The sequence below is a fragment of the Misgurnus anguillicaudatus genome, chromosome 18 (assembly GCF_027580225.2).
Source record: "Misgurnus anguillicaudatus chromosome 18, ASM2758022v2, whole genome shotgun sequence".
In the NCBI taxonomy this organism is placed as follows: Eukaryota; Metazoa; Chordata; class Actinopteri; order Cypriniformes; family Cobitidae; genus Misgurnus; species Misgurnus anguillicaudatus.
This window is the reverse complement of record NC_073354.2, coordinates 39,793,558-39,937,736: the sequence shown is the minus strand read 5'-3', so window position 1 is coordinate 39,937,736 and position 144,179 is coordinate 39,793,558. Positions and strand designations below refer to the sequence as shown.

The window sequence follows — 144,179 nt, the reverse complement described above, 5'->3', positions numbered from 1 at the left end:
GCGCTAAAGAGGCCAGCTGTGAAGGAAAACCATACGTACCAGAAGCTGTAGTCAGCGACGAGGTGAGAGAACAAATTGGAAATCGATTCACTGTGCCTTTGTGTCCCAGCTGTCGTCTGTGGAGGAAGAGAGAGAACAAGCGTGAGCACTAAGGAGGCTAGCTGTGAAGGAAAACCATATGTACCAGAAGCTGTAGTCAGCGACGAGGTGAGAGAACCTTTGGAAATCGATTTACTGTGCCTTTGTGTCCCAGCTGTCGTCTGTGGAGGAAGAGAGAGAACAAGTGTGAGCGCTAAAGCAACGAGTTGTGAAGGAAAATCCATACTTACCAAGAAGCTGCAGTTGGTGGAGAGGTGAGAGAACCCTTGTGAGATCGATCCACTGTGTCCTCGTGTCCCAGCTGTAGTCTGTGGAGAGAGAGAGAACAGGAAGGGAGAGTGAGTCGACAATTAAGGAGCTGTGTGAAAAGACGGCGGAGCGCCGTGAGCTACATACAGGTACACGGACAGGAAAAAGTAAAACACCAACACTGATTAAATTTTGTTCTGCCTCCAGGAAGGAAAAGGAGTGCGCCACGGGCAGAAGGAACCAGAGGCGGGAGCCGGTTCCTCGACGCAACCCCCCCCCCACCCTCTGTCACTCATTCGGCCGTGGCCCCCTGGAGGGTGGAGCCTGACATTAGTTTTAATTTCCCTTTCCCCAATTCCCAGTACATTTTAAATATTTAAATAAATAAAGAACATTCTTTTATACTTACCTGTCCTCGTTGTTGTCTGGTCATTGGGTTGGTTTTGGGGACCTCCTCGAGGTGGAAGTTGAGAAGGGGCGTGGCTTAAACACTAGCAGCCAGCCCCTGGCTTGTGACATACTTTTTTTAGTTAATTCTAAGCAAAAACCCATGTTTTCTTCCAAAAGTATGTGCCCATTCATGTGTAATTACTTCCACCCCACTAATCAAAGTATTCTCGTAAGTGTAAAATCTGCTATTTAAAATACATTCCGCCGTAGCGCTCTCTGGCTGAATCCATGTTGTGCCTCCATCTTTGAAATACATTCGCCGACGAGGGACATTCCTGAAATTCAAGCTCCGCCTTTCGCGCTTTCAGACTACACTCAAGCTGGCCGCGAGCTGAAGCCTACGGAGGTTGCATGTGTAGGCGGTATACGTCATCAAGACAGTCTTATTTCAGAATATTAACAATTATAAAGCTGACATTTATTCTTAGTTAATTGTAAATTGATGTAATATGCTTATGACTTGCGAATGTAATGCTCAGTTAATTTAAATAAACCAGGCTTGATGACGTATGCAGCCCGGATATGCGACCTGCGTTAGACTGAATCCTTCGGCCGCCACCGTGATAAACCTGCGATCTAATGCTTTGAAAGCCTGTTGAAGAACTATTCTCGAGGACATTAAAACAAGTCGCCAAGGAAGCGAAACAGGGATTTTAAACGACAATGCGACAGGAAAAACATCAAGACCAAAGTCAATATTGGAGTTAGTTTTCCAAGATGGGTCTCATTGGACAATGAAGTTGCTAAGTTACTTTCTATCTTTACCACAGGTAATTCAGCATATTCGTTTACATCTATACAGTTTATGTTGTAAACTTGAAGTTTTATAGTTCCTTGGCTAACTATAGCATGGGTATGCGTAACACTTGTTAGTGTAAACATGCATGTGGTTTAATGTCTTTGAACAGCCACACGCCGTCTCTCTCCGTCCATTTATGTAATCTGAGGTACTGAGATAAATGTTTTTCATCTTTTCTGACCTCTAACACAAACACACGCTGTACAGCGCTATTTTTAGCCTTTCATTGATAAAAGCGTCTGATCTGCACGTCTTTCGTTTCATTTTACAAGCGTGTGAAAGTTGAGCGATCTTATTTCACCAATATCAGAGAAAGCTCTTACATATACACGGACATGTAACGTTTACTTAAAACATAAGCATTGGACTCTGACATATTAGTTCGCGTCCATTTAAACCCGTCATTACTCTAGCTCATGATTAAATGACAGAGGGACTCGTCCACAGACCATCTCCTCAGTAATCTGAAGAGAAGCGGTCGAAAATGGACAAAAAGAGACGAATTTAAACACCAAGTGTAAACGTAATGTGTCTCTCTCGTCCACTTGTGATCTGATCGACGAAAACACATCTTAATACCAAGTTTAACAGCCCCTGTGATATTTTTCCTCGCGTGGATGAAAAAGGAGTGTCTAAGCTACGTTTATGGTTGCTTTTTGTATGTGATTTTAAGCGGATATATCATGACAATCAGACTTTTTCCATGTTAAACATAAATCTGTGTGCTTTGATGGATCACACGCAAATGACATTGCAAATTGTTAATTTTTTTCATTGCTTTTGCTTTGTAGCTACTGGAAGCCATGTTAACCTTGGAATGACACGGCCGGGCCACCGTACGAGTTAAAACGCGTTCCGAATGGGGGGGGCTAGAAAGTAATATTCAGTTGGTTGTCATATAGACTTTCACCGCTTGATGGGAGTAGATCCTACACAGTGGAGCTTTAAAGTCCATTAAAATGAGAAAAATCCTGGAATGTTTTCCTCAAAAAACATAATTTCTTCTCGACTGAACAAAGAAAGACATCAACATTTTGGACGACATGGTGGTGAGTAAATTATCTGGATTTTTTTAAGAAAACTGACTAATCCTTTAAGCTTTGTCTTTGTTATTGTGAAATAGTGACCTCTAGTAGTGAAAATCCAACCTGATCTCATGAGAATTTGTACATATTTAGCAAGTTGGCTAATTCGTACGGGTATCATACACTAACAGAACCCTAACCACAGTTAATTGTACAGAAATTTATAAATGTGATCATACGAAATTAATACGAATTGGCCACAATACGTACGAAAATAGAAAATCTTACATATTGTGGCTTTAACTGTTTAACAGGTATGTGTGAGGACATTGTCAAAAAAGCTTATCTCTTACAAGTGCACAAACGCTCAATGTCTCTTGTGTCTATTTTGTCTCAATGTCTGTTTTAGGGAGGTGATCGAAAAGAGGCCAGAGAAGTTCAAAGTGGCGTGTTTAACAGACATAAAAAATCTGTTTTACCCAAACACTGAGCCATTTTACGCTGCATTTGGGAACAGAGACACGGTAAGTGAACCACATAAAGATATAAAGTGGTATAAAGTCCTGCAAGGTGGGTGTCTCCTAAACCCTGTGTCTTGTGTTTTAGGATGTGTTTTCCTATAATGAGGTTGGCGTTCCTTTAAACAGAATCTTTACCGTTAATCCTAAAGGAGAACTGATCCAGGAACACGCCAAGACCAACATCTCTTCGTGAGTACACGCTACTGACCGTTTGTTTGTGTGTTTTATGAACGAAAGCGTCAGTTGTGCTGTACCCGTGCAGGTACGTGCGTCTGGGTGAAGTGGTGGATCACGTCTTTCCGCTCCTGAAGCGCAGAAGTTCCTGCGATTTCCCCTGCAGTGACTCTTTCAGCCAATTCACCTACTGGATAGAACAGGTCCCCCTAGTGGACGGGCAGATAGAGACCACTGATGACGCCACTGAATGAATAGCACACAAAAACAAATGTGCATCCCTAGACTGTACACAACAAACGTGTTAAAGATCAAAACTGTGGGGCATAGCTGCACTTTATTTCAAAGATATCTTCGCATTTTACTAGTGATATGTAGAATATTGTATATAGTGAATTAAAAAAAAGTGAATATTTATGAGGTGATTTTGATAAACCTATAGCATTTGTTATACTAAAAGTCAGAAAAAAGGTACAAATGTTGTCACTGGTGTGGTATACTTTTGTACCTAAATGGTACAGTACATATTAGGATCTTTTGAGAAGGTACACGGGACCATACGGGTGTGTGACAGTGTTTGTACCTTTATTACTGATGGTGTAGAAAGATTATCTGAATACATGCTTAAACATATCATGAGTGTCATCAACTGTTAGACTGAAAGAAAATGAACAATCTTACATTCGTTACAATAAAAATGAATGATGTTACATTTCAGTGAATCTCACAAAAAATGATATTGTGCATAATTTGAAAGGGGTGCTAAAAATAGTTTTTATTTTCTTCATGCAAAATATGACTCATGTTATGTTGCTTTAGTTACTTGGATTTGATTTGTACTCTTAAACAACTCGGAGCACTCAAATCTAATTCTGTCTATTAATTTGAGGTCTTCAGCAGTCGTACAAAGGATTTCATAGGTGTAACATTTCTACCTTCATGTACATCTTTCAAACTGTTTAGTTACTGAGGAAATATTATGATATGTACTATCTTCAATTTTTTATATGCTTACATCTATTGTGAAGAAAAAGTCAGAGGGTTTTGTGATATTCTTTCAGTGAAAGAGAAGAATTAAAGCAGTCAATCATGAGATGAGTAAATGTGATGCTCAGGTCAGGAAAATGTTTTGCTGGTCAATAAAGTTTTATGTTTTAAGTTTGATTCAATGCCTCCTTTATCTCGTTTTCCATTGATGTTATTAAGTTTATCAGGTGCTAAGTCAACTCCTGCCTATCGAATAGTCTACTCATTTTCAATATTAAAATATGTCATTACCTTAACTAAGAATTGTTGATACATCCCTCTATCATCTGTGTGCGTGCACGTAAGCGCTGGAGCGCGCTGCGACGCTTCGATAGCATTTAGCTTAGCCCCATTCATTCAATGGTACCATTTAGAGATAAAGTTAGAAGTGACCAAACACATCAACGTTTTTCCTATTTAAGACGAGTAGTTATACGAGCAAGTTTGGTGGTACAAAATAAAACGTAACGCCTTTCTAAGCGGATTTAAAAGAGGAACTATATTTTATGGCGTAATAGCACTTTTGGGAGTACTTCGACTCGGCGCAGTAACACCCTCCCTCTCCCATTATGAGAGGGAGAAGGGGAGCGGACTTTTCAGGCGAGTCCAAGTACTCCCAAAAGTGCTATTACGCCATAAAATATAGTTCCTCTTTTAAATCCGCTTAGAAAGGTGTTACGTTTTATTTTGTACCACCAAACTTGCTCGTATAACTACTCGTCTTAAATAGGAAAAACGTTGATGTGTTTGGTCACTTCTAACTTTATCTCTAAATGGTACCATTGAATGAATGGGGCTAAGCCAAATGCCATCGAAGCGCGCTCCAGCGCCTACGTGCACGCACACAGACGATAGAGGGATGCATCAACAACTCCCAGCCAAGGCAATAACATATTTCAACACTGAAAATGAGTAGACTATTCCTTTATTAAAATATGATCTATTCTCTTAAAATAAATATAGTTGAATTTATTTTAATAAATGCTGATATTTTAAATGTTTTTCAGTAATACTTTAAAATAATGTTAATTAATTAAAAATAGCCAATGCATAGCATAAATCACAATAAACATTAATCTTTGTTAAATTTAGTTATGTTCGTAAGTGTTAGTTCATTGAACAACTACTGTAGTCAACGTAGTAAACTTTTGGTTTTAAAAAGTAAAACTTTTGTTTTTTTAAAGTACAGTATATGATGATTATGTAAAAAAATATTAAATGTTGAAATTAACATTAACTTAGATTACTAAAAGATGCATACTTGTTAACTATTAGTTTATGCGCTGCTGAAAAAAACAATAAAACCATTACAGAAAATGTTACTGTTTTCCATTAAAATACCAATAGGAACTTTTACCATTAAACCACTACACTAGTGTGTTTTGGGCTATATTCCATTACAACCAATAACCAATAGAACCAATACATACCATTAGAGACCAACAAAGACCACTACACTGTATTGTTTTGGGACATATTCCATTAGAACCAATAAAATTCCCAATAAAACCAATAGAATTTCTGTGATGTGTCTATTGTTTTTTAGCAGGGTGGTAACTAAAATGGTTCATTAATGTTAACAAATGTAACCTGTAAAGTGTAACCGCTTTATATCTACATGTGATATGTTTTTATCAAAGCTGTAATAAACTTTGACAGACAATCTTTGGAGATTGCAGGGGGTAACAGGTCGCGAGACGGGAGGAGTTCCTGCGGTGCGCGCGCTCATTGGCTCGTGCGCGGCGGATTGAATGTGTGTCGGTTCGAGGTTCAGTTGGATGATGAGATCAGTTCAGAAGTGATCAGACATCAGAATAGAAGGGGAAGAACACCTGTATCGGACATGGAGCGAGCGGTATGAACTCTCTGGGTTTATTTACTTTACGCGTACTGTTATGTTTTTGCGTCGCACAAAACTTGTTTACAACGCGCATATGCAGTTTAGACAACTTTAGAATTGTAACGTAACGTTTGTCGTTTTTCAGATATAAACACTGCAAATATTTTTGTTTTATTATTTAAAAAACATTGAACAACACTGAAACCCAAAAGAGAAGGTTTGCATTTAGGTTTAACGTTAAGGTTTGCATTTCCCCAGCAAACACAGAACGTTCCCCTAACGTTAGTTTTTGGTTATATTTTGGTTATTTTTTTGGGAACCAAAAAATAACGTTCTACCAGAAAAACTCCGGAGACAGATTAACAATTAATTTGAATTTATTTAACAGTGATAAACAGCAATGCTTAAGGGTGTAATGATATAGTTCTTTGGCGTAGACCCCGTCCGTAGTTTGAATCCGGGGATCATGGATTCATGCATTTCCTGCCTGAAGATGAAGGCAGGGGCGGAGCCTACCCCCCGGTCTATGGACGGAGCCAACCTGATGGTGGTGGTAGGGAGGGAGGGTGGGTTGTGAATCCTGACGTCGGTGTCTGTGAACGCAGAGACAGGTGAGCAAAGGATTTAAATACTCCCAGTATCAGAGGTGATTGGCCAGATCTTGTGAAATGGATGACGTGGCATTAGAGTTTTCCTGATAGAACTTGCGCTAAAGCTTACATTTCTACCAGAAAGACTCCGGAGACAGATTAACAATTAATTTGAATTTATTTAACAGTGATAAACAGCAATGCTTAAGGGTGTAATGATATAGTTCTTTGGCGTAGACCCCGTCCGTAGTTTGAATCCGGGGATCATGGATTCATGCATTTCCTGCCTGAAGATGAAGGCAGGGGCGGAGCCTACCCCCAAAGATTTGATGGACACCCATCAGTTGGAATGTTTCTTGGAAGTTCCTAGAACATAGTGATATAAGGAGAATAGTCATTAACTGTCCGCCGATAGTGACCATAACGTCAACAGTAGAAGATAGCCGTGGAAGGCTGCCACGTCAGGTTTCAGGGCTGAGGCCGTGTAGGCCGGAAAATAAACACATTGGCTTGAGAGCAGAGAGGCCGCTTGGCCGGAAACTAAAGCCACGTTAGGCTTGAGAACAGAGAGGCCGCTTGGCCGGTAAATGAAGCCACATTAGGCTTCAGAGCAGAGAGGCCGCGTAGGCCAGAAGATAAAGCCACGTTAGGCTTGAGAGCTAAGAGGCCGCTTGACCTGAAAATAAAGCCTCGTTAGGCTTAATAGCTGAGAGACCGTGTAGGCCGAAAATTAAGCCACGTTAGGCTTGGGAGCAGAGAGGCCGCGAAGGCCGGAAATAAAGCCATTTAGGCTTGGAGCAGTAAGGCCGCTTGGCCTGAAAATAAAGCCACGTTAGGCTTGAGAGCTAAGGGGCCGCTTGGCCGAAAATAAAGCCTCATTAGGCTTGATAGCTGAGAGGCCGTGTAGGCCGAAAATAATGCCACGTTAGGCTTGGGAGCAGAGAGGCCGCGCAGGCCCGAAAATAAAGCCACGTTAGGCTTGAGAGCTAAGAGGCCGCTTGGCCGAAAATAAAGCCTCGTTAGGCTTGATAGCAGAGGGGCCGCGTAGGCCACAGAAGGCAACTTTATACCAGAGTGAGAAATGGCCATAAATGATGTAAAGGCCATGATATAACATGTTTGAATATACCACCACCACCAGTAGTTTGCTTAAGACATACCTTGATTATGGCTTGCCATTATTTAATTGAAATGTATTGTATTTTCCTGCATACTGTGAAATTGGGAGTGCTGCTCCTGATGAAGAGAGAAGATTGATTTATGCATGCTTTTGTATTCATTAAAAAGTAGAAAGAAGATTAGAGGGAACAAACAAATCTGACTGATGACAATAAAAGATTGCACGGTGTCTGCGTCACATCTTGTGCTTCCCCGGTCTTGTACTCTTATTTGAAGTTCTGTCATGTCGTCCATGTCTGTAGACTTGTAGTTCATTGGTCCTGTTGTAGATGGTTTCCCAGGTATATCTTGATATGATGTTTACCCACATGTATATGTACAGTCCTTGTGTTTCAGTTGTCCTTTGTCGAGTATTATTTGCTGTCATGCATTTTGAGTCCTGTATTCTGGTCTTCGTTCCTGTTCTGCTTTGTGCACTTTTGGGTTTTAAGAAATAAACCATTGCATTTGGATCCGTTGCCTTATCTTACCTGCTTCGCCATAACACACAGATGGTTATAAAAATCGTGGTTAACGATGTAAATTAAGACCCCCCAAAAACTGATAAGTGCTATCAGTAGGGTTGTACAGATGATAGATGGATATACTTCGGAGAGTGATAGCCTTCTAGATGAAAGTTTACAGCTTAAACTTTGACTAACCATGATCGCATGATTAATGTGACATTTATGTGTTACAACTCTTACATGACATGCACTTACGAAGAACTGAATTATTTGTTTTAATAAAGATCCTCCTCCACACTGGTATTCCAGAAATGATCGAAGTCCGCACCATTCATGACCGCAGACATGAATTGTGACAACCCACGTGCACGCGGCATGTACGCATGGCACAACACTACCAAAAGCTTACTCCTTGTGCATTTAGCAATTATGCATGTTCAGATCCTTGCAGCAGTTTATATTGCAATTCGAGTCCCTGGACGTCGATAAAGAGTCCTGACGGTAATACAGGCATCTGGAAATGAAGCACTTATAGAACTGCGTGTCCATTAGAGTCAATGCTAAAAACATGTATATCGTTTTAAAATAGCTAGCCTCATGTATGCGCCACACTGTTATACGGTTTAAATCCTTGCAGGCAGTGTATTATAGTCATATGGAAAGGTGATACACGTTTTGCTATTTTCTTGAAGATGCAGAGTAAGTGGATTGTACTCATCTTATTCCAGACAAAGTTCCTTGTAAAGTTATCTAGATTCATAACCTTAAGCCCGGGATTAACTGCATGATTTCTGTGATTGTGCTCTTTGTCAGTGGTACAGTGTCGTACAACGGGAGAGGCTCAAAGACGGACGTCTTCCCAGTCTTGTGTCCAAGATAGCTTCCAATAGTTTCCAGAAATTCAGCATGATCACCGCACAGTGTGTTTGCTGCTGCATCTTGTAGAAGTGCAAAAATCCTGTGGTGTATTCCGGGCTTAAAACAAAACATAGAATGAAATTAGAAACAAGTTATGAAACGAAATTCGTTTTAAAGTAAATAAAACTTATGGCGTGTTATTTCAGACGCATTCCATTTGTCCTGTCATGTTGGAATTCATTAAAACAGCCTATGATGATTAAAATTAAATAGTTAATACACATAGGATAATCGAACAATGATAGATACGAACATTACACCACTCAAACAAATATAAAACAGACATTATTTCCATTGGGTTCCATGTAAAACAAGAATGAATTGTGTTTATAATCTGTAGTTATAGCTGGTGCACCGCCATTTCGGGCGACCCATCTGTTGCCAACGTTCAACGGCACTTTAATGTGCTGTGAATTTTAAAGCTGTCACATTACATCTTCTACGGTGTCCAGACATCCGCTGTAGCCTACCCATGCGCTTGCACTGGGTTCCTGCGTCGCAAGCAACGCACAGTGTGCTTATAAATGGTTTAAACTGATGCAACCACATCTCCGTCTCCATGTCTGTAACATGGTCCTTGCCAACTTTCGGTTGTAAAAGTATGCAATCAGCCAATCCAGTATAATGAAAAACAGAGCTTACCTTAGGAGACGGTAATCCAGATAAATAAAGATAGGGTGTTCAACACAACCGAGCTTCGATGAGAAGTTGACCGAAATCTGGAATAAAGTCTCATTTGAGAAGTACAGTTATAAGGTGAAGCGGTCACATACTTTATGCATGAAATTTGCATACTACATTTCTTGTAATGTACCTTTGCCTGCACATTCCATAGACATCCATATATAACTTTTCCCTCTGATTTCCAATATGAAAAATATAGCATAACTTTCTCAATCCTCAACGGATTTTTACAATCCTGGTATCTTTGTAAATGGAATGTCTGCTCAGTGATAACTTTTGAGCTTTGGGGTTTTTTGAAAATTGTGTCATCATACCTACTTTAATAACTGGAGATCTTAAAGCACAAAGCTTTATATAAAACAAATGCTGTACCCCGAGCTCAATAAAATTGACAATATGCATTACTGTTGCCATTCGACCACACACACTTACGATTTGCTAAGCAACAAATATGTGAGCTATGCTATATGACGTAAGATTTAAAATTCGTAAAATAGCGTATTCCCGTATCCTTATTAAAGTCTGTAATTAGGGTCAGGTGAGAGAATATCTATGGTTAATATTTGCCGTTGATCGGAACAGTTTGCATGAATAACTGTTAGGCATTATGCAACATGCATTGTTATAGAGTAGCAAGTAAATACATGGTACCTTAAATTAGTTGATTTTAGGGAAATACTGAAAAGGAGAGTTTCAGATGAAACTCGAATACTACGCGGCATTACTTATGCAAACGCGCGAGCACGCGACCGTATCAGACGCCTCTTTTCGCGAGCAACAGCCGTTCATCCGAGTCGATCGATGTCTTTGCTTTACCCGCATACTGTTCAGAACCTATAATAAGTTGAGCATTACGTATGGTAGATGTAGGACAAAGATCCTGTGATTATGGAGATGTCAACCTTCGGCATTCTCCGAAACCCGCTGCGGCACTGCCAACGTGCAGGTGCAGCGCTTCGCCAATCAATGATGATTAGTGACATCTGCTGCGGGCGTTTCAGAGTGTGCGACAGTCAATAATGTTATGTTTACACTTTACGGATCCTCCAAATGTACTTGCACTGTTCATAACGTTTCCTTCCCTGTGCAGCGTTACGCACTTTTAAGGAAACTTGCAGACTTCCCTTTTTAAAGTCTGTGGCTTTCTATGAGAGCTCACGATGATGATGCTGGTGAAACGAAACGTGTAACGTTACCGTGACTTCAGAAAGGATGAGTAGTAGATGAGAAAGAGCAGCCAGATGTCGCTGGATGAAAGGATCCTAGGAAAATAGTTCAAATACCCGATAGAATCACTCGATATTTAAATCGGCGTGTTTCGGGTAACAAAGGCTTTAGTGCCGTGTATGCACTGGACATCGCGCGTGTGAATCCTGACGTCGGTGTCTGTGAACGCAGAGACAGGTGAGCAAAGGATTTAAATACTCCCAGTATCAGAGGTGATTGGCCAGATCTTGTGAAATGGATGACGTGGCATTAGAGTTTTCCTGATAGAACTTGCGCTAAAGCTTACATTTCTGGGAACGTTGTTTTTAGGTTTTATTTTTTGCAACCATAAAATAACGTTCCCATAGCGTTGTAGGGTGGTTATTTTTAAATAACCTAAAAATAACTTATACAGAACGTTATATTTTGGTTCTTTTTTGGTTATTTTTTTGGAACCATAAAATAACGTTCCCATAACGTTGCAGGGTGGTTATTTTTAAAATAACCCAAAAATAACTTATACAGAACGTTATTTTTTGGTTATTTTTTTGGAACCATAAAATAACGTTCCCATAACGTTGCAGGGTGGTTATTTTTAAAATAACCTAAAAATAACTTATACAGAACGTTATTTTTTGGTTCTTTTTTGGTTATTTTTTTGGAACCATAAAATGACGTTCCCATAACGTTGCAGGGTGGTTATTTTTAAAATAACCTAAAAATAACTTATACAGAACGTTATTTTTTGGTTATTTTTTGGTTATTTTTTTGGAACCATAAAATAACGTTCCCATAACGTTGCAGGGTGGTTATTTTTAAAATAACCTAAAAATAACTTATACAGAACGTTATTTTTTGGTTATTTTTTGGTTATTTTTTTGGAACCATAAAATAACGTTCCCATAACGTTGCAGGGTGGTTATTTTTAAAATAACCTAAAAATAACTTATACAGAACGTTATTTTTTGGTTCTTTTTTGGTTATTTTTTTGGAACCATAAAATAACGTTCCCATAACGTTGCAGGGTGGTTATTTTTAAAATAACCTAAAAATAACTTATACAGAACGTTATTTTTTGGTTATTTTTTGGTTATTTTTTTGGAACCATAAAATAACGTTCCCATAACGTTGCAGGGTGGTTATTTTTAAAATAACCTAAAAATAACTTAGACAGAACGTTATTTTTTGGTTATTTTTTGGTTATTTTTTGGAACCATAAAATAACGTTCCCATAACGTTGCAGGGTGGTTATTTTTAAAATAACCTAAAAATAACTTATACAGAACGTTATTTTTTGGTTATTTTCTGGTTATTTTTTTGGAACCATAAAATAACGTTCCCATAACGTTGCAGGGTGGTTATTTTTAAAATAACCTAAAAATAACTTATACAGAACGTTATTTTTTGGTTATTTTTTGGTTTTCTGGAACCATAAAATAACCTAAAAATAACTTACACATAACGTTCTCTAATGGTTATTTTTTGGTTATGTGTTTTTTTTAGGAAATGAAGTGAATGCATAATTAAACCCATTATTCCTTTAGTGTGCACGTCTAATATGCGCGTGCTTGTCTGCACGAGCTTACCGCCTTCTTCACGAGTACCCGCTTTATCTTGTGCTCAGGAAAAGTCGTTAATTTAAAAAATAACGGTCCTTTCGTTTTTACCTCAGAGACTAACATTATTTTAGCGGTTCTTTTGTCTCTTTCTTGATTTAGTAACTTAAATATGTGAGAAGAAATATATATACGAGTGATTTCCAATCGATTTGAGGAGAATTTGAGGAGAATATAATGTTAGAAACTTTTTATTGTTGTAAAAACGGATAGCCGACTAACTGTGGTAAGATCTTTTAACCTAAAGTGACTGATTTATTTCTCATTGCGTTTTAACTTCAGAGTATATCATTCTAGCGATTTCTTTTTTGTTTCTTCATTAGTAGCTTAAATATGTGAAAACGAAAATATATTTTAATTATTTCCATGAAGAGAATATGAAGTTAGAAGCTTTTGATTATTGTAAAAACTGAGAGAGAGATGCTGATTGTTGTTACTTAATAATGGAGAGGCGGCTGCTGTAAGGTCTGTTAAACTAAAGTGAATTACATGTTTATATATTTTCAATAAATATCTATTTTAACTCTTCTTTATTGTGTTGAAGTCACTATTATATATTTGATAAAATATAATGTTATCTAAATACATAATATGTGATGTGTTGAGGTATTTTTTATATAAAATAACCTGTGTTATATAATGGTATAATATTTTAATAGACATTTTTTCCAGTAATAGCATAATTTAATTATTATAGATTTTGTATTAAATAAATTATTTTATTCCTCCTTATACGGAAATGTGTTTTACTTAGTTTAGATAGATATGATAGATAAAAACCAACCAAAACACAGCATGGGATGTACTAATAGACGTGCCGTACTTTTGTAAGCCTTCACTTCTTCACTGAGGCTGGAGTCTATCGCGCTCAGTCAGTGCGTGCACGGAGCCGCGGCAACGCGCCCTCGCGCCCTGGTGAGATCATTTTCACTCCATGTCAGCTGTGCATTTTCCGGGGTTTGTTTTTGGTTAGCCAGGAAAGTTTTCTTTACAGAAATAGAACGTTATTTTTAGGTTATTTTAACGTTTTCCTAACGTTAGAATAACGTTAGAAGAACGTTCTCCTAATGTTATTCTAACGTTAGGAAAACGTTAAAATAACCTAAAAATAACGTTCTATTTCTGTAAAGAAAACTTTCCTGGCTAACCAAAAACAAACCTTGGAAAATAACGTTATGGGAACCAAAAACTAACGTTAGGGGAACGTTTTGAGAACCAAAAACTAAGGTTAGGGGAACGTTTTGGGAACCAAAAATTGTTAGCTGGGTCTGTGCTGTGTTTTATTTAAAATCTGTGTATTATGTGAAATAAATATGGAAGCCAATTTCCGCCACATAAGAACAAAAAATCATGCTCTGGTAAATCATAATTATGAGATATAAATCAAAATTATGACTTTAAAAGACCAAATAAAAAGGTAGATATTTCGAAAGATAACTTTTATCTAATTTCGACTTTTCATCTCATAATTTTGACTTTAATTTCATCTCATAATTTCGACTTTTCATCCCATAATTTTAAATTTTCGTCTCATTATTTTGACTTTTTATATCATAATTATGACTTTAAAAGTTTGCCTTTTTATCTCATAATTTTGATGTTTTATCTTATAATTATGACTTTTTTCTTATAACTTTGTCTTTTTATCTCATAATTTCGACTTTTCATCTCATAATTTCGACTTTAATTTCATATCATAATTTTGACTTCTTATCTCATAATTTTGACTTTTCATATCATAATTTCAAATTTTCATATCATAATTTTGACTTTTTATATCACAATTATGACTTTAAAAGTTTGACTTTTATCTCATAATTTCGATGTTTTATCTTATAATTATGACTTTTTTCTTATAACTTTGGCTTTTTATTTCATAATTTAGATTTTTCATCTCATAATTTTGACTTTTTATATTACAATTATGACTTTAAAAGTTTGCCTTTTATCGCATAATTTCGACTTTCATTTCATAATTATGACTTTAAAAGTCATAATTTCAACTTTTTATATAAAAATGATTCTTTAAAAATTAGCTTTTAATTTCATAATTTTGACTTTTCATCTCATAATTTCGGCTTTAAAAGTTTTTTTTATTCCATAAAACTTTGACTTATCTCATAATTATGATTTTCCAGAGCATACAGTACATTTTTTTCCTGTGTCAGCAATGGGATTTCATAAATAAAAATTATGTTTTAACTGTTGGTTATTTAATTGTCGTAAATAATAATTTTTATCTTATAATTTTGACTTTTCATCTTATAATTTCGACATTTCATCTCATCATTTTGACTTTTTAAATCAAAATTATGAGTTTAAAAGTTTGCTTTTTATCTTATAATTTCTATGTTTTATCTTAAAATTATGACTTTTTGTCTTACAATTTCGACTTTTCATCTCATAATTTCGGCATTAAAAGTTTGCTTTTTTATCTTATAAAACTTTGACTTTTCATCTCATAATTATGGTTTTCCAGAGTATGAAAATGTCTTATGTGGCGGCAATAGGCTTCCATAAATAAAAATTATGTTTAACTGTCAGTTATTTATCTGTCGTAAATATGCGTCAGATGGACGCCTGTGATTCATGCATGTGTCACGTCTTGCGGGACATTTTAAAATGCTTAACTTGGCTTAATGAACTAAAACAGGTTTTTAGGGGATTTTTCAGACATGGGGACTTGCGACTTGGTGACTTGGACTCGAGTCGACTCGAGTCGCTAATTTTGTGACTTGTTAATTGAATTGACAAAAAATAAAATACTTGAGACTTGACTCGGACTTGGAAGTTAAAGACTCGGGACTTGACTTGACTTGAGACACGATGACTTGAATGACTTGAGTGTTAATCACATCATGTTTTCAGTTTGAATATAAAATATATAAATTATTTTAAAAAATTAAGTTGACCAAGCTGGAGCGCCAGCTGAGAATGGCGTTGTCATGACTAAAACGACACTATCATCCGTCATGCCCTCTCGTACCTTACGCACACCATGCCCACTTAGATCAGATATCAACATGTCAGCCGGAGGGGTACAGAGGGTCATCGCTTTTGGCTTCAACAAGATGGCAAAAGACGAACAGTGTGTTGCAAGACATTCAACATTAAAATCACGGGCAGCCAGACGACAACCATTCTGCCCGGAGTAGAATGCCATTAACTGCTTGTCAATTTGTTAATATCTGGTTAGTTGGTGGTTTGCTAATGCAATAATAGCTAAAGTAGCCCTCATCATACTATGTTGGGGACAAATGTGGGCCAAATAATTTTTATTTATTTTTTAAAATACTTCCCTTGATCTGAGCGGCATGAGACTTTTTTAAGTTTGCCACCTGAACACACACACACACACACACACACACACAAAGAAAAATGACTTGATTCTACAATGTTAGGGGTGGTTCACATGTCGCGTCTTTTGCGCGCCCAAGTTCGTTATTTCAAATGTAGGCGCGCGAATGGAAGAGACGCATTGCGACACGCTCGTTTTTTCTGGCCGCATGTTTGAGAGAGCGTGTGTGTGTGTGTGTGTGTGTGTGTGAGAGAGAGAGAGAGAGAGAGAGAGAGAAGAAATGTGTTTGAGAGAGGGAGGTGTTCAGAGAGGATTCTGTTGGATGTTAAGATGTTATTTGTTTTATGGACTCAATGTTGAAAATTTCAAACATTTTAAACATGGTTGGCAGAAGTGAAAAACAAATAATTTATAAAGTTACAATTTTGTTTGATTCCATTATGTATTTTACTCAACATGCAAATCCAAATTATTGTAATTTCCTGATAGTTACTTTCTATATCTGTCCTTTCACTTTATTAAGATCAGATTCTGCAGGTAAAATTACAATAATAAGGTGACTTGACTTGGACTTGACTTGACCTACTACAGGACTTGACTTGACTTGACATAGCCTGTGACTCGACTTGACTTGACTTGCCCAAGAAAAAAAATACTTGGGACTTACTTGAGACTTGAAGGTTCAGACTTGAGACTTACTTGAGACTTGCACATGTGTGACTTGGTCCCATCTCTGGGATTTTTAAACAGTTCACTTATTGATAAAGCATACTATGTATGTACAAGCAAGCAGAAGAGTTTAAAATACACACATTAATATACACAATCCTAATATGAAAATATATTAATATAAAAATGTAGTAGGCCTACTATAGCACAATTACTAGATACTATCTTCTTGTTTTTTAAAGTAGATATTAAGGTATACTACAGTATTGCAGTTTATTAATTTACTATGGTGTATAGTTAGTATAGCATACTAAAGTACTATATTACAATACAATTAGCAATGTATTACAGTATACTACAATTTATTACTTTAGTAAATACTACACATGTCATTGATTTATGAGGAAATATGTTTTGTGTAAGGATGCTGCTGATGCAGTGGGGACCGAAGCTGAAAGCTACTTTGATATTCTGGAGGAGAGGAGGCGGGGTAGTGATATAGGCTACGCCCTTCGAACCTTTAACCCCCAACCATACCGTTTGGCCACACCCACTTCAGCCAGCGCTCTCAAAAGAATGGTTTTAGAATCGCAGTACCTGAATTACATCATACAGGAGGTGAGAGAGTGAATAAATAAAAATCAAATCTCTATTGTCAAGATCTCGTGACAAAAATGCAATATAATGTAGTTAATTATATTATCAGTGGTAAATAAAGACCTTACATAATGAACTGTATGGTTTTTATTACCTCAGAATAAGCCGTTTTTCATCTACATAAACAGCGGGTCCCCATCCATGGAAGTCACCATTTTGCGTCGCCATGTTTCTACAATAGCCCTAAACAGACAAACTGCTCTACAGAGCGATTTTTGTCACTACGTTGTCTCAAACGATGGTATGTTTGTCCTGTGGTGGCTACCGTAGCTTCTCTATGCGTTTCGAAAGGGAGGGGTGAGCTGTTAGTTGCAATTCACAATCTCACCACTAGATGCCGCTAAAATCTACACACTGCACCTTTAAATCTCTGTACACTTAATTTCAGCAATGATCAATTTCTATTTCTCCCACATATCTCCTGAGCTATGAAAGAGCATCCTCTGAGCAATACAATTATGGATGAAATCATACTAATACAATATATTTGTTCACTCTTTCTTGCTCACATACAGATCTCGGTTGAGAGCAATGAACCGCATGATGTGCTTCTAGAAGAGGCATCTGTGATACTCGATAAGATGGCACAGAACCTGCAAATGGGTTCCATTCGTCTACTGGGCTTCATAATGAACAAAGTGTTTAAGAGTGTGTTTCGATCTATACACGTGAATGAGGAAGGTCTCACACGGGTTAGTGTTGAAATATTTTGTATCTTCTTTCTAACTTTTATTTTTAAAAAGACATTTTCTAAGTACACCTGCATGTCAAACTCATAGAGACAGGGTGCAAAAGAGGAAATTCTAAAGCAAGCATATAAATAAATAAATGTTTTCTTCTATGAACATGAATGACTGATCATTTAAAGGCACAATATGTAGGTTTTCACCACTAGAGGTCGCCCTTTCAAAACAATCACTTGATGTTATGAAGGAGAGTGAAATGATTACAATTCAGAGATGTATGGAATTTGCTAATCATGTATATGGATGAGGTAATAAATGTTTTATTACTTGTGCATTTGATCACATTATTTTATGCCATCGTAATGAATTAGCTGCAAGGCACAACAGCTGCGTGTTAGATGCTGTATAACCGCCACTTCCCCATTTGTTACGCTATAGTTTCTACAACTGGAAAGCGTGGATATTAGGTCACTAAAATGGCGACAATTAAAAGAGACAAGAAGATGTCTCTGGTCCAAAGAAATGTACCCGACCCTAAATGACCCAAATAATTTTTTACTCAAACTCAACTACACTGAAAAAAATGATTCATTGAATTTAATAAAATTTTTTAAGGTAAGTGGTTGCAATCAATTTATTTAAGCTACATTTAAACAAAAAAGATTAGTAAAGTAAAATAAAATATAAACTTTTGTTTAAATGTAGCCTAAATAAATTGAATGCAACCACTTACCTTAAAATTTTTTATTAAATTCAATGAATCATTTTTTTCAGTGTACATACATATTTTTAAAAGAAAGAAAGAGCCGACCCGAGACAAACCGGAGAAAATAAGACCTGAGTCCGACCTGACACGACTGGACCCGAATGTAAATGGCACCAACGTGTGTGCAGTCTGCAGACTCGCACGCACCAGTCAGACAAAAAAAAACTGGTGGCCTCGCATCAAATTTGGCCTGCTGCTTCATTTATTTTCATTTGTTATCTGACGATGACACAAAGGTAAAAAAATCACACAATGTCGCAAGCGCTCTTGTCAAACAAAGGAGGCGTTGGAAAAGGACTACCTCTCGAGTCCGTTCGGCAAAAATACATTCATTTTTTATGACCCGAGACCCGATACTGCTAATATTATATATTTAGGGTCAGACTTCAGGTTTTTCGGATCTTAGTAGACTTCATGAAGACCTCTACAAGGGACGAGACATTATTTAAAACTTTTGGGATAATGCAAGTACACAACTGTATAAAATATATAAAATATATCACAAGTGGTTTTTGGATATTTTATTTTTAAAAATCTTACATATTGTGGCTTTAATAATTTAGTAGCCAAATTGGTTAGTGGGTGAAAAAGATCTCTCCAGACAATAGCTTTGTGTAAAAAAATTACAAATGTAAGTTATTATTAGAATGACATAATGATCAATAAAATTAACCCATTTTCATTTTTGGGTAAACTAACCCCTCCTCACTCCTCCAGCTCCAGCAGGTCATTCAAGAGTATCCCGTTATCCTGTTGCCCAATCACAGGAGCTACATGGACTTCCTTGTTATCTCTTACATCATGTTCACCTACGACCTTTCTGTTCCTGTCATTGCAGCAGGCATTCGCAAGTATCTGCACTTTTTTGTTGTAACTGTAGGGTCATATTGTCTGTGAATGTAAAATGCATTTCACACATTTTAAGATGATGTACACTCACATCAGATGAAGATCGCCTCCTCTTGGTATTGAGATAAGCTTGTTAGGTTAAGCACCAGCCATCATGCGCCATGACATCACAAGTGGGTGGAGCCAGGAACAAGAGGGGTTGTGGGCGCCTGAATAAGCAATTTAAAGCATGTTTATGACAATATCTTAATTATTCCATAAATATTATATAGTTTTATAATAAAACTTACAACCATGCAATGGATTTGCTGAGAGTACAGACTACCAGAACTAGAGCTTTTTCCAAATGTGTGATTTTTTTCTTATAGCCCTGATGGGGATGAAGCTGCTTGGTGAGATCTTTCGGCGGGCGGGAGCGTTTTTTATTCGTCGTGCCATTGGCTCAGACAAGCTGTATTGGGCGGTGCTGTCTGAGTATGTCAGAACTATCGTCCGGGTGAGAATTTACAGCACATTTTACTATCACAATTTCTTTTGCGTAGTGCTTTTATTTATTTGATATTCATACAGATTTTTTTGCAGACAGGATTTGCGCCGGTGGAGTTTTATGTTGAAGGATTACGTAGTAGAACATTAAAATCACTTACTCCAAAACTAGGTAAGCCAGAGCTGTCTTTAACCTAAATAAAATGATAAATATACTATTCATTTTAGAATTGAATCTGACTTTTATTCAAATGCCTTTTATTTGATTGTCATGCCCAGTTCTTATATGATCTTCACAGGAATGATGCACATGGTCTTAGAGCCGTTTTTTAAAGGAGAAGTGTTTGATATCAGTCTGGTCCCTATAAGCATCAGTTACGACCGTGTGATGGAGGAGTCTCTCCTTGTTCACGAGCTTCTGGGTGTCCCTAAACCCAAAGAGACAACAGGGGTACAGAACCAACCTCAGCCAAGAGAGACAGCCAAAATGTTTTACATGACATTAAAATTATTATTACAAAGTAATCTTGCTTTTTGTGAATCTGCAGGGTTTGCTAAAGGCTAGGACTGTGCTAAAGGAAGATTATGGCTGCATGCATGTGTGCTTTGGCAACCCTGTGTCTGTAAGAGATCTGGCGAAAGGCAAAATAAACCGCATGCACTACAATCTAATACCAAGGTAGAGGACTTAACTATTTGGAAATGCATGTGAAATAGTTGGATCTTTAAAGTTTGTCTTTCATAATGAAAGTTATTGAACTGTAGCGCAACATGCTGCATAAATGCATGCAATATACTGATTAAACCTTGAATGTATACCTTAATGTGTATAAATATGAATTAAATAGAGCCTTGCTGTTCAGAATGTAATTCTACAAACACTGACACAGTTTATATTATAAAACGTTTCTTTCATGAACAGAGATTTGCCCATTACACCGAATAAGACGACACAAGAGTTTGTGTCTGAAATAGCCTACATGATGGTTCGTCTGCAGGAGAGAAATGTGGTACTGAGCCCGTGGAACCTGATGGCTGTGGTTCTTCTCCAGAACCTGCAGAAGGGCATTGATTTGGACCTGCTGACCCACAAAACACTTTGGTTAAGGAAACTAGCTGTGAAGTTTGGAGCTCATCTCAACTGGCCCAGTATGAGCACGAACTATAAATTAAAACTACAATGCAAAAAAATGATTTTCATTATTTTTGTCTTGTTTTCAGTAAAAATATCTAAACATTCTTAGATTAAGATGCTTTTTCTTGATTAGCAAAACGACCTAAGAAAATAAGTCTAGTTTTTTGACCAAAAATATCAAATTAAAGTGATTTTGTGCATAAAACAAGCAAAAAAATCTGCCAATGGTGTAAGCAAAAAAATCTTGAACATTTTTCTTAAACACTAAATTCAAGAAAAATTTGCTTACCCCATTGGCAGATTTTTTTTGCTTGTTTTATGCACAAATTCACTTACATTTGATATTTTTGGTCTAAAACTAGACTTATTTTCTTGGGTCCTTTGTTCGTCAAGAAAAAGCATCTTAATTTAAGAATTTTTAGATATTTTTACTGAAAACAAGACAAAAATACTAAGAATTTTTTTTCTTAATTTTTTTTGCAGTGTATTGCATTATATTACTATATTAAAAACCTCATTAGGGGGCGTGTACACCAAAGCGTTTAAACGCGGCTGAAACGCCAAGCGGACGCTCAATGTGGGCGCTTGCCAGCATTTTTGAGCTAAGCGCATTGGTTGCTATGATTCTTCTGCTTTGTGGATTAGTCGTTAATGATGCGCCGATTGGTTGTTGTGATAGTTGTCCCGCCCCTCCGCCACTTTGATTGGACGGCTGAGTGAGAGTGACATTGACAAACATTTTTCAACTCTGGGTGCTCAGCGCGGAAACAAAAGCGCAGAAAAAAATGAAAACATACGCCGGCTGCCGGTGTAGACACCCCTTAGCTTCTGTAGAGGAATGTTTTCATTTTTTATTTAAGAATTAATAGAGCTTTAAAGGGACATTGCTTTTTTTAAAAAAAAATATGCTCATTTTCCAGCTCCCCTAGAGTTCAACATTTGTTTCTTACTGTTTTGGAATTTATTCAGCTGATCTCCAGGTCTGGCGGTACTATTTTTAGCATGGCTTAGCACATTCCATTGAATCTGATTAGACCATTGGCATCGCGCTAAAAAATAACCAAAGAGTTTCAATATTTTTTCTATTTAAATCTTGACTCTTCTGTAGTTATATTGTGTATGAAGACCGACGGAAAATTAAAAGTTGTAATTTTCTAGGCAGATATGGCAGGAACTATACTCTTATTCTGGCGTAATAATCAAGGACTTTGCTGCTGTAACATGGCTGCAGCAGGCGTTGTGTCCGAAAATAGTCCCCTTGGTTACTTTCCATTGCAGGGGACTATTTTCAGGCAGTGTGTAATATCACTACGCCTGCTGCAGCCATGATTATTACACCAGAATAAGAGTATAGTTCGACTAAATGCATGCCTAAATACAACAAAACCCCCATTCAGGGCTGTTACCATAGCTAGAACATAGACATAAATATGAGACAAACAGAATGGAATTCATATATTTGTCAATTTCTGTATTAATAAGCCCTGTAAAACTAGTAAGTGTGTGTTTAAACCTTTGTAAATTTCAAAAAACAAAAGTAAATATTTTTACACAAATGTAATAGGTCACAAAGTTTATAAATTGATCCAGGAAGTATCCATCTAGCTAGCAACTATCTTCCTTATGCTGCATACACACCAAACGCGAAGCATCGTATTTTCATGTTACATTATAATAATAATTCGTAACATTTATATAGCGCTTTTTCTCAGTGCTCAAAGCGCTTTACATATGAATGGGGGAATCTCCTCAACCACCACCAATGTGCAGCATCCACCAGGATGATGCGACGGGAGCCATATTGAGCCAGAACGCCCACCACACACCAGCTTATTAGTGGAGAGGAGACAGAGTGATATAGCCAATTAGTATGAGGGATGATTAGTAGGCCAATGGGCCAGTTTGGCCAGGATGCCGGGGCCCACCCCTACTCTTTTTCGAATGACATCCTGGGATTTTTAATGACCACAGAGAGTCATGACCTCGGTTTAACGTCTCATCCGAAGGACGGTGCTTTTTTGACAGTATAGTGTCCCCGTCACTACACTAGTGTGTTAGGACACACATAGACCACAGGGTGAGCACCCCCTGCTGGTCTCACTAACAACACTACCAGAAGCAACCTGTTTTTCCCAGGTGGTCTCCAATCCAAGTACTGACCAGGCTCAGCCCTGCTTAGCTTCAGTGGGCAAGCTGTCTTGGGCTACAGGGTGATATGGCTGCCGGCATTACTTACGGGATTTGACTTCATGTAATGCAAATTTTCTGTTGTGTTGAATATGTTCAACTTGTGCAAAGATGTGTTTGAGGTGAATAGTCCATTTTCGTGGCAATCCTGCCTGCCAATTCGTGCCATTAGCATCGCCTTGCGCGAGTTCGCATTTATTAGCGTCGCATTTACATTGACTTTGGGGCGTACACATCAAAGGCGAATTCAATTTGTCTGAGTAGATTACATACAAATTTAATGCAAATACGTGAATAGATGCAAACTTGCTCGGGGTGATGCAAATGACGCAAATCGGGGAACGTGATTGCCATGAAAACCTGTGCTATTTGCCTCAAATGCGTCTTTGCGCGTACGTAGCATTAGACAGCTATTGCATGGCAGGTCGATTCACATTTTCTTATTTATATCTGTGTTTAAAAACATATTTTTGTCTGTCTGTTTTTAAAGAGCATGTTTCAGATTCTGAGGTGATGTCATCAAGCCTGACCCTGCATTACACAGTAGTTCACTGTAAGGGTGGGCGTGTCTGTTTAGTGGAGGAGGTGGGTGCAGAACCTGTCAGTCAAGAGAATGGTGTGTTCAGACGTGCTGCTGCTGTGCTCATGTGCGCCTCTTACAGGAATCAAGCTGTACATGTATTCACAAGACCTGCTATGGTGGCTATTGCTATGACAAAGGCTGGAAATAGGACAGACAAAGTTTTGTTTTTAATGATAATCTGTGTTTAATTTATACCTTAATGAAATTAGCTAACATATTTATACAAATATTTATACTATACTTTTTATTACAGAGAATATCTTTCATCATTTTATCTTTCTGTTGGAGCTCTTTTCCAATGAGTTCGTCTTTGTTCCTGGTCAAAACATTCAGGTGAGCCAGACTCATGAATGAAAGCTGCTTAGAAATCCAAGCATCGATCTAAACATCCGTTTCTCTTTTAGGATTTCGAGGAGGGTTGTTCTTTATTACAGCAGGCTGGTGTCATTGGCCGCTCTGATCAAGAGGTGTACGTGACAGAGGAAGGCCAGGAAACTATCCTCTTCCTCAGGGCAATGCTGCAGCCTTTCATAGAAAGTTACCAGGTGATCTTTTTCTCAGATTGACTTACATACAACAGCATCTGCACGTAAAAATGCATCTGCAAATAAATTAAACTAGACCTTTTCTCAGATCTACAACTGATACAAAAACTAAGACTAATACTTGGAAATCTGATAAGTTTATGTGTGTGATCAGGTGGTGTTCAGGTACCTGTGTGATGAAAGCTTACAGACGTTCAGGGAGAAAAACTTCTTACCTAGTGTGCGCAGTTTTATCACAAAGCTTCTTATATCAGGTGAGGATTATCAGAGAATCCATGAATGAAAACTCGCCTGTCCATATATGTGAAATAACCTTACTACCTAAATACAAGAACTGGTCAGTGATTTTCTGCAATCTTTCTCTCAGGTGAAGTTCAGTCTCATGAATGTTTATCATCTGATGTGCAGAAAAACGTTCTCTCAGCTTTGCTTAGGATGGCTGCAGTGACCAAAACCAAAGTGTAAGCACCTTTCACATGTTAAAGTGATAGGTCACTAAAAAATGTAAATAACCCCATTACGTCATCTTCCATATCATTATGTTTTTTTAGACGAACACAATAGGAGTTATATTAGAAATGAATGTAAAACTGTATTTATGTAGGCATAGATGAATAATAAGAGTTTGGACATGGTAATGACATATTGTGAGCCTCAAACATGATTGTTTCCACCTGCTTATGTAAACCTCATGCATGTAAAAGACTGCTGGAAAACAGACCAATCTCAACATAACACCAACTGTGACGTTACAGACGAAATGTACGCCTCCAACATTAAATTACACATTAAAAGAAGTACAATGTTGTTACAATGCTAAACAAAGTTCTGACTGCTGATTTAGCGCTATATGCTTGTTAATGCTATATGCTAGCTCAACATTATTATTCATGACCCTTTAAAATAAGTTAATAATAGACCATTTCATTTTAAGGGCAAATCCTTGGGTTGTAAATAGACATGTAAAAAAATGTTTGGATAAGTTTTGCACTTAATAAATCTACAAACCTTCTATGTAGATATCAGAGAACAATGTTATTTCAATGCATTCTTTGGCACCTTTAGAAAATGTCCTGGTTCCAGGTGGTTAATAAAGGGAACCGATTTTGTAAGAAAAATATCAGTATTTAAACTTATAAAATAACCAGCTTCAGGTAACGACCAAAGCGCACTTACGAGAGGGTGCATTTCCAGCGTATAACGTAGGGTACAAGACGTAGTAGCGTAGTGACAAACGCTGAAAAATCTTTGTTTTAGATTTCTATTTCCTGACTGCCGTTTTGTTTTGCTCTCTGCATTTCAGCGTTTGCCCTGAAGCTAGTCAGTGGTGGTCGGTGACTTCTTTTTTGAGGGTGCACGATGCGAAGCCCGTCACAACATGTATTTAACCCATCATGTGTGTGGCTCGTCTTGTCAAAATATGTGTTCGGCGCGTTATGTAAAGTTATGTGCAACACGCGTCATGTCGAGGTAAGTGTGTGCTGCGGACGTTTCGCAGGGGTTTATGATAAAAGAGACGCTCACATTTGCCAGATACTTCCTTAATCAGAGTTTAGTGTTAAGTTAGTGTCTTGCGAGTATTTTGTGAACTCTTTTATCGTAAACCCTTTCGATGCGTGTGCAGCAGGGACTTGTTTTGACAGGACTCATGATGCACATAGGTTTACATCACGCAACCAACACATATTTTGACATGATGAGCAACACAGATGACACTCTGAACACATATTTTGAATTAGCACCCCTCGGAAGAGAAGTCACTGGCCGCCACTGAATCCAGTTATTTTAGCCAGGATATTTTCTAATATAACTCTGATTGTGTTCATCTAGCAAATCATGGAGTACTTTTTATTTTTGGGTGAGCTATCCCTTTTTTAGAGAAATTTTAGAGAAGTGTTGCATGGCGCGGCGCAGTGGCAACAGCGCCAGATACAGCTGACACACGGCCGTGGTCAGCGCGTGAAGAACCAGACGACACTCGTTAATAATTTTTCCTTTAAATGAGATAAAAAAAATGGTTAATGTTATGGTCATTAACTTTTATACGTTTTACATTAACATTTTCATGTTTAATCTGTTAATATAAATGAATTACTGTTTATCCTCATTTAAGATAAATTTACAGAATATTGTAACAGCTCATCTCTGAGGTAAATTTAAAAGAGCCATATTTACCATCCACGAAACAAATAATCCATACGATAATCAATATACTCCCGATATTCCACATGTTAAATGGTGAATTACGCTGACAGTATGTTGAATTAGGCTACTGTTCACGAGAAACGAAACTAAATGTCACATCATCGGTTCAGATGACTGAAATGACATTAAGTTACACATAATACCGCGGCTCCTGGCGATATATTGAGGTCTTAAAGGGACACTTCACCCATTTGCATTAAGCTTTGTATAGTTAGATCTCCAGTCATGTTTTTGAATGGTCGTGCATCATTTCCTCAGTTTCCGATGAGACAAGAGAAATACAGATTTCAGTGTTGCAACTTCCTTCTTTCAATGATGTAAAAATCATCATTTTGCATCATTGAAAGCAGGAAGTCCAATATCTTTGTTGATGGGGTGAGACTACAAACACCCCTTTTCTCGGTCAAATAGGCACTAAATTCGAAATGTATGTTAAATTTCGACTACAAATATGACGCACTTTCAATAAAGATTAATGTTTCTACGGGTGAAATGCTCCTTTAAGAAAGGCAAAACTTTAATCTGTGCAAGAAACAGACAAAACATTATTATAGTTACATTATATATAACCTCTATCCACCTTATATTCGAACGCGGAAGTAAGTGACGTCAATTTTAATATCAGGTGTTCAGGTAGAAAACGTGTCATGGGAGCACGCATAAAACATGATTTAAACAGTTTATTTACTACACCTGCCATGTATGACCTAGTGGGAGGATGAACTGAAGAAGTGGCCTGATAAATGTAGATATATTCAATAATTATGTTATTGCTGGGGGCGTCTTCGATGCGCAACTATAAAGCACAGATGCATTTCTCATTCAACATTGTAAGTTATTTGAACAAAAGCCATAAACATATGAAACTATTACATGTATTCAGTATTGTTTTCGTTTTATAAAAATATTATTACATTACTTCTTATGCACTAGATGGAGACATGAGTTACGAAATTATTTACTTATTTTAAAACAAGTAAATAATTATTTTCGTTTTCTTTTTTTTAAATACAACAAAAGTACACGCAAACACACTAAGAAGTATTATAAACATGAACTGATAAGCAATTTAAGTCGTATATATTCTGTACTGTAATTGCATTTTTGTAATAATAGAATAATACGCCTCCATAAATATTGGAACAGAAGCACGTTTTGTGTTTTTTAATACAGATGTGAGCTATTTGTTAATCTCCATGCAAGTGATACAGATCATATTTAGGTTTTAAAAACACAACAACTTTTGGCCTCTTTAAAGGGGGGAGTTACATTTTAAACGTCTGTAATTCCTAAACTCTTCATACAATGGATGTGAATACTCTTATTATACCACGGGTCTTTTGAATGCTGCATTCTGATTGGCTGAGAAATGTTCTATGGGTGTTGATTATTTTTCTGTAAACCGCACACCTAACTTGTTAAATGTCTTAAAAATAGGCACCACAGCAATGTTTGTGGTAACCGTGGTATAAGAGGAATAATTGACTCCGGTCCTTTGAATTATTTGAAAATAATGCACACCTGCTTCGCGTCGTGCCGCATTACCACCTTGGTGTGCATTATTTTCTTATAATTCAATGGCCCGTCGTCAATTATTCCTTACGTAAAGCTGAAAGTGTGCACTTTAAGCCAATATACATGGAACTGAAATAAATTTAGGTAAACAACTAAAATAAGACAAAATGTGTTTCTGTTACAATATTTATGGACGTGACTGTATGGGTGATTCTCATGAAATCCAGACTTAGGTGTCCAGCATCAATTTTTTTTAAAAAGCACTTGAAACCATTTTTTCACATATAAGATTAAGGTCTGAACTTACTATAACCATTATTTTTAGAGGATTAAAAAATATTTCCTATAGAAATATTTACATTTTTTAGATTATCGAAAATTATCATTACCGCAACATGATATTACATTAAATATATGCTTTTACAAACTCATGTTTCGGTAATGAGAACTAAAAAGTTGTCTAGGTACTATGACAAACAAAATTTAAACTTTTATCTGAAGAGAAAAAATAAGAACTGCTTACCTGGTAGCCATCTTGAGTGTCAGTCAATTATGTTCCTTACATTATTATTATTTTTTTAAATGTTAAATGTTTAAATGATCACCAAATAGCACATGTTTCATTACTGTAAATGTTTATAGTATATCATGCACTGAAGCTTTTTATTTTTTTAGATTTTTTAATTATAAATATTTCCATGTCAAAGAACCCAAATCCAGTCATGGACACGTTGCGGTAATGAAAAATTCCTCTTAAATGTGGATAAAACAACAAAATTGGTTTGTATGATTTCATCTGAAATCATGTGCAAAATAGTACATGAAGAGATTTATTTATCTTATTTTGATACTCTTACTTTGCATTTACTTTTTATCAAAATGTTTCATGACACCTCATAAGTTTAATTTTGTGAGAATCACCCATATAATAGCACAATAAATAAACCAGCTAAATTAGCATGTTTATCAGCATAATATTAGTTGTTTTTAAACAATTATTGTATTTATTGTTTAAGGGGCAAGTACAATTAAAAAAATCAATACCAGGTGGTATTTCACACAAATGTAGAACGACTTCAGTATAGTTTCACTTTGAACATAAATGCTCTTCAGTGTCATCACAAAAAAGACAGGACTAGAATTATGTTTAGCACAAAAACAGAACATTTATTTCAAGTGTTCCCCAGCACAAGTGCACAGGAAAGAAGCCATTGTTTCGGCTTCTCCCCCTTTCACTGCGTACAGAGAGAGTAATGGAAGGAGTTGCTACTTTACACCCTAAAGACCATCAAAATACAACAGAACTACAGTCACACTGAATGAGAGAGAGAGAGAAAATGTGTGATAAAGAAAATTGAGTTTGTGTTTAAGTGTGTACAAGTGAGAAATAGAGACCCCAGTGACACTAAAATGGACGAGGCTGTAGGCAATAAATATTGATGCAACAACAATCATATATATAAAAAAAACATTACAGTCTGACTGTAGCGAGAGTACATGGAGGGAGTTTGTAGAAAGGAATGCTGGGTAATGTAGTTTTGCCATCAATTTCAAGCAGTTACGTAACAGTGTACAGTATTTCAACCTCCTGGGAAGTTGCAAGGCCGGAAGTCGTAGTTACGATGTAATGCGCGTTCGAGTGATTTTGGTCAGAATAACATTTGGTGCGTTGACAATTTCATGTTTTAATATCATTTTTATTGATAACACAACAATTCTTGTACTAGTACAAAGAATGATGACAAACGTTTATTTTTGTTATAAACGAAACCATACTGTCAACATTTATAGTGATTCGTTAATAAACACACCCATAATTCAGCAAATTTGGTCTTTAAAAAAATCCAGCATTTTCTGAATAGTAATTATGGCGTTGTGGTGGCGTTCACATGCGCTCATCTCGTAAATACGATCATTCCGACACGACTCGAAGGGAGGATATGAATACAGTATGAATTTTTACGGAGAGGCACATACTACAGTAATGTCTAGGCTAAACACATGATTCTGTACATTTTTATTCTTTTTTTTACTTTTACATTTTATCAAGTACAAAGTTAAAATGCATTTGTTAATATATTCATAAAAGAGTAAAATAATAGTGCTTTTTCAAGACTACACAACATAAAAACAGTCATCGTCAAGACCAGTCGAATCTAAATTCCTTACGATATAGTTTCACTTCATTCTTTTCTTATTTATTATTTAAGAATAAATTGTATAGCACCTTTTTGAAACGCCTTCACTTCAACGACTCTCGTTTAAAGATAACCTCACGCATAACCCCGCCTCCTTTAAAGCTGACAACAGGTTATTGGTTAGCTCTCCAATTCATCACCTGTCAATCATCGACAGTTCATAAATAGAATTCTCTGGTCGATGAGTTCATCGGACACACCCTATGACATCACTGGCTCAAAGCTCCGCCTTTGACCCCAACCTTTTATTAACAGCCATGCATTTAATCATACACTAGCCAAAAATCACGCCAGAATTACTTTAAATGAATTTGAAAACACCAGCACAAAAAAACTTAATAAAATGCTAAAAAAGAGGCAAACTTATCTATGTACAATTTATCTACCACCGAAGTCTTGACTATTAACAATCAAACCTCACGTTGCATTACAGGATTCACCATAACCTTCACCAAACAAACACAAACAGACTCTAAGGCTACGAGCAGTTCGACCCAGCACAGCGCCACAAAGATTCTGCGAAACAAGAAAACATCCTGCATTTAAAACACCGGTTATCGACTAAATTGTTTCTCAACAAAACGTTTTTAAGCAATGAAGAATGTTTTTATTTGGTTTTACACCTGACTCCAAATGACAGCCTATGGTGCAAATCATGTGAATATCGTGCACTGATATAAAACCAATCTGGGATCGTCTGCAGAAGTGAACCGCTGTTTATGACACATGTCTATATTGTAATATAATGCATTTCAATTTTGAACATCCTAAATGATCTTTAGCCATTTAACTCCAGAATGTCTGAATGCCAGGATGTTTTACTGCAGAGGTTTACTGCAATCTGTGGACCAAAAGCTATTTCAACATCTCATCAACTGTAATATAACCATTAAGCTCTTGAATCCAGGTTGAAACTGCAAAGAAAACCGTACGACTTTAATGAGCTGGATATATCGAAGCAATGATAAAGCAAAAACCGTACTTGCTTCCTTATCTGGTGTATATGTGGTCTTTATAAACTCTCCCCTCGAACGAGGGCCAATTAAATAAAAGCGAATTCATACAAAAATCCTCGATTTTGAAGAATGACCATCTCTGTCAGCACCAGAGTCCTGTTTACTTTAGATTATTAAACAGCACTGATAGTAGAAATGTACAGTAAACCAGTTTGTGTGTAAGCCAAATGTGAAATTTCTGGTCACACCAAAATACTGTAGGCCACGCTCACCGCAGTGGTGAGGAATTCTGGTAGCACCATGTGACCAGCGTTCGACATCACACAGATGGGCCACTTTCCCAGAATCCTGAGCGAGGAGCACAGAATATATTAGACTATCAAAACCCACAACCACAGAATGATGGATTCATAATGCTAGTCAGTGTGTAGCATTAGCATGTGGTCCAGAAAACGGTCTGATCCTAAAGGGCGTCCACACTGATGGCATCCCAATGGCAGCATTGCATTGTTACTGGGTTGTGCACCATTTATACTGAATTTGAAATGAGATAGCAAACAGGATTCAAAACTGTAATTCATTTTTTTGAGGAAATATTAGAATTAAAATGAAATAAAAAAATGTAAAAGATTGGAAAATTTTTATTTTATTTTGATTTTCAATTTAATTTAATTTAATTTAATTTAATTTAATTTAATTTAATTTAATTTAATTTAATTTAATTTAATTTAATTTAATTTTTTAACTTGCATAAAGACGCGTTTGAGGTTAATAGCACATGTTTTGCCCAATTCGAATTTGCATCTATTTGCGTCTTTGCATTGATTTGTAATCTACGTAATCTACTTGCGCCAATCGTTGAATTCGCGTTTGGTGTGTATGCTGGATTATGCTGCGAGCACAAGAAATGTGAATTATCACGTTCCTCGCTCTTTATTACTTGCGAGATTTTATAATCATGTCATGCAATTTTTTCGCTTGAGTTGAATATTTTTAACTTGCGCAAAGACACATTTGAGGCAAATAGTATGTGTTTTCGCGACAATCGCACTACCCAATTTGTTTCATTATCATCGCCACGTGCAAGTTCGCATCTATTTGCGTCTTTGTATTGACTTTGTATGTAATCTACTTGCGCAAATTGTTGAATTCGCATTTGGTTCTTGCCGCATTATGCTGCGAACACAACAAATGTGAAGTATCATGTTCCTCCCTCTAGATTACTCACGGGATTTAAATTCGTGTCATGCAAATTTTTTGCTTGAGTTGAATAATTTTAACTTTAAGCAAAGACACATATGTGGGGAATAGCAACTGCGTTTTCGTGGCAATCGCACCACCCAATTTGTTTCATTCTCATCACTACGCGCAAGTTCGCATCTATTTGCAGGATTTTACTTTGACTAATGCAAATGCTTGACCTCACTTTAGTTGAATATTTCTTATCTTACAAAGACACATTTGAGGCGAATAGCATGTGTTTTCGTGGCAATCACACCACCCAATTTATTTCATTCGCATCGGCACGCGCGTGTTGGCGTCTTTGCATTGACTTTGTATGTAATCTACTTGCGCAAATCGTTGGCTTTCGCGTTTGGTGTGTACGCCGCATAGTGCTGCGAACACAACAAATGTGAAGTATCATGTTCCTCTCTCTAAATTACTCACGCGATTTAACTTTGTGTCATGCAATTTTTTTTTCGCTTGAGTTGAATATTTTGCGCAAAGACACATTTGAGGCGAATGGCATGTGTTTTCGTGGCAATCACACCACCCAATTTATTTCATTCTCATCGCCACGCGGGAGTTCGCATCTATTTGCATCTCTGCATTGACTTTGTATGTAATCTACTTGTGCAAATCGTTGACTTTCGCATTTGGTGTGTATGCCGCATAATGCTGCGAACACAACAAATGTGAAGTTTCATGTTCCTCGCTCTAGATTACTCACGGGATTTAACTTCGTGTCATGCAATTTTTTTTCCGCTTGAGTTGAATATTTTGCGCAAAGACACATTTGAGGCGAATAGCATGTGTTTTCGTGGCAATCACACCACCCAATTTATTTCATTTTCATCACCACGCGAGAGTTCGCACCTATTTGCATCTCTGCATTGACTTTGTATGTAAACTGCTTGCGCAAATTATTGAATTCATATTTAGTATGTACGTCGCATTATGCTGCGTATACAACAAATGTAAAGTATCACATTCCTCACTTTAGATTACTCGGGGGATTTAACTTCGTGTCATGCAAATTTTTCGCTTGAGTTGAATATTTTTAACTTACGCAAAGACACATATGAGGCAAATAGCAACTGTGTTTTCGCTGCAATCACACCACTCAATTGGCTTCATTCGCATCGCTACGCGCGAGTTCGCATCTGTTTGCGGTTCGCATTGACTTTGTATGTAATCTACTTGCGCAAATCGTTGAATTCGCATTTGCTGTGTACACTGCATAACAAACGTGAAGTATCATGTTCCTTGCTCTACATTACTCACGGGATTTAACTTCGTGTCATGCAAATTTTTCGCTTGAGTTGAATATTTTTTTACTTCCGCTAAAACACATTTGAGGCGAATAGCACGTTTTCACGGCATTCGCAACCACCCAATTTGCTTCATTCGCATCGCCACGTGCGATATCACATCTATTTGCGTCTTTGCATTGACTTTGTATGTAATATACTTGCACAAATCGTTGAATTCGCATTTGGTGTGTACGCCGCAATATGCTGCGTACACAACAAATGTGAATTATCACATTCCTCGCTCTAGATTACTGGCGAGATTTAACTTCGTGTCATGCTAATTTTTCGCTTGAGTTGAATATTTTTTTACTTCCGCTAAAACACATTTGAGGCGAATAGCACGTTTTCACGGCATTCGCACCACCCAATTTGCTTCATTCGCATCGCCACGTGCGATATCACATCTATTTGCGTCTTTGCATTGACTTTGTATGTAATATACTTGCACAAATCGTTGAATTCGCATTTGGTGTGTACGCCGCAATATGCTGCGTACACAACAAATGTGAATTATCACATTCCTCGCTCTAGATTACTGGCGAGATTTAACTTCGTGTCATGCTAATTTTTCGCTTGAGTTGAATATTTTTTTACTTCCGCTAAAACACATTTGAGGCGAATAGCACGTTTTCACGGCATTCGCACCACCCAATTTGCTTCATTCGCATCGCCACGTGCGATATCACATCTATTTGCGTCTTTGCATTGACTTTGTATGTAATATACTTGCACAAATCGTTGAATTCGCATTTGGTGTGTACGCCGCAATATGCTGCGTACACAACAAATGTGAATTATCACATTCCTCGCTCTAGATTACTGGCGAGATTTAACTTCGTGTCATGCTAATTTTTCGCTTGAGTTGAATATTTTTTTTACTTCCGCTAAAACACATTTGAGGCGAATAGCACATGTTTTCACGGCATTCGCACCACCCAATTTGCTTCATTCGCATTGCCACGTGCGATATCACATCTATTTGCGTCTTTGCATTGACTTTGTATGTAAAATACTTGCACAAATCGTTGAATTTGCATTTGGTGTGTACGCCGCAATATGCTGCGTACACAACAAATGTGAAGTATCATGTTCCTCGCTCTAGATTACTGGCGAGATTTAACTTCGTGTCATGCACATTTTTCGCCACATTATGCTGCGTACACATCAAACACAAAGCATCACGTTCCTCAACAATTAATTTTATTTACTATAGGCTATCATGAAAGAAAGCCACAATTTACTTTTAAGCTTTAAAAATGAAGTAAAACAATGTGAAACGGACTCATATGTGTACCTCTCTGTCGAGCGCCAGAGTTTACCGTCCCAATTTAAGGTCTCATGTGGCACGGCCAATTCGATTCTAATGAAAAGAAAGCAAATTCCAAAATTTGTTATTCCTTGTTGCTACCTCAAGTCACCAACATTAAATGTAAAGTCAGTGCGGACGGCCCTTTTCACAGTTCAGCGAGAGAGATAAACCCAACCGAACTCAGTACACAATCAGGAAACGGAAACAAAGCACCATGAAGCTGCACCATGGAAATTCAGCGGCACCATTGATTTACTGCACCAACAGTAGAAACACATGCAGGGTCAAAAACTACACAACATCCCTGATACCTGACTGAACACACACACAAACACCCACAATAATGTACAGTAAACGTGGTGGTATATGGAAAAGCATTCAGTAAAAACGGCAAGATCCACTGGAAATAATTCCACCTGTATCTATCTGTGGAAGGTTTGATTTGGCGTCTATCTGCTGGAGATATTGCATCAGAGACGACAGCAGACATGACAAGAGAGGAAGAAAAGAAAGTTTCAAGGTGACGTGTGTAAGTCTCTGCCACTAGATGCTTTGAACACAATTGCGAATGTTTTCGAGGAGGTTTTTCCTTAACACTCCCCCCGCCTACCATTGCTCGACCAAACAGGCAGTTCCCACATTCACATAATCGGTTGGGTCAGTGTAGCTGGTTTAAACTGGTCGGGATGTGCGAACAAACAAAGCAATGTTTTGATAGCACCACAGAGCCACAGTGTTTACACCTTACAAGCAATCGTATCAATTTCGTTTCTTACAGCTTTACAGATTTTAAAGCTTTAATCTGTAACTTTTTTGCTCACAACTATTCGCTAATAATTGGACTCGTAATTTGAGCTGATGTCACTTCAACTCACTCAAATAAAGAAATAACTGCAATTGTATGCTTCAAACAGAGATGGCGACAGAGAGCCAAAAGTTACAGATTGTAGCTTAAACATAAAAAAACATTACACACTTCACCTTTAAGTTCGCATTGTGAGATGTGTTTGGGAGTGTAACAAAGTGTGTGTGTGTGTGTGTTGTGTAACATAGCTCTCTCACTATATGTGCCCTATAAGATCCCAGCATTAAAGGCCTCGTATATGGCTGTGCATTGTGTTGATATTGCTGAGAGAGAGAGAGAGCGAGAGAGACAGCACCATAGTTAAGTTGAGTGAATGAATAGTTACCGTAGTAACCAGTAGTAGTACCGTAAAAGAGTATATTAACTGTAAACAGTGTATTGTTGATTCAAGCACAGCTTCTCTCTCACAGGAAGTTTGTGTCTGTATGTGTTTGTATGTGAAAATCAATGTTTGCGTACATGTTCCAGACACACTACATCCTAACCAGGTACGACACCAGGTATAACATCTGAGTGTTTTTTTTTACATCAAGTCAGCCCTCAAAAAGTATAGTCTGTTTTTTACGTGTACGCAAAAGTACGCGCACGGTTGAACGCACAGCCTTAACTCATACGTGTACACAGACGTTTGACGCATGCGTACGCGTTTTTTTTTATCCAGCGGTACACGCGCATTTTTCTGATGATAAAAATTCCGTCACGTGCACTGAACGCGGACCCTCGTGTACACGTAAAAAATTTACTATACTTCGGCCTTAAAAGGCCGTTTACACTATAGACGATTACTATAGTTTTACAAGTCGTTCTAAATGAAAGAGAATAACTATACACTAAAATACGATATTTAAAAGTTATATCAGGCTGCTAAAATGTAACGCAAATTTAACTCGGGTATCCATCCCTGTTGCAGTTGCCGTAAAATTGACTACGTAATATTTTTATTCTACCACATGAACTACACAAGTAGATTAGATGATAGATTACACAAACTAGACTCACTGTTTAGAGATACGCGAAACTCATTATAAAAGGAAATCTATAATATTAGTCAATGCCATTATAGGCGAATAGTGAATCAATATAACGTTTCGTTATTGTTGGGTGGAGTAAACACTAATATAGTTATCAATATAGGTAACGTTATTGTTAAAGTAGAACCGGTCCTTAATTCTGTACATTTTACAGTATGACAATAAAAAATAACTATATACATTTTATATTAAATGTAGCCTCTTATGGAATGGATGAAATTCCACAAGGGGGCGTATTTGTTCCTCAAACGTTGCACAATAAACGTGACATCCGAATATATTCATTATAAATCGTGAATGAAAAGTGAGATTCCGTTAGTGAACTAATTGTATACACTATTTATATCGTAATTCGGTCAGAAACGTCAAGATTGTGAGATTAATAAATCGTTTTGGATTAAAAGGCTTAGATATTCCTTTTCCTTGGACTTTTGGGGATTTATGAACAATTTGTTTTGGACAATTTCACCGAAGCGGATAAAGGGAAGATTTTGAAGGTAAGTAAATATCCTAAATCGGCACCGCCCGGTTCAGGTAACTTACAACTAGATTACAGTTTTATGACTGCTAAAAATCATATTATGCTTTGTGTGTGCGCTTAATGGAATCCCGAAAGTCTAAGCTTTCCAACGATGTGCCGCATGACCGTATATTTTGAAGATTTAACGCTTCAAAGTTACAATGACGTAATGCAGCCTCACGTGCAAGGGAAGGGGTGTACCGTGTACGGCACAGTGTTCCTTATCAGGTTAATTTACCAATTTAAGCACCAATTTAAGGCAATACAACAAACATGATGAACTTTTGCCCACACTACAGTAAAGACAAATTGGGGGATAACTAGCATGAAATTTATAAAGGTCCTATAACAGGCTCTGTTGTATTTATGCAAAGTGTAATATTTTTCACGTACTATTGCGTCAATCTGATTGGCTATGCTTTTGACTTCGCAGCAGCATTGCGTATTTTTGTGAGAATTTAAAAAATGACTTGATGTATAAAAACTGTCGCACCTGGTTAGAACATTGTGTAACACTTGATTTAGGGTCCAAGACGGCTTATGTGGTTCCACTATTTAGTATTCAGAGAGCGTCTGACTGTTCCTACCCAGCAGTTTGTGCTCTATATTTTCACCGACCGCTTTGCACACTCCATCTGATAAACATACACTCGAAATCGCACAATGTCTCTTGTCAGTTTTGTGTGAGAGGGAGAGTTGTCACAGCTGGAACATGACCTAAATCTAAAACAACAGACAATAAAATACAAAAAAAACCCCATTAAAGATCTGGACTCGATTACGTTTTAAAATAAATATCTGAAATGCGGCTGTCTAGTGAGTTAAATAGCACCAGCCATTCACAGGCCACCAGCAAAACGAACACGAGAGGGCGGAGCTTATTGAATATGCAGATAAGGAAGGAGAGGGAAGCCGTCACGTTGCTTGGTGGGCGGAGTTTCAGACGCAGGCAAAGTATTCCTTCAGCGGGGCAAAGAGGTGCCGTATGACGGGAACGCTCCACGACCTTCCCAGAAGCCTTTGCCTGGCAAGACGGCTCATGTTAGACACGTCAGTGTAATGGACGGGGAAGCCAAAAACTCTGTAACACACACAAAGAAGTGGATTTTATACACGTAGAAAACATTATGCATCAAAATCAGAAAAAAAGTATTTTGCATAAAGTCTACTTTTAGGACTATTAACTCTTTCCCTGCCAGCATTTAAAAAAGCCTTCCAGATTTTTTTTAAAAATATACACAAATAATATATCAAATGAAAGAACAGACCCTTTAAAACAACAAAAAAAGTTTCATCCTATCTTCTCTTTTGATCAACTCTCAGATATAAGTAGGTTTCACAAAAATACCACATTTTGAACAAAAGCTGAAATAATTGCATTTTTATAAAGGACTGTTGGAGATGATGATCAAAACATACACAGAGTTTTTACTGTTTTTGGATTAGTGGATGCTTCAGTGTTTTAAGCGCCACTTACAAACACTTTAAGAGTTTCTTACAAACGTTATTAACGTGGCTATAATTCTGGATGGTGATTTTTTTTAGTATAAGTATGCAGTGTCATAGGTACATCTGTGACGTTTAAAACAAACTTAAAATTAAGCAAGTTATGGTCATTTAAAAGTACCTGCTCCATTAAAACTCAATGCTACGAGTGATCGAGCTGCCTGTGGTAAGATGGCCGCCAAATGCGGACGTTCCACTCAATTGGCCAGCAACGCTGGCGAGACATCTAGCCTTTATTATACATATCTATGGGTTAATTAATACAAGTAACCCTGAACTATAGAACGGCCAAATATTTTAATAAACATTGTTTAATAAACTCTGTATCTTAAGCAGTCCTGTAGGCCACCATTGTTGTTTTGCTTATACTCGCGCATGCCTGTTGACTTAATTAACACATGCGCATGACGTCACCATTATCAAAGATTCACGTTTACATAGTTTATACAGAAACGACAAGGCATCAAAAACATACACTTTGAAACCCATCATTAAAAGTTTGCGTTTTCAAAACCCCAAAACGCAGTTGTTGTGTTATTAAACAGCCAGATCGCATAAAAACGTTTCCGTTTACGGTTAAAAAGGTTATCGTGTAAACGGCACCTAAGAAAGAAAATAGTTTCTATAAGTCTCACCTCTCCATCTCTGTACACCACAGGATATCCTCTTTGTTGTTCATGTAGACCGGGAAGTGCTGGTCTTTCCCCTGTTTTATAGAGTTTGAGCGAGTTGTGATGGTTCGCACTTTACCAAACTACAAAATAAAAACAAACCCAATATGTGAGTAAATCACCGTAATGTTTTTTATCCACAAACCTAGTCTTACAACCTAGACTCCCGACCCTGTGGACCCTGGAACTATATTTTATGGCGTAATAGCACTTTTGGGAGTACTTCGACTCTGCGCAGTAACACCCTCCCTCTCCCATTATGAGAGTGAGAAGGGGAGCGGACTTTTCAGGCGAGTCGAAGTACTCCCAAAAGTGCTATTACGCCATAAAATATAGTTCCTCTTTTAAATCCGCTTAGAAAAGTGCTACGTTTTATTTTGTACCACCAAACTTTTTCGTATAACTACTCGTCTTAAATAGGAAAAACGTTGTTGTGTTTGGTCACTTCTAACTTTATCTCTAAATGGTACAATTGAATGAATGGGGCTAAGCTAAATGCTATCGAAGCGTTGCTGCGCGCTCCAGCGCTTACGTGCACGCACACAGATGATAGAGGGATGTATCAACAATTCTTAGTTAAGGTAATAACATATTTTAATATTGAAAATGAGTAGACTATTCCTTTAAGTGCACGCATTAAAAAATGATAGGGATGTATTAATTATTCTAAGTTGAGATAAGAACATAGTAAAATATTAAAAAAATCTTTAAATTGCGTTTATGATTTCTCAGGTACAATAAACCTTCAAAATGCACACACACCTTAGCTGTGCGTCCATGTTCCAGACAGTCCTGCAGGTCAAGCTTATCATTCACCATAGCAGACAGAGGCCTGAGAGTAAAAATCAGGGTTACTGGTTTGTTTAAATCTCAAACCCCTAACTGTTAGCAATAATAATGCAATAACTTGTGGATGTTAGTTGCTGTCGTACCTGCTCATTCCAGGTAAGTTTCCCCAGAAGTATCGAGCACGGTGTGCTGCTGACACCTCTTTAGCATCGATCATCACTGGATTACACTGAACACACAGAACACAGATTCAATGAATCATTGCACAAACAACAATTCACTGTCATCATGAATTCATCATGAAAAAAATACGGCACACTTTCAAAGCACAACATTTCACAAATTAAAATTAGCATATACTGTTAAATCTAGTAAATAGGAATGTATCTGGACACTTTCTGGTTGTTAACGTCCAGTTAATGTGCTTAACCAGTGGTTCTCAAACTGGGAGTCATCATTTATCATTGATTCGGTGTAATTAAACTTCAGAAAAAGGCAACAGCACTACATTGTATCATTTAATATGTTTTGTTTAAAGGTGACATAGAATGATTGAACAGAGTATTTATCCTTGTTCTGTGATGTGACATGTAGACAAAATTATTAATTTTTGGTCTGTAATGCATTAGAAGCTTCCTAAAAACCTCTCTCAGATAGCTCTATTAGGGTGGGGGATTTTAAACAAGTGGTTTTGCACCTATTTGGCTCCCCCTACTGGCTTAACTTGCAATCTCATTACTGATTGGCTGACTTTGCTGCCACTCAAAAAATGTAGCCAATTATTTTAAAATGTAGGGGCAGTTAGATGCCTGTGATGTCATAAGCATCAGTTTTTCAGATTGGGCTGTTTTCTGGCTGACATTTCTAAAAGAGGAATTTCTATGATGCTGAGATGTTTAGCATGTTTAGCACTTTTTGTATGTTTGTGAATGTGGGTAGACTACCATTATTCAACAAAGACAAGGTAAAAATGGTTTTTCATTCTCTGTCCCCTTTAATTCATATTCTAAATTTGAGATTATTTTATCTCATGAATTTTCTTTGGGAGGGCCGCAAAGGGAGGCACCCTACACAAGGGGGGCGCATGCCGAAAAGCTCAAAAACCACTGCGCTAAACTGAGAGGTGGACACTTCTTAAGTATTTTTACTTTCTACATAAAAGTAAATTTTCAAGTATTCGTATTTTATAAGTGTTTTTCTTTGGAAAACATACATTCCAAAGCATATTATCATCATTTTTACTCCACTACATTTCATAATTTCAAGTTTTTGGTTTATATTTAATATTTAAGTACATTAAACATCTAGTATAATGTAAATAAAATAAATTATGCAAATCAATTTATAGAGAAGTTAAATTTTTCAGCAGATGCCATGTGGGTTGGCATGGAGGGTTGTCTCTAATACAATGACATTTCAATTTAATTTCAAATATACAGCGCTTTTCCCAATTGTTTAATTGTTCCAAAGCAGCTTTATATTAATAAAAATAAGAGAAAACACACAATTTCAGAGAGTTATGTTGGCTGTTCACTGCAAAAAATGATTTTCAAGAAAAAAAATTCTTACTATTTTTGTCTTGTTTTCAGTAAAAATATCAAAAAATTCTTAAATTAAGATGCTTTTTCTTGATGAGCAAAATGACCCAAGAAAAAAAGTCTAGTTTTTAGACCAAAAATACCAAATTTAAGTGATTTTGTGCATAAAACAAGCAAAACAATCTGCCAATTGGGTAAGCAATTTTTTTTTTCTTGAATTTAGTGCTTAAGAAAAAAAATTCAGATTTTTTTGCTTATTTTATGTGCAAAATCACTGAAATTTTATATTTTTGGTCTAAAAACTAGACTTATTTTTTGGGGTTGTTTTGCTCATCAAAAAAAAGCATCTTCATTTAAGAATTTTTAGATATTTTTACTGAAAACAAGACAAAATAACAAAGATTTTTTTTTTTTGAAAATCATTTTTTGCAGTGTTTTAAATACTTTATGGGGCGGTTTCCCGTACCAGGATTAGCTTAATCCAGGACTAGGCCTTAGTTTAATTAGGAAATATAACTAGTTTTAACAAACATGCCTTACTAAAAACATTACTTGTGTGCATTTTGAGGTAAAACAAAGGGCACTGATGTATTTTAAGATATGTAAGTGTAAGTTATTTTCAGTTTGGAGAGCTCTTAAAAGTGTTTAAGTCTAGGACTAGTCTAATCCCTGTCCGGGAAACCGCCCCTATAAGAATAGACTGTAGTCATCGACTAAATTACATGGTTTACCACAAGAGGGCAGCACTTATAACGGCACACATCATTTACTCAGTGTTTTGTGTGCACATACAGTACACTCCAAAAAGCGTGAGATATCTCTTTTGTCACTGACTCCCATGGCAACAACATTTTCAAAGAGCCAGAAGAACGGTCGATCATCTCCATCCTTAGGCCGAGCTTCATGTAGCAGCCGATAAAACTCAAAAAACAGCCGTCCTGTCCCCTCTGTGAAATACAGACAAAATACACATAAAAACAGATGCATTGTTTTTATTAGTACATCTGCAACGGTATTGTCACTGTCCGTCTCAAATATTATATTAATATATTTGTTTGGAATATGTCTGATTTGACTACCATGAATTTGATCAAATAAAAATTAATGCATTTATATGGACCACAAAACCAGTCATAAGGGTCTTTTTTATTGAGATTGATACATTATATAAAGGAGTTTAATAAATATGTTTTTCATTGATGTTTGTTAGGATAGGACAATATTTGGCAAAGATATAACTATTTAAAAACTGAAAAAATATTGAGAAAATCATCTTTTAAAGTTGTCCTAATGAAGTCTTAGCAACACATATGGCTAATAATAAAAAAATATATATATTTATAGTAGAAAATGTACAAAATATGTTAATTGGGTCAGTTTGGCAAGATGAGAAATTCAAAAATATTTTTAAAAACTTGTTTTAAAACATGCATCAGGTATATTTCAATGCACATAGTGTATTTATGTTAATTTTATTACATTTGCACCTTTTTTATGAAAGTTAAGACTGAATGGACCTGAAAATGTCAAATGGTGTAACTGCCAATTGCACCAAAGGATGAGAAATATTAAATATTTTATCCCCCTTGATGGCATGTAAACATCATCATCATCATCATCATCAAAAAATCACTTTAAAATATAATTTTATTAGTTATTTCTAAATTTGTGATTTTTTGTGATATATGTCCTGATATATGCTGAAAACAGCTTTGTTTTCTAAATAATCTTTGACAAAATGATGTAAAATGTATGTAAAAAATCATATTACACTAAACTAGATGATTATATTATTCCACATTGTTTATGAATATATTTATATTTTAACAAAAAATAAATACTAGTTAAACAAAAATTAACACAGACCAGTTACACCACATTGACATTTTTGCAATTATCCCCAAAATATTCTTTCAAAATGAAATAAAACCAGAAATTTTTGACTTAATCCTCAAAAAAGAGAATGTATGCAAATCTGCTAATTTATTTTGACATTTTTACAGTTTTACATTTAATTGGACCATACGAACACAAAATAATTAATGTCATATCATTGACCCAATTATTAAATATTAATGGATATACTAAATGATTATATACTATAAGCAGAGATGGCATTGAGGTGTTTGTTTGATCAGTTTTATTTAAATACCGTTATGTTACACCAAAGCCAGGTTGTGATATAAATGTTAAAATAAGTACTCAAATCTAATATCAGCTACTTATAACCATAGACAGTGATGCTCTGTGTTTGTTTACAGACACATCACTAAAAGAGCAGGTGTCATACCGTAAAGGCCTTTCCTGGCAGGGTTGACAATAGAGAGGTCATTACAAGGACTTCCACCAATCACAAGATCAAAAGGACCCCACTCCTGAATCTACAGAGACATCAAGATAAACAGGGAGAAAGAGATATTAAAAGTGTGTCCAAGAAAAAAGAGAGAGAGAGTGAAATACAGAGAGAGAGAGAGAGACTTACATGTTTGCGGGTGACATTCCTCACATCTCCCACATACGTGATTCGTCCCTGGTGTCGAACCATCCCGACTGTGATGGAGTCTTCGCACACCTCTGATGCCACGTACCGATCCACCTGAATGCCCAGATCCCTTAACACCAGTAGCCCTGTCAAAATATTTACATGAGACATTTTTATTCAGAGCCATTTACAAACACTTTATAAGCAAACAGTAAACTTAAATTTCATAGCAAATACGGCACACTTGACATCCTGCAATTTGCAGAAGAAAGTAAACAGCTTTATCACACACAGACACATGGGTAACAGGTGTGACCTCACCTGTAGCAATGCCATCAAATAAAGAGAGCACTCTGACTGGCTGTCTCTTCTCTGCCGCTACTGGTGGATACAACTTTGGTGGCTCCTGAGAAGGAAAAAGAAAGGATTGATTTTGGCAAGAATCTGATTGTTTTGCTTGTTTAAAGCACAAATTCACTTACATTTGATGTTTTTTGTTCTAAAAACTAGACTTGTTTTCTTAGGTCGTTTTGCTCATCAAGAAATTACATCTTAATTTAAGAATTTTTGATATTTCTACTGAAAACAAGACAAAAATACTAAGTGATAAAGTAATTCTTTGCAGTGTAGTAGGAATGCGAAAGTGAATGGGGCATTTGAATGGTTTGAACAAAGTAATGGCACTTTTCCATTGCATAGTAACCCACGGTTTGTGTTGGGTCAGCTTACTTTTGGGAGCTTTTCCACTGAATACAGTACGTAGTACCCAATACTTTCAATAGTCATGCTAAACACAAGATTGCACTGCAAAAAATAACTTTCTTACTTAGTATTTTTGTCTTGTTTTCAGTAAAAATATCAAAAAATTCTTAAATTAAGATGTATTTTCTTGATAAGCAAAATGACCTAGGAAAAAAAGTCTTGTTTTTAGACAAAAAATATAAAGTTTGAGTAAGTAAGTGCTTAAAACAAGCAAAAAAAAATCTGCCAATGGAATAAGAAAAAATTATTGAATTACACTGCAAAAAATGATTTTGAAGAAAAAAAATCTTAGTATTTTTGTTGTGTTTTCAGTGAAAAATCTAAAAATTCTTAAATTAAGATGCTTTTTCTTCATGAGCAAAACCACCCAAGAAAATAAGTCTATTTTTCGACAAAAAAAATCTAATTTAAGTGATTTTGTGCATAAAGCAAGCTTAAAAAATCTGCTAATGGGGTAAGCAAAAAATCTTGAAAATTTTTCTTAAACACTAAATTCAAGAAAAATTAAATTGATACACTTAAATTGATATTTTTGGTCTAAAAACTAGACTTATTTTCTTGTGCGTTTGGCTTATCAAGAAAAAGCATCTTAATTTAAGATTTTTTTTATATTTATAATGAAAACAAGACAAAAATACTAAGAACATTTTTTTCTTGAAATTCATTTTTATTCCATTGGCAGATTTTTTGCTTGTTTTAAGCACAAATTTACTTACAGTTTATATTTTTTTGTCTAAAAACTAGACTTATTTTCCTAGGTCATTTTGGTCATCTAGAAAATACATCTTAATTTAAGAATTTTTAGATATTATTTACTGAAAATAAAACAAAAATACTAAGTAACCAAGTCATTTTTTGCAGTGTACACTGCAAAAAAATTTCTTTCAAGAAAAAAATGTTCTTAGTATTTTTGTCTTGTTTTCAGTAAAAATATCAAAAAACTCTTAAATTAGGCTTTTTCTTGATGAGCCAAACGACCCAAGAAAATAAATATAAAATTGTGATTTTGTGCATAAATCAAGCAAAAAAATCTGCCAATGAGGTAAGCAAATTTGAATTTTTCTTGAATTTAGTGTTTAAGAATAATGTTCAAGATTTTTTTGCTTACCCCACTGACAGATTTTTTTTGCTTGTTTTAAGCACTAATTTACTTAAAGTTTATATTTTTTGTCTAAAAACTAGACTTATTTTCCTAGGTCGTTTTGCTCATCAACAAAAAGCATCTTCATTTAAGAATTTTTAGATATTTTTTACTGAAAACAAGACAAAAATACTAAGAATTTTTTTTCTTGAAAATCATTTTTTGCAGTGTACCCAATACTTTCAGTACTTAAAGGTTGAGAATCAGGAACACCATAACAGTTTTTTCCAGACTTGCAGTTTGTTGCGGAACATTCGCAACGTGCACGTCCGCATATATGGTTAAATGCAACTTAAATGAGGCTTAACGGAGCACATCACCTGATGCCACGGGTGTTTGTACAGAAACTGTCATGTGAGACAGAGGTAGTGATAAACACGATGTGCAAACATCTATTTGTGGTGGTCAATTTTAATTTTGTGGTGAACTGATAAATAAATGAATGTATGGGGATGTATGATGTCACAGCAGTAGGCAGCGCAAATATAACGACACGCCTATAATCCCTCCCACTGCGAAGTGTTACTAAACTCGATGGAAAAGCTAACCAAGCCAAAGTGAGGTGAGCTGAACCGACCTGACCCAAACCAAACCGTGGGGTACTATGCAATGAAAAAGCGCCATTAGTATTTTTGTTTTGTTTTCAAAACAAATATCTAAAAATTCATAAATGAAGATGATTTTCATGGTGAGCAAAATGACCTAAAACAAGCAAGAAAATCTGCCAATGGGGTAAGAATTTTTTTTTTGAATTCACTTACATTTTATCATCAGAACAAAGTAAATGTATTACTGGTTTGTAAGAAGTTGTCGGTTGAGTCTTAATTTCCACATATGGTCGGGTTGCGATTTTGGCTTTTTCCCATGATCTTGAGAATAGTATGTCATACAGAACCGTTTGCCACTGTACGTTAGTATTAACGACGGCAGTGGGGCCTCTGCCCTTAGTCAAACGAGTTTCTGTTTTAAAGATCATATGGGGGGCCCCATACATAGACTCACCCTGGGCCCACAAATTTTCTAAAATCATCAACTATATGAAATACACTTAACCAGCAAAAGTTAGCCTGTCTTACGCTAATAAGATTTTGTTTCTCTCTCCCTGTCTCGTCCTCGATCCCGAGGACAATGAGACAAACAGATCCAGTTCCGGTAAATGTGAAAGTCGGCACACCTCTGATCTACTATATATATTCGTTACGTTACATTAGTAATACATTCGCTTTAATGTTGATTTATAGCCGCAGCAAATTTAGCTGCTTGTGCTATCGTGTATTATGTTGTGCTATCTGTCAATTTTCTGTGCTTTTCACTGCTTCTATTAATGTAAAGCTGCTTTGATACAATAACCTAATTGTGAAAAGCGCTATATAAATAAAATTGAATTGAATTTAATTGAATTTTTCAGTTTTGGGTGAACTACATCTTTAAAGCACAGCGTCTGCAAACCAGCTACCATGTTCCGACACTTTGGATTTTCCAGCAGTTTTCCAATTAAACATTGTTTGGTCACTGCATAACTAACCTTTTATTAAGGTTTTTACTACAATTCACTCTGGACTGGTTAAACACGCTATATAAACTCACAAAGTCCTGGTCGTGGTTGTTGGCGAAGAACAGCTGTAGTCGTGAAGTCCAATCATCCCTGCGTCTCAACAGGCCCAAGACGTTCCTGCTGCTACACATGTAGCAGTTCCAGGGATCTTCTTGAATAGCCGCCTGCGCAGAACCGGCACCGACGAGCAGATCTACACACTCCACACAGAAACACCTACACAAACAAACAAACACGTCAGTCAGTTCTCTCTCTTACGTTTACACCTGCTATTAACATCTATCACAAGTGGTCATCACAATGGACAGATTGTTGTTTACATGTTTAAAAAAAAGTGTCTGCGCACCTGCAGCAGTTGTTGTTCCCGCACATGAGCACTTCTCTTCCTCCACAGCAGATGGTGCAGTACGACTGATACCCATCATCGTCGTACTGATACGCACACTCCAGAAAGCAGTTCTGTAGGGGCGCAGAACACTTCCTGTGACATCACACCTTCAGAACTAATCAGCATTCAGAACAGACTCGACTCACAGTGTACCTTGCAGCTCTGGCACATCGCTCCAAAAAAAAGAGGATGCTCCAATGACACGTTCAGACTTCCACAGGAAATGCAGACATCTACACACAAAAAAATGACATCATCGCCACCGCTCAATATAACACGATGCAATTTATAAGCAGACTACATAGGCATGGGATACTACATCCCACAATGCAATGCGCTTAACTTGACTTTCAACCTGAAAGTGCTGATGTTATTTTTTCATTGGATTGTAGTTCACAAAAAATTACTGCTGGGCAAAGATTAATCGCGATTAATCGCATACAAAATAAAAGTGTTTTTTTTTTTTGCATACTATACGAGTGTGTACTGTGTGTAATTATTATGTATATACAAATACACACACATTCATGTATGTATTTAAGGAACATTTACATGTGTATATATATTTATTTAGATTTATATATATATATTTATATATATATAGACATTTAAAAAAATTATATATAATAAATATACTGAAATGACTTTACGTATGTGTGTGTGTGTGTGTTTATATATATACATAATAATTACACACAGTACACACAAATATATTATGCAAAAAAAATCATTTTTATTTTGTATGCGATTAATCATGATTAATCTTTGCCCAGCACCATACAAAATGATACATCGGTTTTTCAACACTTTTACACTCAATAACAAACTCACCTTCAATGTTGCGACACTTCTGTCTGATCTCGTAAATCAGTCTCTCTGGGAAAAAACAAAAAACACACATTAACCCTTGCCGTCTCACACAAAAGTGAATTGCTATTTGAGTTCCAATGCATGTTGTACCCCGGGTTCCCTCATCTATAATCTCTTTAATTTTAGGCTGTTTGTTCTCGACGCTGTTCTTCCTGGGTTTCTTGGCAGGGGGCGGAGCCGTGTATGCAGCAGCCTCAGGCTCCACCCACATCTCTGGATAAACCTCAGTATAAGGACTGCGCTCCGCTACAAGACACATAGACAAATACACACATGCCAATCATAAATAAACAACTAAATAAACAATCTCATTTACCGAACAACATATACCGAAATGTTTTCCTCCAGTAATTTCAAGTTCTCAACAATGTCTCAAACTTATCTCAATATAAACTCTTGTTGTACGTCAGAAATCGATCAATTTGTTTCCAGCTAACACAAATACCTAACTGTTACGTAACATCTACGTAATATGATGACCAAACTTAACGTCGTGGCGACCGGAAAAGTGAAATTCCTGGATTCGTCGCCTCAACGTAACTTCACAAAGTATTCTGCCTGTCGAGGTCACGTCGTGACAACGTATTGGATTAAAAGTTTTGTGTTGGTAAGTTTTGTGTCTGGGTCTCAGTTCAGAGAAACGGCTGGTCCTGTTTTGTGTTTCCCATGTAAAGAGCAGCTCGTCTGGTGTTTAAATATCTATTCTACTTAGACTTATTTAAGGGAAACTTTGAGACTGAAAAGTTTTAACAAGCGAACCTAAATTGAAAATGAAATGAATGTTTATGTAATAGTAATAAAATTACCTCCCTGGGACGTAAAAGTTACTTTTTCAGTAAGTTATTAAATTACCAAAATGGTACGAATGTATTATGTAACTGGAACGTACTTGGTTATCTCGCGGTGTTAGGAGACCGTACTAGCGACGTAGTGACTGTAATGGGCCGTTCACATTATAACGATAACTATAACGTTAACTATAAAGATACTATATTAGCGTCCAAATCATCGAACAATAACGATACATTAATGCTAATTCGGCACAAATCGCACAAATCACTTGACTTTAATAATGCATATTTCTTGTAATAAAAACTTTTCCAATTGTTTAACTTTACATGTCACTGAGGATGTAAATATGCTGTTTGTGTTGCATTTCCACAGCAGGTAACCAGCAGATGTCCTTAACATGCTGCGTTTTGCGTAACTCTAAACAGTGAATCTAATAGTTTGTGTAATCTTTTACCTTTTGGCGCAGTTAATGTTATAGAATAAAAAGCATTACGTAGTCAATTTCACAGCAACTGCATCAGCGCTGTATACCTGAGGTAATTTTATGTTATAGACCTCAGCAATGAGCTTCACTGTTATTTCAGGTGTGCGTGCACTTGGAAGTTCAAATAGATTTGATTGGCTGGTTTATCGTTCATCAGGTGGGAAAAAAATCGTCCAGAAAGTGATCCCAATGATATTGTTCATTGTATCTTTATCGTTATAGCTGTGGTGTGAACTCTGCTATTCTCTTTAATATAAAACGATTTTTAAAACTATATTTTTTATAGTTATAGTTATAATGTGAACGGCCCTTAAAGGAATATTCAATTTTCTTAAAAGAAAAATCCAGATAATTTATTCACCACGATGTCATCCAAAATGTTGATGTCTTTCTTTGTTCAGTCGAGAAGAAATTATGTTTTTTGAGGAAAACATTGCAGGATTTTTCTCATTTTAATGGACTTTAATAGAGCCCAACATCCAACACTTAACTCAACACCCAACAGTTTTTTCAACGGAGTTTCAAAGGACTACAAACGATCCCAAACGAGGCATAAGGGTCTTATCTAGCGAAACGATTGTCATTTTTGACAAGAAAAACAACAAACATACACCTCTAAAGCACAACTTCTCATCTAGATCCGGTCGTGATGCGCCAGGTGACCCCACGCAATACGTCATGACGTCAAGAGGTCACAGAAGACGAACGCAAAACTCCGCCCCAGTGTTTACAAGTGTGGGAAAGAGGAGCGTCCCGACATTGTTGTATGTCGAAATGATACTAATTAATGTCTTTGTGTCAGTTTATTCTTTAAAATGGTCCGCAAATGTGTGTTTTATATATTTAACACGTGACCTCCCTACATCACTACGCATTTACGTTAGGTCGCGCTGGACCGGACCTAGACGAAATGTTGTGTTTTAAAAGAGCATATGTTTTATTTTTCTTGTCAAAAATGTCAATCGTTTCGCTAGATAAGACCCTTATGCCTCGTTTGGGATTGTTTATAGTCCTTTGAAACTCTGTTGAAAAAAACTGTTAAGAGTTGAGTTAAGTATTAAATGTTGGGCTCTACCAAAGTCCATCAAAATGAGAAAAATCCTGCAATGTTCCCCCCAAAAAACACAACTTCCTCTCGACCGAACAAAGAAAGACACCAACATTTTGGATGACATGGTGGTGAGTAAATTATCTGGATTTTTCTTTTAAGAAAATGGAATATTCCTTTAATGGTAATGTTACATTGCCAGCTGGTAAGTCATGAAATTACCAAAAATGACCAATAAATGATGTAACAAGGACGTTGTGTGTTAGCTGGGTTGTTAATAAACAGAACAAAACATCTCTCTCAAATCTACTATGAACTCATGATGTTTTGATCCATAATGTCAATGGATGAGGACCAGTGACCGCTAGGATACAAAAATCACCTGATGTGAGTAATCAAATCATGACAATTTTATATTTTTGGTTAAATGAACTATTGTCGAGCAATGTCTGAGCAAAGAAACAAGACACAGTTATTGTGTGTTTGTTAGATCTGTTGGTACCTGGTGGAGGCTCGAGTCCTTTGGCACCGGTGGGTAGAAACCCGCCGCTGGCCCATTCAATCATCTGCCTCGTCTGCAGTTCCACACTCTTCCCAGACTCCGAGTCATCCGTGGACACGCAGACGGGAAAGGGCTTACCTGCACGCGTACTCGCCGTCTGAGGGTGCAAACAAAACAGTTATTGACTCCTGAATTGAACACACAACACATTATTCGGCAGCATGCATATTAAGAAGTTGCTAGTGTTCTGGATGTATGCAAGCTGGCGTAAAGGGCCAATATTATGCCCACAAGATGTAATAAAAGTCTTAGGTGTGCCAAGAATGTGTCTGTGATGTTTCAGCTCAAAATACCCAACAGATCGTTTATTAAAGCATGTCCAAAATGCTATTTGGGTGGGAGCAAAAAGCGCTATTTTCATGTGTGTACCTTTAAATGCAAATGAGGTACTGCTTCTCACTCCCTTACAAAAAGACAGAGGGCACTTTTGGGTAAAAATATATCTGATTTCTGTGAACAACATGCTAACAAATACATTTAGAAAAGCCTTTGGGTAAAGTTAACCAGTCAGTCAGTGGCTGTGGGCGGGTCTTTGTTTTTGTGACTTCACATTAACAAGATAATCAAAACAGCATGTCTAATGAGAGTGCTCTTGTTGATTTTTTTCATTGTAGGGTTGTTGTGTTTTACATATGGACACATTTATGTCCAAACACCTTGTAAAAGTGGATTTTGCATAACATGTGCCCTTTAAAACCAGCTCTCTATAGTCTCTTTTTTGTCTTATTATTAAATGTCTCCATTTCCATTTATGCAATTTGACAGGTTGAAGCTCTTGGCACAAGATAAAGGAAAACATCCAGTCAGCAGTATGGATTAAACTTGTTTCAGATGTAGTCTTGCATATTGAAACATATGGTTATACTACGGTCCATCTGTTTGTTTGTGTTTATGTGACTTGCCTGTAAAACTTCATAAATGGCTTTTCTGTACATGGGCTGTTTGTTGTAGGTGGGCTGATGAAATGACGTGCAAAACGTACTCAAGGGCAACAGCTTTTCCACACACACCTGACAGAAGAGAGAAGATAACGTTCATGTTCAACGTTTCTTAATTTTTTATATAAATGTATAGACTGAGAATTCACCACTGAGAATTTGCCATCTCCAAACCACATGACCCAGCGGGTGGCTTCAGCGGCTCGACTGCGACCCGTCATCCACCACGACACGATCCGCCCGGGCCACCAGGAGAAGCCTCGTAACTTTCCCCAGACCAGTTCTCCGATCCCAAACCCACGACCGTCCTGACACACGAACACATAAACTATCTAAATAAAAATAATGTATAATATGTAACTTTATTGTCGTAGTGATCCAGCAGACAGGTTTACCTCATATTCAAGGTCCATTTCTGAAGATCTCGCCATGACTTTGTTACCACAGGCGACTGGAGGCGCTTCGGGCGTCGTGGCAACCGTCGGGGAGGCGGGGTCAGTGTGCTGCTGCTGCTGGGGTGTGGCCGTGGATGGAAGGTTAATGGCTGGCTCCTCCTCATCTTTTTGAGAATCAGCTGCTGATTGGTCATCCATGGTGTCACTCAAGGTGTGCCCCAGGTCCGACTTCTCCTCCTTAAAGACACAGAAAGACACAAACCTTGATGTTAGCCAGATCAAATAATGTACAACTACTAGGAAAACATTTCACATTTGTGAGTAAGTATCTGATGGAATTTCCATCGACTCTACTCGGAATTGAAGTGACTTTGGAAATTTAGCCTACGGGTTTTTCCTCTCGATCTATTAGCTAAAAGAGGACAAGATCTGTGTGAGAAGATCCTTCAGAATGATTGCCATCATGTAAAATATCTGTTTACATCGCAAAACTTTTACTCGATTTTGTTTAATTTATGTTCCAAAACACACACGTGACCAATCGAGTAAAAGTTTATTTTATTTAAATGATCCCAAACGAGGCATAAGGGTCTTATCTAGCGAAACAATTGTAATTTTTGGCAAGAAAAATAAAAAATATGCACATTTAAACCTCAATTTCCGGTCCTGTGATGTGCCAGCGCTACCTCACGTATTACGTCATCACATCAAGAGGTCACGCATGACGTATGCGAAACTACGCCTCAGTGTTTACAAGTGTGGAGAAAGAGGACCGTTCCGACGTTGTTGTATGTCGAATTATACTAATTAATGTCTTTGTGTCAGTTTATTGTTTAGAATTGTGAAACGCAAATGTGCATTTTATATATGTTACATGTGACCTCTTGACGTGATGACATATTGCGTGAGGTCGCGCTGGCAAGTCACAGGACCGGAGATAATCGAGAAATTGTGGTTAAAAGTGCATACTTTTTATTTTTCTTGAAAAAATGACAATTGTTTCGCTAGATAAGACCCTTATGCCTCGTTTGAGATCATTTAGAGTCCTTTGAAACTGCAATTTTGAACTGTTAAGTGTTGGGGTCCATTAAAGTCCATTGAAATGAGAAAAATCCTGGAATGTTTTCCTCAAAAAACACAATTTCTTCTCGACTGAACAAAGAAAGACATCAACATTTTGGATGACATGACAGATTATTTTGATTTATTTTTTAATCTCATGAGTACAAATTTGATTATCCAATAGCCACTATCAGACTAAAAATTAGGGTTTTAAATGTTTGCAGATTTAATAACCAAATATCTAGTATTGTTTACATTGTAACAATTTTATGAATACATCCAAAGTAAGAATAAAGTTTTTATTATCAGGTCAAGCAAACGCCCCCTCTGTCGAAACTTAGATCTAGATATTAACTCATTCGCCGCCAGCCTTTTTTTGAAAAGTTGCCTGCCAGCATCGTTTGTGATTTTCACAAAAGTTTCACAAAATGCATTCCAGGATTTTTTTTTCTAAAAATATATAAACATACTAATATATTCAAATGAAAGAAGAGACCCTTCGCTTTTAAACAAACAATAAACAAACAAAACGGGGAAAAAAATTCATCATACACTGTAAAAAATCTGTAGAAATTGCAGCTGGGTTGCCGGTAACTTACCGTAGATTTAAATTTATGTTATTTACTGGCAATGTTTTGTTCAAAGTTAAATAAACAATAAACATTTACAAGTCTTTGTCTTTACAGAGTAAAACTAAAAAGACAGCATCAAGCAAAACATTCTGGTAAACAAAATCTGAAGCAAAAAACAGAAAAAGGTTGATGATGATTTTTGGTTCCCAGAATGCTTTGCATGAGACTGTTTTATTCTGTAAAGATAAAGATGTGTTAATATTTAAAATTTATTTAACTTTGAACAAACTCTTGCCAGTAAATAACATAAATTTAAATGTACGGTAAATTACCGGCAACCTAGCTGCAATAACATTGTAATTTCTACGGAATTTTTTTACAGTATATCTTTATTTTTCTCTTTATGTTTATAAACTCTTAAATATGAGTAGGTTTCTTCAAAAATACACAATTTTTAGCAAAAAGCTGAAATCACTGCATATTTTCGAAGGAATTTTGTTAGAAATCAAAACATACACAGAGTGTAAAATTAATAAATATTTTTTGCTTCAGTTTTTTTATAAATTGGGTAATCGCGGTATTACAGATTACCATAAAAATTCACAGCGAACACGGTTTTTAATGCAAATTATTTCTCTTAATTGACGAGATAACTCGTCAATGGTTGGGAATGAGTTACCTGAATGCTCTCGGCACGTATTATATGTATTATACTTTCAATACTTTTATCAAATCTGCTCAAGGCCATTCAGAAATATTGGTTTATTGGCAGAATCCATTAAACGTCATGCCGACTTTTCAGCAAAGTCGTCTAAGTGCTCTGAAGAATTGCATGAACGACGGCGCGCATACGTCAGATTTTATTTGTTGAGCTGCTGGAGTTTTTGGACGGTTGGAGGATGTTTACTGAATATATTAGGATACGGACCGAATCTTTTACCTTTATTCAGAGAAGAGTAACTGGAGAAAAGACAGGCACATTTGTTAAATACCAATGAAATGACTTAACTGACATTTGTGAAAATAGCATTTCAATTACTAATAAACTTTTGATTGCCGTTAAAGTGAAATGACTAAACCCAAATATAAGAGCCTGATAAAAAAGCTAATTTATAGAAAATATGTCAAATACACTTAGAGGGTTTTGCATCTGAGCTCTTTATATAGTTTTTTTGAATATGTCGAGGATTTAAGGATTCATCTGTTGAAGACATGTTTGCTTGCCATTCAAAAACATCTTCATCCAGTTAGTTCATCTGTAATCTAAATCATCACATAAAGATGTTGTAGAGCTCTGAGCGTGAGATGGTGAAACTTTCATTGCTTTAAGCAGCTGTCGGTTCCTCTTTTATGACCTTTGACAAAAAGGTTACAAAGATTTCAAGACCTTTAACCTCACTAAACGGCCAACCGCAGAGCAGCTATTCATACAGAAACCCTGTAACACAGCTCTGTTTGATGGGTCAATGGAGACGCACAATAACAAAACTTATTTCAGTCCCTCACAAACAGGACTTTTCAAAAACAAGAAGGTTTTCATACTAAAATAATGATACATATGTCTTACTTCTGCAACTAAGCCTCAAAAAACCCACTGCTGATATTAGATTAGATATAAAATAAAACATAATTTGGACAATATATGAGTCTTTCACATAGTAAGAACAACTTCAAAAGACCAGGGGCCTTATTTATCAACATTGCGTAGAAAATATTCTATATTTGTACCTACGAATGAAATTTAGAATGTGCCTAAGTACAAAAAAATCGGGATTTATCAAACGTGCGCACGTGGTTCGTACGCACATCAGTAGGTAATGCTTGATGATAAATCCCACTTGTTCTTAAGCACCATGCTCGTGCACGTTCATAGTCATTTGCATTCCGAAACGCCTCCAATGAACCATATATGGTGACAACACCTCCCGTTATATGTCACGTGGTTGTGCTTTTTCCCTCATCGCAATAATGACAAAGAGAGCGTAAAAGAGGAATTTTACAGACACAGAAATTGAGTTACTGGTGGATGAGGTTAAATCCTACTAACACATCCTGATTGGTTTACTTAGTGCGGGAGGAATGACTAACAAAAGAAAACAAATCTACATGGGAACATGTTACCAGTGAGTTTAATTCCGTTGAATATGAGGAGAGAACACTTTCAGAAATAAAAAAAGTTGTTTGACATTAAATTATCAGGGGAAAAAAACGCGTCACAGCACACCGACGTGAAACGAGTGCAACTGGAGGAGGACAACTTTCCACCTTAAACAGCAGCATATATAATCAGCATCATTGGCGCGATCTTTGAAAACACGCTACCGGCGGAATGGATTATTTGCCAAGTCTTCCAATAACGCAAGATAAGCCATTGCACTGTGTCAAGCATTTGTCGGAGACTTCATTTATACAAATCACATGTAGAGCTTTCACAGATACAGATACATATCACAAATAAATCATTATACTTATTTGCTGTAACCATACTGACATTAATCATTTTTAACACCTGCTTGTGGATAAAAAATAGACACTTCTTTACTCACTGGAACAGGGTCCTATATGTAGTATCGCTATTCTACCACTAGATGCTCTGCGTACGCATACTCAGAGGTGTGCGTATATTTACACACATTTCTACGTATAAGTGCAATTTGATAAATTCCACACTTTGCGTAAAACTGTTCCTACGCACACTTTACGCACACTTCTGTGCGTACGCACGCTTGATAAATGAGGCCCCTGAAATGTAGGTCAGTTTCTCACATTTGCCATCAAATTTACAGCCAAACCTAATAAAGAAATGTTCATTTTATTGTATTATGTCATGTGTATGTGCAGTCTGACAGTGTTGATGGTTAATTCGGTGAGTGCTTAAAAATGTGCAAGTTTAGCAGAATTGAAACATTTACATTGATGCATCTGACAGATGCTTAAATAAAGCAATGCATTTAATGCAAACCATCCATTTAATCACTACATGGATTTCGTGGGTTTAAACCCAATATCTTGTGGTTGCAAGCATCGTGCTTTACAAGCTGATCCACACACATTATGGCAAGCTGCCTTACTGCATATTGACACCAAATTGTTTAAACGTTAAGTGACATTGACCAGCTGAGCTTTTTACCTAAAGTTGAACATTTTTCAACTCTCGACGCTCAGCGTGGCGCTTCCATTAGAAACAATTGAAAACATACGCCAGCTGCCGGGGGAAACGCCTTGGCGTGCATGCACCCTTAAGGCGGTAAATCACTAAAACAATCTGTTAAACATAAAAAATATTTCATGAATATCTTCAATGAACACAGCTGAGCTAGTTGCAATGCATTGTGGGATTCTTATTTGCATCTTTTCTATACATTTACAATAACTTATAATGACTACTAGCATTTCTGTATGTTTGAAGGTGTTATAGGGGGAGAAGAATTTATGCTTACGTCAGATTTAGTTAACACACCTGTGTATCCTCACTCCTTGTTGTATAATGCAATTAAAAGATGCCCTACATGATGGCCGACCTCGATTGGTTTCCGGGTCACAGGAGGACAGAGGAAAGAGGTATAAGGAAGCATCAAAACGTTGCCTCTAAATGTGAGCATAATTTAACGATGCCGTCTACCTTTCGAAACTGTCTTTGTGTCAGGAGTTTCACGATGCCTTAAAATGCTTCTTAAATAGGCAGATTTTTAAGAAAGACTCTGTCTTTACTCCTCCAGGTTGAGTCTCCATGACGATACAGTGGTTGTGTTGATGGTTACCCAGCAGCCCCTGGTACACAGCCCAGTGCACCCTGGGAAATGCAGTCTTTAATAGAGAATCTTATTTCCTGCTTTAATTCACATCACACTCATTTATAGCTCAACACTCCACAAAAAAATCTTATAGGAGATTTTATCATCCATATATGATGGCAATCGCACCACCGCTGTGAAAAAAAAAGCATGTCCATTTGGAAAAAGCATTCGATTTAATAGGCATCATTTGTTCTACCAACACGTTTTTTTCTCATTGAGTATGATCTTAGAGAAGTGGTAAATGTGAAAAACTTATATGACAACTCTTTAAATGAAACTACCAAGCCCCTAAGGTGACACTGGAGTAAAAAAAATCTAAAGTGTAGTTTCGTGTGCGCTCGTGAAACTATCGCGTAAACTAAACTATTAAAAAAAATTCTGCACATGAAGGTTTCGCAATTTAAAATTTTTCTTAGGATAGTTTCACATGCGCACGCGAAACTAAACTTTATTTAATTTTTGCTCCTTAGGGGCTCCGTATGAAACAAACTGTCTGTGATAGTAATTTATTTTTCATGTTACTGAACCAACTGGTATTGTGTTTAGATATACTATTTTTAAGCACTTAAAACAAGACCTACACACACGCATTGTCAAAAAACTAATTTTATGATTTGAAAGTCTCATGAGTGTCTCTTTGTCAAATATTTAGTTATCAAATATATTCATGCTTTCGTCTTCTACTCGTATTAAAGGATTACTTCACTTTCATAAAATAAAAATCCAGATAATTTGCTCACCTTCATGTCATCCAAGATGTTTTTATCTTTTTTTGTTCAGTCGAGAAGAAATTAATTTTTTTGAGGAAAACAGTCCGGAGTTCTTCTCCATATAGTGGACTTTCGTGGACCTAAACTGTTTGAAGTTTCAATGCAGCTTCAAAGAGCTTTTAAACATTACACAACGTTCCATATGTGAATCACGCACTTGTGGGCCATTTTAAAAAAATAATCTGACACAAAGACATTATTAGTATCATTCCACATACAACAACGTCCGAACGGTCCTCTTTTTACACTTGTAAACACTGGAGAGGTAGTTTCACATACTAGTGATTCTCACGAAATTAGACTTATGAGGTGTCGTGAAACATTTAGATAAAAATGTAAATGCAAAGTAAGAGTATCAAAATAAGAAGCATTAGTTATAAACATCTCTTCACGTACTATTTTGCACATGATTTCAAATGACATCATACAAACCAATTTTTTTTCCACATTTAAGGGGAAAATGTTCATTACCGCAACGTGTCCATGATTGGATTTGGGTTCTTTGACATGGAAATATTTATATTTAAAAAAAAAAAATTTAAGCTGCATTGCGTGTTATACTATAAACATTTACAGTAAAGAAACATGTGCTATTTGGTGATCATTGGTAAATGTAAAGGCAATAATAAGGAATATAAATGTGTCCAAAACCAATTTTCTCATCCTCCGCAACAATTTTCAATCATTGTTTAAGCCCTCAATGAACTAACATTTTCAAAAAAAAAAATATATATATATATATATATATATATATATATATATATATATATATATATATATATATATATATATATTGGAAGGGACATTATTGACACTCAAGATGGCAACCAGGTAAGCAGTTCTTATTTTTTTCTCTCCAGATAAAAGTTGAAATTTTGTTTGTCATAGTATCTAGACAACTTTTTATTTCTCATTACCGAAACATGAGTTTGTAAATGTATAATTTAATGTAATCTTATGTTGCGGTAATGATCATTTTTTCTAATCTAATAATTCTATAGGAAACATTTTTAAATCCTCTAAAAATAATGGTTATAGCAAGTTCAGACCTTAAACTTGTAAGTGCAAAAAAAGGATTTTTAAAAATTCTGATGCTGTACACCTTCTAAATCTGGATTTCGTGAGAATCACCCATACGTCATCACGTAATACATAAGGTCACGCTGGCGCATCACGTGGCTAGTGCAACATGAGAAGTTAAGGTTAAAAAATACTATTTTTTAGACGAAAATAAAAATGGTTTTGCTTGATAAGACTCTTATGCCACGTTTGGGATCGTTTAGAGTCCTTTGAAGCTGCATTGAATGTGTAAACTTCTGAGGTCCACTGAAGTCCACTATATGGAGAAAACTTCCTCAAACTTCCTCAAAAACTTTCCTCAAAAAACTTAATTTCTTCTCGACTGAACAAACATTTTGGATGACATGGGGGTAAAATTGAATATTCATTTAACATTTCTGTGTAAATTTGACTGGATTTCTCATTGAGTTTGATAGATTCTACACATGCAAACTGTTCACATGAAATACGTGTGAGCTCTTTCACCCTGACCTGCACATGTCCTCTGACCCTTCTCTGATGGCCATTGACTTTTGACCACAGTTTGAAGAGCTGAGAGCTTTATGACCGTGACCCAGTGGAGATGACCTCTGACCTCACCCTAACTGTGACCCTCAAGTCTCTGTCCTTTAAACTCTATGATGGCACTTTAATACAAACCCATTGGGTTTAGACACATTCTGAAAAAGAAAAATACAATATACGCACATGCAGGTTTCGTATACAGTAAATATGTGAAAACAAACCAACAGCTGCTCAGTAGAAAATTATATTGGGCAGATGTTTGTCTTTCATACCTCACGAGACTGAGATTGTAATGTGTTTGTATGATGTTATGAAATCATTCAAAAATGAATAAATTCTGCATTTTGAAATCCAACCACACACAAAAGCAAATAAAATGGTACAATGCAAAAAATGAATAACCCAACATTTTTTATATCAAAATGTATTTTCTTGATGAGCAAATGACCTAAGAAAATAATTTAAGTTTTTGGACTAAACATCAAATTTAAGTGAATTTGTGCTTAAAACAAGCAAAAAAATCAGCCAATGGAATAAGAATTTTTTTCTTGAATTTACTTAATATACTGCAAAAAAATGATTTCAAGAAAAACATTTTCTTAGTATTTTTGTCTTTTTTTCAGTAATATCACTGCAAAAAATGACTTTCTTACTTAGTATTTTTGTCTTGTTTTCAGTAGAAATAACCAAAAAAATTTTAAATCAAGATGTATTTTCTTGAGGAGCAAAACGACCCAAGAAAATAAGTCTAGTTATTAGACCAAAAATATCAAATTTAAGTGATTTTGTGCATAAAACAAACAAAAAAATCTGCCAATTGGGTAAGCACATTTTTCTCGAATTTTTCTTGAATTTAGTGTTTAGGAAATTTTTTTGCTTACCCCATTGGCAGATTTTTTAAGTGATTTTTATGCACAAAATCACTTAAATTTGATATTTTTGGTCTAAAAACTAGATTTATTTTCTTTGGTCATTTTGCTCATCAAGAAAAAGCATCTTAATTTAAGAATTTGTAGATATTTTTCTGAAAACAAGACAAAAATACTTAAATTGTTTTCTTGAAAATAATTTTTTTGCAGTGTTCAAGAAAATTTCAGCAAAAAATGTCTTATTCCATTGGCAGATTTTTTAAATTAGCTTAAATTTGATATGTTTTGTATAAAAACTAGACTTATTTTCTTAGGTCATTTGCTCATCAAGAAAATACATCTTTAAGAATTTCTAGATATTTCTACTGAAAACAAGACAAAAATACTAAGTAAGAAAGTCATTTTTGCAGTGTGTGCCACCAACATGTACACATACGTTTCACTCTAATGCTGCGTACACACTAAACGCGAAGCATCGCATTTCTCGCTCTAGAAATTACTCACGAGATTTAACTTTGAGTCAAGCAAATTCTTCGCTTCAGTTGAATATTGAATAGTGTGTTTTCTTGGCCATCCCACCACCCAATTCGCGTCATTCGCCTCGGCCCGCGTTGACTTTGCATGTAATGTACTCGTGCAAATTGTTGAATTCGTGTTTGGTGTGTACGCTCCATAATGCTCAATAATACGCACTTACATTTTCAGTTCCTTAAAGAATCATTCAGTTAAATTTCATTATCATTTTTATAATCTAAGCAACCTTTTTCACTACTTTTGTGAAACAGAAAGGTTCTTCGGATGTTAAAGAGATAATTCTGCCAAAAATAAAAATTACCCCATGATTTACTCACCCTCAATCCATCCTCAATGTATATGATGTATCTGTTTTCAGATGGACACAATCAGAGTTATAAAAAATGTCCTGGTGGTCCTTAGCTTTATACAGTAATGGTAATAAATGGTGCTTCTGATTTAAAGACCAAAAAAGCCATCAAGAAGTAAACAGAAGTAATCCTTATGGCTCCAGGGGTTTAATGAGGGCAATCGATGCAATTTTTTAAGAAAAATATATTTAAAACTTTACAAACTAAAATAACTAGTTTCCGGTAACGCGAGATTTCCAGCGTATGAAATGCCTGTAGCATACGAGACATAGTGCTTAGTGACGAACACAAAAGTGCAGGGAAAAAAAAATTATTTTCTTTTAAATCCCCGTTTTAGATTTCTATTTCATGACTGGCATTTTGTTTTGCTCTCTGTGCTTCCGCGTTCATCACTATGCCATTATATTCCGTACGCTACGTCATACACTGAAAATGCACTCCTCTGTCATTACCGGAATCTAGTTATTTCAGACCGTAATGTTGCAATGCAATCCCATATTTTGTGTTTTAAGTAATGGCCTCATTGGCGACTTTGTTCACGTAACTATCAACTGAGGTCTGTTCAACTTCTAATTTACATACTTTTTATGTTTCTTTGTTTATTTATGTCTTAACGCCATTCACGGCAAGAACCAGTTAATCTATACACAAATTAATCCACACAAGTTGAGGAAGGACAATTCGGCAACTCTGCAACTCTGTATGTCCTGTAGATAAAATCAGTACACTCACATTGGTTCACACTTGCAAACAGCTTTAGTCAGCATGTTTTACCTCTAACATCTCTACATACACATCAGTGAATATACATCTACGCTGGCAAAAAGAGGCGGGGGCACATGGTCAATGTCTTTGTCTGTGAATTGTGGGTCATGTGACTCACGTTGGGCATCCTGATGGGTTTAAAGAGGGTTTGCAAAAACTGGCAGAGGACCAGGAGGGCGTCTGCCGCAAAAAGAGACCATGGGGGAGTGAAATACAAGCAGAGCGAGTGTGTGTTTAGATTTGTTAATGATTGATGTTTTCTTTCCGAGGAAGGAACGGATTTTACAAGGCATTCCGAAATTGTCATGGTTACTATGCATTGGGAAACACGGAAAAGTTCAATTAAGGCGCAATTTATGACCCTACAATGAATGGGACCAAGCAAGAGAGAGAAAGAAAGAAAGAAAGAGACAGAGTTTCCACATTTTCCTGAATATGTAACGTTAAAACACACACAAAGTATAATTAATTCTACTATACAGTATTGTCACGAGCTAAATCACTTTTCACATGAGCACGATTCCCTCCACACACACACGCGTTTGTCATCAAGTCTTCATGAAGCAGAGTAACTGCACCATGCCAGATTTTTGATGAGATCCAGAGGCTCCGGTGGGAGGAGTCTCGGCCACGCCGCCCAACCCAAAACAGACAGACCTCGCCGGGTGAGCCGAGGACACGGCAGACCCTGAAACCCCCACAGCCCTGGAGCCAAAAATAAATGCACGCTTTGAACATTGATACTTACTCGAAAACAATCACATGCAAACAGCTGACCTTAGTCACTGTAATGACTGGAAATATTTAATACACGGAAGGAAGAAGGAGATGTGTGGGACTTGAATGTCTTCCAGTTCTGGATTTGTTTAGTAAGCAGATGCTGTGTTAATCTGACCACAACCATAGAGACTCGTATATAGATGGTTTATGGACAATCTAGAGATCCTTTACAAATCATTTAATGAATGTTGGTCGAAAGCTTGCTCAGAACATGTATAAAACATAAAAAAGAGACTCAGTCCTGGTTTTAAGTGTGTCCTGTGAAATGCACACTTACAAAGCGCACACCTCTACAGGAAACAGGGCCTCTCAATGTAGCCGAGCACACTACTGCACACACACACACACACACACACACACACACACACACACACACACACACACACTCTCTCTCTCTACTATAAACTAGACTAGCGCACTTTATCGAAATGATCAAAATGTCACAAACGTGCATATGGCAACGGTTTGCAATAACTGAATGGTTCAATTTCCTTAAAGTTACGAGTAGTCAAAGTTTGTAGTGGATGCAGACACCAGAGAGACTGACACATGAATGTTAGTGCTTGTGTGTTACTACATGCGCATGCATACTCTGAAAATATGCTAAAAAATGGTTATATAATTTTCAATTATTTTTAAAATGGTTAGATCAAGTACTTGACTCTGATTGGTCAATAGCTGTTTATTTATGATAAAACACAACTATGACCGCTGCACCCAACAATTCTGTGTATCACTGCGCAGCACCGAACGCACAGCCTTGCAAAGTATAGTTTATTTGACTCGTACGTATTCACGGATGTTCGACGCATGCGCATTGCGACGAAATGCAATGCATCCGCTGGGCTACATACTACATTCTCTTGCAACCTACATGTACAAAGTACGCAGGGTTTCAAAAATCCAGCAGTCTGAAGACGAAAATTGCATCATGTTCACTGTACGCATAAAAATGGACCACACTTCGGCCTTTAGCAACATAAACATGTGTAAACAATCTGTTACCGGTTACAGTCAGTCAAGGACTATTTTTTCCAGCGAAAGGAAGGTTTTCAGTGATTTTACTTCATGAGAGATGCGTTGATACATATGCGTTGATACATATTTTTTCACTGATTTGTATTTTGTGGTAATTATTTTATAAAACCAGTAAGGTACTCGAGAGTGTGCTGTATCGTAAATAAGTCACGACTTAAAGTGTTGCATTAAAGGTCACATTCTTTCTGATCCCATTTTTTAAACCCTAGTTAGTGTGTAATGTTGCTATTATAGCATAAATAAAACCTGTAAAATAACAAAGCTCAAAGTTCACTGCCAGGCGATATATTTTCTTTAACAAAATTCTCCTTTTAAAGCCTACAGTGAATGGCCGGTTTGGACTAAAGCCCTCTATTTCCTGCTTTTTTATGTCAGAAAACTGTTTTGTTTACTAAACTCCGCCCACAGGAATACATCAGTCGCCAGCTAAGCTAACGGCAAGCTTAGCTGCTATCGAATCACAACATACTAAACAAACTACACAATCAGAACTCGATACGCATTTCTATAGGATGGACTTCATAGAACAAGGAAGACATCAGCCTGTTTTGACTGAGGACAGTGAAAACAGCGCTATACAGTTTATACAGTAAATTGTGTGAAAATACAGAATTTTTTTTTACACATAAAACATGAACACATGTTATATTGCGCATTGTAAACACAATCAAAGCTTCAAAAACACAGAAAGAATGGGACCTTTAACTTTGCATTGTGCCTAACAACATCCTTTAGGTGTAACTTATGGGCATTGTTTGGTAAGTTACTCAAAAAAAGAAATTAATTATTAGTTACTAATTACATCTTCATTCATGTAATTAGATTACTTTACAAGTTACTCTCTCCAAAAAGTATTTAATTGCTTATTACTAATTACTAAATCCCATTTAGTAAATGATACAAAGTTAGGCATGAAACGGCTTGAATACATCATATAAAAGTGAATAAATTGTTCTGGTCACACTTTTTAAGGTCCAATTCTTACTATTAACCAACTATTAACTACTTTTGCCTCAATATAGTCCTAATTTCTGCTTATTAATACTTAGTAAAATTTAAGTTTTTGGTAGGAATTGGGTAGGATTAAGGATGTAGAATAAGCTTTAGCAAAATGTGCTTTTTAAATATTAATAAACAGCCAATATCTCAGTAATATTAATGCTAATATCCAACCAGTTTAAGGCAGGGTATCTGATTTGATCCATAAACATTTTTAGTTATGCTGGTTAAAAGTCTTCTCACATCCTGATAGCAATCACTGTGTTAAGTTGTTTAAATGTATTTGTAGAAATATATGTCATCTGTGAAAGGCGTATGACCAAAATATGTTCAACAAATCATTGAACTCGGACCGAAGAAAATAATTGGATGCATGCAGTTTTTGCCTCTCATCTGTGAACGTGTTTTTGCATATGCCACTGCGCAGCCTGTTCACGCAGACACCATACATCACCATACGTTCACATGCGCTCATCTCCTGTATGTAAACAAAGGCAAACAAACTTTTCTGCTGAATTGACAACCTGCACAGGAGCCACAAATGAAAGACATTGTTTTAAACAACAACTGCAAAAACTGCCTGGCAAAATCAGCAAATATCAAAAACCCGAATTAACACCGGTAACTTTACTGCTTTACCACGAGATACAAACAGCTGCAGGAGGCAAAGGGTCTGAAAGGATCGTTACACTGTTTATTTTGGTAAGGTTGGCATGTGATATGATTGTATTTAGATGGATTCAGATATTCTACTTTGATGAAACATTGTGTTGCTTATGAAATTTGTGTTCGGTTATGGATTAGCGTAACGATATACGTCTACATAACCGAAAGTGTGCTTAAACTTATTCTGATGTAAACCAGTTGTTCATGTTGGTTATATTGGTAATGTTATTCATTTTGTACGGCAAAGTTTTCTCACTGGTGAATGAGACAGGAGATGTGACCATCTGATCTGTGAGTGTTCATGTGTTTTGAAAGAGGCGTGACTTTGGATGGCGATTTGACTTGAGGGTGGGATCGTGATTTCAGTGCTAGTCGGCTACCTTTAGCATTTTTCTAAATCAGATTCCCTGCCTTTAATAGTGAAAATTGTAAACTACACAAGAGTGTTACCATTATTCTTATTAACTCACCAAAGTATTTAAAGTGAGAAGGATACTTAAAAACACGCATTTTAACCTTAGACTTTACATTTTGATGTTAAATCCTATAGTATAATGTATCATTGATCTACAGTCCATACACAGTTACATCCAACACCACACACTACTACAAACACACACATACACACACACACACACACACACACACACACACACACATGCACTCTACTACAAACACACACACACACACACACACACACACACACACACACACACATATGCCTGTGAGTGGAGCAGACAATGTTAAAGCGAAAGCCGCCCCTCACCCCCACCCTAACTTTCCACTGATGTTCACTTTCCGTTCAGTTCACTGGACAAAAACACACACACACACACAAGCACATTGTGCATTCAACTCTTTTATACAGAGTAAAATCCAAACAAAAGTACTGCATCAATGACAAATATCTAAAACGTCTGACTAAACATCTCCCACCTTAAAAAATTACAATTTACAACTTTACAACTCAAATACCTTTAAACAAAAAAAACTAATTCATTTTGAAAACCTATTAAACATTGTATTCATTTATTGATCATTCAATCAACGTCATTTACTGCTGATTAAAATTACGTCACAATTGCTCTTAAAATCAGCCTCTCTCACCTTCTCTTTCCTCCAGCGGGCGAGCCACTCCTCTTTCTCTTTGCGACTGATGTGATATGGGTCTCCGGCCTGAAAGGTCTCTCTTTGTACGGGTCGTCTTCTCAGATTGATGTCCCAGCCCTGACGGCCCCTCTGTCTGCCCCCGTCACTCTACAAGACAAATACAACTTTCTTACCCACCTCTAGTAAATGTGACACAGGTCTCATAATCCAACTCAGATGAGGAGTAATCTTTGACATGATCTGAATCGGTCAATATTAAAGATATTAAGGTTATACTTTCACATGTTCTTTACATTATGTAGCATGACTTTCTGAAATAAACAGTAATCACACGACTTTAGCTAGCAAGGACACACATTTTATATAGATTCTGTCTAATTTGTGATTCACATCAATCTCAAACACAGTTTAAACTTTAGCATACAGCTGCTTTTATACTTCGTGCACATTAACCGAGTTTCTTCAACAACATGTCTGTAACACGTTAAACAGCGTGTAAGCACATTTCAGTGGTGGTCTTACATTTGTCTCACACATAAACACTTGAATACACACACAGGCTGAATGTTTCATTGTGATCTTGATGCTTGTAATCTATTTCCTGTGATATGTGACTACTAGTAAAACCAGTTTAAGTAAGCAAAGATGGTAATCTCGGTCTGATGCATTACTAGAGCTGCCATATTTATTTTTATTTTTTTTAAATATGCTAATTTTCCCGCTCCCCTAGAGTTAAACATTTGATTTTTATTGTTTTGAAATCCATATAGCTGATCTCCGGGTCTGGCGCTAGCACTTTTAGCATAGCTTAGCACAATCCATTGAATCTGATTATAGACCATTAGCATCGCGCTAACAAATAACCAAAGAGTTTCGATATTTTTTCCTCTTTAAAACTTGACTCTTCTGTAGTTACATCGTGCACTAAGACCGACGGAAAATTAAAAGAAGTAAAATAAAAAGATTTTCTAGGCAGATATGGCTAGAAACTATACTCTCATTCTGGCGTAATAATCAAGGACTTTGCTGATGTAACATGGCTGCAGAAGGTGCAATGAGGTTGCGCAGCGCCTGAAAATAGTGCCCTTGGTAACTTTCAATATTTTCAGGCACTGCGTAATATCATTGCGCCTCCTGCAGCCATGTTACAGCAGCAAAGTCCTTGATTATTACGCCAGAATGAGAGTATAGTTCCTAGCCATATCGACCTAGAAAAACGAAACTTTTAATTTTCGGATCGGTCTTAGTACACAATGTAACTACCGAATAGTCCAGTTTTAAATAGGAAAAATTTCAAAACTCTTTGTTTATTTTTTAACGAGATGCTAATGGTTTAATCAGATTCAATGGATTATGCTAAGCTATGCTAAAAATGGTTCAGCCAGACCCGCAGATCAGCTAAATGGATTCCAAAACGGTAAAAATCAAATGTTTAACTTTAGGGGAGCTGGAAAATAAGCCCATTTTCAAAAAAAGTGGAGTTTTCCTTTAACCTACTTGATTTAGATAACCACAGTGGTGTCAAAAGTATTCATATTCATTACTCAAGTAGAAGTATAGATACTAGGGTTTAAAAAGACTTTTGTAGAAGTTGAAGTATCAACTCAAGCTTTTTACTCAAGTAAAAGTGAAAAAGTACTGGTTTCAAAACTACTTGAAGTATAAAAGTAAAAGTAATGTAAGGAAAAAAATGTCATTAAAGAAAAAAGCCTAAGCCGCACCACAGGGGCCTTTTGGGCACTACCCTATCTTCTCTAAAAAATGTTTCTAAAGGCCATAATAACTATAGTGTTATTAAAATGTTAATGTTAAAAAATGTGGGATGCACTAGGGCCAGGGGTATGCAATGTCCGTCCTGGAGTGTCGATGTCCTGCAGATTAGCTCCAACCCTTATAAAACCTTGGTTACCTGTAGTTTCAGGTGACTTTAACCTTTATTAGTTTGTTCAGGTCTGCTTGATTAGACCTGGAGCTAAACACTGCAGGACATCGGCACTCCATGTTGCCTACCCCTGCACTAGGCTATCTGTTTCAACCACATATGGTATATGCCCATTAAAAATGAACGCATTTCAATACAATGCAAACAAATACATTAAAGCAGTGGTTCTCAAACTGGGGGTCGTGAGATGGTGCCAGGGGCCCCAGTTTTATAATATTTTATGAAATACATTACTTTATTATAAATTCTGTGTAATTAAACCTCAGAAAAATAAGGCTAATAAACAAAAGCAATACATTGTATAATTGAATATGTTTTGTTTAATTCAAATTTTAAGTTTTAGAATGTTTATGTCAATCCACTGTACACAAGGGAGGCCGCAAAAAAAAAAAGGTTTGATAACCACTGCATTAAAGAACCATATATGTGTACTGCTGAGCATTAACATGTGTTCTATAGAGAGGAAGATATGATGACTAGTTGCCTATAAATATTGTAATGGTGCAAAAAGTCAATCTTCAGAGCAGTGCCGCTGGTGGCCAAACTTTTACAATGGTGCCCTCTTTAGTTAAAAAACAACAAAATCACACACAACTATAGTATGTGTGAGAATAGAAATATGCTATTGTTATCATTTATATATGTATTTTGACAGCAACACAAACTACAAATATGCAATTATATATTATAGCCTATATTTCTGCATCTGTACTTGTTTAGCTAATGGACTTTTGTATACTTTAGTCAGTATAAATCCAAGCAATTTTGGAGAATTACTAAATGTCTTTATTGTAAGTAAATTAAAAGTCAGGTTTAAAACAGCTGATGTCTATTAACAAAAGCAAAAGTTTGTATGTATGATTATTTGTTTGATTGATTTAACACTCAAGCATTCAGCTAAGTAGGTTTTGTTAATGCAAATAAAATTTAGGGTAGTTATTAGCATATACAAAACAACGTCTTTAGCATAGATATCTTTGCCATGCTTCAAAACGCAACGCAGCACAATGTCATTTAAGTTGAACAACTGAAGTTACATGATATAAATTGGTATTGTTACACTATTTAAATCACACAGATGAGTTGGTGTCAGCAGCCAGCTATACATTTACACAGGCTTGTGAATGTGAACTCACCTGAAAGTGATGCGCGAGTTTTATTTCGTACTTTTCCATTTGAAGACAGAATGCCGCGTTCTGTTACTGTACAAACAGATGGCGGATGATATCAAAGCATCGCGAGAGCAAACTGCTCCAACTGCTCCGCATGCTTTCTAATCGCTCTCGCGGTTCTTTTATGTTTCTCTGTGCAGCGCTATCGAACAAACTTTTGATCATCTGCAGTCAGCTGGGGGGCGGGGATTGCGTACAAACCAATAGGGAGTCGGAATGGTGTATGTTTATACTTCTCATCCAACCACAATCGGATTCATCTGGATGATGCAATTTATCAAGATAGGTTTTTTTAACGATGACAAGCCGAAATGTAAAAAAGAAAACAAGTTGAAATTAATAGAAGTAACGAGGCGATTTTTAAAATGTAAGGAGTAGAAAGTACAGATAATTGCGTGAAAATGTAAGGAGTAGAAGTAAAAAGTCGTCTGAAAAATAATTACTCAAGTAAAGTATAGATACCCAAAATATCTACTTAAGTAATGTAACGAAGTATTTGTACTTCGTTACTTGACACCTCTGGATAACCAATTAGCTAGAAATAGTAATGGACTAAAGGAATTAGGAATAGCTCACCCAAATATGAAAATTCTTGTATAATTTACATCGGATATCCATGGCAACATACAGATTAGCATTGTAAATTCGAACATGGCAACATGTGGATAACATTGAATCTCATTAGTACTAGTCGTCATATGTGTATTTCATCATGAGATACACAAGAACCAGACAGATTCTGCGTTATCTACGTGCCACACATTTGACATACTAAATGAGCTCAACATTTTAACTGTTCTTCTCACAACGAAGATATTTATTTTAACTCTGTACATTGTCCAGACTAAAGTCATTACTTTAATGAGGTATGCAGGTCTTGACCCTCATACAAGAAGATAACTCAACAGCATTTTAACATAAAATAAAAAAACTCATACATGTGGGATAGCATGAGGATGAGTACATTTTGATATTTTCATATCTGGGTAAACTATTCCTTTACGTTTCAGTGTATTCCCAGTAACCTATCCCATGACAATTGAAAAATTAATTATATTTCTAATTTGATAATGTTCCCAGGCAACCTGATCTCACAAATTTTCGTGGCATAGTCACAGAATTTTTTGCTCATTTTTCCGTTGCATTCTCACGGATCTCCGCATATTTCCGTGGCCCTGCCACGGACTTTCTTTTCCGTGGCATTCTCACGGATTGGTTACTCAACTGTTTTGTCCTATTTTCTTACCATTGTCGCTTCGGTTTAGGGTTAGATTTACATAAAATGACATCCCTACCCAAACCCAACTCTAACCCCAACGCCAGGCGACTACTTTGTTTTTTTTTTGTTTGGGTTCAAGTTTACTACAAGTGGTAACTTAATAATTTTTTTAAATACAAAAATTGTGTGTTAAAGGCACATTTTAGTTTCTATTCATGGTGTCTCAAAATAGCACGGATAAGTACACTTAATACACTGCAGGATTTTTGCACTCCTATAAGATCATTACCTTATCACACTGTGCGACATGGATTGTTTAAGCTTGGGTACAACACACATATAGACTGTACGATGATGACACAGAAGCTTCGATGGTTGCGTCACACGTTAGCGCAACGCCACCAGCATGCGTTAGTGGTAAACAAACACTGGTACGCAGGTCGTAGAAGCAAACAGTGTGCGTTGATCAAGCTGAATTTCTGACACTGTTATAGGCTATCTTTGGAAGCAAGATCGGGAAAACAAGCGTCTTTGAACCTCTCTCATTGTACAACATAGAACCATCGATGAAGAGCCACGATTATAGAAATTGCGACGATTGTTTCATGATGGCAAAGTCGTGCAGTGTATCCCAGGCTTTAGGTGTTTTAAGATTATCTTAAAGGTGCCAAAGAATGCTTTGTAATAATCTGTTAAATTGTTCTCTGATATCTACATAAAGGAAATGGACGTTTCCGAGTGGTAATTTTGTGGGGGGGTTTTCAGTTTGGACCGGCAAAACGTAAATGTAACCTCAAGTAGAACTTCAGCCTAAACGCTAACATATAGCATTAACTAGCATATAGCGGTAACTTAAAAGTCACAACTTTGTTTTTAGCATTGTAACAACATTGTACTTAATTTAATGTTGGGGTGTACATCTCGACTTTAATGTCACAGTCTGTGTTATGTTGAGATTGGTCTGATTTCCAGCAGTCTTTTGCATGCATGAGGTAGGAACAATCGTGTTTGAGGCTCATGATATGTCATTATCATGTACAGAACTCTTATTAGTCATCTACAGCGGGGAAAATAAGTATTTGACACATCAGCATTTTTATCTGAAAGGGGATTTCTAAGTTGGCTATTCACACAAAATTTCTACCAGATGTAGCTATCAAGCCAAATATTGAATTCATACAAAGAAATCAGAACATTTAAGTAGACAAGTTGAGTCATAATAAATAGAGTGGAATGAAACAGGGAATAAGTATTCAACACATGAAGAGAACAAGGTGCAAAATGGCATAGAAAGCCAGGATATCACCTGAAATCTGTCAGTTTTGAGAGAGAAACCCTTCCTCCATCAGTACTAATTGATATCAGCTGCTTTAGTCCTAATTGATGACCTATAAAGGCTTCTCATTACCCAGGAGGCACACCGAAAAGACTTCCGCTGCGTACGAAAACTCAAGGCAGTGACTCGTTGCCTCGCTGCCTCATGAGGAAATGACTTCGGAGGCATGAAGGCAGCTCAGAGAAAGACTTTCAGACACACTTCAAAGGCAGCGTGTTTGAAATTCAAACAGAGAGCGCCTTTGTGATAACTAATCACATATTTGAAAACTGCAATACTAATTTCTCGCTTGAAATGCAATTAAAAGGTGTATAAAGTGAAAATCTAGCTTTATTTACACTAAATTGGTGGTCCAGTTGCGTCCTTGGCCGCCATTTTTTTTCGAACTCGACCGGGCTCGACCAATCACATTCTTAATGTACGTCCACGCATAGGTATCTCAGGAGACAGGAAGTAAACCAAACATTGAATTTGGACATGCCTTGATGCCTTCCTGCCTTGGAAAGCTGCCTCAGAAGGCAGCAATTTAGAGTTTTCGGACGCAGCCTTCATGATGGGTAAAAGCAAAGAACTCTCTCAAGGGGCCCTATCTTGCACTCAGCGCAAGTGACTTTGTCAGTGACGCATGTATCATTTCGTATATTGCACTGGCGCACAGCGGGTTTTTCCCACCACAGACGCACGTCGGCAAACTAGGGAATGAACTTGCGCTCCCTGGGCGGTTCAGCGCAAAAAAGGAGGCGTGCTCCGGCGCAAACCATCTCTTATGCTATTTTGCCGTTTCAAAAAACAATTGCGCTAGTCTAAAGTCAGTGGCGCGTTGCGCGTGGTTCATTATGCTATTTTAAGGGCGCATGCTTGACCATAATGTATAGCGTGCACAATGCGCATTGCTTATATAATCTACACAGATGCAACAGTTATTTTTGCAAATCATAAATTGTTACAATAAAAAATATAAGATAAGGGAAATCATTAAATCATAAATTGTTACAATAAAAAAGATTAATACATGAGATAAGGGAAATCATTGTGGTGAGCATTGTGGTGATAGTTTTTATTTATTTTGTGTGGCAGCGTTAAACAATTATCATGCAAATAACGATTAAAATATTTTCATACGTTTGTTGTGTGGCTGTATTACGTTTATTTTATCTAAAAAATAATTAAAATGTTTTCATAAGAAACCTTCATGTATGTGAACTTGATTTGTAAGTGTACTTTGGGGTTGAACCTTGCTTGCGTTTCTTGTGTCTAATTTCAAAGCCCCCAAACCCTTTCAGCGGTGAGGGTGGACGCAGCGATGTCCTCCTGTGTGCCCGGCGTGCCCGATTTATGCTGGCAAGCTTGGGATTCCCCCGTCTCCTGACATCATTGTAGTGCTTGGCGCAGCTGATGAGACAATTGGGGCTATTTCCTCTCACGCCTGTTTAACCGACGCTGATTTGGGCGGGTTTCTCCTATCCCCATACAAAACAACTTCTCTGTCTTTGACTGCTCTTACAAGAACGTGGGTCTCCTCGGCTGTGAACCGCTCCTGGCGTGCGCCTGTCAAATCCGTCATAATAATAGCAACCCGCCATTGAACTTGCGCCCTTGCGTTTAAAGGGAATGTTGGATAGCGTTCTGATTGGTTTATTTGACGTTACGCCCAAACCACACCTATGAATAATGAACCTACTTCAGACCAACCCCTTATTGATTTGCGCCCGACGCAAGACTTATTTCTCCCGCCGGGAAAATAGCAACAGCGCCCAAGATCCGTCCACAAAGTCACTTGTGCTTTGCGCTTCGGACTTGCGTTTCAGATCGTTAAAATAGGGCCCAAGATCTTCGTAATCTTATTGTTGAAAATATTGTTTTGATGGGAAAGGATATAGGCACATTTCCAGAATGCTGAATGTTTGTGTGAGCACTGTGGGGGCCATTATCCAGAAATGGAAAGAGGATCACTTCACCATAAACCGGCCACGATCAAGTGCTCCATGTAAGATCCCTGTCCATGGAGTCCAAAGAATAATCAGGAGAGCCAAGAACCACTCAGGCAGAACTTCAGGAAGACTCCATTGTTCAACAAAAAGCATGTTAAGGCTCGGTAAAAGTTTGCGAAAGAGCATTTGGAGAAGCCTGTGGATTATTGGGAGACTATAGTATGGTCAGATGAAAGCAAAATTGAACTTTTTAGCAGTCATTCTACACACCATGTATGGAAAAGAAATGGCACTGCCCACCACCCCAAAAACACCATACCAACAGTTAAGTTTGGGGGTGGAAGCATCATGGTTTGGGGCTGCTTTTCACCAAGGGGTACTGGCAGATTTCACATTATTGAAGGCAGGATGAATGGAGAAATGTACCGGGACATTCTGGATAAAAATCTGCTGTCATCTTTATGCTGTTCATAAAAGAGGCCCAAGGAAGATTTAAAGACCATTTGTAAAAGAATGGGCTAGAATCACTCCTGAGCAATGCAGACAACTGGTCTCCCCATACAAGAGGTGTCTAGAAACTGTAATCACCAACAAAGGCTTTTCTACAAAGTATAAAATAAAGTGTGTTCAATATTTATTCCCTGTCATTTCACTTTATTTATTATGACTCAACTTGTATACTTAAATGTTCTGATTTCTTTGTATGAATTCAATATTTGCCTTGACGGCTACATCTGGTGAAAATGTTGTGTCAATAGTCCACTTAGAAATCCCCTTACTGATAAAAATGCTGATGTGTCAAATACTTATTTTCCCCGCTGTATGCCTAGGTAAATACAATTTTACATTTGATGGCACATTTAAGAAGTACCAAAGAAGACTTTTTAGTATATTAAGTAAAAATTTGTGTGAAAATATAGCACTTCAACTACATTATGGAAGTGAACTTCTTTTTCACCTGTGATAACAGGGCTTTGATTTAAACAGGCATATGTGTGGGCAGTCCTCACCTCTCCTCTGCTGGTGTCACTGCTGCTGCCATCGTCCTCTATATCTGCAAGACAAATGCTAAGATCATTTCAACGAACTGTCTTTTTTGTAATCAAAAAATGAAACAAGAGTATAGTTGGGTCACAAGTATTCTAACAATAATGGTTACCCAATGTGTTTAATTTCAGGTTTGCTGGTTAAGTTAATAGTTGATGTTCAGTGTAATAAAGTGAGGTGATAAATTCTTGGGATCTTAAGCCTTTAGTATAGTTCAGTTTTTAAACTTGCACAAGAATCAGAGTACAACGCGCAAATTTCGTCATCAGAAAAGTGCGCATGTACTGTACGGGCACCAGTTTGTAACCGTGCATACTTTGTACGCATATAAGAGTATGTAGGCCAGGAGAAGTATAGCAATTTATTGCAATGCGCCATGCGTAATGTGTGTACGCATACAAGTCAAATAAGCTTTGCTTTGCAGGGCCGTTCGTGTATACACACGTACACACAAAAAATTAACTATACTCTAGGCTTTAAAGTGGTGGTGGCGACAAACCTCAGATCTTAAAATGTCTGTGTTAAATGAGGAATTATGTGCTATTGTGTCTGATTAGTTGGTGTTAAACTGCAGCATGAACATATTGAACTATAGATGGGTGACTTACGTCTCTCCAAGTGCTCAAGTTTCCGTCGCCCTCGTTTTTTCCGCTGGGTAGAAGGGGCGGAGTCCTGATCTTGTCCAGGAGGCGTGTCTATGCCATTCTGGTGGGTGGAGTCAGGGGAGGAGTCATTCCGTTCAAGGTTTTTCTGCGAAACCCGACGCTCTGTTTCGCCGTTACACCCTGCCTGTTTCATACAGGCCACACCCTCAGTCACACGCCCACAACTATCCACCTACCAGAACAGACGGGTGGGGTGGAGTCAGTCAAAGGACTCTTTGAATGGTGCAAGGATTTAAATGTCAGTGTGATATGAGTGTGTATGTGTCAGAAGTGAATCAAAGAAGTTAAATGAGTGTTTAAAGCAGGGACTGTCCCTATTGTACTCAATAACAACAACAGTAACGGCAGGGCTGATTTTTGCAAAACTCTGACATTTCGTGTTGAGGAACAGGGTTCGTTTTTATATTACGTTGCAACTTGTTCATCATCCATCAGTGCAGAAAATATGCAGGAAAGCAGTAAAAGATTAAGGGTGTGGGGGTGCATGTGTCACGCTGTCTGCTAACTTTATGATGAACAACGAAAACCCCATATGTTTCAGAACAGCGAGAGGTGCTGTGAGTTTTACTGCTGTTTGTGAGTTAATAGATGGCAAACGCACACCTATGTATAAATCGATGCAGTCACACACATATAGCGGTAGCTGGTTTAATTAGCACTGAGTTACGACACTCTCACACTTTTATGACACTGCTGCCAATTATTTTTTTTAAATAGATGAGAAACTCCATAAACCTCAAACAACCTGCAGGTGTTTCAAACTCCAGCACACACAGTTTGTTTTACATCCGAATAATGACCAAAAACATTTCAAGCTTAATTTCATGCGTTGGTGCCCACAGATTTGTACCAGAATGCGATATATAATGCAAAGCAAGCGCACACTGCATTTTCAGCACTGCCACAAGGGGCGCTAAAGCAAGCTTAAACTTGCAATAAACCATGCGAGCATTCTTGCATAGAGTAAAGTACAAAAACTGTGACATGACAAGATCAAATCATTCAGCTGAACAGCTGTAAATTAAAACGGTTCTGATGCACAATATGCAGTGTGGTTAACATTCATCCAGAGTGCTATTTGTGAAAAAAATCAGAGGGGGGATTTATTATTTATGAAAATAAATTTTGAACCACAGGCTTTTATTGATTATTCAGTGTATTATGCTAGTTCTTGTAAATGTTAAAAGTAAAATATGTATAGAAATGTTACCAGTCCTACTCGCATCCACCCTGAGCAAGATTCATACCGCTCCGGTCCAGCATGAGAGTCGGACCATCTAACAAGGTTTAGTTTTACTCCACAGCTCTCACTGACTAGCTTGCCTCCGTCACAAAAACTTAAAGAGCACCTATTGTCCAATTCACGTTTTTAAATTTTCTTTGGTGTGTAAGTGTGTATTAGTACATGTTAGCGATATGCAAAAGGTACAAACCACAAAGTAAACGATGACGCGAGTTATCGTCTCCAACGTAAATTTCTTTTCCTGGACTACAACAAACACACGGATTGTAGGCAACAGTTTACTTCCTGGGATTGTTGACGTAGACAAGACCGACATTATCATAATTCCTCCCGCTTCGGACTTACAGCCTGTAAGTTAACTTCTGTTAGCAACTGAATCTTTTAAACATGGTAAGGAGCGTCACATTTCCGGCTGATGTCAGAGGTATTCAGGCCAATCACAACATACAGGTAAGCTGACCAATCAGGCACAGTGCTTTTCAAATCAGTGCTTTTTTTAATCTGGAGCTACAAAAATGTATGTTATGTGGAAAATACTGTGTTTTTTTAACCGTAAACCACGCGAACACACATTGTATTATACCAAATACACAAAATAACATAGTTTTTTAGGAATGAAATAGGTGCTCTTTAATAAAACAATTATGGGACCTGAACTGTACAAGCTAGAATGCATTCCTTCTTTATGCTTTGCGCCAGACATGCAAAAACACTTAAAATTATAATATTTAATAGAAAAAAACACAATTTCCTGTCAATATAACAATAAATAGGCTATTTATGCCTACTTAGACAAGACATCAGATTAAGAAAATAGTCAGTTTAATGACAGACTTTTGATCTATTTTTGCTTTCATGTGTCATCCTGGGAGTTCCCCTCGATTCTAACGACAGTAGTTTCAGCCGTCTCAATGCTAATATTTGTTGGATTTGTTTTTGTGACGGTCCTGTAAAATATGATGATATATGATTTATTATTTGGCTGTTTTTGCGCCATATTTTAGACCAGGGGTCTCCAACGTGGTGCCCACCGCACCAGATAGCCCGCACAGAGTCCATGAGGGGCCCGCCAAAGCACATTCTATTAGTCTCAATTGTGATATTTATTTATTTATTACATATGTTTTATATTAGCTTGGCTTGGATGTTACTTTTTTGTCAACAAAAAAGTTTGGATTAGACTATATCAAAAAGTAGCCCTCCAGATTGTTTTATCCATTGTGGTAGCCCTTGCCCACAAAAAGGTTGGAGACCCCTGTTTTAGACTATTTGTAATCATGGGGGGGTAAATTTTGTCCCCACCGCGGATAAAAAAAATTAATCATCAGAGACGGGTACATAAAGACAAGAGGAGGGGATAATCTCCACCATACCCCCCAGCAAATCGCACCCTGCATTCATCTATTAAACCCATGAGTCTCTAGACAGCAGCTGTGATGTTTTTATTATATGTAACACTTTCACTGTATGATAATAAGTGTGTTAGTGGTGATATATAACCAGTCACCTGACTGACAAACCTGCGTCTGTATGTGTGAGTTTACTTTAACTCTTTCTGCGCCATTGTTTTTTTTTTTTTAGTTGCCAGCCAGCGCCAGCATTTCATGATTTTCACAAAAGTTTAATGCCTTCCAGAAAAATATTCTTCTTTAAATATATAAACATACAATATATCAAATGAAAGAACAGACCTTCTGCTTTCCAACAAACAAACAAAAAAAAGTTTCATCCTACCTTCATTAGTTCTTTTTTTTATCACCTCTCAAATATAGGTAAGGTTCTTCAAAACACAAAATTTTGAGCAAAAAGCTGAGATAATTGCATTTTTGTGAATGACTTTTGATAGAGATCAGATTCAGAGCGATCCTCAAAACTTACACGGACATACAGCTGTTTGCCCTAGGGCGAAACGTCCAGGTTTTATAAGTTTCGGAAGATGCCACGGAAAAGCCGGAAATACTCATCATTGGCAGGGAAGCGTTTTCTATATATGAATATCAGATGATGTCAATCGCGTACGTCACTCACTTCTCAAACTCATCTGCCGCCATCTTGAGTACCTGATTCGGTAAAATCACAAATACGTCAGTCTATGTGTTTCTGTACTTTGTTTTACATCAAATATTCAATCAACAATCATAAACTTTGCATTATTTGAAAGCTTAAACATTCAAGATTCATGTTCTGAGCTTGTTTTTGCCATCAATACACTGGAGTGAAATAGATTCAATGAAATGCAGACGGACCGCATATTAATATAAATGTCGGTACTCACATATCTGGCCATATGGTTCTGATCATTTTTGACATATCCAAAAAACTTCAGCATACATTGCAACTTAAGGGTCCACTCTTGAAAATGCATCCCACATTTTAATCCAAAACAACGAAAAATATGGAAAAATCCCACAAGATCCTCCTTTGTTTACATGCGCGCTTACGATCATGTTTCACGATCACTAAAAAAGCATCTCTTTCTGATTCGTTAAACTGTTTCTATAAATATTCCACCTTATTTTTCTGTTTTGTCCAATCAGATAAGGTTTGAGAACTTAAAATGTCCTGGATGCGCACATTGGGTAAACGAGGTGTCATTTTGTGCATCTTTGCTTTTGACTGGATGAAGCCAAAATGAAGCCAGCCATTGCCTATCCAGCAAAGTTTTGATTGATGGGGGTAGTAACCAATCATGAAACGATTACAAGGATTCAACTTGCTTCAGTAAAATCAACATCTGCGCAAATCTGCGCTTACATATGCCGATACATGCATGCGCACCCGAATGTTTTGTTTTGGTAGCATAGCGTGCCGGCTTACCTCTCACAGAGCCATTGAAAACCTCTCCAGAGGTTAGATATAATCTCCATTGTGGATCGTCGGCTGCAGATTACTTTTTTGTGTTGAGAGTGTTTTGGAAAAGGTGATAAGGAGCACGAGGTGCAAAAATACCAGACTGTATAAAAATGAAATTGCGTTGCAGAGTTGGGCCGGACTGTGGAGCTGCGCTCAGATAAAGTAAGTTTGTATTTTTATGTTCATCATATATTTACAGTTTTTTTCCATCAGTTTTTGATTATAAAAATAACAGTGGAGATGACTAAGACACGAGACACATGGGCTCATTTTTCTATGACATGACATGTAAATGCATCATATTTATGGCTATATGAATCTAATGCATAAAATATACAAACTAAAAACAAGAAAATAAGATATGTGGCAGAAAATATGCTGTAAATCGTAGCAAGCTAGCTATAGACAGTACTCGATAGGTACTCAAGATGGCGGCAGGCAACTGGAATGACGTATAAGGTCACATGACTGATAATCATGTATAATTGACGAGTTAACTCGTCAATGGCGGGGAATGCGTTAAGGACAAAACCTGTTGCCAGATACGAGCTGAACTTGATAAAACCTCTAATACACGTTAACACATGTCTCTGAATCACAAATATTACCTGTGAAAATGTATCATAGTTCATAATCTGATACATCTTTTGTGCAGCATCGTAACTCTTCTTCAAAAAATCTTATAAACAATCATTTATAATCTAATTCAGCAGTTTCCAGAAAGCTTTGTTTTGGTGTACAGGTTTCAATAGATGCATTGCTTTAATAAACAAAGGACTGATGGAAAAGCATTAAAAGAAATGTTCACCTGAAAATAAACATTCGATCACTGTTCATTTCCAATATGAATCAGTTTGAATGAAAAGATAAATAAAGTCACCTGTCTGATACCACACAAAAAATATTTTCAACAGATATTTGCCAGACATCTCACTCGTCTCTTGAGCTCAAAACTCATTCTTGTTTGCATCCAGTTCAAATCATTCAAATTAATTTTATTGCGATCTGTCACAAGACCTTTAGGAACCAAACACGCTTGAGATTTTTCATAAAACACGGCAGAAAAAAATCTGCAAAGATCCATAAAACCATTCTTATACGAAAACCAGCATTTACATGACCAAGGATTTATGGAAAAATTATTTTGTCCATGCTTTAAATATGAGTCCTACTGATGTTTAACCTGACACAACACGTCCTGAGGTGGATGCTTGTGCACAGGCACCAAAGAGACCTGAAAGGTATTTTTGAAAGTTCATCAAAGCTGTCGTACACATTAAGAAGTATCTTAAAGGGACTTTTCACTTTTTAAAAAAATATGCTAATTTTCCAGCTCTCCTAAAGTTAAACATTTGATTTTTAACGTTATGGAATCAATTCAGCTGATTTCCGGCTCTGGCGCTAGCACTTTTAGCATAGCTTAGCACAATTAATTGAATCTGATTAGACCATTAGCATTGCGCTCAAAAATAACCAAAGAGTTTCGATATTTTCCTATTTAACTCTTCTGTAGTTACACTGTGTACTAAGACCTAAAATTAAAGTTGCGATTTTCTAGGCAGATATAGCTAGGAACTATACTAAGGTGACCAGACGTCCGCGTTTTCCGGGGACAGTCCCGTTTTCCGTTCTGTCCCCGACTGGAGCTGTCCCCGGAAATGTCCCCGTTTTACAGCACGTCCAGCAAATACACAAAAAAAACCCCGATCAACATGTAGTCTTTGTAGAACCAGACCGGAGCAGTCATGTAATGATTATTTTCACCAGTAGAGGGAACCGCGAGCTACACTGATTTTTTTGTTGCACGCCACTGATTTAGCGAAGAAGAATTTACTACGAGACACACGAGAAAGCGTCATCAAGTTATCATCAATCAAGATGTGACAACAGTCAAAGTTATCGGGGTTAAGGTACTAACTACTCATGTTTAATTAAATATGTTTACATTTTGTATTATTTCCTCTGTTTTTAACATTTACAATGCTATGTAATCAGCTGAAGTACCTTAGAAGTAATTTCATGTCATGTCATATATGTGCACTGAATAAAAAAGGGAAAAATAGATTTAGGCTACAAAATTGTTCAATTAATTAAATTAGAAACACTAAAAAAATTACTTTCTTACTAAGTATTTTTCTCTTGTTTTTAGTACAAATATTCAAAAATTCTTAAAACAGGATTAATTTCCTTGATAAGCAAAATGCCCTAAGAAAATAAGTAGTTTTTAGACCAAAATATTTAATTCGCAAAAATAAGCAAAAAATCTTACCCCACTGGCAGATTTTTTTGCTTGTTTTAAGCACAAATTCACTCCAGTTTAATATTTTTTGTCTTAAAACTAGATTTTTTTTCTTAGAGGATTTTACTTATGAAGAAAATGCATCTTGATTTAAGATTTTTTTTGGATATTTGTAATGAAAACAAGACAGAAATACTAAGTAAGAAAGTCATTTTTGCAAAAAAAAAAGTTTTGTCCCCATTTTTTTATTTATAGATAACAACAAATGAGATTTTAATGATATCTTGACCATTGAAATTTGAACAAGTAAATGGCTCCGGTTGTCATAAAAAAATCTGGTCACCTTAAACTATACTCTCAAAGAAATTAGTCCCCTTAGTAACTTTCAATGGCAGGGGACTGTTTTCGGGCGGTGCGTGGTGTCGCTGCGCCTGCTGCAGCCATGTTACAGCAGCAAAGTCCTTGATTTTTACACCAGAATGAGAGTATAGTTCCTCATCTGCCTAGAAAATCACAACTTTTAATGTCTTAGTACACATTGTAACTACAGAAGAGTCAAGTTTTAAATTGGAAAAATGTGGAAACTCTTTGGTTGTTTTTTGGCGCGATGCTAATGGTCTAATCAGATTCAATGGATAATGCTGAGCTGTGCTGGGAGTGCTAGCGCCGGACCCGCAGATCGGCTGAATGGATTCCAAATCTGTAAAAATCAACTGTTTAACTCTGGGGGAGCTGGAAAATTAGTATATTTTCAAAAAAGTGGAATGTCCCTTTAAAGAGATAGCTCACCATAAAATGATCATTCTGTAATCATTTACGCGCCCTCATGTTGTTTTTAAACATGTATGTGTTGCACACAAAAGAAGCTATTTTGATAAATGTTGGTAATCACACAGTCGCAGTACCCATTGACTTCTATAGTAGGAAAAACAAATACTATGGAAGTCAATGGGTACTGTCAACTGTGTGCCTGCCATCGTCAATCAAAACAGCTTCTTTTCTGTTTAACAGAATATAGAAACAGGTTTAAACAACATGGGGTTCAGTATTTTTGTTTTTTGGGTGTACTGTCTCTTTAAATACAGGTCATGAGTCATATGAAGTGCTTTTTTTATACTTTTTGCAGACAAAACGGATCAGAGTGCAAAACCTCTTTGTTCCTCAAAAGCAACGTTACAGCTTTAAAAGAACTTTGAAGTAGTGATGAAAGTCAATGCTGACAGATGTGTGAATGGTTAAATAAAGTCTCCTACACAATCACACATAAAACGCATGAAGAAATAATCTCACGTAAAGATCAGTCAAACGTTTAGACGTGCATACTTATTCATACAAATGCATGTATTGAAGTGGAGCAACTAAAATTCAAAACTCTCATCTTTAAAGCATAAAGCAATCATGCACCTGTTGCCTGTTACAGCCCTGCACACTCTGGTCATTCTCATTCAGATCATGAGGTGCATTCTGGGATACTTTCTAAACAGTATAAGAAATTCATGCACAAGGGATTTTTGTCTTCGAAAACCAAAGGTTTTTTTATGAGCAACAAATTCAGTCAAGCGTGTCCAGACTTCAAACTGTCAGCGTATACGCTTCCTTCCTATAAGTGCATGTACAGTATAATCAAAATGTGATTACAGTAAAAACGTGTCGTAAAAACTTACCATGATCAGAGAATACACAACACGATTCCTCCGCGTCCACCTGTCTCTCTCTCTCACTCTAACACTGCATCTCTCTCTCTCTCTCTCTCTCTCTCTCTCTCTCTCTCTCTCTCTCTCTCTCTCTCTCTCTCTCTCAGACTTCCGTATGGTTATGTGATCACGACTGCATCACTACAGTTTCCTGTGCCTCTCATTCACTGCGTAAAGTTGGCTTTTGCGCTTTCTGATGTGCGTGGGGGGACGCAAACGCTTCAGGTTCAGTCGCAGGTAGACTCACGGTTGACATCAGGAAACTTAAAGGGACCGTCCCTTAGTAAAGTGAAAGTTCTGCCACCGCATATTCGCCCTCGATACGTTCAGAAACGTTATGACTTTATTCTTGCGTAGAGTAGAAAATGAGAAGTTAAGAAGACTCTCCCGGGTGTTGTTTTCCATACCACGAAAATCGAAAGGAAAAGATGCTATTAAAGTTCACCCAAAAATGAAAATGCTGTCATCATTTGCTCACCCCTCATGTTGTTCTAAACCTGTATGAGTTTCTTTCTTCTGTTGAAAAGAAAGGATGATATCTTCTTGATAAATGATAGTAAGCACACTGTAAGAACATTGACAAAATACTATGGAAGTGAATGGGTGACTTTAACTGTGTGTTGCGTTCAACAGAATCAGTATAAAGCTGACTGCACCCATTGACTTTCATGGTAGGAAAAAATACTATGGAAGTCAATGGATGCCCTTAACTCCCCCCCCCCATTGACGAGTTATCTTAAAGGAATATTCAATTTTCTTAAAAGAAAAATCCAGATAATTTACTCATCACCATGTCATTCAAAATGTTGATGTCTTTTTTTGTTCAGTCGAGAAGAAATTGTGTATTTTGACGGAAACATTGCAGGATTTTTCTCATTTTAATGGACTTTAATAGAGCCCAACAGTTTTTTTCAACGGCGTTTCAAAGGACAATAAACAATCCCAAACGAGGCATAAGGGTCTTATCTAGCGAAACGATTGTCATTTTTGACAAGAAAAATAAAAAAATATCCACTTTTAAAGCACAGCTTCTCGTCATGTAGATCCGGTCGTGATGCGCCAGCGTGACCCCACGCAATACGTCATGACGTCAAGAGGTCACAGAGGACAAACGCGAAACTCCGCCCCAGTGTTTACAAGTGTTGAGAAAGAGGAGCGTTCCGACGTTGTTGTATGTCAACTGATACTAATTAATGTCTTTGTGGCAGTTTATTGTTTAAAATGGTCCGCAAATGTGCGTTTATATTTGTAACACGTGACCTCCCTACGTCACTACGCATTACGTTAGGTCGCGCTGGACCGGACCTAGACGAAAAGTTGTGTGGTTTAAAAGAGCATATTTTTTTTTCTTGTCAAAAATGACAATCGTTTCGCTAGATAAGACCCTTATGCCTCGTTTGGGATCGTTTATAGACCTTTGAGACTCCGTTGAGGAGGCTGTTGGGTGTTGAGTTGAGTGTTGGATGTTGGGCTCTATTGAAGTCCATTCAAATGAGAAAAATCCTGCAATGTTTTCCTCAAAAAACATAATTTCTTCTCGACTGAACAAAGAAAGACATCAACATTTTGGATGACATGGTGGTGAGTAAATTATCTGGATTTTTCTTTTAAGAAAATGGAATATTCCTTTAAGAGAAAACATTTGCATAAAAAATTGTTCCTGATAAATGTTTATGTTAATCAGCAATACCGCGATTATCCACTAGCTGGCGAACTTACCCAATTTATGACAAAACTGAAGCCAAAACGTTATTTACTCATTTAAACTCTGTGTATGTTTTGATAATCGTTCTGAATCTATCTAAATTTCTTCACAAAAATGCTATTATTTCAGCTTTTTGCTAAAAAAAAGCTATTTTTAAGAAAGATAACGGCACCCATTGACTTCCATAGTTGGAAAAAATACTATGAAAGTCTATGGTGCCCTTCACATCATTTATAAAAACATCTTCTGGGTTCCCACAACTTAGTTAACTTCAAATTCAAGGACCTTTCAAGGACTTTCCAGCTCCAATACCCTAAAATTTAAGGACTAAATGTGGGGACACATTTCAAGTGAGAGCAAGGTTACATCGTGTTACCTTTTAAGATACATTGTTACAGTTCCCTTTTAATGGAACTCGCGCTGCGTCACTGCTGTGACACTTTGGAGACGCCTGTAAGTGCGTCTGAATGTGTATATCAAATTCAACCAATGGTGAGGCTTAATGACAAAGACAGGGTGATGCGGGAACCAGGAAGTATATCGCTATCTGAAATATTGCCAAAGATGGCGTTACAGGGACGCAGAAAGTATGGCAAGGGAGACGCAGCGTCTCGTTCCCTTCTCAGGGAACAACAGTTACATGTAACCCGAGACGTTTTCATGTGTCAAACACAACTATTCAAAAAAGCATTTTGGTATGAATCAACATTCACATACAGAAGATATAAGCATTTCAAGCGAACAGTTTAGCACGAGTGCTTAAAAAGTCTTTAAAGAATTTTTATGATATTATTCTACACTACACAGGGAATAATATGGATTTTTTCCAAAAAACGTATTGCATGAAATAGATTCAAGCACTTTCAATGACCTGTATCTATGTATGTATATTTTCAAAAACTTCCCAGGGCCTTGAATTTATTCCCTCAGATTCACAAACTTTCAAGTTTTTCAAAGACCCGAATCCTGCATCTTCTTTTGCGGTCGACAGAATAAAGAAACACATATAGGTGTAGAACAACATGAGGATGAATAAATGATGACACAATTTAGATTTTTGGGTGAACTCTCCCTGTTTTTATCATGAAGTTTTTATTTTGCGTGAAGTTTTATTTGATCTGCTGTTTTTTTATTGGAGCTCATGAACATTCAAACAAGTTGACAAAGACACAGTATACAAACTACAACAGTTTAGTAGTAGTAGTGTACAGTTGTGTTCCTTACAACTGAGATGAGGTTTGTTTTTGTGCGTATGCTTGTCTGTGTGTGTCTGTGTACTCACTACCGGTGCTTTGCGTTTCCGAGCGGGTCGTCCGACTCTCCGCGGCGGTGTTTCCATCACTTTATCTTCCTGTGTGATGTCACACGTTTCCTGTTCCACCTCTGGAGTCTAAAAAACACATCAGCATTACAACAAAACACATGCACACACTCTTTGCTTTCATTAATATCACTTAATGAATAGGACCATGTTCAAAAACATGAAAATCGTGTTTGGATTGAAACACCAATATGCATACTGCACAATAAACATTGCATGCTGCTTTTATATACTATGTGAAACAGTATGCAGTGTGCTGTGTTGTAAAAATAAGATATAATGTGATCCTGCCTGGGAAAACCCAGCTTTTCTATAAATCATCTGTGAAAATATAACCTTAATATGTTAAGGACATGTCAGACATTGAAATCAAACATTTGATGCAAATCTCATTATTAGATTGCAGAGACTTTAACCTGAATTTCACAGACAGGGTCACATAACTAATTTATACTGTAACAATGAGTTAACAATACACACAAACATTTTAGCCACAGAGACGTGTGTAGTGAAAACACAAACACAGATGCTCTGTTTGGCCACTGGGACCCAATCAGATTAGAGAGACAGCGGTTACTAAGGTGAAAGTACTGCTTAGCAACTGTCTCCAGGAGGTCATGATGCTGAACAGGATAATGAGGTCATTTTCCCTAGCAACCACCCTAGCACTCGAATGTCCAATAAGAGTATTCACTAGCCTCATAACATACAACCATGATACTGCAACACAGACATTGTGCATCTTTCTCTCTCTCTCTCTCTCTCTCTCTCTCTCTCTCTCTCTCTCTCTCTCTCTCTCTCTCTCTCTCTCTCATAAATTGTTCTGGCTTAACCTTTTAAGCTAAATGTAATTTACTCGGCTCTATCAGGTGAAGGGTCACCAAGGGAGTCTTTCTGTTAATAAAGAGTAAGTTACAATATGTTTGAGATTGTCTAACCTACATACAGTAACTAGATGTCATTAAATATTAACCACAAATCCATCGGATAAATGAAAAACAGCCAAACTATGATTTATAACAAAACATCAGAAATATTAAATAGAGCCTAAACCTCTTTCTCCCTTTAATTAACATCTATTTAAATGCCCCACCAGTCCCTAATGTTTGAAAAAACATAAATAATCAAGATATAAAGAGTTTGGTTCCAAAACGCAATAAATCCATTTTGACCAATTTCGGTAAAAACATGTTTTCTATACCAAGAAAGTGACAAGAGGAAACCACTAAAATAAAAAAAATAAACATTAATGGCATTAATCAAAACACTTACTTTGTCATATTAAGGACACTGTCATTGCTTGGGACGTCATCGCTGAACTTTTTTGACAGCGATCAGCTGTAAAATGTTTTGGTCCTGCTCGATTTTCGTTGGCTTTGCATAAAATAATGGAAAGTTTTTCATAAGATCCGCTGGGGTCAATGTGTTAGCATGACAAAAGCTTGATGCTGTCGTGTGAGAACAAGCAACAGCCGGCATTTTTTCGTCACCTGAGTGCCTCTCACCTAAATTATTCGATTTTGATGGCTTACGTTTCTTCCCCGCTATCAAAAGTATAATTTTGTTTTTGTTTGTTTGTTGATCACAAAGTAGATAAGGAAAACTAGGATTTTGTGTGTATTCAAAGCCCCGACCATATTGTTTACAATGCGTGGAATGGTGGGCTGTGATTTGTTGAGCAGATTTATTGCATTCTGCAGACTGACGTTTATCAGATTTTGGGGAAAAATTGAGAAAAGATGACAGAATAACAGATTTTGCATAAAATTAAGAATTTACTTTTTAATACTGACCTGATACAATACTGATTTTGGAGGCAACTAATCTTTTTTAAATGCCGTTTATCACGTTTTGGAACCAAACTCTTTATATTCAGGCGCTAGAGCTTGTGGGTAGTACTCACAGCATTTTTTACTGCATTTAACTTCACCACACTTGAAAAGTGAACATTTTTTCACGTTTATTTAAAGCGACACCATGTAGTTTTTCAACCTTCATAATAAATTTTCAAGACCCTTGTGATAGTACATCGATTTAAATAGGTTGAATGACATGTCTACCATAGCCTGACGGGATCTGTATCGCTTTTACTCGTACTTTAAAACTTAGGGTTTCGGGTAGTAACCAGAGCACAAAAAAAACCCTACAAAATTTGACTGCTTTACGGCATACGTCACTTCCTCAACACAATTTTTTAAACATGAATTTTGCTGGAGGCTACTTAAGGAGTGTAGAGAGCAACATCTATTATGTGACTCTGTGGCACCGTGTTAGTGTCACGGACCTATGACACGGACGGCCCGGGTTCAAATCCCCTTTAAGGCAAATTTTTATATAAACTCACGATCTTGATTCATAAATAAACGCGATCTTCTTTATAAATGACGGCAATTATCTTGAATATAGTTCCCTGTATTCAGATGCTGCATTCACGTGTTCACGTATTTACCTTTCTTTTACTGTCTATGTATTTACATTACAATCCAGGATGCTATAGCAGTCAAACTTGCTCAAACTCACACAGTGTAAAACCAAACCCTATTCATTCACCAATACCTATTCATTCACCAATCAGATCCGAGCGTTTCTCTCTTCTCTCTTCCTCATTTGCTGCGTTCCGCTGTCACTTGCGTGACGTATTACAAAGCAACAGACCTAAACATGGTTTACTTGGATTTGGAGCGACAACTTTCACACAAAAGAGAGCGAGGGAGAGAGGGATGATGCAACAATATTTGTTTCGAAAAAGGCAAGGAAATACTTCTGGTTGTTTCTCGGTTGGAAGGCTGCAGCCTCCGGAGGACAAATATGCAGGCTGCATGCGTCATCAAGCCTGGTTTATTAAGGTAAACTGAGCATTACATACGCAAGTCATAAGCGTACTGCAACAATTTACGATTAACTAAGTATAATAGTCCACTTTTTAATTGTTAATATTCTGAAATAAGACAGTCTTGATGACGTATGCAGCTTAGAAATACGACATCCGGAGGCTGCAACCTTCAGATTGAGAAATGGCTTCTGCCACGAGTTCCTCATCAGAAAGTTTCTCCCTGATGCCTCAAAATGTTGATCATTTAGCGTTTTAAATGTTTAGTTTTTAGTTTATTTTTAAGGTTGGCCAGTTCTTTTCCTTTGCGACAGTGCTGCGGCGCTTGTGGCCTCTAGGGGCCAAAAACGTCCGCGGTGTGCCTTTAATTTTAGTTGAAACACATTATATTTTACCATTGACTTTATTCATACTCAAGTTTACCTTAATTTAAATGTTTGTGTTAATTGTGCATTTTAAGCATTAAAGTCAAAAATATTCTTTCACAATCAAGGCTTTGAACCGTTTCACGGAACTAAAACGAAAACCAGAAACTTTTGATGTTTTGCCAGGAACAGAAACGAAACCAGAAACTTTCCAAAAATATATGTTCCGGAACAGAAACATTTATTTAAAATAATGGTAACCGGTTAATACCGTTTTTTTCCCGTTCTTTTCTGTTCAATAAGACTCTGTGACGTTCAAGAAATGCAAAGCTTGCCACCAGCAAGTAGCCTATACTCAAGCCCAAGTCTCAGTCATAAGAGGTAAATATTGTAGGCTAGCAAGTATCTCAAGATGTTTGTTTTTTTAATACTAATTAGTGGTGTAAGGGATCGCAGTTGATCCGTGATCTGTACAGATCACGACCCACGGTTCGGCTAGCATGTAATTCGCGGAAAAATACGCAAATTTAAATATAGAGTGAAAGTTGATCATTTGCACGTGTTTCAAAGTCTTGCAAATGTTAACACTTAAGTGATTTAAACAATTTAACCACGAAAAGGCGCTAAAGCGAGCAATTTTCTGTAAGTACAGACCCACATGCGGTTGAATGTGTCCTGTCAAAATCAAATGTGATCATCCCAATGCCCTTTAAAGATCAGAACTTTTGATGTATAAACTTGAAAGAGATTTGCGCTACTGTGTCTCATACTGTAGTCCATTAAAATTCATTTGGCGAATAAGGCAATGAAAAACAACGTAATTTTCACTTTATGTGGAGCTACTGTTTATGCTACATCTTCTTCCTGAAACGCCGTTTGGAATTCGTCCTCCGTCTGTGTGTGTGAGTGTTTAAGTGCACTCAAAAGTGCATACACGGAGAGACGCGTTTCAAAAAGCAAGCGAACCACAGTATTCTTTTTTTATATAAAAACATTTGTTTAAGTTGTTTGTCAATAAACGACATGGCAGAAATTGTCCTTGTCTTAATTCATGTATAATGCTGAAACAAATGTAGGCATGTCAGAATTACAGTTATGCCACTTACATAATGTAGCCTTTTCTAACCGGTTCAAGAACGTCAATTTTAGGGTTGAACTGAAAACCAGAAACGTTAAAATACTGTTTCTGTTTGGAACGAACCAATTGGGGAAAAAATCAAGTTCAAAGCCTTGTTCACAAGTACCGTCAAGTTTTTATATAAAGCTAAAAAGAATGAATACACACTAACCCTAACTGAAAATGAATTTAAAGAAATTTATTTGATGGATATTGTCCAAAGAGGACATTCACATTTAATCCTATTTAGCTAAATTTAGAACAAATATGTCCCCAAAGGTAAAGCCACGTTCCTCACCTAACCTTGTACACAAACACAGACACAGTGTAAACTCTTAACATTTATCATTCTGTCCTTCAGTGGGTCAGTAGAGATGTGAACAGCTACAGTATTCTCTTAACCTATTCAGTAATAATGACAACTAACTACTACAGTATACACAGTAATGTCCAAACATCTGATGACAATACAGATAATTATTATGATTTGCATTTCTCTAATTTCATTAGACTTAAACACATGTTTGATCAATTATGTAACATTTATTTTGGTATCCTCTTTTGCTTTTATGACAGCGTGTTCTCCAGCTGGCATCAACTTCACGAGTTTGTGCAAAACATGACGATCTGTTTTCTCAGCATGAATGTACCCATAAAACATTATGTGCGCTTCAGTTAAGCAAGCAAATGTGACCTTCAATATAATTCCTGTATATTGCAGTTAACAGTCAATGACACAAATTGGTCTAAATCAACCTGTCCTGGACTGCAATATTTAAGCTCATATTCATGAAATATATAGTATTATACAACAGTTCTTTCTGGTTCTCGAATCTGATTGGCTAAGAGCTATACGATATTGTGCTGATAACGGCACTGTAACCGCTTCACCTTTCGTATCATTCCGCCACCTAGTGAATGGAGGTTCTAAGCAGGTTCATCTCTGAATGGAAAAACACAGACGCGCCGTTTGAATCACTCTCCGTGTGTCTTATTAGTTTACTAGCTCATAAATAAGTCTGATCAGTCAAAGATCAGCGCTCTTGTATGTTACGTTAAAGTTAATGGGAGAAATGCCTTGTCACATCGTGTGGACGATTAACACTTGGAAAGAGGAATATAAACACTCGTTTTTTTCTGGAGCTATATCTTTTATCAGAACGCGAAAACACCGTGGAACTGCAGGTAAGCCCCGCAGCTTTTAAATGTGGACATTGATCATTTACTTTATCGTGACGTGACTATTAAAACATGTTATGAGATATCGCCACTGATATATTTATAAGCAGCATGCAAAAACATCTCTCTGACACTTTTTTGTATAGTACTGACAAGAACAAAGTTTAATAATAATAATCGAGTGCTCGTATCGCGTTAAGAATAAATGAGAAAGCAATAGTAACGTTACACAAGTATAGTTTTATTAACTTTTACCTCGCGCCAAAACAATAACAACATAAAAGACACTAAATATGAATAAAAAAAAACAAGTACTAGTTTGATCATGACACCAAATACTGCTGATTTGATCTCATTTTGATGATCATCATAAACAAACAAGGCCAACATGAGAGCCAGGGAATACCTTTCAGAGATGTAGCCCAGAGAGGGCGGTGGTCAGCGGGGCGAGTGAACACTGACGTCCGCTCAGTCTTTGGTTCTCATTCGTACCGAATCTCACTAAGCAAACGTTCAAACAGGCGCTATCTTTACTAATCGACTGCAGATTTAAATATAATACATATACATTCTCGACTGAACTAATCTTAAAACTACACTTTGTGACCAAGAAACAGTAATATAAAGTAACGGCTTTTCCGTCCATTGAGTTGTTATGAGCTTCAAAGCAGCCGAAAGTTTTACCTGTCATTCTGGCCGCCCTCAAATCCGTGGCGGAAGAAGTAGTTCTCAAACAAAGAGGCTTTTAAAATAACTCCGTTGTTGTTTTCTAGTTTTCGTTTTTCAAACGTGTGCCGTCGAACTGTTGTATAAAAGCAATATCGCTCTCGGAGTCGTGTGATATAGCTCTATATCATCACGGCTGTGATTGCCTCCGGCCTCGTGCCTCTGGCCTAATCACAGCCGTGATGATATAGAGCTATATCACACTCCTACTCGAGCGATATTGCTTAAACATTTATTATACTGTGAATATCACATTGCAGGACCCATAGACGTTTATGTGGGGCTAAATATAGTCAAGTATTCATACAGTGTGTTGTACATTACAGTATAATAGACTATTAGATCAGAACATCTGAGTAATGCAACATCATTTATCTGGCTTTGTCATCTTCAGACTATTTCTGTCATCGGCAGGTTATTTTGGGCCACTGCTGTTGCCAAGCAACCAGACTGGGCAGAGAAAAGGAGGTTCTCTAATGTAACCAGTCTGTTGGGTCCAGCATCTCTCTCTCTCTATCTCTCTCTCTTTCATTTATTCCTTTTCCTTTCTCTCATTCACTCACTCACTCACTAACTCACTCACTATCTTTCCTTTTCCTCTCTTATCTGTCCTCAAAAGTCTCTCTCTCTCTCTTTCTCACTCACTCACTTACTCTAGGGCTGGGATAAACGATTATTTTTTAAACGATTAATCTAGCAATTATTTTTTCGATGCATCGATTCATCTTATGATTCATTTTATCAGTCCGATTCAACTTCGATTCGATTCCTGATTATCTCCCCATTAATTAACTAAGAACAATTTATACAAAATAATGCATTCTTAGTCAGAGGTAGCATTCAATAAACCATTTGCAGTGCATACTGTGCAGTTTAGTACAGTGGTTCTCAAACTTTTTCCGCATGCGGCCCCCCTTGTGTACGAAGCATTCCTTCGCGGCCCCCCAAAGAAAATTTATGTCAAAAACTGTTCTAAAATTTATTTTTTAATTAAACAAAACACATTAAGTTATACAAAGTAGTGCTGTTGGCTGATAGCCTTATTTTTATTAGGTTTAATTACACAGAATTCATGATAAATGAATGTATTTTATAAAATGTCATAAAACTGGGGCCCCCTGGCACCATCTCGCGGCCCCCCTGGGGGCCCCAGACCCCAGTTTGAGAACAACTGGTTTAGTAACAGTATAAAAATCTCAAGTTCACATTACTTTATTTTACATGCATTTATGAGCAAAACCTCTTCAATGTGCCTTTTGATGGTCAGTGTAATTTTTATAACTTGATTTGTTTAATCCACATTGTTTTTAATAACAGATATAAACACAATTCTAGACTTAAGAAGCACATACATTATTAAATCTCTTTCTCTTACGTTTATTAAGATAGACGAGGACTCATTTACTGCTGGCCACAGTGTGTTTTAACAGATTTCATTGCTTTCTCTTAAATTGCTCAAAGTCATGACTGTTTAAAACACACTTGGCACCGGTGCGAAAACCGGTGTGGACTGGAACCACTCGCGTTGCTACTACTCTACGGTGCCGCTATTTTGGATCTGACGAATCAACGCGCATATTTTGTCCGAGCCCTAACTCTCATTTATCATTCTCTGACAACTGCTTCAGTCCAGTTTGCAGACATTTCTCATCGTTAATGTTAATCTGCAAGTAAATCCATCATTTTAAAGAGCTAAACCATAACTTCATGTTGCCATGACACGTGCGTCCTCACTATGAAACGCCCCCTACGGCATTGTTTCTGCATCTGGTTCACACTGAGGGCTTTCCATGTATCTTACAGCAATGTTACTAGGTCCTCTTTCCGGGAGCGATCCCAAAACATTTACGGGCGTGTTTGCGTTCACACAGAAGCTTGTCTGCCAATTTTACGAGTATTTTTTGGGACCAAAGTGCTGTGTGAATGAGGTTTTATTATTATCTCTCTGGGCCCTATTTTAACGATCTAAGCGCATTGTCTAAAGCGCACAACGCAACGTCTAAATGGGCGTGTCCGAATCCACTTTTGCTAATTTAACGACGGGAAAAATGGTTTTTGCGCTGAACGCATGGTCGAAAAGGGTAGGTCCTATTGTAATGGGAGTATTTTGGGCGTAACGTGCAGTAAACCAATGAGAGACTCAGCTCTCATCCCCTTTAAAAGCAAGTTGCGCTGGTGCTATGTCTAATCCCTATTTAGACGACGGACTTTGTAAACTGAAAAACTAAGCGGAGGTAGAAGATCCCCAGTTTAAGATTAATGTTAAATAATTGTGTTGTTTTTCACTTGTATTGAAATTGTTATTTTTTTATTAAAACCTTTAAAACCCGTTTTCTTTTAGTCATGGAAGTAAAAAGCAGGCTTATAGTTGCTTTAAATGTATGGCTATCCAATATCATCAAAACATAATTTACAAGTATCTAAGATAAGGTTTGTACTCTAAAAATACTTTATTTGTAACAAACAGGAGATAAAGAAATTACAAACGGCTCTCCTCACGTTTCAGCACTTTGGACAGCGTTTTTTTAGCAAAGAGTTTTTTTTAAGCATTACTTAAAATGTTTTTCATCTCACCATATCCACAGGTACAGAGTCATCATATACAATAAATCCGTGAGGTATATTAAAAAAAACATTTAAAAACAGATGCATTTGTTTAAAGCAAAGCTTTTATTTACTTACCAGGCTGCAGGTGAAGCTGCTCTTTGCGCATTCTAACGTCTCATAATAAGTCCTCAATTATGTCCAAGAGACTCAATAATAATATTTTACATTCAATCCTTTAATCTTTCATATTTAAAAGCATTTTTGTGCTGCTGGGCATTCATGTACTTTGTCATAAGCAAACCCGCGTTGTCCTCTCGTTTATAGGCGCATATTAATGCGCTCTTTAAATAACATAAAACACATTGCGCCATTGACTTTAGACTTTAGACCAGGTTTTTGTTGGTCAATGGCGTAGTCTATTTTAGTTGCCTCAAAATAGCAACGCGCCAACAATGCGCCTGAACACACCTCGTTTTTCAGACCAGAACGCCCATGGGCGCAAAGGGGGCGCAAATGCATTTGCTATTTAAACAACGCGGCGCTAAACGTGAAAATTAGGGTGGAAACTAGCGAAAGACACTTGCGTCGCGCATTGCGCTGCATTGCGCCGGGTGTAAGATAGAGCCCTCTATCTTTCTCACTCACTTTCTCTCTCTCTCTCTCTCTCTCTCTCTCTCTCTCTCTCTCTCTCTCTCTCTCTCTCTCTCTCTCTCTCTCTCTCTCTCTCTCTCTCTCTCTCTCTCTCTCTCTCTCTCTCTCTCTCTCTCTCTCTCTCTCTCTCTCTCTCTCTCACGCTCATTTCCCAGCTCTATCTCTCTCTTCTTCCTTCCTTCAGCAGTATTAAATTGTAGTCCAATGTCATCACAAATCCCAACAGCAGGGCCACACAGAATCCGTGCATGGAGGAAAACTTCCCTGTTGCGATTGTTTATAATATGTTTGTGCAATTTAAAATGACTGCATCTTGATGCAATAAGAGTCTAGAACTATCAGCTCCATCTAACGCATTTCACCATATTTGTGTCCATTTTGCAAAATTCTGCAGATATCCTCTCAAAAATCAAAGCAGATAACGTGAGACAAATTCCACAGATTCCGTCTGGGCCTGCCCATCTGTCCCTGCTCATCTGCTGGGACACGAAAGCACTTTCTTAAGTCAACATAAAAAGCCATTCACCATTTTAAATGTACATAGTTCAGAGTAAAACACAAAAACAAGTACAGAACGGGATCTTCGAACATTGAGCAAGTCTAGATTTATTATAAGCCTGCAGTGGATTGAAGTGGAGGAGTGCTGAACACCTCAAAATAAACGGGCATTCACTTTTAAAGCTGCATTGCCTACAATAAACAATACATAAGCAGCTAAACATGGCCTTGGTCAGGGGTTTTCAAACTTGGTATGATGGCAGGGACCCCCACATTTGATTTACCTTTGTAGAGGGACCCCTTTCCTAATTATATATCTATATATTCATATATGCATAAAGAAACATTTAGGGCCCTATCTTGCACCCAGTGCAATTGATTTTGTCAGTGACGCATGTATCATTCGTATTTTGCACCGGCGCACAGCGGGTTTTTCCCTCCACAGACCCACGTTGGCAAACTAGGGAGTGAACTTGCGCTCCCTGGGCGCAAAAAAGGAGCCGTGTTCCGGCGCAAACCATCCCTGATGCTATTTTGCAGTTTCAAAAAACAATTGCGCCACTGACCAAAAAAAATAGTCTAAAGGCAGATTCACCTCCCGTTACACGGCGTGCCCGATTTATGCTGGCAAGCTTGGGATTCCCCCGTCTCCTGACATCATTGTAGCGCTTGGCGCAACGATGGGGATGCCAGCTGATGAGACAATTGTGGCTTTTCCTCTCACACCTGTTTAACCGACGCTGATTTGGGCGGGTTTCTCCTATCCCCATACAAAACAACTTCTCTGTCTTTGACTGCTCTTACAAGAACGTGGGTCTCCTCGGCTGTGAACCGCTCCTGACGTGCGCCTGGTAAATCCGTCATTATAATAGCAACCCGCCATGGGACTTGCGCCCTTGCGTTTAAAGGGAATGTTGGATAGCGTTCTGATTGGTTTATTTGACGTTATGCCCAAACCACACCTATAATTAATGAACCTACTTCAGACCAACCCCTTATTGATTTGCGCCTGGAGCAAGACTTATTTCTCTGAATGGTGTGGTGCTCGCGGAGTTAATGCACTGGAGTAGTTGCGAATTAAACGCGTTATACACACACAAGACACACAAAAACACACACACACATACACACACACTAACCTATTTTAAACATCTGATTTAAAGTCTAATGCAGTACGGATGATCCGTAATATCTAAAACTGGCAATATTAGAGTGCACTATTTCATTTTTAAAAATCGACGTTATTTTGTGTATTTGGTATAATACAATGTGTTAGCGTGGTTTATGGTTAAAACACATTATTTTCCACATACCGTACATTTTTGTAGCTCCAGATATCCTGCCTTTCTCAAACACATAAATTTTGTACAAAACTCATCGATTTGAAAAGCTCTGTGTCTCTGATTGGCCAGCTAATCTGAACGTTGTAATTGGCCTAAATACCTCTGACGTCAGCCGGATATTTGACGCTCCGTACCATGTTTGAAAGATTCGCTTGCAATGCTGACAGAAGTTAACTGACAGGCTTTGAGTCCGAAGCGGGAGGAATTATGATAATGTCGGTCTTGTCTACATCACCAATCCCAGAAAGTAAACTGTTGCCTACAATCCGTGTGTTTGTTGTAGTCCAAGAACAGAGATTTACATTGGAGACAATAACTCTCGACATCGATTACTTTAGGGTTGTAACGGTATACCGGTATGGCGGTATACCTTGATATTAACTTTCGCGGTTATCATACCGTAAACATTTGCTTTTACACGGTTTTGGGGAAAAAATAAGCGGATCTGACCTGCGCTACTATGCACATGCAACTTCATTCGGCGTGACTGCTAAACTCCACTTGTTTATGTATAGTAGAGAAAATGTCAGAGCCAGAGACTACAAAATTTTAACTTCTATCCCCCACCAGAAAAAAAGTTAAAATCTACAGTATGGGAATACTTTGGGTATACAGAAAATGAATGCGCGGTTGTCCTTTAAGATGGATTTCCAGTTTGCAAGAAATGTGGACGAAGAGTGGCAACAAAAAGAGGCACTAAAGCCCATTAAAGTAATTTATATTACAGATCAATTTAAGTTGATTATAATTAGGCCCTATAATAAAAACTATACATTTCACTCACTATATGGCAATGTGAAAAAATGAATATATCCAGAGCAGCTCTGAGAGAATTTGTGTGGGTATTATATCATATTATTTAAAAGAATCAAATTAAAATTAGTAAAAAAAATTAAGAATCAAAGTTTATTTGTTTTAAAAGTTTGATATAATAAACCATATGTTCAACCCAAAACCCCTATCGGTTTTTTATTTATTTAAGGGTCTTTGTAGCTAATAATAATACTTAATAAAATAATAATAATAAGTGTTTAATACCGGCAACCCGCGAAACCGTGATAGTTTCTGAGACGATTATCATACCGTGGAAATCTCACACCATTACAACCCTACTTTGTACCTTTTGCATATCGTTAACAAATACTAATAAATACTTACACACCAAAGAAAATGTAAAATCGTGAATCGGACGATAAGTGCTCTTTAATAAATATTTACAAACACTTACATTCTTTTAACTTGTATCTCATTTTAAATGAGTTTTTTATACTTCACATGATATTCTACTGATTTTGTGTTTGTATATGTGTGTGTATATACATTTATGTCTGTGTGTGTATATATACACACACACACAATTCTAAATGGATCAAGAAAAATACTAGGATCAAATCGGGATGGGCCCATACGCAGAATTCAGGTATCGAAATCAGATTGGTAACGAAAAATGTGGTATCATCCCACCCCTAATTAAAAGTAAGTACAAGCTGTAACAGATTTCGATTTTCTATGCCAAAAAATTATCTCAAGTCATTGTTACAATATCAGCAAATAAAAACACCTCATCAGGGTTCACAAAGACATCTCATAAAACTCACATACACCTAACCCAGCTCATAATCGATTGCTAAAGATCAAGTAACTGATTTACCTGTTCAACAGACCACATTAGTGCAAAGTTACAGAAAACTAATGAAAACACAATGGTTAACCGGTTAACTCTAAAGATTATTCTGTCTGTCGTTTATGGCCTTCTATATCTTGATCTGTCTAAACTGACCTTCTCTCTGCAAGAAAACCTCTTGACCATCTACACAAGCCAAATCTCTCACAATATACAACACAAATCATTTATAGCTCTTGGCTTTCTGACATTAGTATAAGGTCAAGGCTTGCAAACTACTCTTGTCTAACAAAAAACATAGTAAACAAACTGTGATTTTTCAGGGCTCTGAATTAAACTTTACAGATCACTAACAGCCTGAGCAACTACGCTCTTACCCAACAGATTTATATTACAAGAAAAGCCATTCATGTGTAAGAAGAGCTGAGCGGGTAAATGGAGAGTTACTAGACCATTCAAACACACAGTTGTAACCTCAATGACACTACACAGCAGATCTTGACAGATTTCTAAGGTCAGTGGTATGTATGTACTTCACTACGCCCTTCTCCGAGTTAATGTTCATCTGTGTATTTAATGAGTTCACTTATCACTTGTGGTTAGCAGTTAAAGCATTTATTTTAAAGATTGACCATTTCGGATATGGAGGACCTTAGACTAACAGGATTTTATTAGTGTAGATGTGTTAGTTCAAGAAAGGGTACACATTATAGTACACATTATAGTCGCATTACCGTAGGCTACACTACAGTAAAATACCGCTATTATAGTGCTTAATTACAGCAATAACATTACATCACACATCCCACTATAGTTAAATACTACAGAATACATCTGTAAATATTATATAAATTACTATAATATACTAGATTATACTACAGTTGACTTCTAAAAATGCCAGCCTAAGCTGGATGTCTGGTTTTAGCTGGTCTCCCAGCCTGATTTTAGAGGGGTTGGGCTACTTTTTTAGCTCTTCAAACTGGAAAACCAGCACCATCTTGACTAGGCTCGAGGACCATCTTACACCAGCTACTTATATCATAAACCAGCTAAGACCGTGCTTAGCCTAGTCAAGCTGATGGGTCAGATAGTTTTCCAGCCTGATCAGCTAAAAAAGTGGCCAAAACCCCTCTTAAACCATGTTGGGAGTAAGCTAAACTTATAACGTGAAATATGGTGAAGTGTTTTCGTGAAAGAGACTGAAGGAGGAATAAACGTCACTCTTACCGTTTTCTTTGCCGCTGCGTCACAATCCAGATCGAGAGGCATGGTCAAATAAAAACTCACTACAGGCCTGATATCGATGCATTTAAAACCAACACAAACGAAATAAAAGACATCAAAATGTTGATGGACTTTTGTGGTAATGAAACGGATCCACCTTCAGACCATCAAATCCTTCACCCTGTGAAACCAAACACAAGAGTGACCGTATTAATATGACATTTATACAAACAAGTGTATGTTTTTAAAACATGAAAGTGTGTTTCTGCTAAAGTCCATCAGCACAACTGGAAACAACTACCAATGTTTTTCTTCATGTCTTTTATCAAATGAAATAAATAGGGCAATGATTCATTGAAAGTCTTACGATTTTAAGACAGTCAGTCGGTCAGTCAGTGAAAAAGACACCTTTTGCAACTTACGGCACTGATCAATGTTTAAAACATTGCAAGGACCACCTTCCTAACATGATAGTATCAATGCATAAAAATAATGGATGTGACATGAAAAATTATACAAAAATTATTTTTAAAAAATAATAATTTTTGGATTCATTCTATCAACTTCCAAAAATCATTTCTGTAAAATTCCTAATAAAAAATAATGCTTTTATTTTCATTTATTTACTGAAAATAGAAATAGAAAAAAATTGTCAAAATAACTAATAAGATTCAGATATTGAATAGGCTTACTGCAAAGAAAACAAGTTCAAATTCATTTTTAACGACACAATAATGTTTTAACATTTATTTTAACAATCCGTAAGTGAATATTTAATGGAATAACCCTGATTTTTAAATTACATCTTTCACGTGTCCTTTCATGCTCTCAGTAGTGTACATTGCTATTGTGTTAAGGTGACTTTGTCACTCCTGAGGTTCGCTGTTGGAAGTCCACAGACACTGGACTGAAATGATAATAATAGGCTACATGATTATAAAAGGCAAAACTAAAGTGCTCTATACATTTTTTCGGCGGCTATTTTAAAAATTATTTCTACTTCACAACACATGCAGTGCATTAAAATGCGTCTTTATGTGACGCATAAGCCAAACAACTAAAAGTATCTTGAACGTGAAAAAATGACGCAAATAGTGGGAAACCTCGTCTGACAAACAGTGGCTCTAGGGCTGTCACAATGATTAAATAATCGTCTCATCTTGATTGTTTCAGATCACCGCAATGATTGCACATCTCTTTAAAAAACACAAGGGGGAGCTGCAGCACGATACATTGCAAAGCCATAGCCATTCAATACAGTGGGAAAAAACAGCAGGTAAAGAAATACTGCAAAACTTTGATAAGCAGTATGAGCTGCCAGGTAAAACATACATTTCCAAAACAGCAATTCCAAATTTATGGAAGTAAAAGATGCTATACTTAAGAATCTGTAAGGAACTGCCACTACAGACATGTGTGGTCCAGTACTATTATGACCTTAGTAGGATCATGTGTGAAAATTATTTCGTGAACAAACAAAAAAAATGTGTAAATGTCAAAGCAATTAAACAGGCAATTATAATCGTCACAATTTATTAGTCAATTAACCGGCAGCCAGATTTCATAATCATGACAGCCCTAAGTGGCGCTACAGTAGGGAGTCACACAGAGGTGTGCCGCGGACAGCTATTGTAGAGGCCGCCAGTGTGTTCGACTTTTAAGTGTGGCACAACACGGACGTGATGTTTTCGACTTCCTTCTCATAGTGTTACTGCATCTGAATGAACATACTTTCTATCTGACGTGAATCACGTGACGTGATTGCTGTTGCGATATTCAAACATAAATGGGCTTTTAGATCATGCATCTTGAATGAGCGTTTTTAATTCATAAAAATTCATGAGAAAAATCTGATAAGAATATAACAACATTTATAAAAATCATTTGTCAGGAGTCTACCACTGCCCACGCAGCCCACTAGATGGTGCTCCAGTTGAGAGTTTTCATTTAAAGTGTGAGAGTACATTTTCAAATTTTGATTAAAGTTTATACGTTTATAAATTAAAAAAACGACCCACACGACTCGAGTAAATTATTTATAATGAACACTGCAATATTCCATATAAAAATATGTGTGTCAGTTTTGATTTCATGGGGACTTTAAAATGTTCAAGTGTTAATAAAATACAAAAATACACTCATCACGTGCTGGAGACAGGGTATTTTAAGGTCACAGAAAGACTAAGCGTAAAGAATTGAGGCAATAATGTAGAAAATCACGACTATATGAAGACACACGAGCGTGTTAAGTCTAGACAACCAGGACAGAAACCCAAGACACCTGTGACCTGACACAAATGTACGTGACGGTTTTCAAGACACCTTCAATGATACTCAATGACTTTTAATTATAATTCATGATACTTAACAGTCCACAAACACAGTGAATTGCAGTAATTAATGTGTTTTTAATTTTGTGATATTATAGGCCTACATTATACTTATATAGGTCAGAGAGAGATGTTTAAAAACCCAAAAATAAGCACCTATCAAAACAAGAATGCCGAACTACAGAATAAAAGTTTTACCAAGCATAAGCTATAATACACCAATATCATTTAATAATTAAAAAGGCCGCACACAATATAAATCTCTATATTAAACAGAACACTTCGTGCCTTCTGTTAAAATAAAACCTTATTAATTTAAAAGCTTTAATTCTCTCTTCACAGAGCACACTGACAGACTAAGCTGTGATAAAGTTATGGAGTTATTCATCAATATTCATTAATAAATCCTAAGGGTCATTTCCAACGCCGGGTGACACCGACTTCAACTAGATTTGTTCACATTCACACACATGCATCGCACTAATGCGCATTTAAACGTCATATAAACTCGTGCATGTAAATAAAAGCAAAACTCCTCATGTTGGATTTACAAAACGAACCTCTGCGCAGATCTAAATTCACCCTCTTCACCAGCACCACCATCAGCCTCAACATCCGCTGATCACGCGCATATGACTGTCAGGACCAGAGCAGTGTGTGTGTGTGTATATCTGTGGGATTTACCCGTTTCTCCATACAGACCCGGGCCTGAACCCTCCGGAGGTCGCGCGCACCCGTCTTCCCTCCGCGTCTCTTCCCGTCCTGACCCTCCCCGGCACCGGCCTGCTCCGCTCCGCCGTCTCGGGCTCACAGACGCCGCAGAGGCCCGTCAGCGCGAGGAGTTCGCGGGGTCCTAAAGACCCTTGGCGTTAGGAGGTAGTGACGTCACAGTCTCCACACGCACCAAACAGATCGATTAAATGTGTTATTATTAGGGTATTACGACCTTGCATTGATTTTTGATTAAGCATCATTGACTTGTTCGTCATTTTTATTGTCAAACAGTTTAGTTTTCACACTTAGTCACTCATTTTATCATTACACACTAGATCCAATTGTGGGAACACTTGATTTTACCCTGCTGAAAAAAACAATAAAAACCTTACTTAAAATTCTAATGGTTTCCATTAAAATACCAATAGGAACCATTGGCTTTTACCATTAAAACCACTACACTGTAGTGTGTTTTTTGGGCAATATTCCATTAGAACCAATACATAGAACCAATACATACCATTAGAGACCAACAAAAACCAATACACTGACTGTAGTGTGTTTTGGGCCGTATTCCATTAGAACCAATCAAAATCCCAATAAAACCATTTTTCTGTAAAAACAATGTAAAAATGTCTATAGCAAATCTACACCAAAAAATCCATTCACAATTCCAACATATCAAATTTACACTACAAAGTTTGAACTTAACAATAAATAATTACGTTTTTACAGTAAAAAAAAAGTAAAGATTTCTTAACAATCAATTAAATTGTAATCAAAGCCATAGCCTATATTTAAGAGCCATCATAAAGAAGTTTTAGGTCAGGTATTTTACACATGTGAATGTCTATTTTAAAGGTACACTCCACTTAAAAAAAGGCTAATTTTCCAGCTCCCCTGGGGTTAAACATTTGATTTTATCGTTTTGAAATCCATTTAGCTGATCTCCGGGTCTGGCGGTATCACTTTTAGCATAGCTTAGCATAATCCATCGAATCTGATTAGACCATTAGCATCACGCTCAAAAATGACCAAAGAGTTTCAATATTTTTCCTGTTTAAAACTTTACATTGTGTACTAATACCGACAGAAAATTAAAAGTTGTGATTTTCTAGGCCGATATGACTAGGAACTATACTCTCATTCTGGCGTAATAATCAGGGACTTTGCTGGTGTAACATGGGTGCCGCAGGCGCAATGATATTACACAACGCCCGAAAATAGTCCCCATGGTAACTTTCAACAGCTTTTAATTTTCCGTCGGTCTTAGTACACGATGTAACTACAGAAGAGTCAAATTTTAAATAGGAAAAATATCGAAACTTTGGTAATTTTTGAGCGTGATGCTAATGGTCTAATCAAATTTAATGGATTGTGCTAAGCTATGCTAAAAGTAGTAGCACCAGACCCGGAGATCGGCTTAATGGATTCCAAAACGGTAAAAATCAAATGTTTGGCTCTAGGGGACCTGGAAAATTAGCCTATTTTCAAAAAAAGTGGAGTGTCCCTTTAAAGGTGCAGTGTGTAATTTTTAAAAGGATCTCTTGACAGAAATGCTAAATAATATACAAAACGATATTATCATGGGTGTATAAAGACCTGTTAATAATGAACCATTATGTTTTTATTACCTTAGAATGAGACGTTTTTATCTCATACACAGAGGGTCCCCTTACGTGGAAGTTGCCATTTTGTGACGCCATGTTTCTACAGAAGCCCTTAACGGACAAACTTTTTTACTAATTTGTCTCCGTCGATGACATCTTTTTCTGGTGGCGGCTACCGTAGCTTCTCTATGCGTTTCAAAAGCGAGGGAAGAGCAGTGGAATGAGCCATTGGTTGCAATTCACAACCTCACCACTAGATGCCGCTAAAATTTACACACTGCACCTTTAAGCTCTTCTGCATAAGCAATTAGCTTAAATGTCACATGACATTTTTGAAAGAACTTCACATTTCAATTTCACCGAACCAGGGCCAGTCTTACCTTTTTCATGCTGAAAGGCCGTTGAGTTTAGACCATTCAGCAAAAAATCTCTAAGAAAAAAAACATGTAATTTATTTGGCATTATGGGTATTACGAGAGTTCAATGATATTCTTTATAGTACAGTATGGCAGAAGACCATCTAAATGCCATGATACATGAGTACAGTACTGAATGATTCCCATAATATATTATCATTTGATACCTTCGTAACATGGTACAACCACGGGCCTTTTCATTAGGGGGTGTGAGCTCTTCAAAAGGCCCAACAGAGAGATTAAAATAAAACTGTGAGATGAACGATGTCCTTGAATGACTCATTGCCTTCTGTTCAGAAATACTCACAGATTGTCCGGTCTGTTCATGCTGCTCTTATTAAAACTCCAAGCCTGTTCACTGTTTTGGGTTCACTTCTCACCGAAACAGGTGCCATGTAAATCTTAAAATCTGAACAAAACATGTCCACGAACAGTGATAGGGAGACCATTTGGACATATTTGCATACAGGCAGTGATTAGAGATGAAAGAATAAAGTGAGATCAAAATCAAAGTTTGTGGCTTACAGTCCTTGTTTTCAAACTTTGAGATTATGTATATACATATAAGCGTAGTCCTTTTATCAAGAATTCCCACTTTAATGTCAAATAAACCTTTGGTGTCCCCAGAGTATGTATGTTAAGTTTTAGCTCAAAATATCATATAATTTATTATAGCATGTTAAAATTGCCACAAAATGTGCCATCTTTGGGTGTGTCCTTAAAAAATGCAAATGAGTTGATCTCTGCACTAAATGGCAGTGCCGTGGTTGGATAGTGCAGATTAAGGGGTGATATTATTATAATAAGATCCCCTTCTGACATCACAAGGGGAGCCAAATTTTAATAATCTATTTTTATGTGCTTGCAGGTAATGGTTTATCAAAACTAAGTTAATTTTTTTCACATTTTGTAGGTTGATAGAAGCACCGGGGACCCAACTATAGCACTTAAACATTTAAAGGTGCAGTGTGTAATTTTAAGAAGGATCTTTTGACAGAAATGCAAAATAATATACAAAACTATATTATCAGGGGTGTATAAATACCTTTTTATAATTAGCTGTTATGTTTATTGCCTTAGAATGAGACGTTTTATCTACATACACAGAGGGTCCCCTTAAATGGAAGCCGCCATTTTGTGCAGCCATGTTTCTACAGAAGCCCTTAACAGACAAACTTTTTTACCAAGTTGTCTCCAACGATGACATGTTTGTCCGGTGGCGCCTACCGTAGCTTCTCTATATGTTTCAAAAGCAAGAGGTGAGCAGTGGACTGAGCCATTGGTTGCAATTCACAACCTCACCACTAAATGTCGCTAAAATTTACACACTGCACCTTTAAAGTCTGTGTAGTGATATTAAATGTGTTGCGAGTTTGTCACACCACAGTAAAATTTGTTATTAACCACCCAGCCAAATTTGAATGATAAAAATTGTTAAAGTAAATAAAATAAGTTATCAAAATCTGTGAAAAATAAGCAGCTTTCTTAGCTCTTAAAACACTGATCCCATTTCTCAATTTTTACAACCTGAATAGATGCTTGCGATTGTTTTAGGGGCAGAGACATGGTCATCAAGACACCAAGCATGGCCCCGCCCCTAGAATAATCCTTATCACATACGCGGCAAAAAAGTCCACAATTCAATCCTACAGTTCAAAGTGTTTCAGCAATATATTTCTTACAATTATTATGTATTTAGAAACAATTGAAATGACTTTACACGAGTGGCCGTGGTTTTGGCACAGACATCGGACACGCCCCCAACATCTTTTACAGATTTTAATAACTTATTTTATTTACTTGGTGTTTTTTTATCAATTATTTTTCTGTGGTGTGACAAACAACACATATTTAATATACACAGACTTTAAAGTCGGAATTCCTGATACATTTTTGTCTAAATAAATACATATATTCACATATTTATTTATACAGCTGTATATGCACTATATAATGCAAATCTGTAGTTCCTGAATGTATAACCCTACTATATTTTTCCCTCACGTTTGTCATATACGTGTTTATACCATAGGTTTATACGTATATGAACCCAGAACTAGTGTATAAAAAAAAACGTCTCGGTTCTGCATCCATGATTTTTTTATATAAGATGAAAATGTTATATGACAAAGAACAATATTCCTTTTTTTAGTTCTTATATAATTTATTCTGCACACAACAAACCAACACTTGAAATCACTGCATTTGCATGAGCAAAGCCTGTTTAGACTCTTCATTTCAGAGTTATATCTGTAAAATTAGCCTTTTCTTAAAAATACAATTGTTCAGTGGAGAGCGCAAACACTATGGCTACCAGCACCGTAATGATTTCAAAGAGTTTTCACAGAACAGCCACAGGAAGTGATGTCATTTAACCGAAGATAGAAGGCCAAAATCCCACGAATGGTTTGGCAGAAAAGCACAGAGGAAACACTGCAAGACTTTTTCATTTGTGGCAAGTTTTATCGGACTCTGTAAATGAAGGTTTTAACAACATCCCAACAATATAGAGGGGCAAACACACCACACACATGAACACACCCCTCGGAAAAAAAAAAAGACGTGCAGCAGGTCAGACATGAATCCAAATGTTTGTCTGCAAGAAATGCAGGTTCACAGATGATATCAGAGCTATAAACAGTGCTTCCAGAAAATCAACAAATTTCATGATAAGTGAAATTATCCAGTTCAGAGCACAGTACAAGATCAGCATCATTATCAAAGTACCGATTTAAAACTTACTTAAATATACATAAACTCTAAATCTGAATTTCAGATTTACAAAGCTGAAAATACCATCGACGGTTCGTAATGTACATTTACCATACTGCTCAAATCTTGTCTTCTGCATATAAATAAAAAGATTACAGTACAGAATTCCACACAATATTCTTTAACTTAGTCGTGCTTACAGCATTCATTAAGGCTGCGTCCCCCCAAACACCACAAACTTCCGTGACCACACCCACATCCAACAAACCACACCCACATACTTCATCCGGTCAATCAGCTCATCGCCTATTCCATTCCGTTCCTCTTCAGTCCATTCTGTCCAACTCCTCAACATATCAGAAATGTCTCTGGGTGCATCCGAAATTTATAAAGCTTTCAAACATCACTGAAATCAGCTACTAAAAATCAAACGCCGTTAAGTGAACAGCAGTTCTGCATCACAGATCTCAGAAAACTCTAACTACAAAACCAAACACTAAAACAACTAAATGTTTTCCTCCTCAAGCAATCCACAGGAAGCCGAGCTTCAGCCGAATCCCTGAGCTGCCCTCTGATTGGCTGAACCTGGATTCGGAGGATATCGTCATTGTGCCGTTTGAATAATGAATCCATGCATGAAATTATAAAGCGAGAAAATTCATAAAAAAACATGAAAATGAATTCAACAAGCCAAGAGCTTTCTCGACTAGATACTCACATGATTCTGTTTACGGTCGCTTATATGGGGTAACCTGAAAAAAATTAAAAATTTAAATTTTAGGCTTGAACCCTCATTTACATCTAAAACATGTTAAGGGAGACACGGCACATGAGAGATTTCTACATACAATTTAAAACACTAAAGTCCAATTTATAGTTCTGTGTCGCGTGTACGGCGTAGCCTAAAGGGGGTTACACACCGCACACCGTCGCGCCATGTATCTTAAAAAAAAACAACGTTATTTTCTAAGCATGTACACACACAGGTGCCGTCTAACAGTGGCTGTCCGCTGTGACTTTGGACACTGTTCAAATCTCTGCCGCCACAAAGCGACACTATTTTTAATTTGTATACAATTGCACAATTATGTCGATATCCAGATAAATGTCAAGAAATATTGTTGAGTCATCTCTAATTAAGTCATCTTTAACTAATAAAGAGAAAACGCTCCCTGAGGAGTTTCTACCTCAAATTCATATTTCCGCTATCCACTGGGTGGCGATCTTACCCAACTTAAACACTGACGCATTCATTTAACACTAAAAACACAGTGTTTTGATCAGGCTCTGAATCTGATCTCTTACAAAAGTTATTCACAAAAATTGAATTATCTCCAAAAATTTGAGAGGTGATAAGAGAACAAATGAAGGTAGGATGAAATGTTTTTTTTTTGATGTCATTTAAAAACAAATGTTCTGTTCTTTCATTTGATATTTCATTTGTTTGGCAGAAGGGTAATATTTGTACTTATATAATTACAACTTATTTGTGTTTTATTTTATGAAATCCCGCTAACGTTATGCATATGAACCGTTTTATAAAAGCAATAAGCCCCGCAAAGCAGTGGGGTCACAGTGCATTTTATGCTTTGCGTCGTGCCTAACAACGCCCCTTAGCTGTTATAAAATGCACTGGTAACCCACTGCTTCTTGGGGCTTATTGCTTTAATTTATCCCAAATTGTTAACGATTAACATAGGCTGCTAACGCATATTTTGCATCTTGAAGTAGATGCTATCTGACTAAGCTCGCGCTATTTAATGTGCACGTCCGGTGTGCGATTCCTGAGAGTTGTCCTACAAGCAACGCTGCATTTCTCGTCCGGTGTGCGACCCCGTTAAGCATAGACACATACCATACCATACAGTATAGCCTGGCGCACACCTCACCAAAAATGTAACAACACGTCAATTTTACATGGGCTGCAAACACTGTGATTGGTCCCCCCCTCAGGTAAAAAAATTATGCGTCGCTTTTCCTCATATGGATTTCCGCTTGCGACAAAAACAAAGATGGACCAAGTTGCGGGGCAACTGAAAGTCGCAACAAAAGTCACGGTTCCAGCAGCAACAACATAAACAAACGGCTTTGGCGGACTAAACGCAACTTCCGGTAAACTTCCGCATAGAATTAATAACAACAGAGTCCTTTATTAGTAGTTAATTTCTGATAACAAGGAAATAAATGAAAAGTAAATAACTAGTAAATCATTTTCGTATCATGTCTAACGAGTATCATTACATTACACTGTGCTAACGTTACTGTGTAAAATGAATGTATATAATGTTAGCTACATGTCCTTGAATTCTTGCCTGGCTGCCAAACCTCTCCGCACAGATGTGATCTCTGCTCGCCGTCTCCCCTCATCTTTAGCAAGCCAAAACATTTTATTTTCAACAAGGTATTTGTTTCAGAGATCAGTTTAGCCACTAGCCAGCCGGAAGTTCACTCGGTTCAGGCGCATAACCGCAACAACGCACATCAATGTTGGGGAAAAGTAATGCATTACAATATTAAGTTTCTTCCCAAAAAAAGTAACTAATTGTGTTACTTAGTTACTTTTCATGGAAAGTAATGCTTCCGGTACTTTTGTGTTACTTTATTATACTTGGCTGGGGCTTGATCTCATTCAGGCCTTGCACGTTTTTATGACGGAGAAGTCCTGCCTTTTAGAAATTGCACATTTCCATCACAAAAATATCAAGCTCTGGCCTGCCATCTCCGTTTCAAACTGTTCCCGCTCAGGCGCGCACGCATATAGTGCATAATTCTGTGTGACTACATTCAGTTTAATTCAGTACGTTGTGTGTTTTTTTTATCAAATTAAATAAACCAAAAAGTAACTCGCATTGCGTTTTTAAAAAGTAACTCAAATATTAATGTGTACATTTTTAAAGTAATGCGTTACTTTATTTGTTACTTCAGAGCGTTACCCCCAACACTGATGCACCTGCGTCCGATGAAACCGTCAATACACCAGTAACATGCCCGTTGACACTACTTAGTAGTGATCTGCACGTGTAATTGCAAGTTGACGCGAACAAACAACGCAGACGTATAAATGAAAACTTATGTGGAGGCTATGGTGTAGGTTTGACGCAGAACTATAAATCACCCTTTAGACATTCTTGGTATGGATAACTTTACGTCAAAAATCATCTTAACATCAAAGGTACTGAATAATCCTATTATTGCAAGATAATGTTTATACAACTGTGTGTAACTGTGTATATTATATTACAGAGATTTAAGCATAAGGATATTTTGCAGGAGTCACACCCTGAAACCATTCCAGGTGCAGCGATTTGTACCAAACTTCTGCTTTAATGTTTAATCTTAAACTTGCTAAGAAAGACCACGAGAGGCAGACCAATAAAACATGAGAGAGATTAATAAACTCGACTGTATAAAGGCAAAGAAGGAGCTCGATGATGAAGGCGTTCTGCTCATAAAAGTTCTGCGTTTAAGACTCGTCTAGTTAAAAAAACATCCGCCGTCCCCCACACTCGTAAACAGCATCCTCATTAATACTAACGAGTAATTAAGCATTAACAAGCCTCCTTAGACAAGCACACACACGCCAGACACACACACACCATAACCTGTAAAACATTACGAGCTTTCGTTGTAGACGACATGTGCTAGGATAATAAACCTCAGGAAATCACGGATGTAAAAAGAAAGACTTGAACAGATGCATTGTGGGTAATGTAGTTTTGAAGCCAGGTCTTATACCTCTCTCTTTACCATTTTGCAGTCTCTCGTCATACTCTGCTCCATCCTCCACTGAGAAATAAGAAAGACGACAAATAGACGAGACACAAGTTTAAATCTAGTTTGTTTCAAACAAGCCAAAATTTGGTGACACAACACAAACAATACACGATTAAACTGGCCATGACGTGCTCTCATACCCGAGTTCAGCTCTTTGACGAGTGATGACATTGTGTCCGTAATGGAGTCTGCTGCCACTAGCAGATCATTTCGCAGGTTTCTGCGAGCGCCTGCGGAAAGCAAACACAAAGAAATGCATTATGCCAATGCATTGTTTTAGAGCAGCTTCACATGAATGAAGAGGAAACCACAGAAAATGGGAAGATTATTAAATATACACTCAACTAAAGGATTATTAGGAACACCTGTTCAATTTCTCATTAATGCAATGGTGTAATGGTGTGGGGGATGTTTTCTTGGCACACTTTAGGCCCCTCATTGCCAATTGGGCATCGTTTAAATGCCACCGCCTACCTGAGCATTGTTTCTGACCATGTCTATCCCTTTATGACCACCATGTACTCATCCTCTGATGGCTACTTAATGCACCATGTCACAAAGCTCGAATCATTTCAAATTGGTTACTTGAACATGACAATGAGTTTACTGTACTAAAATGCCCCCCACAGTCACCAGATCTCAACCCAATAGAGCATCTTTGGGATGTGGTGGTACGGGAGCTTCGTGCCCTGGATGTGCATCCCACAAATCTCCATCAACTGCAAGATGCTATCCTATCAATATGAGCCAACATTTCTAAAGAATTGTTGAATCAATGCCATGTAGAATTAAGGCAGTTCTGAAGGCGAAAGGGGGGTCAAACACAGTATTAGTATGGTGTTCCTAATAATCCTTTAGGTGAGTGTATACAGTATATAGGGGAGTAGATATAATATTGTTGCAAATTTTACTGGCCTCTTAAACAAATTATAAAACTATATACTTTTACTTCTCTCTAAAATTGCTGTATGCTGAAATGATTGTTAATTAATTTAATTGTTGATTAAATATCTTGACTTAACTGATTCATCAGTATTTTCTCTTTTGATAAAATGTTCTACAGCTTATGCTTCTATCATTTTCATTTCTCATCATAGGCAACCTGAGTTAGGCTACTTATATTTACAGGTGCTGGTTATATTTGTTATGTTTTTTTTTCACTAATTCCATTCAAAAAGTGAAAATTGTAAAAGTATAATTAAAAGTATATTATATTCATTCATTACACACAGACTGATATATTTAAAATGTTTATTTCTTTTAATTTTGATGCTGACAACTATGGAAAATCTCAAATTCAGTATCTCAGAAAATTAGAATATTACTTAAGACCAATACAAAGACATCTAGAAATCTTTTAGAAATCTTGGCCAACTTAATTACTGCAGTTATGCGGCGTGGCATGGAGTCGATCAGTCTGTGGCACTGCTCAGGTGTTATGAGAGCCCAGCTGCTCTGAAAGTGGCCTTCAGTTCTTCTGCATTGTTGGGTCTGGCATATCGCATCTTCCTCTTCACAATACCCCAACACCCCAATTTTTAATGGGTTTTGTTTCACACTCCTCTCCAGGGTGCGGTTATCCCTATTGCTTGTACACATTTTTCTACCACATCTTTTCTTTCCCTTCGCCTCTCTATAAATGTGCTTGGACACAGAGCTCTGTGTACAGCCAGCCTGATCTTTTGCAATGACCTTTTGTGTCTTGCCCTCCTTATGCAAGGTGTCAGTGGCTGTCTTTTGGACAACGTTCAAGTCAGCAGTCTTCCCCATGATTGTCTAGCCTATAGAACTAGACTAAGACTATTTAAAGGCTTTTGCAGGTGTTTTTAGCTGATTACAGTGTGGCACCAGGTGTCTTCAATATTGAACCTTTTCACAAACAATATTCTAATTTTCTAAGATACTGAATTTGGGATTTTCCTTAGTTGTCAGTTATAATCATCAAAATTTAAAGAAATCCATTTTGAAATATATCAGTCTGTGTGTAATAAATTAATATAATATACACTTTTACTATTTGAATGGAATTGGTGAAATCAATCAACTTTTTGATGATATTTTAATTATATGACCAGCACCTGTATACCAAAGTGCGTCTCATAGTGACAATTGTAGCCTAATGATTTCCACCTGTCAAGTAATTTTTCGACACCTGAATAAGCCATAATGAAAGAAAACAACATTGAATCTTATGTTTTTCTATAGGGTCAGAAATGAGTTGGCTAACAAACTCACACCTGACATGAACGCCCTTCTTTCATGGATAACTTGCTTCTTTTTGTCTTTTTCTGGCTGACAGACCACTATCGAACAAACCCGTTTTTGATAATAAGGAACATGTGGGTGATTCTCACGAAACCATTGAAACATCACGGCACTAATGATTTTAGCTTTAAAATGTGTAATATAGTAACATTAAAAGCATCAGAATTAACACAATACTGTGTTCTACCTTGAAAAATTTGTGATTTCAACATAAGAATTTATAATTGTAAATTTTATCTCATTTTCTGCTGAAATTATCATTACCGCAATGTGTCCGGCTGTGTTTGAACATGCGTTATGTTGTAATTTAATCAAATTAACACAAAAATATTAAGAAAAAAAATAAATAGATGTTTTGCTAGACTACTTTAGATGACAGAAAAAATATTTACTGAATATTCATGTATAATAATAATGAAGAAAAATTAGGAAAATGATGTGTCCATGCCTGATGTTCTCATCCTCCGCAACACTTTTTGAGAACAGTTTAAGCACACATACAGAATTTTAATAAAGTTTGATTTTGAGTGACCAAGCACATGGACCAGTTACTTCAAGATGGCTACCAGGTAAGATCATTTTTTTACAGTTAATTATTGTCTTGTCAGAATGCTTACACAACATTTTGATTATCATTACCGCAACAGATGCTTATTAAATGTTAATTTAATTAATAGAAGCATAATACTTTGATTTTAAATGCATGTGCAGAATCTCCAAATTATGTTCTTTCAGGTTTGTCATGTAATTTTGAAAATATGTCAGTGTCGATGTTTTCTGACTGTTGCGGTAATGAGATTTTTAGGACTAATTTTTTTTAATTATGCTACAAAAAGTGTTAAATGATAAGTAAAAGTTTTTAAATTAATGTTCCCATTTACTCCAGACTTTGTTTTTCAATGTCTGGTGGGAAAAAAAAAGTAAATTTAAGCAATTTTTACATTTTCATGCTTGACATTTTTAAAACCAAGTTTTCGTGAGAATCACCCATGTACTGTCACTGGAATCCCGACTCAGAGGTCACTTGATGTTTAGGGCCCGCAGTGCTTGCTGGGACTTTGTATCATCGCGCGGGCCGGATTCAAATGTGCAGCGGTCCTTCTATTTTACACATGTGCTCTATAGGATTGCTGTGAAGAACCTTCAAAACACATTTATTTATAAGTATATATAAACTTCCACGTTTGCCTATAATATACGTCAACCCTGCGGCACTCTATAACAATACACAAAGCGTGTAAAACAACGCAATGAAAAAATACGGTATAGATGGATAAATGGAAACTAAAACTCCATGATATTCCATCACTTGGACAAAAAATATAAATTTCAATGACTTTCAATGTCTGGTATGTACTTTTTAAAATTCCGTGATATTCCAGAAATTCCATGACCCGTGGGAACCAGAGATTAAACTTGACATGCCTTTCCATCTTACATGGAAATGGCCTTTAAAAAAACTATCTTGGTTACGGAGATCAAATAAGGCATTTCTCTTTTCAGTTGCCTGAGATGCACATTTATATTATCTCCATTCTGACTCACAGTCTCCAATGTTTTAAAGTATGTTACTGGATAATGTAATCTCTTAAAATAAAAGCCCTTTTAAATAAAAGACTTTGTAATGACACTTTATTTCAGTTCACATGTTCTTTGTCTAAAATATTTCACAGCAATTCCAACCGGACATTAAATGCAAAGTCAGGCAAGTAAAAAAGGATTGGTTTTCTCTATGTTGTCACTTTACCCTGAGCGAATGCTTCCTGAACATCTCCACCCACTCCAGAGAGAGAGTCCTGTGGACCGTGAGTGGGGGTGTGGCCTGGGTATACAGGGGTGGAGCCTGCAGACGTGGAGCGAACGGGCACTGGGACAGAACGAGGGGAGGCGTGACTTGGAGAAGAACCAGCGGCTTGAGCCTGAGAGAGAGAGAGAGAGAGAGAGAGAGAGAGAGAGAGAGAGAGAGAGAGAGAGAGACTTAATAAAGCAGATAAATGTAAAATCAATCTAAAAGCATTATGGGGGCAGTCATCATTGGCACTTTGCATACATCAATAGGTGTAAAGGTTTACATTAAGTCATAAGTGAATCAAATACAAATGTGATGTTTCTGGTGTGAAGCTTTAGCACAAATAAAAAAATGGAAACATGACATTTGTTTATGCAAAGATTTGTAACAGACACTACAATAAAGACATATACAGTAACACACACTTACTGCTTGTCTCTGCTCTTCGTCCTTCAGGACACAGATGAGATACAAAGGAAAGGAGAGTGTGAAAAACAGACAGAAAAAAATAAAGGACAAAAGATGAAAGAAGCAACTATTAGACAAGCTTTAATCGTAGAAGAAACGAGAACAGTTGGAAACAAGATCAAGTGTGTAAGGAAAAGACAACGCTCAAGGATGTGGCGCCCTCTGGTGGCACAGGCGTTACAATACACTTCAGAGCTGATGTGTGTGTGCGTGTGTGTGTGTTCTGGTACCTTCAGTAGTTTCATCAGTCCCTCCAGCTGCACCATCAGCTCTCGTCTGCTCTCCTGAAGTGATGACATTCTCTGCTCCAACTCATCCTTCCTCTGTCTGCAATACACACACAGCTACATTAATGTCTGTCTGTCCGTATTTGTGTCTCTGTGTGTAGCTGTATGTCTGTGAGTGTGTAGCAGTTTGGATTTCTGTGTCGCTGGCTGTATTTGTATGTGTTTGTAGATGTCTGTCTATTTACATGATGCTGTCTGTCTGTCTGCGAGTAGCTGTCTGTATGTGTAGTTTTCTGTTTCTCTGTGTGTATGTCGCTGTCTGTATGTGTATTTTTCTCTATGTGTGTAGCCGCTTGTCTGTCTGCATGTTACTGTTTCTGTCTGTCTGTGCAGTTCTCTTTCTGCGTGTAGCTGTCTGTCTTTCTGTCTGTGTAGGTATCAGTCTGTCTATTTGTTTGTTTGTGTGTAGCAGTCTGTCTGTCTGTGTAGCTGTTTGTCTGTCTGCGTGTTGCTGTGTCTGTCTGTCTGTGCGTGCGTGTGTAGCAGTCAGTCTGTCTGTCTGTCTGTGTAGTTCTCTTTCTGTGTGTAGCTGTCTGTCTTTCTGTCTGTGTGTGTGTGTGTCAGTGTGTCTGTCTGTTTGTGTAGCAGTCTGTCTGTCTGTCTGCGTGTTACTGTGTCTGTCTTTTGTCTTTGTGTGTAGCAGTCTGTTTGTCTGTTTAGCTGTTTGTCTGTCAGCGTGTTGCTATGTCTGTCTGTCTGTCTGTATCTATCAGTCTTTCTGTCTGTTTGTGTAGCAGTCTGTCTGTCTGTCAATCTGTTTGTGTAGCAGTCTCTCTGTCTGTCTGTCTGTTTGTGCAGCACTCTGTCTGTCTGTTTGTGTAGCTGTCTGTCTGTCAATCTGTTTGTGTAGCAGTCTCTCTGTCTGTCTGTCTGTTTGTGCAGCACTCTGTCTGTCTGTTTGTGTAGCTGTCTGTCTGTCTGTCTGCGTGTTACTGTGTCTGTCTTTTGTCTTTGTGTGTAGCAGTCTGTTTGTCTGTTTAGCTGTTTGTCTGTCAGCGTGTTGCTATGTCTGTCTGTCTGTCTGTATCTATCAGTCTTTCTGTCTGTTTGTGTAGCAGTCTGTCTGTCTGTCAATCTGTTTGTGTAGCAGTCTCTCTGTCTGTCTGTCTGTTTGTGCAGCACTCTGTCTGTCTGTTTGTGTAGCTGTCTGTCTGTCAATCTGTTTGTGTAGCAGTCTCTCTGTCTGTCTGTCTGTTTGTGCAGCACTCTGTCTGTCTGTTTGTGTAGCAGTCTGTCTGTCTGTCTGCGTGTTACTGTGTCTGTCTTTTGTCTTTGTGTGTAGCAGTCTGTTTGTCTGTTTAGCTGTTTGTCTGTCAGCGTGTTGCTATGTCTGTCTGTCTGTCTGTATCTATCAGTCTTTCTGTCTGTTTGTGTAGCAGTCTGTCTGTCTGTCAATCTGTTTGTGTAGCAGTCTCTCTGTCTGTCTGTCTGTTTGTGCAGCACTCTGTCTGTCTGTTTGTGTAGCTGTCTGTCTGTCAATCTGTTTGTGTAGCAGTCTCTCTGTCTGTCTGTCTGTTTGTGCAGCACTCTGTCTGTCTGTTTGTGTAGCTGTCTGTCTGTCAATCTGTTTGTGTAGCAGTCTGTCTGTCTGTCTGTTTGTGTAGCAGTCTGTCTGTCTGTCTGTTTGTGTAGCAGTCTGTCTGTTTGTGTAGCAGTCTGTCTGTCTGTCTGTTTGTGTAGCAGTCTGTCTGTCTGTCTGTTTGTGTAGCAGTCTGTCTGTCTGTCTGTTTGTGTAGCAGTCTGTCTGTCTGTCTGTCTGTGTAGCAGTCTGGCTGTCTGGCTGTTTCTGTAGCACTCTGTCTGTCTGTCTGTATCTATCAGTCTTTATGTCTGTTTGTGTAGCAGTCTGTCTGTCTGTCTGTCTGTCTGTTTGTTTGTGTAGCACTCTGGCTGTCTGTCTGTTTGTGTAGCACTCTGGCTGTCTGTCTGTATCTATCAGTCTGTCTGTCTGTTTGTGTAGCAGTCTGTCTGTCTGTCTGTCTGTTTGTGTAGCTGTCTGTCTGTCTGTATGTTTGTGTAGTAGTCTGTCTGTCTGTCTGTCTGTGTAGCACTCTGTCTGTCTGTCTGTTTGTGTAGCAGTCTGTCTGTTTGTGTAGCAGTCTGTCTGTCTGTCTGTTTGTGTAGCAGTCTGTCTGTCTGTCTATTTGTGTAGCAGTCTGTCTGTCTGTCTGTCTGTGTAGCAGTCTGGCTGTCTGGCTGTTTCTGTAGCACTCTGTCTGTCTGTATCTATCAGTCTTTATGTCTGTTTGTGTAGCAGTCTGTCTGTCTGTCTGTCTGTCTGTTTGTGTAGCACTCTGGCTGTCTGTCTGTTTGTGTAGCACTCTGTCTGTCTGTCTGTATCTATCAGTCTGTCTGTCTGTCTGTTTGTGTAGCAGTCTGTCTGTCTGTCTGTATCTATCAGTCTGTCTGTCTGTCTGTTTGTGTAGCAGTCTGTCTGTCTGGCTGTCTGTTTGTGTATCAGTCTGTCTGTCTGTGTAGCTGCCTGTCTGTCTCTGTGTTGCTGTGTCTGTCTGTTTGTTTGTGTGTGCGTGTGTGTGCATTGCAGTCTGTGTGTGTGTGTGTGTGTGTGTGTGTGTGTGCGTGTGTTTAGCAGTCTGTATATTTTTCTGTCTGTCTGTCTGTGTGTTCTCATCTGTCTGCCTGTCTGTCTATCTGTCTGTCTGTGTAGCTCCCTGTCTGTGTGTGTTGCTGTGTCTGTGTGTAGCAATCTGTCTGTCTGTGTGTTGCTGTCCGTCTGTAGTTGTCTGTCTTTGCTTAGCTATCTATTTGTGTATTTTGTTTCTTTGTGTGCAGCTGTCTGTGTGTGTTACCTGAGCTGTCTCAGTTCTGCCAGTAGGGTGGGGTTCTGTTGGACTCTCTCTGGGGTCTGCTGACATGCCTGTTCATGCTCCACATGTAAGCGCTGGATTTCCTGCAAAATCTCTCTGGAAACACACACACAGACACACACACACACACACACACACACACACACACACACACGAGTATTACAGGGGTTTACAAACACATACACAATATTGTCATAGGCCTTAACACAGAAGGCAGCGTTTAACATCAACAGCCTGTGCAGGTGTGTGTGTGTGTGTGTGTGTGTGTGTGTGTGTGTGTGTGTGTGTGTGTGTGTGTGTGTGTGTGTGTGTGTGTGTGTGTACCTGTTCTTGTTCTCCAGTTGCATGATAAGTTGTCTCTGCTGTTTGTTTGTGTCATAGCTGAAGTTTGCAGGACTCTGTCATTCAGAACAACACAATATGACATCATTGTAACTGTGTGTGTTTTGTGATTTGGATGTGATGTATGTCAGGGTTAATTGATCATAATTAATAAAAAGCTTTGGATTTTGTGTCTTTATTCAGATGTGTTGTGTGTGTGTTGTGTTTGTGTCTCACGGCAATGTTTCCGGCATCTGTGGAAAGACGAGCCGCGTAGCGAGCGATGAGTTTGTGTTCTTCATCTGTTCGGCTGGGACTATCCAATGCTCTACACACACACAGAGAAAATATTATTATTACACTTTAAAGACTTGAAATAACCTCAGCTGATAGCGCTGTAAACTCACCGCGGGCTTTGCTGTAGTTTATTCACATATGCTGAAATCAACGCATGTTCCTCATTCATACGCTGAGCTGCACTGAGAGTCGGCAGTCTACACGCACAGAAAAAAAGATCAAGAAGTGAATGAATAAATGTATTTGAATACTCTCATCTGTTCTTATCTGTTATAACTGATACAATTCATATCATTACATACAAATACAATGTTTTAAAACATTCATTCTTTCTCATTTTAGGCTCCTCTGAAATATGAAAATAGAAAAGATGTGCTCACCTCTTAGCAGGGGTGGAGCCAGCAGAAGGGGGCGGAGCCGATTCATTCATGTTTCCTATTGGACGCGCTGGACTGAATTAACAAACAAAACAGTCCGAATGTAACACAAATGTACACTCGCACACATTCAGACTAAATCAAACATGGCAGTGTTTATACTGAACCAAACACACACCGTTTATTATACAAATAAGTCGCTCATCTTTACAATACAAACATTTCCAAAACTTCCCAAATGGCCACAGACAGGAGAGCATATACAGTGTTTATATACAGGTTTTACTATACTTGGACCTCACTATTGATGATAATGTTCACAGGTCTGTGTGAGGATTCAGGGGATACAAAGCAATGAAGTCGATGAGATGTCCTCAGTTATGTTTGTTATGAGTCACTTACACTATATTGGACAGGTTGAGGGGTTTCTCTGGGTATTCTGGATAAATGGGGTGGGACGGCTCTCTGCTCGGCACGCAACCCAAAGATTTACTGATGGCTCGACCAAACTTCTTAGCAGGAGATTTCTGTAAACACACACACACACACACACACACACACACACACACACACACACACACACACACACATACATACATACATACATACAGCATGTGAGACCAAAACTAGTTTGTACTTTTATACCACTTTTAATTTGACAAACCCTAGTCATCCATTTATTTAACCCAAATACCACGAACTGCTTCCTCACAAAAATATAGTCACACTAGTTACGTTTCCATTATACTTCAAATTGGGCAACTTGAAATTGCGAATTAAAAAATACGGCCAATGGAAACACGTCAATTTCTTTTTTCACGTCAACATTTTTTACAATCGCAGGATGTGGTTTTTCAGGCAATTCAATTTTTCCATTTAAAGGTTACCTGATGTGCGTAAAAATTTTGTGATATTTTCTAAACATCGATAAAAAACTTTAGCAAAATGTCAGTAACAGATGAAGAGTTTAGTTCCAAAATGCGATAAACGCCATTTTTAAAAAAATAGTTACCGCCAAAATCAGTATTGTATCAGGTCAGTATTAAAAAGTAAATTTTTAATTTTACGCAAAATCCAATATCCGCCGTGTTATTCTGTCATAATTTCTCAGTTTTTATAATAAATCTTTGAAAATCAAATTTTGGATTTGAATTTTTTATGTTTATATAACTTAAAGATGCTATGTGAACGTTTGTAACAGAAAATAGTGGTTTTCATCTTGTGACTTTTTGGTAAAGACCGTTTCATTGGACGCACATGCGATGATGCGATTACGCGCCTGGTCCAAATTTTAATTCTGGTTTCAGATGGTTTAATGGTCTGACTAGTTGCTGAAACTGAACTTTTAAACAAACACCTTGTCGAAAAAACACATGTTTTGGTTTCCTAGGTAATCTATGTGTTGTTTGTTTTGCTTGTTATATAAGTAAACTACTTTAAAAGGACTTTACCGGAAGTTACGTGTTGACCACGAAAGCCGCTTGTTTATGTTGTTAGTGCTGAAACCGTCTATAGAAAACAAGTTTTTGCCAAAATTAGTCAAAATGTATTTATTGTGTTTTGGAACCAAACTCTACAGATGTTATGCGAATAAAACAACTTTTCCTCTCGCAATAATTCACACAATCATTCTTTAAAGATGCAAAAGTGTATGCGATTCTTTGATTAAAAATTATGGCTTGAGCATTGGCTGCGATATACGTAAACCTACATCCGTTGTCAAGATTGTTTTTAAACTTATTACGAAAGGAAAAATAACCTTTTAGTCGCATAACATCTGTTACTGGAAATGTTGACATTTTGCAAATGTTTTCTATCGATGTTTAGAAAATAGCGCAAAAGTTTTACGCATATCTGTAATGGAAACCAGGCTACTGTTTTTATCTATTGTACTGTATATCCTATTAGGGCTGGTAAATAATATTGTTTTTATAATGCATCGTGATGCTAATGTGAACGATTAGCATCACGCTAACAAATAACCAAAGGTTTCGATATTTTTCCTATTTAAAACTTGACTCTCTGTAGTTATATCGTGTACTAAGACCGACTGAAAATAAAAAGTTGTGATTTTCTAGGCTAGGAACTATACTCTCATTCTGGTGTAATAATCAAGGACTTTGCTGCCGTAACATGGCTGCAGCAGGCGTAGTGATATTACGCACTGCCCGAAAATAGTCCTCTGCTATTGAAAGATACCAAGAGGACTTTTTTCAGGCAGTGCGTAATATAACTACAGAAGAGTCAAGTTTTAAATAGGAAAAATATCGAAAGTCTGGTTGTTTTTTAGCGCAATGCTAATGGTCTAATCAGATTCAATGGATTATGCTAAGCTATGTTAAAAGTGCTAGCGCCAGACCCGGAGATCAGCTGAATGGATTCCAAAACAGTAAAAACCAAATGTCTAACTCTAGGGGAGCTGGAAAATTAGCATATTTTCAAAAAAGTGGAGTGTCCCTTTCACATAAAAATACATACATATAATAGAAATGAAATAAGCACAAGTTTTTGGAAGAAGAAACCAAGAACCTAACATTCTCAGTAGACTTAAGGGACAAAATTCATACGAAATGATTATGACATTATCGATTTAACTGAAGGTTAATGAACACAGATCGTTACCCAGGATGAATGTTCCTTCATCTGGTGTTGGTTATTGTGGTTTCCGCTGGCGTGACCTCGCCAAAAACAGTGCTGACAAAGCTGATAGTTAAAACACTGCTGACAGCGATAGCGAAATCCCGTCATGCCCTCCGAGCGACAGTAAGAGCATCCCACCGGATGATAGACTAAGACAGAGAGAATGAATATTAAGTAAGGAATAATTGACGACGGGCCATTGAATTATAAGAAAATAATGCACACCAAGGTGGTAATGCGGCACGACGCGAAGCGGGTGTGCATTATTTTCAAATAATTCAAAGGATCGGAGTAAATTATTCTGCTTATACCACAAACATTGCTCTGGTGCCTATTTTTAAGACATTTGAAAAATTAGGTGTGCGGTTTACAGAAAAATAATCAACACCCATAGAACATTTCTCAGCCAATCAGAATACAGCATTCAACAGACCCGTGGTATAACTCTGAATAACTTAAATAACCAGGCAGATAATATTCAGTGTAGTTACCGTTCTCAACATTAGACAGACGATGCATTAAAGGAAGCCAGATGACACACTGAGGAGGAGGATCTGACATCACACAGTCCAGAAACATGTTCAACATCACTTTCTTCTAATAAACACACAAACATATAAAGAATTAATCAATTGTAACACATTACTCTACCAACTAAGCTACAGGAACATCAACATCTAACCTTAAATGTGAGCATTAACTATTTCTGGGCTAGCAACCACCACTACACCAAAATGGAAAATGTAAGAAATATGTTATAAATAGTTACTTGTTGAGGGAAACAGGATCTGGCAAAGTGATCCATGTAGCCAAACGACGGCCCCTCGAACACAGCGGCGGGTAACTTTAGTGCCTCCCGCAGAAAGTCATCGAACTTTGACATCACCATCGCACCGTGAGCGTCTGATACTTGAGAGAAAATATCTAAACACACACACAAACACATTTTTTTAGATCAGTTATACTGCATGTGCTTTGTGTAATTACTCTCTTCATCCACCAGGGGGAAGCACTTATAAGATCTTACAGATTGTAAACCATCAACCTGCACAATTTTGTGCTACAAGCATTTGGTAAAGCTTACTTTAAAAGGTGTCATGTTTAAAATTAAGATATTTTTAATGTGAATCAGGTTAAAATGTAATAATGAGTATTGTGATTATAAACTACAGTATGTAATATTTAAATAAATGATCTAAGATTGATCTCATTCAGTTCGCCACTTGTTTATGATGCAGAAGATTAAAGAGGTTTGCGATCTAGTGTAATACATTTATTATGAATTTCATTATGTAACATCCCTACTAAAAAGACCGGCTAAACCAGTCTAAGCTGATCTTTTAGCCTGGATTTAGCTGGTTAAGATGTGTAGCAAGCTTTTTTTAGAAGCGTTTTGGCCACTTTTAAAGCTGGTCAAGCTAAAATCAGTCTAAACTGGTTGGCTGGTTGTTGCTGGTCTCCCAGCCTGGTTAAGATGTGTAGCAGGCTGGTTTAAGAGGGGTTTTGGCCACTTTTTAAACTGGTCAAGCTAAAACCAGTTTAAGCTAATTGGCTGGTTCTTGCTGGTCTCCCAGCCTGGTTTAGCTGGTTAAGGTGTGTAGCAGGCTGGTTTTAGAGGCGTTTTGGACACTTTTTAAACTGGTCAGGCTTAAACCAGTTTAAGATGGTTTGCTGTTTTTTGCTGGTCTCCCAGCCTAGTTTTAGCTGGTTAAGATGTGTAGCAGGCTGGTTTTAGAGGGGTTTTGGCCACTTTTTAAGCTGGTCAAGCTAAAACCAGTTTAAGATGGATAGCTGGTTTTTGCTGTTCTCCCAGCCTGGTTTTAGCCGTTTGATTTGTGACAGCAGGCTGGTGGTTTTAGAGGAGTTTGGACACTTTTTTATGTGGTGAAGCTGGTCTTAGCTGGTCAGTCTAAAACCAGTCTAAGCTGGTTGGCTGGTTGTTGCTGGTCTCCCAGCCTGGTTTAGCTGGTTAAGATGTGTAGCAGGCTAGTTTTAGAGGCGTTTTGGACACTTTTTAAACTGGTCAGGCTTAAACCAGTTTAAGCTGGTTTGCTGTTTTTTGCTGGTCTCCCAGCCTAGTTTTAGCTGGTTAAGATGTGTAGCAGGCTGGTTTAAGAGGGGTTTTCGGCCACTTTTTAACCTGGTCAAGCTAAAACCAGTCTAAGATGGTTGGCTTGTTGTTGTTGGTCTCCTAGCCTGGTTGTAGCTGGTTAAGATGTGCAGCAGGCTGGTTTTTAGAGGGGTTTGGTCACTTTTTTTAGGTAGTCAAGCTGGTCTTAGCTGGTCAGGCTTAAACCGGTCTAAGCTGGTTGGCTGGTTTTTGCTGGTCTCTCAGTCTGGTTAAGTTGGTGAAGATGTGCAGCAGGTTAGTTTTAGAGTGGTTTGGCCACTTTTAAGCAGGTCAAGCTGTTTTTAGCTGGTCAGTCTAAAACCAGTCTAAGCTGGTTAGCAGATTTTTGCTGGTTCCCAGTCTGGTTTTAGCCGGTTAAGATGTGTAGCAGGCTGGTGGTTTTAGAGGAGTTTTGGCAACTTTTCAAGCTAAAACCAGCTGACTCATTAGCGTGACCAGTTTTGCCAGGCTTAAATCAGCTACTTCCATCTCAGACCAGCCAACCAACTTAGCTTCCAGCCTGGAAAGCTGGTGTGTCAGCTAGTCTCACAGCTTACAGTAAAAGTGTCCAAAACCCCCCTAAAACCAGCCTGTTGCACCAGCTAAAACCAGGCTGAAAGACCATCTTAAATCAGCCAACCATCTTAGGCTGGTTTTAGCTGTTTTTTTGAGTAGAGATGTTACACACATTATTTAACATTTACATTTATACATTTGGCAGACACTTTCATCCAAAGTGACTTGCGGCAATTTCGGTATACATTTTATCAGTACGTTTGTACTATGTGGGATCAAACACATGACTGTAGCATAGCTAACGCAATGCTTAACCAGAACAATCATTTGTGACATTTGAGACTAATTAAGGTCGTAAGTGAACTCACAGCGAAGTTTATCCACCAGTTTTCCTCCACACAACACCGAAAGCATGACCTTCACAGAGAAAACCGTCAACATTCCCTGAGCATCGCTGTAAAACACACGGTCACACCATCAGAATAACAACACCACAAACCAGATTCACAAACCCAAGAGCATCACATATACGCACCTGTCGCGAGCCGCCAGCATGAAGTTGAGCAGCAGGTTGGTGTTTTGTTGGACGTTGATCTGGTGTGTGGTGGGCAGGCGTTTATTTAGCTGCTGATAGATGCAGGTGATGATGGTCTCCAGTCGAGCCAAGCTGATCTCAGTACAGACATCCAGAGTGTTCAAACCATTATCACGAATCGCCTCGATCGTATTCCACACGTCCACCAGATGCACTGAGAGAAACATGGTAATGAGTAAAAAACTAGATCGAAAATAATTTGGTTTCATCAGGATCTGAACTTATGCGCTGGGTCTCTTTTAGGTTGTATGTAGTAGTTTTATTTAAACAGTCCAGTGAGGTATCAGATCTGCAGTACCTATATCTCGTAAAGTATTTAAAAAGGGCATAAATATTATGCAACACAAATGTTGATTTAGTTTTTACCAATTTTCTGTTTGTCGCTCATTTACTGTAATTACATTTGCGTCAAATCGCCCACATTTCAGCATCTTCCATTAAAAAAACACCACATAGGTTGACCACTTTTATACCGACATATTGCTGGAGGTGTTTGTCGTTTAAAATCAGATGTGCATTACAGTAACACTCACAGTTGCATTTCTTCTGAATAAATCGAAGCTTGCAGGCGGTTCGATACGTGGAGAGCCGGATGGTGTCGTAATTCTGTGCCTCTGAAGTATAAAAGCCACACGTCAGCTCAACACTTTATATTCAAAAGCATTAACATGTGGGGTTAAAGGTCACGCTGTGTTCGGCACTCACTCATGTCCGTGAAGATCTGCTTCCGATCGGCCATGACATTCCCCCTCCGCTTCGCCTCCTCTATCATCCTAGAAACAGAGAAATTCAAGTTATACAGAGGCGACTGGTGAGAAAGATAATGTCACTTTATTAGTAACAAAGTATGTATTTTTTGGAGGGTGTGTGCGTAAAGAAAGTCTTGACAAGATCTTAAAAATAAAATGCATCTCATACACTGCAATAAATGATTTTCAAGAAAAATTCTTAAATTAAGATGCTCTTTCTTGATGAGCAAAACAACCCAAGAAAATAAGTCTAGTTTTTAGGCCATAAAAGTATAAAGTGTATAAACCAGGCAAAAATATCTGCCAATGGGGTAAGCAAATTTTTCTTGAATTTAGTGTTTAAGGAAAATGTTTAAAAAAATTTTGTTTACCCCATTAGCAGATTTTTTTGCTTGTTTTATGCACTTAAATTTGATATTTTTGGTCTAAAAACTAGACTTATTTTCTTGGGTCATTTTGCTCATCTAGAAAATACATCTTGATTTAACATTTTTTAGATATTTTTACTGAAAACAAGACAAAAATACTAAGAATTTTTTTCTTGAAAATCATTTTTTGCAATGTGTGCACTTGATTGCAAAATGAAGACTTTCTTGCTCAGTATTTTTGTCTTGTTTTCAGTACAAATATCTAAAAATTCTTAAATCAAGATGCATGTTCTTCATGAGCAAAATGAACTAAGAACATAAGTTCAGTTTTTAGACAAAAAAGTTATAAAAATTTTACTTTATTTAGGTCATTTTGCTCATCAAGAAAATGCATATTGATTTAAGAATTTTTTGATTTTTATACTGAAAACAAGACAAAAATACTAAGTAAGAAAGTCATTTTTTGCAGTGTTGAAGGGTATACAGTCATTCACTATGGTAAGAGACGCATCACAATGTACCACATTGTGAAAAAAAATGACTTTCCTACTTAGTATTTTTTTGTTTTCAGTACAAATATCTAAAAATTCTTCAATTAAGATTCATTTTCTTGATGAGCAAAATAAATTAAGAAATTAAGTCTAGTTTATAGACAAAAAAATGTAAGTGACTTTGTTGCTTAACTGTGGTTAAAGGATAAGTCCATTGTCTTAAAAAAAATCTAGATAATTTACTCACCACCATGTCATCCAAAATGTTGATGTCTTTCTTTGTTCAGTCGAGAAGAAATTATGTTATTTGAAGAAAACATTCCAAGATTTTTCTCATTTTAATGGACTTTAATGGACCCCAACACTTAACAGTTTTAATGCAGTTTAAAATTGCAGTTTCAAATGAGTCTAAACGATCACAAATGAGGCATAAGGGTCTTATCTAAGGAAAAGGATTGTCATTAAAGTCCATTAAAATGAGAAAAATCCTGGAATGTTTTCCTCAAAAAACATAATTTCTTCTCGACTGAACAAATGAAGACATCAACATTTTGGATGACATGGTAGGGAGTAAATTATCTGGATTTTGTTTTTAAGAAAATGTACTTATCCTTTAAGGTAATGCTTAAAACATGCACACAAAAAAATCTGCCAATGGGGTAAACATAAATCGTGAACTTTATTCTTAAACACTTAATTCAAGAAAAATTCAAGAACGTTTTTGTACCCCACTGGCAGACTGGCAAATTCACATAAATTGTATTTTTTTTGGTCTAAAAACTAAGTCATTTTGCTCATACAGAAAATACATCTTAATTTAAGAATCTTTAGATATTTGTACTGAATACTAAGTAAGAAAGTCATTTTTTGCAGCACAACACTACAGGTGCTATGAGGACCACATGCATCTTTCACATCCTCTATATGTGTCACCCTGTTTAACATCTGTATTTAGTGCTTTAAAATGCATCTTAATAGCAGGTAGAGAGATGAGGAGGTGGGCAACCAACCAGAGAAACCACTTCCTCTGTTTCTGTAATTGACATTCGACACAGACACCACTGAATGTAAAAAACATTTCCATCTTAATGAAGAACGCAACAAGAATCTCTCTACCGACTGCAAAGCACCTAAGAATGTCACGTATACAAACACACACACATTCCTGCAAAGATTTCAACGTCTCTAATGAGATTTACTCATAATCCTCTCGAAACTGAAGCACAAAAGTGACAAAAGCAAAATCCAACACAACTTTAACTAAAGTAAAACTGCGATTCACTTGACCTCTTTCTTCCTAAACACTCGCTCTCTCATTCTGTCATTATTTGTTCACTGTCTATCCTATTCGGCTCAATTAAATCATTGTTTGTCGAGTTTTTATATCCCTTTGTTTGAACATACAAACGCACACACGGGTGGGAACTGGGAACTGTTTCTTAAACAGTCATTTCAGACCTTTAGCACCACACTGCTAAAACATTCGGCATTCTGAACTCATACACACAAGTGCACGCGCATGCACGCACACACACAAACACAAGTTTCAAAATAAAATTTACAAGGACATTTTGAAAAAAAAAACACACTGGCAGATACAGGCACATACATACACGTCAGCTTAAGCTGTGAGATTGACACACTTTGTGTTGTTAAAGCACCAGATCAATGAACACAAATACACACACAGTGCTGAAGTTTAAACACATCTCAAAAAGTTACAAACACAATGAAATGCCCACAAATAAACGTACCAGGTGAAAAAGTAGTACACTTCCATGGTGTACTTAAAGTGCTTTGTTTTCGCACACTGGTTTTGTGCTTAATATACTAGAAATTCATCTTTAGTATGAAACACCACAGCACTAATGATTTTAGCTTTAAAATGTGTAATATAGTAACATTAAAAAGCATCAGAATTAACACAATACTGTGTTCTACCTTGCACAATGTGTGATTTCAAAATAAGAATTTATAATTGTAAATTTTATCTAATTTTCTGCTGAAATTCTCATTACCGCAATGTGTCCGGCTGTGTTTGAACCAAGCGTGCCGCACAAGCCCTGAAAAGTGAAGCCAAAACGTCTCGATCGCCCCCCAGTGACCGGTCCCAGTATAGGTCATAAAGCCCGCCTCCCCATGTTATTCAATGAGACTTGAGACCAACTAAAAAAATTAATTACACTTCAATTATCTTTTTTCCGAAGCTGGTTTCTGCCATTTACTGTAGTTTTTATCACGCTGATGTAAATTCAAATGTTTGTTTTAAAATAGGTTTGTGTTTAGTTAGTTATTTAATGATATAAAAACGGTGGTGTCACGTCATGATTGACAGCTGTGATATCGTGTGATATGCGCATTCTGCGAGAGCAAGGGCGAGGTTTTGACTTCGCGCCTTCCCTTCCTGCTCTCTACTGCGCATGACTGGTCCCGAAATCCCTATTGCGCAGACTCAAGACCCAAGATGTCAGCGCCATATCGGGCAACTGGCGCCTTCACTTTTCACCAATGGAAGAGAGCGAACAGGCGTCGTCCATATTTTTTACAGTCTATGGTTTGAACATGCGTTATGTTGTAATTCAATCAAATTAACTCAAAAATATTAAGAAAATAAATAAATGGATGTTTTGCTAGACTACTTTAGATGACAAAAAAATATTTACTGAATATTCATGTATAATAATAATGAAGAAAAATTAGGAAAATGATGTGTCCATGCCTGATGTTCTCATCCTCCGCAACACTTTTTGAGAACAGTTTAAACACACATACAGAATTTTAATAAAGTTTGATTTTGAGTGACCAAGCACATGGACCAGTTACTTCAAGATGGCTACCAGGTAAGATCATTTTTTTACAGTTAATTTGAAATATTGTCTTGTCAGAATGCTTACACGACATTTTCATTATCATTACCGCAACAGATGCTTATTAAATGTTAATTTAATTAATAGAAGCATAATACTTTGATTTTAAATGCATGTGCAGAATCTCCAAATTATGTTCTTTCAGGTTTGTCATGTCATTTTGAAAATATGTCAGTGTTGATGTTTTCTGACTGTTGCGGTAATGAGAATAAGAAGTCCAACTTTTTTTGAAGTTGCAATAGCACTGGCATTATTTATGTTTATTAAAGAAATCCATTATATGTAAAAAAGGAGTTAATGATGTTAATAAAATAAATGCTGAATAGCAAAATATCGGTATCGGCCAGCAGTTGTCTGTTTAAATCGGTATCGGCCCAAAAAAATCCTATCGGTGCATCCCTAATAAGTACATTTTTTGCAGTTAAAATATATTTAACTTTAATCTTTTCATACTGTTATGTTTACAGGTTTGTAAAATACAAAGTTTTTTTCAATGCGACATAAATATAAATGCTTTAAAATATATTTCAAATATATTTCAAAATATACAAAAAGTTGCCCAAATAGATACAGTTTGTGTATCTAAAGCTATGTAGCCAAACATTGTAAACACCTCAACATTTAAAGGGATAGTTCACCCAAAAATTTAAATTCCTTCATCATTTACTCCTCCTCATGTTGTTACAAACCTGTATACATTTCATTGTTCTGCTGAACACAGAGGAAGATATTTGTAGTCAAGCTGGAAACAGGAGCTTTATTGATTTTTTATAGTAGGAAAAATACTATGGTAAGCAATGGTGCTCCAAAACTGTTTGGTAACAGACATTGCTCAAAATATCTTCCACATGTGTTCAGAACAATGAAATGTATACAGGTTTGTAACAACATGAGGGGGAGTAAATAATAACAGGATTTTTATTTTTGGGTGAACTATCCAAAACATGCAATACAGTAAATGTGAGTCTATGTGTGTGACAGATCATGTGATCAGATCATTCAATAGAGAAGATCAGAAGATAACACAAGTCACTGAACCCACAATCGACACACAAACACACATTTGTACGGTATCACTGTATCAGTAACATCATGCCATGGTTATGCATTGATTTCATTACATTACTGCTTAATTTCATTCATTGATTTCATTACAGTTTATTACTGCTGATCTGTTTTTTCGAAGTTAAACATCATCTGGGTAAATTGTGAGCTTTTCTATTAATGTGGACACTCTGAAATGTTCCCGGAGAAAAAATTGTTGACAAAATTGACCATAAAAAGAAAAAAAACCACCAAACCTCAAACACATCTGTGTATTAAAAATACTTTTGCCCTTTCATTTCTGTGTAGTCTCTCTCTTATCGTCTAGTAATGTCTGACATCAACTGCAGCTCACTTTAACACTCATTTAACACAAACATGAGGAAAAACAAACACACAACAGAGCCAGAGACACACAGACGTGTAGTTGAGATCTATTTCTGTCACACACACACACACACACACACACACGCACACATGTATGACCTTTCACTCACTCACATACTATAACTGGAAAATCATTATGTAAAGTCTCCATATGAGGTGTGTGTGTGTGTGTGTGTGTGTGTGTGTGTGTGTGTGTGTGTGTGTGTGTGTGTGTGTGTGTGTGTGTGTGTGTGTGTGTGTGTGTGTGTGTGTGTGTGTGTGTGTGTGTGTGTGTGTGTGTGTGTGTGTGTGTGTGTGTGTGTGTGTGTGTGTGTGTGTGTGTGGTCTTTATATTTTAGCCTCTGCTGATGCAGTAATTCCCGAGCCTCCATTCATAGCTGCATCTATTCAGAGCCAAACACCAAGCTCACAGAAGATATGAGCCACTTTCAGACGGAGCAAAATGTTACTGTGAAAAGAGGTTTTATATTTATATTCTGTGAAAATATAACCTTGATATCTTTAATATTGACTAAGTAAGACCATGTCAAAGATTGAAATCAATGTGACATCAAACTCTGATGCTCCTAATCTCATTTCCCAGACAGGGTAACAAATAATTTTCGTTGAAGCTTCCATTTAAAACTTTCACCGGGCCAACATTACAAAGTAAGATACAGATTTCGTTTTGTTTTTTGCAAGTCTTTAAATATTTTACTCTTACAAAATGAACATTTTTTGGCATATTGATTAGCACTGAGGTTTAATGTTTCAATGCGCACATCTGCAGTAGTCACTAGAGGCAGACCGATTAATTGGTTTTGACGATTAATCAGCACAGATAGTTCATTGGTGGAACAATCGGCTAGTGGCAAAAAATCCATGCCGATAGTTTTTCCGAATGCATCCGTTGCTTCATATCATTATAAAGTAATTAATAAAAATTAAATAAAAGTATTTTTTATGGTTCAGTACTGTTTGCTTTATTACTTTTGTAATACATCTCAGCACTGTTTCACTTGGTGAAACTTTGTTTTGTTTGTTTTTTATTCAGTATCCATTTTAAAAACTATCGGTCGAATAATCGGTTATCGGCAAGTAGGGACCAACTTAGTTATCGGTATCAGTCAAATCCACTATCGGTCGACCTTTAGTAGTCACGTCGCAAAACATAAAAAGGATTTTTTTTTTAAGCAAAACCATTTAGGATGCCTTTGTCAGTGTTATATATATATTTATACAACAGTTCTTTCTGGTTCTCGAATGTGATTGGCTAAGAGCTATGCGATATTGTACTGATAACGGCACAGTAACCGCTTCACCTTTCGTATCATTCCGCCACCTAGTGAATGGAGGTCCTAAACAGGCTCATCTCTTAATGGAAAAACACAGACGCGCTGTTTTTAAACACTCTCCGTGTGTCTCATTAGTTCACTAGCTCATAAATCAGTCGGTGAATCCCAATCGGAAGTTATTATTCCGTTAAAGATCAGCGCTCTTGGATGTTACGTTAAACTTAATGGGATTAATGTCTTGTCACATCGTGTGGACACTTGGAAAGAGGAATGTAAACACTTTTTTCCGGAGCTATATCTCTTATCAGAACGCGAAAACACCGTGAAACTGCAGGTAAGCACCGCAGCTTTTAAATGTGGACATTGATCATTTATTTAATCGCGACGTGACTATTAAAACATGTTATGAGATATCGCCACTGATATATTTATAAGCAGCATGCAAAAACATCTCTCTGACACTATACAAAACCGTTTTGTATAGTACTGACAAGAACAAAGTTTAATAATAATAATCGAGTGCTCGTATCGCGTTAAGAATAAATGAGAAAGCAATAGTAACGTTATACAAATAGTTTTATTAACTTTTACCTCGCGCCAAAACAATAACAACACAAAAGACACTAAATATGAATTAAAAAACAAGTAATAGTTTGATCATGACACCAAATACTGCTGATTTGATCTCATTTTGACGATCATCATAAACAAACAAGGCCAACATGAGAGCCAGGGTATCTCTTTCAGAGATGTAGCCCAGAGAGGGCGGTGGTCAGCGGGGCGAGTGAACACTGATGTCCGCTCATGCTTTGGTTCTCATTCGTACCGAATCTCACTAAGCAGACGTTCAAACAGGCTTTATCTTTACTAATCGACTGTGGATTTAAATATAATACAAATACATTCTCGACTGAGCTAATCTTAAAACTACACTTTGTGAACAAGAAAAGGTTATATAAAGAAACGGCTTTTCCGTCTATTGAGGTGTTATGAGCTTCAAAGCAGCCGAAAGTTTTACCTGTCATTCTGGCCGCCGTCAAATCCGTGGCGGAAGAAGTAGTTCTCAAACAAAGAGGCTTTTAAAATAACTCCGTTGTTGTTTTCTAGTTTTTGTTTTTCAAACGTGTGCCGTGGAACTGTTGTATAAAAGCAATATCGCTCTCGGAGTCGTGTGATATAGCTCTATATCATCACGGCTGTGATTGCCTCCTGCGGCCTCGTGCCTCTGGCCTAATCACAGCCGTGATGATATAGAGCTATATCACACTCCTACTCGAGCGATATTGCTTAAATATATACTATATAATTGCAGACAGAAATCACAGATATAACATATACAAGAAATGCATTGCATGGCAATATTCAATTTCTTTCAAACAGAGCTTTTCAAGCCATCTGTTGAAAGCATTCAGTAGTGCTCATATTGCAATATACACAGCAGACATTTTACAACTCGCTGCATTTAACTCTTTCCCCACCAGCATTTTAAAAAAAGTTTCTAGCCAGCACCAGCATTGTTTTTTAATTTTCACAAAAGTTTAACGCCTTCCAAAATGTTTTTATTTTTTAAATTTATAAACATACAATATATCAAATGAAATAAAAGACCCTTTGCTTTCAAACAAAAATAACCTGTCCTCATTTGTTCTCTTTTTATTACCTCCTAAATATGGGTAGGTTTCTTCAAAAATACCACATTTTGAGCAAAAAGCTAAAATTTTAATAAAAGGACTTCAGAGCGATGATAAAAACATACATATAGTTTTTACTGTTTTTGGATCAGTGGATGCTTTAGTGTTTTATAAGTTGTGTAAGAGTGCCTCCTAGCAGATAATAACGAAAATATGGATTGCCGTAAAAACTCGTCATTGGCAGGGAAGCGTTTTCTCTTAATTGATGAGATAACTTGTCAATGGCGGGGAAAGAGTTAAGCACCTAAGCTTAATTTAAAAATATAAATTCAGTTTATTGCACCGGCCTTTTCATGCTATAGCCTATACACTGGTGGTTTCAATTAGTTTTTTTTTAAATGGCCAATACATCAGTGCATCTCTAATAATAAAATCAGATATTATTGGTTCACTGCTGCTAATATGAGAGTTTATGAACTGGACTACAGCTTGTGCATTAAGTCAAGTCATACTTAATAAGAATTCCAGATCCAGTAATATTCAAATCCACCACAGGTTTTCCACTTCCTGCTCTCGGGGAGAGAAATCCCATTCAATGAGATCTTAGAGCAAGAGAAAACACTGGTGTGTCAACTTTCAAAGAGTCCGCTTCTTGCTACAGGCAAAATTCACACAACTCGGCACTACATTCACACACACTGTGATAAAATACAGATAAGCAAAGTGACTCAAACACAGTGTCCCGGAGCAGATATTAACATTTCTGGAAAGCTCACATTAGGAATATGCACACACTTTAATGCGTCCACATCATTAATACTATAACGTCTGAAATGAAGGTAAGAATACTAATAAACACAAACTAAAGTAGTATAATTACATTGAATTCAAATTTCTTTTGAACGTCTGTAACAGCATCATTACAGTAACAGAGGTGTATAACAGCAGGTGTTATGGAAACATTTAGTATACCAGCATTTACCACAGTAACACTTGCCATGACGACCGTAACTGACAGCTCCATCTGCTAGTTTACACAGCGCGTGTGTGGTTTACAGTAATGCTCTATGTATATATTTGGTTTCTAATGTGTGTCATATTAATCACCTGAAGTCATTTCCTTTTTTAATCTTCCTGTAGCAGCTTGTGTTTGTCTCTCTATCGTGTGCAATGAATGACTGAATGGGTGATTCTCATGAAAACTTGGTTTTAAAAATGTCAAGCATGAAAATGTAAAAATTGCTTAAATGTACTTTTTTCCCACCAGACATTGAAAAACAAAGTCTGGAGTAAATGGGAACATTAATTTAAAAACTTTTACTTATCATTTAACACTTTTTGTCACATAATTTAAAAAATTAGTCCTAAAAAATCTCATTACCGCTACAGTCAGAAAACATCAACACTGACATATTTTCAAAATGACATGACAAACCTGAAAGAACATAATTTGGAGATTCTGCACATGCATTTAAAATCAAAGTATTATGCTTCTATTAATTAAATTAACATTTAATAAGCATCTGTTGCGGTAATGATAATCAAAATGTCGTGTAAGCATTCTGACAAGACAATATTTCAAATTAACTGTAAAAAAATGATCTTACCTGGTAGCCATCTTGAAGTAACTGGTCCATGTGCTTGGTCACTCAAAATCAAACTTTATTAAAATTCTGTATGTGTGCTTAAACTGTTCTCAAAAAGTGTTGCGGAGGATGAGAACATCAGGCATGGACACATAATTTCCCTAATTTTTCTTCATTATTATTATACATGAATTTTCAGTAAATATTTTTTCTGTCATCTAAAGTAGTCTAGCAAAACATCCATTTATTTTTTTTCTTAATATTTTTGTGTTAATTTGATTAAATTACAACATAACGCATGTTCAAACACAGCCGGACACATTGCGGTAATGAGAATTTCAGCAGAAAATGAGATAAAATTTACAATGATAAATTCTTATGTTGAAATCACACATTGTGCAAGGTAGAACACAGTATTGTGTTAATTCTGATGCTTTTTAATGTTACTATATTACACATTTTAAAGCTAAAATCATTAGTGCCGTGGTGTTTCAATGGTTTGTGAGAATCACCCGAATATCTCATCTGTGGAGATCAACTAAACTAAAGATGATTCCCGTGGACATTAGCCCTGATGAGCTCATGTCCAGAGTCTTTACTCCAAAACAAGATCAAACTCATTCACTGTGGGCTTGGACGTCACATCTATTCATTTGTAATGTGACTGAGTGCAGGAGGTTTGTGTGCATTTCACAGGACTGGAATCAGTATTTGCATTTTGTGGAGAAGCAAATAAGGCTGATAGGCCAGAAGTTAAACACACATACACTTTGTTTGTATCTTAGAAAACTTGTCTGGGTAATATTTCACCACCAAACCAAAAGAATGAAATTATAGATAATGTATTTTGCATAGAGAAAATTAAGCATATTTTTGGACAATAAAGATTTTTTGCATTTCTGACTCAGAGTCTTATCTGGCAACGCAGAATATCACTGTGACTTGGTTGGGTGGAGCTCTTTTAACTTGGGAAGTTTAGCAAACACTTAGAATGCCTAAGCCATTACACAGCAACACACTAACAACCACACACAGAACACTTTAGTAACATTATAGCAAAACTCAAACAACCACTCATAACACTCTGACATTGCTGTAAGGAGTGAAATCAGGAGCACACGCAGCAGAGTGAATCAAGAACATGCAGAGGATTAAATCCAGAGCGAGGAGCAAACCGAGAGCATGCAGAGGAGCGAATCGGGAGAGCGAATCTGGAGCACAGAGCGGAGCGAATCTGGAGCACAAAGCAGAGCGAATCGTGAGCGGAGCGAATCGTGAGCGGAGCGTGGAACGAATCGGAAGCGTAGACCGTAGTGAATCAGAAGAGCGCGGAGCGTAGTGAATCAGAAGAGCGCGGAGCGTAGTGAATCAGAAGAGCGCGGAGCGTAGTGAATCAGAAGAGCGCGGAGCGTAGTGAATCGAGAGCACACGGAGTGAATCGGGAGCACAGAGTGTAGCGAATCGGGAGCACAGAGTCTAGCGAATAGGGAGCACAGAGTCTAGCGAATAGGGAGCACAGAGTCTAGCGAATAGGGAGCACAGAGTCTAGCGAATAGGGAGCACAGAGTCTAGCGAATAGGGAGCACACAGTCTAGCGAATAGGGAACACAGAGTCTAGCGAATCGGGAGCACAGAGTGGAGCGAATTGGGAGCACAGAGTGGAGCGCATCGGGATCGCGGAGCAAATCGGGATCGCAAAGCGGAGCGAATTGTGAGCGCAGCGAGGAGCGAATCGGGAGTGCGCGGAGCGAAGTGAATCATAAGAGCGCGGAGCATAGTGAATCAGGAGAGCGTGGAACTGAGTAAATTGAGAGCACACAGAGTAAATCGGGAGCACAGACTGGAGGGAATCGGGATCGCGGAGCGCATCGGGATCGCAAAGTGGAGCGAATTGTGAGCGCAGCGAGGAGCGGATCATGAGCGGAGCGCGGAGCGAATCTGGAGCGCGCGGCGCAGAGTGAATCAGGAGTGCATGGTGTGGATTGAATCAGGAGAGCGCATGTCAACTTAAGTATAAAAATAGATGTTCAGCAAAGGACATGTACACTCACACCTTTAGGTGTTTCTTTTATGATGTCCTAAATCTGGAAGAGGTCCTCCAGTCTGTGGGCATGCCACAGGGTCACTGTGTGTGAATGTGGACAAGCACATGTGTGTGTGTGTGTGTGTGTGTGTGTGTGTGTGTAGCAGGTAGGCAGAATATCACACAAGGGGTACAAGCATTCCTAAGATTCCAGAGCTCAAATCTCTCTCTCTCTCTCTCTCTCTCTCTCTCTCTCTCTCTCTCTCTCTCTCTCTCTCTCTCTCTCTCTGGTAAGAGGTTTCGGGCAGGTCACATGAATAAAAGCAAGTTTAAAACATTGTTTTTAAAACCAATGTACTGTAGAAGCCCCTACACATGCATGCACCCACACACACAGCAGTACAGACCCCCACCTTCCCGATGGTTATTTTTGCTTTGATGACAACTTGAACTCTCACTTGTCCATTATAAACACATACACATGTCAGACTCCTTAAACTCCTTAATCTTTGTCCACATAAGCCTTTAAAAATTACATTTTTAACATCGAATGTGACCAACTACAACTGCGATTACTCTGGTAAGTCACTTAACAGTCCAAAAACCTTTTGAGGCCTCTGTAAATGAACATATTCAGACTTAACCGGGACACCATATTAAGCTCTGTGTGTTTTTATCTACCTGTACAGCCAATCAGAACTGTATAAGCTACTTCCTAATCCATCTCTAAATCATTCATTGAGCTCTACACCCCCTTACAAAAAGAAGTACCTTAACAAAAAATATTACCATGCTTCAGAATAACAAAATAATGTTGATAGTATTCTTTTGGTACCAGGGTATAAACACAGTAATTATTCATCATCTCATACCACCACTGTTACATAGTAACACCACAATACTTATTCAGATTCATTTTTTTACAAGCAAGCTGCAAAATAATTAAACAATATATTCAATTTATCTTCTCAAAGAGTACACTAGAATGGTATAGTAAATAATGGTATTAGATAATGCTGATACTTTCTATTTAAGATAATACAACATTAAGGAAATGCACACAGAAAACGACATTATGCTACTTCAAAGTACTTTAATGTTTAAGTTTCCCTTTTTGACTTCCTACTTTAAAATTACGGAAACAGCAAAACACACACTATAAATATATACAGAGAGAGAGAGAGAGAGAGAGAGAGAGAGAGAGAGAGAGAGAGAGAGAGAGAGAGAGATCAGTAATGCGCGTAATGTATAAATCTCTGATGTCCATGAGAAAGTTACAGTGTTGTTTTCCGTAAGCCGGAAACAGTTAAATTTGTAGCAATAAACACTTTCCCTAAATCTCTATCTTACTCAACATAAATAAAGCTAAATGTACGTTTTTTTATGACGTAACGCGCAATATCGCTTTATTTTCTTTAACTTTCAAAATGAGAAGATGAAAGTTAGCGGCCATGTTGTCAAACGTGAACTCCATCCTCCTCCTCCTCTTTAGTTCATTCAGAGTTTGTGTTTCCTGCAGATGCGAGTCTGTGACTCTGTTATTATAGTTTATAGTTTAAGATTATAGTTTATAGTTGCATAGTTTACAGTTGTGCGTTTCGTGGAGGTTTAGTAAAGAGAAGCGCAAAAGTTTGGCTTGGACTCATCCGGAGTGATTTTCCGCAGCTCTGATCCAGTAAAAATCCTCCAACATTAGACTCTCACATTCATCTCTGACTTCTCATTAAAGTTTCATTATAGTCTCATTACATCTGATGATTCACTCACGACACATTCGGTGCAACGACAGGACGAGTCTGTGTCATCGCCATACTGAAGAAACTCAATGAGACCGTGAGCGCGCGCGCGTGTGCACGCACACACATAAACACAGCCAGTCTTTCTTTCATGTGCAAAATTTCTTCATTATTTTTTTGTTTTTGTTTTACAGAACATAACAGAAAACGTTGACAGCAAAATGTCCTAAAAACATAAAAAACAACAATATCTTTATAAAAACTATATAAATGAAATATCATAAACAATAATATTTTCAGTCATATTTTGAGTGCAAAAGATGTTAAAGTGTATATAAATATAATAGTATCTACGTTTTTCACTAACTGTGCCAAAGTTACAAGTGTCATGTGAAACGCGTGGATTATTTTTATCAAGCGCTGACGTCACACATGTCGCAGGGGCTTAAAACTCCAAACAAGCTCAATTCAAACAGAGATAAGATTGTTTACCAAACTCTGAACTCAACGAGCCAAAACAAACATTGTTACTTCTGTTGTGACTATTTCAAGACTATTTCATTTTGGGAAATCAAATAATTACTATGGTTTACACACAATGTACTGTAGTAATTTCAAATATAGCATATTGATATGACAATTTAACCCCTTAACTGTCACCGCCACCCCTTTTGTTTGTTGAGGGGTAAAAAGTTGATGTCCATCTTTAAATGAATTTAACTCTGGCATTATTTGGTGTAGAAGCCTAATCTTGGTCTTGTTTTAAAGGTGCAGTGTGTAATTTTTAAAAGGATCTCTTGACAGACATGCAAAATAATATACAAAAGTATATTATAAGGGGTGTATAAAGACCTTTTTATAAAGACCCGT

At 37.2% G+C, this 144,179-nt stretch overlaps 3 protein-coding genes across 9 annotated transcripts; 1 reads left to right on the top strand and 2 right to left on the bottom strand.

The window, feature by feature from the left end:
• Positions 1–6,044: 6,044 nt before the first annotated feature.
• Positions 6,045–25,202, top strand: LOC129429786 (dihydroxyacetone phosphate acyltransferase-like). 2 transcript variants are annotated; one of them, XM_073856505.1, is made up of 14 exons: positions 6,045–6,198; positions 17,213–17,407; positions 17,962–18,138; positions 19,616–19,745; positions 20,116–20,243; positions 20,330–20,405; positions 20,533–20,684; positions 20,782–20,912; positions 21,156–21,382; positions 24,046–24,292; positions 24,393–24,471; positions 24,543–24,683; positions 24,838–24,937; positions 25,051–25,198. In XM_073856505.1, the coding sequence occupies exons 1-14, from the start codon at positions 6,187–6,189 to the stop codon at positions 25,146–25,148; spliced, it is 1,893 nt and encodes a 630-aa protein (XP_073712606.1). In that variant the 5' UTR covers positions 6,045–6,186; the 3' UTR covers positions 25,149–25,198. The 2 variants fall into 2 exon arrangements, with proteins under 2 accessions (XP_073712606.1, XP_073712607.1); XM_073856506.1 differs by lacking the exons at positions 6,045–6,198; positions 17,213–17,407 and having other exon boundaries at positions 17,972–18,138; positions 19,616–19,749; positions 25,051–25,202.
• Positions 25,203–29,544: 4,342 nt separating this feature from the next.
• Positions 29,545–106,275, bottom strand: dnmt3aa (DNA (cytosine-5-)-methyltransferase 3 alpha a). 5 transcript variants are annotated; one of them, XM_073856504.1, is made up of 24 exons: positions 106,119–106,275; positions 103,108–103,285; positions 88,962–89,069; positions 77,889–78,117; positions 77,244–77,287; positions 68,631–68,780; positions 53,738–53,974; positions 53,492–53,650; positions 53,307–53,414; positions 52,345–52,501; positions 49,609–49,764; positions 49,480–49,524; positions 48,802–48,881; positions 48,607–48,719; positions 48,293–48,476; positions 45,124–45,208; positions 44,803–44,948; positions 44,611–44,701; positions 43,118–43,267; positions 42,787–42,795; positions 40,926–41,001; positions 40,756–40,825; positions 39,958–40,076; positions 29,545–38,897 (listed from the first exon to the last, which is right to left on the bottom strand). In XM_073856504.1, exons 2-24 carry the CDS (start codon positions 103,147–103,149, stop codon positions 38,756–38,758), a joined length of 2,700 nt encoding a protein of 899 aa, XP_073712605.1. In that variant the 5' UTR covers positions 103,150–103,285; positions 106,119–106,275; the 3' UTR covers positions 29,545–38,755. The 5 variants fall into 5 exon arrangements, with proteins under 5 accessions (XP_073712605.1, XP_073712600.1, XP_073712602.1 ...); XM_073856499.1 differs by lacking the exons at positions 29,545–38,897; positions 39,958–40,076; positions 40,756–40,825; positions 40,926–41,001; positions 42,787–42,795 and having other exon boundaries at positions 43,068–43,267; positions 88,965–89,069; XM_073856501.1 differs by lacking the exons at positions 29,545–38,897; positions 39,958–40,076; positions 40,756–40,825; ... (1 more) ...; positions 42,787–42,795; positions 103,108–103,285 and having other exon boundaries at positions 43,068–43,267; positions 88,965–89,069; positions 106,119–106,269.
• Positions 106,276–110,317: 4,042 nt separating this feature from the next.
• On the bottom strand, positions 110,318–143,416 carry dtnba (dystrobrevin, beta a). 2 transcript variants are annotated; one of them, XM_073856497.1, is made up of 21 exons: positions 143,222–143,416; positions 129,859–129,927; positions 129,687–129,767; positions 129,094–129,307; positions 128,927–129,012; positions 126,702–126,856; positions 126,424–126,529; positions 125,915–126,081; positions 123,695–123,819; positions 123,296–123,367; positions 123,026–123,112; positions 122,856–122,946; positions 122,622–122,695; positions 122,280–122,393; positions 119,413–119,509; positions 119,144–119,164; positions 118,673–118,844; positions 114,801–114,890; positions 114,622–114,672; positions 111,609–111,638; positions 110,318–111,525 (listed from the first exon to the last, which is right to left on the bottom strand). In XM_073856497.1, the coding sequence occupies exons 2-20, from the start codon at positions 129,923–129,925 to the stop codon at positions 111,625–111,627; spliced, it is 1,884 nt and encodes a 627-aa protein (XP_073712598.1). In that variant the 5' UTR covers positions 129,926–129,927; positions 143,222–143,416; the 3' UTR covers positions 110,318–111,525; positions 111,609–111,624. The 2 variants fall into 2 exon arrangements, with proteins under 2 accessions (XP_073712598.1, XP_073712599.1); XM_073856498.1 differs by lacking the exon at positions 119,144–119,164.
• Positions 143,417–144,179: the final 763 nt, after the last annotated feature.

Excerpts from the sequence above, each read along its gene's own strand:
- LOC129429786 (XM_073856505.1), top strand. Across the intron at positions 18,139-19,615 it reads ATGAGGAAGGTCTCACACGG|CTCCAGCAGGTCATTCAAGA; the intron begins GTTAGTGTTGAA and ends TCACTCCTCCAG. Across the intron at positions 20,685-20,781 it reads AACCCAAAGAGACAACAGGG|GGTTTGCTAAAGGCTAGGAC; the intron begins GTACAGAACCAA and ends GTGAATCTGCAG.
- dnmt3aa (XM_073856504.1), bottom strand. The coding sequence starts at position 103,149 with ATGCCTCTCGATCTGGATTGTGACGCAGCGGCAAAGAAAACG. Across the intron at positions 53,975-68,630 it reads CCCGCTGGAGGAAAGAGAAG|GAGGAGAAGTCGGACCTGGG; the intron begins GTGAGAGAGGCT and ends TGTGTCTTTAAG. Across the intron at positions 38,898-39,957 it reads TGGTGTACAGAGATGGAGAG|AGTTTTTGGCTTCCCCGTCC; the intron begins GTGAGACTTATA and ends TGTGTGTTACAG.
- dtnba (XM_073856497.1), bottom strand. The coding sequence starts at position 129,925 with ATGATAGAGGAGGCGAAGCGGAGGGGGAATGTCATGGCCGATCGGAAG. Across the intron at positions 129,308-129,686 it reads TATTCAGAAGAAATGCAACT|TGCATCTGGTGGACGTGTGG; the intron begins GTGAGTGTTACT and ends TGTTTCTCTCAG. Across the intron at positions 126,082-126,423 it reads TCTGTCTAATGTTGAGAACG|TCTATCATCCGGTGGGATGC; the intron begins GTAACTACACTG and ends TCTCTGTCTTAG.